This window comes from Melanostigma gelatinosum, assembly GCF_949748355.1.
Source record: "Melanostigma gelatinosum genome assembly, chromosome: 3".
Taxonomy (NCBI): Eukaryota; Metazoa; Chordata; class Actinopteri; order Perciformes; family Zoarcidae; genus Melanostigma; species Melanostigma gelatinosum.
In genome coordinates, this window is record NC_136636.1 from 28,128,163 (window position 1) to 28,272,341 (window position 144,179).

Genomic DNA, 144,179 nt, shown 5'->3' on the forward strand with positions numbered 1-144,179 from the left:
GATCGACAAATAATCCCAAAATGTCCACGAAGAGAAAAATTGATGCAGAGGGAAGAAAATGTAATGAAAGATGGGAAAGTGAATACATGTTTGTGCTTCAAGGAGAACAACGGGTCTGTCTTCTGTGTTATGAGGCGTGTCGGTGATGGATCTTCAAGGTCTTTGGCTCATCTTAACAGGTCGAAACTGGGGCTGACTCTGATGTTCCACCACCAACCCTCTTAGGGTGTGTCTTCAGCTGACCAGTGCAAGCACTAATAGCCCACCAGGGTGACAGCACTGGCCCTGGGCTAAAAGAGCCTCTCAGGTTTCTTAGCAGGCTTTTAGCCGTCATTAACATCGGCGGTATTGATCGAGCAGCTCCAAACAACAGATGGACGCAGCCTCAGGGGGGTTCCAGAGTCTGGCCTGCCTGTCATTCACCACCCAGGATGATACTGTAAAACTTGAGCAAAGGCTGGACAGGGCTGATCAATACAAGGTGCTAATGATGGGGATGCGTTTCACCCTTGGATGTGAGACTAGCTGAACAGATGCCTGGAAAAGTTAAGCAAAGCAGTGTGGACACTTTGACATGCCAAAAGCATAGATGTTATGATAACATTCCAGTTAGGTGGTCCGGCTCCAGGACCCCTGTCCATGCTGACTCACTGGTACGGCTTATGGAATTCCCAAGTGACACACAGCCAACATTAGTGGTATTTAATGAATATTTCACCCACAAAATGACTGTTTGTATGTCATTTACTCACCTTGTGCTACCTTGAATTCTTGAAAAGAACTGTTGATGATTGAAGTAAATGGGGTCTAGGTTTAACAACAGCAAAACTGTATCAAAACATCTGTTTACAAACTCTAACAGAACTCATGCAGTATAATCCAAGTCTCATATACAGTATGCTCACTACTCTCCACTATCTGAAAGACTGTAGACTTACCCTGATGAGTAGCTCTCCTGTGCAAGATTGAGACTGTTCCTACAGCCTCCATTTACTTTAATTCATAAAGGACTTGCTTTTATTTTTAGATTGTTCGTTCACCATGGAGGCATGTGCGAAAAACAAAGTTTTCTTCAAGAATTGAAGGTCACACAAGGTGAGTAATTGAGTAATTTTGTGGGTGAAATATTCCTTTAATTACTGTGAAGAGGGAATGTAATAGATAGATAGATAGACAGATAGATATATACTTTATTCATCCCCAGGGGGAAATTTGTATGTTACAGCAGCGAGACACACCAAAAAGCAAAGTAACAGAGTAACCAAAATATTAAGTATTAAAAAATGCACAATATATACAATAGAATAACAGAGTATGACAAATTAAATATCAGAATATATAAGATAAAACAAAAATGCACGATATACAATGAAATAGAGTGGTGTTAAATTATCTGCCTCGGTGAAAAACAGTGAAAAACAGTAGTGCAAAAATTAAAAATCAACCCCAGCAAACAACAGTGTAGCAGTGTATAGTTATGTGGAGGGTGATCTGGCCAGAGCTGTTTTATTATAAAGTCTAATGGCAGAGGGCAGGAATGTTTTTCTGAATATGTCCTTGTGACAGCGGAGCTGGATCAGTCTGTTGGAGAAAGTGCTGCTCTGTCCCTGCAGGAGGTGGTGGAGAGGGTGGTCCGGGTTATCCAATATGGATCATAGTTTCTTCAGTGTCCTCCTCTCCACCACCTCTTCCAGATTGTCTTGTTTGCAGCCAATGATGGAGCCGGCCTTCTTAACCAGTGTGTTAAGTCTGTTGGTGTCTCCGGCTCCAATGCTGCTCCCCCAGCAGGCTACAGAAGTACAGTGCACTGGCCACAACAGACTGATAGAACATCTCCAACATCCTGCTGCACACGCTGAAGGATCGAAGTTTCCTCAAGAAGAAGAGTCGACTCCTCCCCTTCTTGTACACAGCGTTGATGTTGGTCTTCCAGTTCAGTCTGCTGTCGATGGAGACACCCAGGTACTTGTACTCCACCATGTCCACATCCTCTCCCAGAACTCTCAGCGGTTGTGGAGACGTCGTCTTCCTCCTGAAGTCGACCACCATCTCTCTGGTCTTGGCCACATTCAGACGCAGGTGATTTCTACCGGCCCACTCCACAAAGTCCTCCACTACTGCCCTGTACTCCTCCTCCCGTCCGTCCCTTACACACCCGACCACTGCAGAGTCATCAGAGAACTTCTGCAGATGCATGACACAGAGTTGTACTGGAAGTCAGTGGTGTACAAGGTGAACAGGAAGGGAGACAGAACAGTTCCCTGTGGGGCTCCAATATCACTGACCACCGTATCAGACAGCACACGGCCCAGTGGGACAAACTGTGGTCTGCCTGTGAGGTAGTCAATGATCCAGGAGACGGTGGATGCGTTAACCCCCACCACCCGCAGCTTCTCACTCAGCAGCACTGGTTGGATGGTGTTAAATGCACTGGAGAAATCAAAGAAAGTGATTCTCACAGTACCCGATTGTTCCACCAGTAGGTACTGCAGGTGAGTTTTAAGGCCTTGACACATCGACAAATAAACCATCTCAAAATGTGATGAATGAAACTCGCCCGCAACTATTTTGCATAAAAACTATTCACATTGGCAGTGATGTGAATTAGAGAGATTTTTGTGACACTTTTCCAATAAAAGGTTTGAATAGATTCTTGCAGGCAGACGGCCAACTACCAGCATCCTGTTTAAACAGAGCAGCTTCTGGCAGTCTGTCTGCGCTCAACTGTTGTTTCGCCTCAGCTACTGTGAGCTGTGAGCTATTTTATTGAGTTTCCTTTTAGCCAAATGCTCTGAATGAATTTGAGTTGCCTCTTGTAAACAGTTACACAGTGTATATGTCTAGGGCTTTTATTGTGAAAGGTAAGGACAGAAGTAGTGGATCTGGTCTGTGCTGCCTTAGAAAGGAGTGATAAAGTGTACCGTCTTGATTCGGCCAACTTGATTGGCTGTTCTATACTAGAATACGTTTTGATTATGTCCGTTTCACACAACGGGATTGGCTGGTGTCTTTTATTTATGTGCAAAGGTCAGACAAATCCCTAATGGAATTTGTTAAATTTATAAATGCATGTCATGATTGAATCATTGTTGGTTCCTCATCTGTTAGTCAGCTGGCTGGCAAACAAAGCAGGCACCAGGTACCTGCTGGGTGGACATTAATCAGGCTAACATCAGTCGGGAGGTTAAGTTACCGTTCACTAAAGGAATGTTGAACTTCCATGACCTTCTGTAACCAAAGATTCTATGTGAATCTCAGTTCACTGTGAGATTTTTTGATGTTTTCCTTTATTACTACTGAGCTTCAACACCATGTTGTGTTACAAAAGAGACACGAAACAAACCAAAGTGCCACATTTTTCAGATTCCCTTATTTCCTTGTTCTCCATAAGCCTCATAATGGATTGTAGCTGGTTCACAGACAAACCACTAACCCAGCGTTTCTGTCCTCTGCTGTGTTGCTCGCTGACAGCTAACCTTTTGCTGCTGCCTCAGTGTTTCTCAATTCCTGTCCCTGATTTGAAAAAAAACAACTTCTAGTTCAACCACAAACATTGTGACACGTAGAACTTTGCTCACTAACCATCATTCAGATGAAATGGACACAGTGACAGCTCAGTGAGTGTGCGTGAGACAGAATGAATAAATGACTCATACAGCACACCTTCTAAAAGGTGGACAGTAAATAAAAAACTCAATATAGCCCCTCAGACATTACATAGTTTGCTAGAACATAGAAAGCAAAACTTTCCTGTACGTTACTTCTCTATTGGATCAAACTACAGTCACGCAGAGCCTTGGAGTAGAAGTGAAGACACCATCAGTAGCCTTGAACTGACTCTTTACCAAATCACCACCACAATCAGCATCATTCAATTCAATTCAATTCAATTTATTTTTGTATAGCCCAAAATCACAAATTACAAATTTGCCTCAGAGGGCTTTACAATATGTACACATTTGACATCCTCTTGTCCCGGGACCCTCACATCAGAACAGGAAAAACTCCCCAAAAACCCCTTTAACAGGGAGGAAAGAGGAAGAAACCTGTGGGAGAGCAACAGAGGAGGGATCCCTCTCCCAGGATGGACAGAAGTGCAATGATGTCATGTGTAGAACAGGATAGTGAATTACAACACATTCAATGTAATTACAGCACATGCAATGTATGACACAACCACGACAGGAGGCAACACCTGGTCCAGGTAAACCCGGATACACAGGAACCTGTGAGGCGAGAAAGCACAGAGACTCTGGTGAAGAAGCAGGTCAATAATGTGCATTAATGGTATCGGTAGTATGAAATAGTAATGTGAGTAATAATAAAAGTGATATTAGCAGTTTGAGTCAGCAGGGCCATGGTAGGAGGAAGGACCAGGGTCCAGATGAAACCATGCTCCATAGAAACCTGTGAGGAGAGGAAGCACAAGGACTCCGGGGAAGAGACAAAGTCAGTAATGTGCAGTAATGGTATCGGTAATAGGATTAATAATGTTAATAATGAAGATCGTAGTAGGTGTCAGCAGGGCCATGGCTGGTTGAAGAACCAGTGTCCAGATAAAACTGCGGTCATCCTGTGAGGCGAGAAAGCACAAATACTCCGGGGAAGAAGTAAAGTTAGTAATGAGCATTAATGCATACAGACGGAGGTGAAGAAGAGGAGGAGAGAGGTGCTCAGTGTAGGAAGTCCCCCTGTAGTTTTTGCCTATACCAGTTTGTCCATGGGCCGGTCCAAGGCAAGCCAGAGCCAGCCCTAACTATCAGCACTATCAAAGAGGAAAGTCTTAAGCCTACTCTTAAATGTGGTGAGTGTGTCTGCCCCCCGGACTGAAACGGGAAGCTGGTTCCACAGAAGAGGAGCTTGATAACTGAAGGCTCTGGCTCCCATCCTACTTTTTAAGACTCTAGGAACCACAAGTAACCCTGAATCACTGGATCGCAGCGCTCTAGTAGGGCAGTATGGTACTATAAGCTCTTTAAGATATGATGGAGCCTGAACAATTCGGGCTTTGTAGGTAAGTAAAAGGATTTTAAATTCTATTCTAGATTTTACAGGGAGCCAGTGCAGAGAAGCTAATTCAGGAGTAATATGATCTCGCCTCTTAGTTCTTGTTAGTACACGAGCTGCAGCATTCTGGATCAACTGGAGAGATTTAAGAGACTTATTAGAGCAGCCTGAAAATAAGGAATTGCAATAATGTAGTCTAGAGGTAACAAATGCATGAACTAATTTCTCTGCATCGCTTTGAGATAGGATGTGCCTGATTTTTGAAATATTACGTAGGTGAAAAAAGGCAGTCCTAGAAATAAGTTTTATCTGAGAGTTGAAAGACAAATCCTGATCAAAGGTAACTCCAAGATTCTTGACGGTGCTGCTGGATGCCAGTGCAATGCCATCTAGAGAAACTATATCACTAGATAACTGATTTCGGAGGTGTTCTGGGCCTAGTAGAATAACTTCAGTTTTGTCTGAGTTTAACATCAGGAAGTTGCAGGTCATCCAGGTTTTTATGTCCTTAAGACACGCTTGCAGTTTAGCGAGCTGGTTGGTTTCATCTGGTTTGATCGATATATATATAATTGAGTATCATCTGCATATCAATGAACGGTTATAGAGTGTTTTCTAATAATATTGCCTAAAGGAAGCATATATAAGGTGAACAAGATTGGTCCAAGCACAGAACCTTGTGGAACTCCATAACTGACGTTGGTCTTCATCGAGGCTTCATCATTTACATAAACAAACTGAGATCGATCCGATAAATAGGATCCAAACCAGTTCAGTGCGGTTCCTTTGATGCCAATATAATGTTCCAGTCTCTGCAACAGGATGTAGTGGTCTATAGTGTTGAACGCAGCACTAAGGTCTAACAGGACAAGAACAGAGACGAGTCCTTTGTCTGATGCGATTAGAAGGTCATTAGTTATTTTTACCAGAGCTGTCTCTGTGCTATGATGCTTTCTAAATCCTGACTGAAAATCCTCAAATAAACTATTGTTACACAGAAAGTCACACAACTGATTTGCAACTGCTTTCTCAAGGATCTTAGAGAGGAAGGGAAGGTTAGAGATCGGTCTATAGTTGGCCAACACCTCTGGATCCAGAGTGGGCTTCTTAAGAAGAGGTTTAATCACAGCTACTTTGAAGGACTGTGGTACATGACCTGTTACTAAAGACAGGTTGATGATATCTAATAAAGTTGTGCTAATTAATGGTAGCACTTCTTTAAGCAGCCTAGTCGGTATAGGGTCTAAGACAGGTGGAAGGTTTAGACGTAAAAATTGTTGAAGTCAGTTTGTCAAGGTCAATGGGAGTAAAGCCATCTAAACATATATCAGGGTTTACAGCTGCTAAGTTTACTCTATTTGTGGAAAGATCGGTCGAGGGCAGGAGATTATTAATGTTCTCTCTAATAATTATAATCTTATCATTAAAGAAGTTCATGAAGTCATTGCTACTGAAGTCTATAGGGATACTCGGCACAACAGAGCTGTGACTCTCTGTCAGCCTGGCTACAGTGCTGAAGAGGAACCTGGGGTTGTTCTTATTTTTCTCTATTAACGATGAGTAATAAGCTGCTCTGGCATTACGGAGGGCCTTCTTATATGTCTTAAGACTGTCTCGCCAGAGTAACCGAGATTCTTCCAAGTTAGTGGAACGCCATGTTCTTTCAAGTTTTCGCGATGTTTGCTTTAATTTGCGGGTTTCAGGGTTATACCATGGAGCGAATCTCCTTTGTTTTACCAACTTCTTTTTTAAAGGAGCAATAGAGTCTAGTGTCCTTCTCAGTGAGCTTGTAGCACTGTCGACAAGATGATCAATCTGGGTAGGACTAAAGTTAGCACAGGAGTCCTCTGTCACATCGAAGCATGGTATCGAGTAAAATACAGACGGAATCACTTCTTTAAATTGAGCTACGGCACCATCAGATAGACATCTAGTGTAGTAACTCTTGCTTAACGGTGTACACTCCGTTAGTAAGAATTCAAAGGTTATCATCAGTCCATGGGTTAATGAGAGGCATACTGTAAAGCACTATGAATAAAAACACACCATATTAATGCTCAATGAATTCCAGCTTATCTGCAGGTCAAAGAGACATGAGACATGTTCACCAGAACAGCCTCTCTCTCTACATCTCATACATAATGAATTATTTTAGCTGCAAGCGCAGTCAGACTGCATCATGTCAGCTCAGGTTTCACTATAGACTGTGATATTCAAGTCTGGAAAAACATCCACAGATACGTATCCCTTGGCTAAGCCAGAGGACTGTATAACAAAACATCCATAACAGAGAGCTTTTGAAAAAGGTGGCACTTAAAATAAAAGTAATTCATTTTCTGCCACACAGGAAATGATTGGTTTCATCTGGTTTGATCGATATATATATAATTGAGTATCATCTGCATATCAATGATGGGTGTTTGTTTTAGATATATGGTGCATAGAAACTGTTGGGCTGAAACTCAACCCCACGGAGAGAAAGCTGGAGCACGTGTGTCCGGCTGCTTTGTGCAGTCGACACGCTCCAATAAGAAATCTACCAAGACTGGTTTACAATTATAAGGAATTGAATTCCACTGATGCAAGTACGATTACAGTTAAACATTGGAGTACATACTCCTATGAAATATTAAATCAATAAAACCCCATTTGCAAAAAACTCAACTCAGCTCCTCAGGTATAAAAAACACGTCCGTCGTCTGAGAGCATTCACGGGAGAGAGAAAAAGACTTAATTCAAACCTCCCACACATTCGTTTGCGACTCCTCCCCTTCCGTCTATCTCAATTGCTATTGGCTAACTTCTCTATGCACTTCAGTAAACGCCTGTCTCCATGACTCTCTTTCCCTGAGTTTCTAACACATTCAATGACTGTCAGTTATTGTTTAATCCCTTCTATAATAATCCTTCAGTATGAAAGTTAAACTTCTGCAACTTGGCAGAAGCTTCATGTCTTTTAGCTACTAATCCTACATCACTTTATGTTTATCTTAATGATGCATTCCCAAGACCCTTATGTTTATGACGAATTATGAATTCTTAATTATGAATTATTAAACACTTTTATTATATCTACTAACTACAGTTTTTGCTCAAATTTCTTACAAAACTGAACGCTGCTTCTCCATGTTCACTTTTGACTCTGGGGACAGAAAGCAGACCAGTCCCAGACCACCTGAGATGTCTGGGTGGTTCACAATGTAGCAGAAAATCAGCAATAAACCAGTTGGTGCTTTATAAACCAACAGTAGTATTTTGAAATCAGTTCTTTGACAGACAAGAAGCCAATCTAAAGAACTCAGAACTGGAGTGATGTGATCCACTTTCTTGGTCCTGAATCAGCTGCGGCTGTCTCATAGATTCTTTATTAGACCTATTAGACCTATTAGAACAGCATTACTGTAGTCAGCCCACTGAAGATGGACGCATGGAAGAGTTTTTTTCTAATCCCGCCGAAACAAAAGCAAAATTAATTTAACGGAATTGTCCTGCAACTTTAAATTCAGGTTATTCAGGTGTTAAGTGACTCACGTACTTTTTCCAACTGTTGGGCCTAGATCACGTGAGATGTGTCAAGAAGAGTTGAGCCCACAGAGCTGCCTCGGTAACATGCTTGCACATTCAAGGGAGAGTCAGGATATAAAAGCACAAAGTATATACTCAGAATAAAGTGTAATCAAGAGATAAAGTGTGTGATCATTATATAACAAAATGTTTAATCAATATGTAACGAATGTTTAATGCATAGAGTGATTTAACAAATGTAAAAACTGATTAACAAATGTTCTGTGTGACCGGAGCCGAGATGTAGGAAAAGTGTTTTGTCAGGATGAGTTAGCAAAAAGAGTGAAGATAGGAACAGATGTTATTGGGTGTGGTTAGGAAAAGACTGTTGCAAGAGATGAGTCATAGAGGCATAATATAGGATAAGCCTGGACTTGCCTGGACTTGTCTGGACATGTCCAGGACCAAACGCCCACTCAAGTGGGTGGGGAGATGAGATCATGTGTTGGACAGGAGGGGGCAGAACACCAGCCCAAATGATGAATAAAAGGAGACGTTTGCAGGCAGCAAACTGGGATTTCTACACGGGCGCCGTCCAAGTGCGCTGATGAGGAGATACGGACGATTGCAACTGATGTATCAGTAAGTAGCCCCGTATCGGGCCAGAAGTACCCCAGGATCTAACAGATGATTTACAGCACATATATTTGGTCGGTGTGCTTCCTGGACCGTTGAACGAGTGCCGTAAAGGCTAGAAAAACTGCGCCGGTTGAAATAGAAAATCTCTGTGAAAATGTCATAGTTCTCAGTTATCCATCGGTTATAAGTCCAGGGTCCGGACTTGAACCGTGGTCCACCTATTAGTGACCCCATGTCTATAATATGTGTTTGAAGGATATATCAATATGTAAAAGTGATTCAGCAGTGAAAACAGCTTCAAAAGGTAAAGATAGAAGCTATCTGAGTGACAAGAACTGTCAATCAAGAGATCTGTCTCAAGCTGATTCATACATGGTGTTGCCAACAATGAGCCAAACCCAAAAAATCTGGGATTTAATTTCCTGACTTTTTTATTTTTTGCAATAATTTGAAATTAATTTGGGAAAAATTCAAAAAAGGTCATTTAATTTGAGTTAAAAACACTTAAAGTGTCTAGGGTTTAATGGCATCAAGTAGTGAGGTTGAAGATTGCAACCCAGTAATTATCCCTTCGCTTTCAAAGCATGTCAGAGACCTACGGTGGCCTTCAGGTAACGTAAAGATGTGATTGGCCCGATGTAGAGCCAGTGTTTGGTTTGTCCACATGGGCTACTATTGAAACATGGCGGTGCAATTGTTATTCCATATTTTATTCCAAAAGATTGCCTAAATCTTACACACTTACCCTTTAAATCATCAGGTGCAGTCAATAAAATTCAGTTCTCTGGTGGGACAACCATCCGCCAGTAGGCGTCCCTGCTCTACTCTGGTGGCAAGCAAGTGGAGTAAAGGACACATAAGGTGAACTGCATCTCTGTCTACTGTCACACAAGCAAACGAGCGTCTTCAAACTTCATTTCAATGTGACCGCTTGATACATTTCTCAATGTGGTATTTCATTAGGCGACATATTCAATTAATTTACCCTTGCTGCACATCAATCTTTGTAAACCTCATTTGATAAATCTGACACCAGACACTCGCACACACACACACACCCAGCCAGCCAGCCAGCCAGCCAGCCTGGGGAAGATGACATGTGACAGTTGGTGGATGGTTTGTGTGGATGCATAGCCCAAATGAAAATGAATAGGTTGGTAGGGAGCACAGAGGGCAGACAGTGGAGTGGATGGGTGCGTGGTTGGGGGACTGAAACACAGACAGGGGTGAGGGGGGAGCTGGTGAGTATGTCTGGGGTAGCCAAAGGGCGTGAAGGGGGTGGAATTACTCTGTTCTTACATTTATTCAATTTCTGACCAATCATTTTCTGCATGTAGTGGACAGTATGAGCCATAAAGATGAAAAATATATTAATTTAGTGCTGACATTTGGTGTAGTTCACAGTTTATAATCTGGCATCTTAAAATGTTTCGCGCTTTTTAACGTATTGTATTTTGATATGGTATCACACCAGTGCAGATTGATGCTTCCATGCCATTGGCCGGCACTGCCAGGCCCACCCATGCTCATATGTGGCCATGTGGTCATTTTACACGCCTTTTACCTGCATGTCTCTAATTGTTTGTATGTTCTGTATTTGCAGCACATATTTATTGTGAAACGAGTGAACGTGTTGTATGTTTTCCAAATGTGACACTAAATGCATGCTTGTGGTCACAAAGCTGCTTCAGTGGGTAATGGTACGGTATAAATTAACTTGACAAGCTATTCTAGTGCTGAGATTCTGTGCGAGCTATAAAAAAAGTCTTAATTAAAGGTGGTTTGATAGAAGGTGCACAAGAAATTAAATGAACATTAACCACCAAGGAGAGCAAAAGTGATCCCTGCAATGCTGAGTTGATTGGTGTACAGTTAATGAGTAAAAGAGTAATTTAGTGGCGAGTTTTAGACTCTGAAAGCTTTTTCTAAGACATTTATGCCTTATGCTGCGTTCACACCGGTCGCGTTGATTTTTTGACGCGCGTCGAGATTACATACAAAGTCCATGCACAGACGCGATGAGACTGGCGCGCCGCGATTTTGCGATGGCGCGGCGCGTTGGACGCGTTATTGCAGTGCGGTGGACGCGGTGGACGCGTTGGACGCCGCAAAATCGCCAACGCGCGAGTTGAAATTTTTCAACTTCAGCGACATAATCGCGTGACGCTGTGGCGCGATAGCCTATCAGCGTTGAGTTGCTCCCCCTGTCATCACTGGCTTCCTGCCGTTGTTGAATCAGGAAATAAATCCTGTAGCCGTCTGTGTTCACCCAGAGCTCTACGATATCTCATATCAATAGAGACCGGACCAAACTATGTGTATACATGTGTGTGTGTAAACCATACGGTACAAACAATGAATAGACGCTGCCGTATTTACGTCTACGTGACGTTATTGAGTGCTGGTGGAGCTGCTACGATGTTAGCATAGCCTAGCACCGATCCATCAGAGCTCCATTGAGAAGACCAGTAACCTACAAATCGGCGGCATCATTACGTAGTTATTTCGGAGTCCCTTTTTGTCGGAGAAGACAAGTACAAATCGGCATCATTATGTAGTTATTTCGGAGTCCCTTTTTGCCGGTTTATTGCCGTTGAATCACAGCCAAATCAGTTTATTTTGTGTTCCTACAGCTGTAGTAAACAGCGACCGGTGGCTTGCTAGACAGTGAATACAGCTCGATACAATCAACGGAGCTCCTCTGAACAATATTATGAACCAGACATGACGGCGTTTGGCATTCCGATGTTTGAGGGACTTCCACAACACGTACAAAGCAGCAATTGTCCTTATTCCTTTCACGGTTGACAGCGGAAATAAATGGCTGCCAGGTGAACGGCTTCCAGGACGATAAACCACGCCCCCTCTCCGGCGCTACGAGATTTTGCGGCGTTTGGTGTGAACACGACCGGCGGTGCGTTGGACGCGATTGTGCAGTGCGTTGGACGCTTTTTTGCAGTGCGTCAAAAAATCAACGCGACCGGTGTGAACGCAGCATTAGGTTTGGGATTTTTTTTATATAATTATATGAAAATTGTCAATGTTAAATATTTTCAATGTCTGTACGAAACAAGCTCATGATATTAGATTTAAAAAGCTGTGTTGCTTCACCCCCGAAGTTAGGTCCAAAGTCCTGCCATGACTAAAAGGTGCTCTGATGTCAAACTCTGGATAAGGTTAGTGAAAGCAGCAGAGGAGGTGAAAGGTCAAGGTAAGTTTATTTCTACATCATATTTCAGGAACACAAGTGCTTAAACATCAAGACAGAAGACAAAGTGCAAAAGAGACATTATAAAAGGACATTTAAATACAATTACAGCTTTAGTCATTTAAAACCCAAGAGAATATAAAATGAAAACAAGCTCAAATAGAAAAAGACAGGTACAAAAAACAAGAATAATAAATGCAATTAAAGCAGCCAGCGGCAAACAGAAAAGTCTCCAGCCTTCATTATTGGAGAGTTGCAGTGGACCTGCAGTTTTCTGGGTGTTTGTTTTAGATATATGGTGCATAGAAACTGAACGCTGCTTCTCCATGTTCACTTTTGACTCTGGGGACAGAAAGCAGACCAGTCCCAGACCACCTGAGATGTCTGGGTGGTTCACAATGTAGCAGAAAATCAGCAATAAACCAGTTGGTGCTTTATAAACCAACAGTAGTATTTTGAAATCAGTTCTTTGACAGACAAGAAGCCAATCTAAAGAACTCAGAACTGGAGTGATGTGATCCACTTTCTTGGTCCTGAATCAGCTGCGGCTGTCTCATAGATTCTTTATTAGACCTATTAGACCTATTAGAACAGCATTACTGTAGTCAGCCTACTGAAGATGGACGCATGGAAGAGTTTTTTTCTAATCCCGCCGAAACATACGTTCTTTAATCCTTGATATATTCTTAAAGTGATATAGGATGACTTTGAAATTGTCTTTATGTGGCTGTTGAAATTCAGGTCTGAGTCCATGATTACACCGATAGATTTCTGGCTTGAGTTTTGGTTTTTAACATGCTGATTGAAGATCTGCGTTGGCTTTTAAACGTTCCTCTTTGTTTAATGGTAGAAAGTTTAGGCACATCCAATTTTTGATTTATTTAATACATCTAAAGTGTTTAGTACAGTGCTTGTACTGGACCACAGCCACTGGGTCATGTGGTTATGTAAATGTGTGTGTTATCTGCATAATTGTTGCAACTTATGTTGCTGTCTTTCATAAAACCAGGAAGCGTATCGATAGTGAAGAGGCCCCAGAATGGAGCCTTGGGGAACTCTACGTGTCATATTTATTCGCTCAGAGGTGTAATGACCTGTGGACACAAAGTAGTCCTCCAACCAGTTTAGTTGGTTATGTTTTGGTTAGTTATGGGCCTGTAATTGTTAATTAGTGATGTCTAGATTGTTCACTTTTAAGAGTTGCTTGATGTCAGCAGTTTTGAGGGCCTGCGGGAGGACACCTGAGAGAAGAGACATGTCTACAATTTGTAAAAGACCAAAAGGCCAATCCATTTGAAACATTTTTGAAAAAAACGGTTGGGAGGATATCAAGTCAGGAAGAGGAGGTGTCAGACAGGAGGATTTCAGATGTTTTATATTGTCCTCCAGATTTTTATGGTTGATTGGATAAAATTGTGTCTCTGCATTTAAATTGATTTTAGAGGGACAAGGGGACATCACATTTCCAGTAATAGATATGGAGGCACTGACTGCTGGTCTGATATTCTGAATTTTGTCCAGCTAAGATAAAGCACAGATGAATTATGTGTGTGTGTGTGTGTGTGTGTGTGTGTGTGTGTGTGTGTGTGTGTGTGTGTGTGTGTGTGTGTGTTGCTTAAGATCCTCGAGATGTTTTTTAGGTTGAGACCTGGACAATCAGTAAATCTTAGAGCAAAGAGGCTCAGAGGAATAATAATGGCATTCACATCAAATACGAGTGTGTAAGGAAAAGTGGGCAAATGAAAGTCCCTGGAATATGGTCAAAAGAAATGAATTTGAAATCCTTTCATGGCAACCACTCAGGGTATATTACCTCATTTAACTTTTTGCATGTGAATTGACTGAAAGCTGGAGCAGGAAGATAGCATCTGGTGACACGACTGTGACTCTCTTTGGGCTTTACTGTCCCATCTTCAGACAACCTTCTGCCTATGAAGATGCATGTGCCTACATAATATTTACATAAAATTGTTTGAAAACGACCACTGTTTAAATTCATGTAAGACACAAAAAACAATGACAGACATGAAATAAATGACAAAATTGTGACGTGCTGAATACGTCATTGAAATTTAGAAAAATTCCGTTCTTGAAAGACTGGTGTGTGGGAGAATCTGATGAACAGGTTAAATGTTAACCATATTCACCATTTATGGTGTTAACATGCTAACATTTGCTAGTTAGTGGTGAACATGAAATGCAGCTATGGCTAGTGTGAATCCCATAAGTGTTACAGGTACCCACGTATTGGCCACATATAAGTTTCACACTGTCACTAATCACAATCACAACTCTTTATTGCCAAGTACGTTACACATACAAGGAATTTGACGAGTTGAATGGTGCATAACAATAAAGCACTCACTGAAAATATATTATCAAATTCTTTGGCAAAACGAGAAATCAATTTCAGACAAAAGCAAACAAGGCTCAACAATATGCCTTCTAGGATGTCAAGCTGAATAAAAACAGTGAGCTATTATGTGTGCTTTTTAAGTTAAAATGTCTACAAATAAGAAAGTCTGCCTCTCTTCGCTGCTCAAACGTATACTGAATCAGTTTGAGCCAATTCTTCTCAATATGAACTCGTTACTGAACGGTTTAGTTTCAGATGGAGGAAGCAGCATGAATGCTCATTATTTAACAGGCAAAAAAAGAGTGTGAATTATCGCTGATTAATTAAGCATATTTCAGTCTTCCTTGAGGCACTGTGACTGAGTAATTACCAATTAGAAAGGACCTGCTAGCTCTGCATGCAGTCTGTTGCTGCGTGTTGTCAGAAGATGACCCTGCTTGTCTAATTGGCACTTTGTGTGTTGCCTGCTCTGCTCTAATGACCCTAAGGCTGAAATATGAAATGATAGAGTCGGATCAGGAATCCATTACTCGACAGATTCCACTGTCATGCTGTCGCTCTCACAGAAAGTCTTTCACTGCTGTTACATTATGAGTTTTGTCTCCTGAGAATGATCCAGTGCATTGTTGATGCATTATGTTCCTGTCTTCCTCTTGCAGCAATAAAGAGGCCTTTCAACTTCTCAACAAAACATTGTCAAATTTTTGTGTTTTCCCCCATTCTCACCTTTATTATGAAACAGGGCCTGTTGGCCTTCTTTGAAATATTGACGAATGAATACTGTTCTGAAACAAATCAGCTAGCTCCATCCATGCCTGAGAGGACACCAATGACTCTAGATTTTTAAAAAAAACACACATTTTACAATTGGCTAACCAGTACATATAATTGCAGTGAATTTCCCAAGTTAATATTTATTTCTTACAATATTTATTTTTCATTTGTAAAAGAGTCTGTGAAACCACTGAGCATCCAAATGTGTTTATTGATTGACTGTCAAGTAAATCAAGAATAGCTCGATTGAATTAACCTCTTTAGCCCGAGCGAGCCCCAAAAAAACTGTTGCACCAAAATCCCATTATCAATTTAATGTGTGTTTGATGATGATTCAAATAAAAGCAAATGTTACTTAGACAAAGCTTAATACATGAAAATCCAAATCAGTTTCAAGCTTTAAAACAACTTCTAGTACTGCTTAAATGGAACGTTCTAGAAAAAACACCAGACCATATGGAATAAACCTGAATTTTAAGACATTTTTATCATATGAAAATGTTATCATATGATAATGCAGTTATGATTATTATTAATAATAATATTCACACTTGTTTATTTCATCATTAATCACTTTATTCGTATGGACTTTTCTTTATTGAATTTATTTTTGGATATTGTTTGTTATTATGATATTTTGTAAAAGTAAACTGAAGCATAATAAAATGAAAAGTAAAGCAGAGTCTTCAGTGCAATATATTTTGCAGGGTGTAATTGGAGGGGTCTCTTTCTCTGCGCTGGTCTCCGGGGAGCAGGGGTGTGGAGCGGGCCCGGAGCAGCACCTGCCCCCTCTGTGCTTCACTTCCAGGCAGCCAAGGAGCCCACAACAAAAGGAGATGCAAACTGGCGCCGTCCAAAGACGGAGATGCTGCATCAAGCTGGCCGGGAGAAGCAAGACAAATACCGGAAGTTATCGACTTGCCTTCAAAATCAAAGCTTTTAATTTGGGGCTCTGCAATAGAGGACGTATAACTAGTCATAACCAGGTGTGGAGCCAGATGTTGCAAACATTCGGGTATCATCCCAAACCAGGGGAGGGGATTCTATTCCTATTTACGGCAGCTATATGTACTATATTTCAAGCCATTCGATAACAATACCTTATGAATATCATATGAAAAAACCCGTCAGTTGGCAAGAAAATAAATCATTCTGTAGAGCCCACAACATCTTTATTGTGTAAATTGTTCTCCAGCTGTCCATATCATTCTGAAACCAGAACACAACACATGTTGAGGATGATTATTTACACTTCAGCGACCTAAAAATAAGTTGTTTGATGTTACTATTTTTAATAGGGAGGTAGGAATTTGGCATAAATAGCATAAGCCATCTTGAAGCCTTTTTTAATACACTATGCTGGAGTAGAGTTAACAGAGTGACTGTTTTAATTTAATTGAATCCACAATGTGGGCTACCCGAACTGTAAATCGAGGCTCCCCAACAAAGCAATGTGAATGTGGTCTTCCATACCCTGAATTGAATATTAGGCCAACAGAATAACATTTACTCAATTATATTAGACTTCTTTGGGTAATAGCATAGTAGTAGTAGAAGGCCATTGTGGTTTCAGATCCAGTATTTCCCCAGTAACATAACTTTTGCTCCATTCTTTTTGGTCCAGTCAGACACGAAGGGAAATGACACAAAGTTGAAGGTATTTAAAATAAATAAATAAAAATATTCTGCGCTTTTGAAAAATGTGGGGCCAGTCCCCTGCTCTGTCCCTGAACTATACAGGGTTTGATTTACAGTACAGACTTTAAACTTTAAAAAATTGTTTGATTGGTTTATGAATGTTTTTCTGCCTTTGGTTTGGTGCAGTGTTGTTTTTTCAGAAAATGGCTCTCCATTAACATTATCAGTTTAAAATCACGATGTAGAAATACTGATTAATTAATGTAGCTACGAACATTAGCATTTATGCAAGCTGGACGTTCAAGTGAGGACGTTTACTTTTTCATATGGATACCGGAAGTACTTTTGCTATACTTTCGCGGGCTTGACACGAATAAAAGGAGACCAGAAGGTGATCGAAAGAAAGCAGGGATGCGGAGGAGAGGAAGACATTAGAGAAAGAGAGAGAGAGCTGGCTCGTCATTGAATGCGGAGAAAAGGAGAGGGACAGTAACAAAGCTATGTGAAACGCGTCCGGGTCGCTTCTGTCATCTGAAACACGGCGCTGGTTACACCGACGTCGCGAGCAGCATCACCCAGCCTCCTGCGCATCATCCGCGGCTCCGTATCCGCAGCTGCCCGTGGAGAAGACTATCCGCATCATAGCAAGGTAAACAAACCCACACCTGTCACCAAACACCTTTATCTTTTGCCTCGTCTTATTTTGTTTAATTTACCCTATATTGCAGCACAATATGCGCTGAAAAACATAAGGGCAGATGCGGGTTTTTCAGGATGTTGTTGAACGCTGTTTCCCCAATAGCTTCGGGGTATCCCGCTTATTAGTCTGTTTTGACGCAATAGCACAAGTGTCGGCTACCTCGGACAGACCCGGAGTAGCCTACCAGTACTTAACGGTACAACACCTGTTTTCATGTAACGTTAAGGTGGGGGGCGTTACGGCAAACTTCATATTCCATTTAATTGAATGCAGCCCATACGTAGGCTACACATCTAAACATAATTGAGGACCGTTGGTGAAGCAAGCCTGGTCTTTGCTTCGGCTAAAACAAGTTCAGGTGAACTTCAACCTGGAACGTCTTTAATTCCTTTATGTGCGTGTATCGGTCATTTTACTGAAGTGGTTCAGGCTTCTGCTGTTTGCTGAATACGTCGAACCCTAACGGAGTTGTACCCCAAACCGGACAGTTTTTAGCTAATGTTTCAATACAATTCACTTACAATGTTGATAAAAATGATCGTGTAATGTTTTCAGTTGATTTAATGGTGTTAAACTGAAGTTAAACTTCGTACCTTTCAAACGAAATATTGTCGTAATTATTACAGTTAGCTTTGCCTTTACCAGAGTCGTTAAAACGATGCTAACACGGGTGAATTAGCCGTGCACTGCTCTTGGCCTAATCCGACTTCTATCCTCGTTGTAAACACTGGCTGCTGCTGGTTTTTCGGGGATATTCGCTTGTTCCAGGGTCGCAAAAATGACCATCAATGCTGTCAACACATCCGGACCGTAGTTCTGTCCTTCACAATAAGATATCACGCTTCAACAACTCCAAATGATGCAATAAAACCTCCTTAATTTCCGTTCGAGCTGTTTAAGCGTCGCCCGAGCGTTCTTTCTGCTTTCTCTCATCAAAGTCACTTTCCTATAGTATTTAGACATATAAACGTCCATATATATTCATGAAATTTGACACATAGATTATTTGATATGTATGAATTAATATTATTTACGTTTGGTTGGCAATCGCCAAAGAAAATGACAGCGTAATGACCGGAAAGGGCGTCACGACGGAATCGTTCGAGACAGGCCAATAGCAGCTAGCGCCGACCGAGGCAGGCCATCGTTACGTTACATGTATTGTTTCCACGTAAGTTAGTCATGCTACGCGATATAATCTAATCATGCTACTCACCTGTGACATACGGCCAACGCTAATTCCCATATTCTTAAAAGTCCACATCCATGCGCGAAGCATATTAAAATTTTGACGATCCATATGCATGCTGGGAACATTTCACGATCCTGTGTAAAATCTGGCAAATGAGGGTTCGTAGCCATGCAGAGGTTTGGCTCAGGTTTGTACTGAGGCTCATTTGACGGACTGAATCAGGAGGAGCAGTGCTTTCCAATAACGGGGTCTTTGAGTGCGTTCAGAGGTCCCAGACCGGAGGACCACAGCGAAATGACTAATTATCAGTTTTCCCTCATTGAATGATGCAATATGAAGGCTAGCATTAGTGGATGAGTGATTAGGTGACCAGGTGGTAATTCAGTATTGTCCTTGCCTCCATGCATACCAAAACTATAGATATTTCATGAATGATGCAAGTTACAATATTTATTTAAGATCAGAGAATGTGCTTTCTATTAACACACACCAGAATTTCCCCCGCATGATTTCGAATATTAAACATATCTGTGCTGAGACTGTAATAGTTATCACAATTATTTTCTGGGAATGTTACCACAGGTACTTCCCAGTGAGCATTTTTCCGTTCAAAAGACGTTTAAAAGACGTCTATGCCCAACGTTGAAAAGATGTTCAGAATTGGTTCAAAAGTGAAAGTTTTTTCGCGGACAATTTGTAGACGTTGAAAAGACGTTCATGCTTAGACCAGATTTAAACGTGATTTGCAATACTATCATTTTTCGTCCTCTACATTGTGCTATTACTAATATATCATGATTTAGAGGCTTACTAAGAAACCACATCCACATTTATCAGTTGAAAGCCAGTATTGGACATCACGTTGATATCTGGTCTAAACGTGAGCGTTGAATCAACGCCTACAAATTGTCGGCTAAAAACCTTTCACTTTTCACCGTGTTTTAACCGTGTATTCAACCTCACCGTGTATTCAACCTCACCGTGTTTTAACCGTTCAACGCCGAAATGCGCACAAGTGCTTCTGGGTATAGAACACATCAACAGTTTCCACTTACAGGACAAAAGACCAAGTGACACAGCAACAGTTCATTTGTATTTATTAAAGCACAATATAAATATAACAATGTTCTTTGTATAAAAACATAATCTCCTTTTCCGTCTTTAAATGTCGTTTTCAAAGCCACACAGGAGCCGGTTTCAGGAGATCTGCCATATTTTCAAGCTGGACATCTGTAAATAAAACAAGTATTAAAAAAACATATTGACTTAGACCAGTTTTGAACGTCTCTACACCGGAGGCCATATACGTCTTTTAAACGTGTCTTCAATGGAACGATGCTGACCTGGATATTACACAATATTGTTTATATATTGCCATAACCCAAACAACAATGTTTTGACCATGATCGTATTAATGTTAGTACAGTACATTAACTCACACATGTCTACTGTTTACTGTTTAGGTTTACTGTTCGTAACATGCTAACGCTACATGCTAACAAGCTAGCAGCCTCGCCCGCATGATGAGCATAACATATTAGTGGTATGGTAATGATATTTCGGTTTGCAATACTGGAATAAAGTAGTTCAAGTACTTACAGAGTACGTCGTTAGCGTGAAGCCTCGTTTATTCCATCAGCTCGTTCACTTTCTCATCACTCAGTAAGAGCTAGCTAGCTCAAACCTTGTCGTGTTTCCAGCCTCTACCTTAGAAAAATGCAGAGTCCATGCGCATGCATATTCCAGCAGTAAACACTGAGTTGTATTTTAGTGAACATATGCAGACATAATGTACTCTGCTCTCATTATGATGTCCTGTGAGCTTCTTGTTGACAGCACACAGTCTACAGTTCCATATTTACGACGTTTTATATGAGACATTGAATGCGTTGAAATCACGTCTCCGCGTAGACCACATATGAACGGACAGCGGAATATGATTTTGGAGAAATACGTTTAAAGGAACCAAAATCGCGTCTCTTTCAACCTACAATTGAACAAACCATCAATATTTTAAAAGAAATTGGTGTTTTGTGACACGTTGATATTGTAACCGTAATTTAGCCGGTTCAAAAGATGGTTAAAATACGTCTTAGATGTTCAGACCCCATATCAACGCTTTTTCAACCAGAAATCAACGTTGAAATCTAACATTCTAACATTCTAACATTACTTCCATGTTATCACGCTGACGTTACCACCATGTTATCATTCCGACATTACCTCCATGTTATCACGCTGACGTTACCTCCATGTTATCATTCCAACATTACCTCCATGTTATCCCGCAAACGTTACCACCATGTTATCATTCTAACATTACCTCCATGTTATCACGCTAACGTTACCACCATGTTATCATTCTGACATTACCTCCATGTTATCACGCTAACGTTACCACCATGTTATCATTCTGACATTACCTCCATGTTATCACGCTAACGTTACCACCATGTTATCACGCTAACATTACCTCCATGTTATCACGCTAACGTTACCTCCATGTTATCACGCTGACGTTACCACCATGTTATCATTCTAACATTACCTCCATGTTATCACGCTAACGTTACCACCATGTTATCACTCTAACGTTACCTCCATGTTATCACGCTAACGTTACCACCATGTTATCACGCTAACGTTACGTCCATGTTATCACGCTTACGTCACCACCATGTTATCATTCTAACATTACCTCCATGTTATCACGCTAACGTTACCACCATGTACAGTACATGCAGTCAACCTGAATGAAATGATTCATCGTTTAAATTTCAGTGAACAGGACAAGTCAGAGAGACTTGTCAGATTCTCCTAAACAAAAGTCTTGCTTGTGAAACACTACTAAAGAGAAGTGAAGCTGGGGAAGACGTGTAGAGAGATGTTATGAGCTTGCAGCTGTAACTAGAAAATGCATTTCCTGCTGAAAAGAGAGAGAGAGAGAAGAAAGAACCAGAAAATGCATTTCCTGCTGAAAATGCATTGGAATGCTGAAAGCTGAAATGAATCTCAAAAACATTGCTGAAAATAGATATCCAATTTAAAAAAAAATTGCAAAAAGTTAAACAATTCAAAAAGTTGAAAGATTACAAATATTAAGTCATATCACCCCTCTCCTGAAAGAGCTGAACATTTTGATATTCGAACGGTTTCTGTAGCTTAAAAGAATTCCAGCGGTAGTGATATTTGTAGTAGCAGAAGTTGTAGTCGAAGTATTAGTAATTAGAAGTAGTAGAAGTAGTAGTATCAGCAGTCGTAGTAATAGCTGTAGTAGTGGTCGTAGTATTTTATATGACAGTAGTAGTAGTATAATAAGTAGTAGTCGTAGTAGTAATAGTAAAGTCAGTTTTTGAAGTAGCAGTAGTAGTAGTACTTATAGCAGTCGCACTAATAGCTGTAGTAGTATTAGTACTGGTTATTAGTACTGGTAGTAGCAGGAATAGCAGTATTAGCAGTTGTGGTATAAGTAATAATGGTAGTGGTAGTAATAGCAGTAGTGGTAGTAATACTATTTATGGTAGCAGTAATAGCAGTAGCAGTAGTAGTAATAGTAGCAACAGCAAAAGTTGAAGTAGTAGTAGTAGTACACTCTAAAAAAAAAAGTTGAGTATACTTAAAAAGGTTAAGCAACCAGCTGCAAAGGCTTTTTTGAGTCTACTCAACTAAGTTGTGTCAACTTAGGATAAGAAGTGAACTCAAAGTGCTATTTTAAGTTTCTCAAACTTGATATTTCAAGTGTTCTTTACTTAAGTACATGAGTAGACGTGAGGATCAAACTCAATATTTTACGTTATGTTAAAGTACATAAGTAGGTCTGAATAGTAATAAGTTTGAGAAACTTAAAATAGCACTTTGAGTTAACTTATTATCCTATGTTGACACAACTTAGTTGAGTATACTCAAAAAAAGCCTTTGCAGCTGGTTGCTTAACCTTTTTAAGTATACTCAACTTTTCTTTTTTTACAGCCTTCATTTTTAATTAATTAGAAATGTACACCGTTAAAGAAAAGAAAAACATCGTAAAACACAATGTTTAATAACTAAGTTATTTGCTTGCAAAACAATATTGTCTTTCAATTTCAACACTTGAATAGTAGACAGCAGGGGGTCAACATCCTTATAATCTCTACTTCATGCCATTTTAAACCCAAAGACACCGACTAAAGTTCCATCCTAATACTCAGTCAAAACAAAAAGAAATGCAAATATGTGTCTGCATGGCGCTATGTGGCAGTAACAACAATTAACTAAAATTAATATTAAATTATAATACACCTAAAGCGCAGGACCAGCAGTGGATAGTTCAGCTGTAATATACAAAGTATATACAAATAATAAACTTGTTAAACATCTAATACTTAAGGGTGTTGACCAATTTGGTCAACTCATACCATCGGCATTTGGTCAAGTTGGTGACATTTCAGTCCCTCATGAAAATCCAGTCAAGACCATAGCGTGGTTTAGATATGGCAGGCTACTTCAGCAAACTGTTCTTTACGGCCTGAACCCGGGTAGAGCACTGGGTACCAAGGTTCATGAACACCTTTTGAATTACTTCAAAAATGTGTACCGTAAGTCCTTCGGATACTCCAGGTTAAGAGCCTGGATGAGCCCAAACAAAAGGGCAAATGCGGTTGGGAAGTCGCATACATCCTCCAGGACAATCCGTTCCTCAATAACCAGGGCGATGCTTATTGTTGTTGGACTTGAGCGGACCGCCGCAACGCCATCTTCAACAACTGAATATTACAAGTTCAACTCCATTGACGCAAAATTCCTCCGGGTCTGTATTTTAAAGAAAAACAAGCATAGAGAGACTTTCATAAATATTCACCCCCTCTTTAAAGTTCTCTTTTTTTTCCTTCCCATTCTGTAACAATACATTTGAAAAGTCAAAATACATTTTTGGTTGGTAAATTTTCTGCAGATTTTAAAAACTAAAATATACCACTTTCATACCATATTCACCCCCTACACATTTGTATTATAGTATTTTAATATTTAAATATTCATACTCTGAATGTCGTGTCTTGTCATTAAATAAATAAATAGAGCAGAATACAGGGAAACATTTGCTCACTGTACAGGCTTCCTTCGATTCAATAAGTGACAAAAACCTGAAGGAACTGGAGCAAATCTGCCATTAAACATTGGACAAAATCACTCCAAATCTGCCAGATTCTTACCCTAAAGACATGTAGCAGCAAAGGGTGCTAATGGTGTGTTGGGGCTTTTTTAGTTTTATTTTCTTAAAAAGATTAGCTGACCAAAAATGTATTTTGACTTTGAAAATGCACTGACAGAGAATGGCTTTACAATTAAAAATACTCCAAAATATGTACAGGCTTCATTTTTAAGTCAGACAAATCTTCAACAGGTCTAAATACTTTCTAAATGCACTGTATACGAGGTCTCAAAACCCATGACTAATTTGGGCTTGGAATTATAAATGTTACCAGTAACAAAACAGGTTGTGATAACCATGTAATTTACTTCAGAATATAGGATTTCAGAAATCAGTTTCCAGTAATTTGTTCAGAAGTTTTTCAGAAGGTTCGGTAGGTTTGGAAAGTTCGGTAACAGCTAGAGTGGGATAGAAGGGGGATACAAAGAATGAATTCCAATGTCAAAGACAGAGCGGTAGATTGACAGGAAAGCTAGAGGAACCAATGCTTAGACAGAGTTGATAGAAGGTATAGGAAAGACAGAGAGCCAATATGATAGAGGAGAGGGGAGACAGCAGGACACCTGTAAGACACAATAAAGACACACATTAGACAGCAGTCTGAATAACAAATTAAGTAACTTCTACCCTAAGCTAAAAGTTCAGTGAAGTGTCTGCTCACATGATCATAATGTAAACACATCATGACAGTATAACAGGTAATAGTGCACAGATTTATGTGAAATATCATGAAATGATATGTATATGATGGTATGAAATGATGGTATAGCAGTGTGTTTAAAACCTGCAGTATTAAGTGTTTTAAGTAAAAGTGTTGATTCACATGTGAACTTACTGTCAAGTCACTACGGAGCAGTGGTGTATAGTAACGAAGTAGAAATACTTCGTTACTGTACTTAAGTAGTTTTTTTGGGTATCTGTACTTTACTTTACTACTTATATTTCTGTTGACTTTTACTTCACTACATTTTGCAAAGAAAACTGATACTTTTACTCCGATACATTTCCCCTGAAACCTTCGTTACTCGCTACAAAATCAAATTTATCTTGAGAAAAAAATGAATCATGAGAGCAGCGTCGGGGACTGTGGTGGAACACAGACTGCAAGCAAGCAGGTTTGTGAATCAGTGGTCCGAGCAGCAAGTTAAATCATTGGTTAGTCACGTTAATGCGCAATTGCAAACAAGTGCTCTCAAAGCCGCGGTGTTTTGATTCCCAGTGATGCCCAGGATGCTACATGCTATAAGCTAGCGGGCGACTACCTGAGTAGCATTTCACTCTACGATGACTGATTTCATGATGGAAGCAGAAATGGAAGCACCTGCTACTCCCGCAACAAACGACGGTGGTGACGAAGACCAACACCCGTGGATCGCTAGCGAGTTAGTGAGCTGAGGAAGTGTTGACAGTTGTGCAGCACTAGTTGGCTAACGTTAGCTGTAGCTATATACACGGATTGACAGGAGCCGCGAGAGCGCAGCATTCGGGGAATTCTTCGCAGCTGTGTGCAAGCTGTCTGTGACGCTGAACACACCTCTACCTGCCTCAGCGGCCTGTGAAAGGATATTTAGCATCGCAGGACTAGTCTTCAGCCCATGAAGAGCGAGACTGAATTCTCGCAATTTTGAAAACCAACTTCTTTTGAAGATGAACAGGACATGTTTCAGTTTCAAGTAATGACTGGGTTGTTACTTTAGTATTGATCATGTTTTGATATTTGAGTCATGTTGTGGATGATCAGATGGAGTTATGATGGTAGCAGTCGCCCAATTGCAGATTCAGCTTGAGCAAAACCTTTGTGTTCAAATCAGGCCCATAGGAGTTTACAAGGCAGGCGTCCTTTCTCAAAACACTGACCTGATGCATCAAGTGGATATGTTTTGCTGAACATAATATTATGCATTGGCCTCTACATCTTCTAGTCCAGTGATTCTTAACCATAGGGCCCATGATTGGGCCGCGAGCGCCACCTAGAGGGCCGCGAAAAACTTTCAGTTTTGCACATGTGGGCCGCGAGGGCAGCGGGACCGCATAGGTTATCAATTGAAGACACCAGAGATATTACTGTTATCCATGAGACGCTCAGTTACAATATAGCTTCCCACCACCTGGTGGCGGTAATGCGTCAGTCAGTTGTTTAACAAGCTGCAATAAGCAGAAGAAGACACTCAGCTAGCCGCTAGCCTGTAGCGAAAGTTATGGATAAGTTATTAAAAAGAAAAAATGAAGACGACAGTGGTGCCATACCCCCCAAAAGTCTAAATGTGTGCGCAAGTACAACCCTGACTTTCTTAAGTACGGCTTTGTGAACGGAGGCAACGAGGCAGAGCCGAGGGCTCAGTGTGTGGAATGTGGGCTAATGCTATCAAACGAAGCACTGAAGCCTTCGAAACTAAAGCGACACCAAGCGACGAAACATCCAACGCTCGTGGGAAAGTCTGTTGGGCTTCTTGTTGTGTATGCAGGTTTCCATACACATGATAATAAATGTCTTTGTGATCATCACATTCTATCATCTCATTTATTTAACAAGGGTTTTGCCTGTTCAACACCGGCATCCTCGATCCCCTCCCCTTCCGTTCCTACGGCTTGTATGCGCAAATACGTCACAAAACATGTCCGTGTTTGGTATCCCAGCATGCCCAAAATCCTCATCTTTGCAAAGAAATCATTGATTTTCTTTCATTTCTTATGGTTTCTCCACAAAAGGAGCCCACACACACACTGTCCAAAGTCGCCATAACCGCTGCAAGTCGTATCTTGCAGCATTTCGACAGAAAAAGACACATTACAGACCCGACAACGTGCTAGCGGATGTTACCATGGAGCTACTGCCTTCAGAAAACGCTAGTACTTACAGTACAAACCTTATCCTCCTCTTCCATAAGCCGTCAACCAACGTTTGCGTAACTGAGCTATTCTCATTCTCGTTCGTGCGCTCGGACGCAGCCATTAAGCACAGCAAGTCCGCTACTCACACACCATGTCTTCGACCATATATACATAGTTTTTGCAATTTGCAAAGGCTAAAAATAAAAGGAAAATAATATAATATCAAAATATAAAGGGAGAAACACCTTTAGTGTGTCAGAATATCATGTGGTTACCATGTGTCCATTTGGGTCTCCAAATGTCCTTTTAGCGCTCCGCCTGGATCTCTTCATGGAAGAAACTCTGTAGAATGGTCATACTTTGTCCAATCTTCTTCAAATTTGAGGCAGTTGTTCACTGATAGTGTAGTTACAGCCCTATACTGTCCTTTACCTGTACAGATACAGCCACCGGCAGTTATTTATACTGAAAGATACCTTTTTATTTTATGCGGACAAAAATCTTAAATTTTTACTGACTCCAAAGGCCCACTGCTCTGTTTCTGTATGACCTACAGGTTGTCTGACACTTTTGATGCATATAGTCAGAGTGGGCCCCGGGACACTTTGTACTTGAAAAGTTGGGCCCGAGGTCAAAAAGGTTAAGATCCCCTGCTCTAGTCTAATGAGCAGACTTATAAACGCACTGTTACAACTTCTTCATAGTGTCATATTGCTTTTCGGAGAATTATGATGATAAGTTCATAGTAGATGCAAAAGTATACTTATGTACAATATATTATGTTGAACATTGTTGCTGCTGGATGGATCACAGCCAACCCAATTATGTTCAACACAGCTCCATGTCCTTGGTCATGGTGCCACAGCACTTAAAAGAATAAACTTCATCATTCTCACAATTCTGACCCTTTGCTTTTTTATTAACAGCATTTACTTGTACTTTTACTTTCAATGAACAGGTTATGATGTTCATTTAATGTTCAGGTTATGATGTACATTTAATATCAGAAAATTACTTTTGATACTTAAGTACTTTTGTACTTAAGTACAATAAATATCAGATACTTTAAGACTTTTACTCAAGTAGTATTCTAATAGGTGACTTTTTACTTTTACTTGAGTAGTTTTCCAGTAAGGTATCTTTACTTTTACTCAAGTATGGCTTTTGAGTACTTTATACACCACTGCCACGGAGACACCAACTCTGATCTACAGTTAGAGACAGGAAGGAGGAGGCCAGAAGAAGTGGAGAGAGAGAAAGAAATTATCTTTACTTTCCTCTCAGAAAACCAGTGTGTCACAGCTCATTTTAATCTAGACAGTGGCGGCTGGTCAATAGAGGGCCATGGGGCCTGGCCCCACCATGAGCCACAAAAAAAAAAAAATAATAAAAATAATAATAAATGATACAAATTGTCAATATGTGTGTTTTTGAACTATGGAATGTACCCAGTAATGTGTGTAAAATATGACATCTGCGGAAAATATATGCTTTTCCTGCTCGTCCTCTCCGCCTGTGTGCTCTCTGCTCGTGCTCTCTGTCTGTGTGCACGACACTCTGAGAACGTGCAGCTAGGGGGGCCGAATCGTTTTGGCCCAAAAGAGGCGGGTCTATGAAGCAGTTTAGCCAATTGCTGATTAAAAATATAAATGAGTGACATACAATTTCGCCAATCAGCGCCCTCAAATAGATTCAGCGTGGGGCCAGAACGATCAGGCCCCCCTAGCTGCGTGTTCTCGTCAGGAGAAGTCTCTACAGGCGAGCGCCCGCGCCACAAGCAGTACTCCTCCAAGACCCGTTTGAGAGGAGAACTTTGGCGGAGATTCTGCAGCCAAAGAGCTGATATCAGATCAGCCTGACCTCACAATCAGACAGCAGACTAGCGGGAAAGGGAAGCAGTACATGCGAAGCTTCTGTACTAGCTGTACACAAGACAGGTTTGGCTAGCTGGATGATGTCATGCTAATAACTTATTTAGCTTTTTAGCTTTTTAAAACAACGGGGACGGATCCAGCACGGACAGTTACGGGAGTGAGGGATGAGGAGGTAAGGAAACATGAGAACACCAGGACACACATGGAGAACTCTGTCAAGCTACATATTATGCAAAGTGAACATCTTTTCTTCTACATAGTTGTCCTCAGTCTCATCTGCTTAACTTGGTCATGGAGGCATCAACATGTAATAGAGTTGTTAAATTAACAGTGAAAACTCATCATAGCTTAATTTAACATCAGTATTCATAATTACACTTCATGTTTACTTCTCCTGATCTTTACCTCCTATAACAAGGTCCATAGGGGCATCTCAATAAATGAACATGTTATATTATATTATGTAAGTGTTATTTACTGCTGTTTTTCGTGTTGGAATAAATGTTAAATATTTAACTGCAAAGTAGTAATGCGTGTTAGATACTTTAATTTGTTTGCATTAAATCATACTGGGATGTTTGTTGAAATTGATAGGATGGCCCTACCTAGAGAATTTTCCACCAGCCGCCACTGAATCTAGATCAAACTGTTATTCAGGGTGGGTCATTTAGTGTTGAGTACGTAATGGATGGATGTAATTCCTGTCGAGACTACATTAGTAAACCAATGTAATATTAGTTTAGTAACAGCAAAATCATAATTCATGTGTGTGAACTTACACTTCAGAGATGCAAGGAGTCACAGTGATGGTCTGCAATCAGAGAGAAAGGAGGGGGATAGAAGGAGGAGCGGGAGGGTGAAATGTTTCGTTTAATTTCAGAAAACCATCATTACAGCTCATTTTATTTCCTTGTTAATTATCAAAGTCTCATTCAAGATCTAGAATTTCCCAGGAACTTATGTTAGTCTTCAATATATATATTAAGTTGCTTTAGAGAGAATAAATCACACAAAATAAATGAATCTGGTGTCAATCTAAACAAAAGGAAAAGGTCTAAGATAAGGCTGCAACAACGAATCGATAAAATCCATATTAATCGATTTAAAAAAAAGTTTTCATCATTGATTATCAAATTTCATGATCGATTCGTTGTGTCGCGCGATTATTACGCCACTCAATAAGTCGCGGAGATGTTTGACAAAAAAAAAGGGAAAAAAAGAGCGGATCACAGCAGTTGTTGTGTGAAGTGGAGCTTCTAATGACGACCAAGACACGTCTGGTTTTGAACGGAACACTTTACTTCCTGAAAACTGCAGTTTAACAACTGTTACAGTGAACAGACCACGCTCTTGCACCCGACATATATGTTAGGTTTTCACTTATCGTTATCATTGTTGTCGTGCACATTGCATGCATCATGCTACTTCCTGTCTCTTCACAGTAAAATCACTTCCGTTTTCATGCTCTTCACAATAAAAGTAAACATGCGATCAAACAATTTACAACAGAGGAAAGAGCATCGGACCCGTAACGTTGTTCTGAAACATGGCGGAGGCAGAGAAATCAGTACGACCTAAGTCGGCCAAGGTGTGGGAGCATTTCACACTTAATAAATTGAAAAAGTGTGTTCATTGCAAGATATGCAAAAGCGACATGATATGGCACGGGAGCACCACGGTGATGATTCAGTTTGTGAGTGTAGTGTAGAGAACAAGTTCTGACGTTCAAACAAATCCTGTTTTCTGATTTGTATTTTTCTTCATTTTTTATAAATTATTTATTGTTCTGACAGCTCAGGTCCCTTTAAACAAAAATATACATATTTGTGTTCACATGTATGTTTTTTGTGTGAGTCCATTTGTTTTTTTTGTTTTTTAATTCTTACTTTAACAGCTCAGGGATGTTCAAGAACCAACCTGTCTGTGCACTTTCTGAAGATCAGTTCTGTTTTTGAATAAAGGGTTGGAAATTAATGCTTTTTTGTTTTTTTATCCGATTCATCGATTAATCGAAAAAAGAATCACCCAATTAATCGATTATTAAAATAATCGTTAGTTGCAGCCCTAGTTTAAGATACTTAACAGTTAAACACATCAAGTTATGTGGTCTATTGTCAATTTCAGTTACAGCATGTCCGTACTTACCAGCCAAAGCACAGATGTTGATCAATGTTCTCTTTGCCTAAGAGAGGAAACACAATATTATTATCTTCTGTGTGTATGAGCAATAAAGGGTTAAAACTAGCAGAACTACAGAACACCCACAACTAATGACAGCTCCATCTCAGCTCTATGTGAGGGCTCACTGTGGACTAATAATGGATTATCTAATGTCTCTGTATACTGAATATATAAAGTCATGTTTCTATAGGGCCTGCATTATATTAGTGGATTACTACAGAATGATACTATCAGCATTATATGAACAAAGGTTATTTGTACATTAAGGTCTAATTCAAGATCACAAAGCTTGTGTATAATGTCTATTGGTCACTTTCTGTTACAGATTTATACATTGACACATAAAGTGGCCAGAATAATAATTGAACAGCTTTAGCTGCTGGTAAAACTGACAAACAGTTATAAAACACTCTGACTGTAATGTTACCACAGCAAACATATTGTTGTCAGGATAGTTTGATGAAAAAGACGAGTTTTATATTAGAAATAACCTGTTAAATAGCTTAGTGGTTTATTGTCAGTTTAATAGAGAGATGAAGTCACGCCCTTTACAGTGTCCTGTGGGACTTTTGTTGAGAATAAAACTCATGTTGAGGAGAAAACTCAGGTGAACAGACTTAGGTCGAGGCGTTTAGCTCAATTCAAGCAATAAGGTTTATTTGTAACAGAAGTATTATGTCCAGCAGTTAAACGTGCACGGACCTAGAAAAGTTCACTCTGTAGGAGCGAATGAAAAGCTAAAGGCGCTTAGACAGAGTGCGCATGCGTGTTAAAGGTTCTTCTGATGGAAGCCTATTGGTTAAAGCAAAGTTAGAAGCGGATCTGTTTCTAGCTTTCAGACAGCCTGTTGGAGCTCTGGGCATCTCCGCCCACACTGGCTCACGTCCGGGACCGCCTTCTCTGGAACGTCAGTGTGTCTGCATATTGTTAACACTTAAGGTGCCGGAAAGGGTGCAGTTCTAAGCTATTTCTAAGTCTCTGTGTGAATAGATAAAGAGAACTCTTCTCCTACTCTAAAATGGCAGTTTCCGCCCTAATCTAGTGGTTTCAGCAAGTGTTTCTTTCAGGGCCACTGTATCTGTTTCTATCGTGCGAACAGGCGACGGAATGCCCTGCTCAGAGTTTTTTACCTACTTACAGTGACCTCACAACTCCGCAATATAAGCTTACAAGTATAGTGCACGGCCGTTACCTTGGCTTGCTAGCTAGCTCGCTAGGTAACTTAGCTATATCCATCCACACATGTACCTTATCATACATGATGTGTTTTATTCTGCTACTATTCTTATCAGCCGGGAAGTAGAGAACAGGCAAGGCCTGTTGTTCATGCAAGTACAGTCTTTTTTAAGTATTAGACTTCAACAGTTTGACAACAAAATGTTCCTTTCTTGACTTACAAATTAATATTTTAAATTGACAAACATATGTGTAATTCAATCAGAAAATTCCGTAATCATGGACGCTGACAACGCATGTAATACATGACTTCATTCTTCACTCTTCTTTTTAATTCTTCACAGTTCATTTAGTTTTTTCACCCTCTGGCGTTTCTGAGAATAATGCAGCGCACAGCACATGGAGTATAATTGGCTCCGTTCATGCTACGAGCTTGCGCTACAACACAAAGCGAGACTATGAACATAGTTTATAGTCCCGTAGTAAACCGGAAGGAGCCGTATGACGAACGTTAGCAGCTATGCTAACGTTAGCACTTCGCTAGTATTAGTAAGTTAACAATACAGTTTTTCTTTGGTTCACCGGGAAAATGTTTACTCTTGCTTATTTTGAACCCTGTTTGAGTTAGAAACCACTTGTAATGCCATTGTAAAATGTGGAAGCTTCATTTTTAAAGTTGAGTATAGAAACACACTGTGCTACTTACCGGTCAATGACTCAGAGAACAATGTCGAAGGCCTGGTTTGTTCCGTAGTGAAGTTAAGATGAGGCGTTTAAGGGTACCCGGAAATTCACGCACTCTAAGCTGCGCAATACACACCCATTATAAAGTCAGAAAAGGGCTGAAAAATCATAAAAGTTAAATTGCTGCAGTTCAAAAAGTTTAAAATATATCAAAAATCATGAATCATGTGGCAATAGTTAAGGGTTTTCTCAACATTTGAAAGTTGAAATGGTGTCTGTAGCTGAAAGTATGAGGAAGTTGAAGGATTTGAAAGTTGAAGAAGTTTAAGAGGATTTGAAAATATTCTCCATAGAGATCCCATTGAAAATAAAAAGCTTAACAATTCAAAACGTTTAAAGGTTAGAAATATGAAAAGTCATAGCACCCCTCTGGTGAAAGAGCTGAACATTTTGATAGTTGAATGGTTTCTGTAGCTTAAAAAATGAAGGAGAAGAAGAGGTGGGAGAAGAAGAGGTTTCTTTATTGTTGGAATGCTTAACAGCATTCCAACAATAAAGCTTTTGAGACAGTAGCACCAAGGTTGTGGAATGCTCTGCCTGCACCCCTACGTTTCTCAGATTCTGTGAATTCATTCCAGAATCAGATCAAGACTGTTCAGACTGGCATTTGACTAGAAAATGCATGTCCGAGGCCTGCTTTTAAACCATGTTTTAACTTTGTAACGACTCACACTGAGCTGAAATTATACCAAACTCCATACTATGTTCTGTCACTGCATTGATGCATGATTCTGGCATGTAACATGTTGAGGACCATCAACAATCAGCGATAAATATTCATCAAAGGCAAAGAAGAAGCAGAAGTTGGACTCTGTATTTGGCTACACGCTACTACGCGGTACTACGGCAAACACGCTAATCAATGAATTATTAATTAGCCCATCTATGCAGCCCCTCTGTGGCTTTAAGTCTAGCTCATGACGACACAAGTTATACCAATAAAGTAGCATTTCTTGGACAAGCCATATTTTGTGAAAGAATTCCATCTTGTCCAGAGTCAGAGCTGTCCGTTTTCATCTCTGTACATCCAGTGAATGAGACTGCTAGCTTAGCTCCATTAAAAATACACCTACTCCAGAACCTGTTTACTGTTCAGTGTATTCCATTAGTTTGTACACATTCTCCCTGCTCCTGACATCAGAGTAATCCTCGCTCTGTTCTCTGTATTGCCTTCAGATAGTCAGCAGGTGTTAAGAAGAACAACGTGTAGTCTGATGTCAGACTGGCGCTCATATAGTCATCCCTCCATGTGTGATTACCTGTGAAGAAATCACACTCAGCTAATGTTAGTAGTAGCCGCAGATACAGTGCTGGAAGTGAGAAGAAATAAATGCCAATACTCCCCCAAGTTAATTGGAAGGTTTTTGACTTAAAAATAAGCAATTTCACATAATTTTAGTAATAATTGCTTAAAATGGCTCATCTAGATTTTCGCCACATTGTCTTTATCTTTATACTGTGTATGAGGCGTGGCGCAAAAAACGCTTGGGCTGTGGTGTATTATTCATTTTAATCGATGAGTTATGAATCAGCCAGAGAACTTGAGAGATAGAAAAGAGTACTAGCAGATTGTGGAGAGTGCAAAAAGTGCCAACTTTGGGCAGGATACAGATACAGAAGCATCAGTAATAAGCTGAACTTGGCTCATTATTAGGTCTAAGTATCGGCTGGTACATTATACATCTTTTATAAGAACAATGAGCTTAGGAAACTATGAGCCCCATTTGTTATCTGGAGATGATGACTAGATATTAAGACTAAACAAGATAGTGAAGTCATGCTTCATCTGTCTTTTATTCCCTCTAAGTTCCCTTTAAATCCCTTGCATCAGTACAGTCTCCACATCTCCATCAAGGCTGCTATCGATCCACGAGTTGACTGGACCAGACTCCATCTACAGTTCATCTGTGACACGCTTTGAGCCTTCGCTAAGACCTCTCTCACTCATAGAGGATCCCTGTCAGCGTGCCCAGCAGCTCTTTGTGCTCTCATAAGAGAGAGATTTGAGCTGAGTACCCCGTCATGACTGATGAACCTCTGAAGCGTCGGGTAGATGTGGAGATATGGAGCTAGTTAGAGGGAGAATGCTTTGTCCACTTCAGAGACATCATCCTGATAGCTGATCTGGGAGCACATCTGCTGACATTTGAAATTCCACAGTCAAATTCCAAATTTTTTGCATTCGTCATTTATGCTTTGGGGTGGAATTCATAAGTTACATTCTGCAACTGTTTCATGTATTCTGATTTCTTCATATATTCTATAATTTACTGGGGCCATGCAAACCAGCCTTCAGTATAAACACGATGACATTTAAATGTTGTTTTTTATTGATCTATTTACTCCTGACTGGAGAATAAGCTACCATAAACCTTTATAAAAGGCCCAGTCATGCAAAAAGAAAAGCTTGATATATGGTGACTGTGTCATATGGACACTCTGCAGATGTGTTTCTCAGAGTCAGGGATGACTTGCTGGAAGCCTCCTGGTGTCTGGGAAGTGTTGAGGCTTTAGATAGAAGCCTTCCAACACTCAGAGTCCAAATTAAAAATCAGTCAAGCGCTGTGCAGGAGAACATGCTGCAGACTGCTAATAGCAGGACAGCACTAGGAGCTAGTGCACTGATAATGTTAGGTAAGCTAGCGCTAGCCCACTGAGAATACAGGGCTACACTTATATAAGTGTGAAGTACCATCCTACTCATTGTAGATAACCAGAGGTTAGAGCAGGCATGGGCAAGTCTTTGGCGTTTGTCCTTCAGCCAGGAAGAAAGTAGAACAACAACGCAGTGAAGCAGAGAGGAGAAAGTGTAGTAGCCTGTGTGCATATTTATGCACATATAATTATTAGTTAGCAGTCTTTTTGTTCACTATCCCAAATATTGTTGACAGAACTCGAATTTTCTTACTGCATATTGTCCTATTCAGTAGGCTACTCACCCCGGTATATAGAACCAAATGAAACCAGATTAATTAATTTAGGGAATCCTTACTAAAAATGTATTAAAAGATTGTTTGTGTCATGTTTTGTTGAAAAACTGAATGTCGGTCGATGTATCGTCAGAAGAATTCTTACATATGGAAACCATGGAAGTCCAGGGTCCAATTAAAAGTCCATTTGTCAGGCTCTAATCTGCAGCATTCCACAGGTGAAACTATAGCAAAGATGACAGAAACTGTTTCCTTGTTGCTGTAGTGTTGCCATTGTCTGCCGGTCAGGTAAAGTACAACCCGACAAACCTGGTCAACATTTCAAAACAGCAGTGTAGACAGAGCCTCTCCAAACAGAAAGGAGTTTTAGAGTAGCATGGTACACTAACCTCTAACCCAGGGGTGGGCAAACTTTTTGGCTCGGGGGCCACATTGAGTTTTAAAATTTGACAGACGGGCCAGGCCAGTAGCAGATGAATGGAGTGTTTGTGTGAACTAATATAAATTACAAGTAAAAAGCCATGACCTAAAAAGTAACTTGCATTTAATTTCAGTGGGAACAGTGCTGTTGGTCACCCTTTTTAACCAGTGCATCAACGTTTGGTGTCAGTTTGATTGTGGCAATTCTCAGAACAGATCTGAGGTGTTCATCAGTTAACTGGGATCTTACACGGTATTTTTTTATTGCATAAATGCATATTTTATCATGCACTTACTTATTAAGCAGTCATTTTTGACACAGAGTTTTTAGTGTACAGGTTAATGACTGGTCTTTTTAGCAGTTTGATTCTTTGACGGGATCATACAAATATTTGACTGTCACATATAACATTATCAGAGCTCTACTCTGTAAAGTCTTTCCTTGTCTCTCTCCCCTGTGTCATGGTGTGGGTACATCTCACTGGCGTCAGGAAACGTATCAGAATACCCTTATTTTATTGGTTAAACTACATCACGTGACGTGTTTTACAACGCATTGGTCGGTGTTTTTCCTGCACAGCTGAACAAAGTGCCGTAAATTCTGGAAAGGAGCGTGAATAACTCCGCTGCATAAAGCAAAGGCCACTGAAAACGGGTCCGCGACGAACCACCAGTTGAGAATCACTGGTCTGCAGAATCGTGATGAGCGGTGAACAGCTGTTGGCGTGGCGTGTCTTCCGTCTCTTTCCGTTTCCTTCGCCTACATTCCCCTGGGTCCTAAGCCCCTCCCTGTACAGCTTGTTATCACCCTCTTTGCACCAACGTACATTTATAACAAATACCACGCATATTGGTGTATCCAATGCAGTAAGAAAATTCGAGTTCTGTCAACAATATTTGGGATAGTGAACAAAAAGACTGCTAACTAATAATTATATGTGCATAAATATGCACACAGGCTACTACACTTTCTCCTCTCTGCTTCACTGCGTTGTTGTTCTACTTTCTTCCTGGCTGAAGGACAAACGCCAAAGACTCAGTGTGCGTATGTGTGTGGGTGTGTGAGAGTGTGTGTATTAGCAGATGTGAGGTGTCGTGGCCTATAACCGCCGGATGTGTGACCTCTGACCTCTGATGTAAGTGCTGCCTCTCAGTAATCACCACCACCTCCTCTGACTTCCTGTCCTGACTGCAGATGGGCCTGACTTACAGCTCACCTCAGGTCAGAGAAGGCTGTTGGTGTGAATAAGGTCAGCGGTGCAGCCGGGGCCGTTGAGTGACCTCTCCTTCTGGGCTTTTATTTATTAAATGCGTCAGGGAAGGACAGAAGTCCAAAAAGTGACCCAATCATTTCTGAGTGCCACATATTTGGTCCTACTTCTAGACAGGTTTCTTCAGAGCTGTTGCGAATGTCAAAGTGGGTGGCTCCCTCCGTCGCCATCTTGGCAGTGACAACACAGCCTAACTCCCGGTTAATCCAAAAATGAACAAAGAGGTGGGTCGTTAGGTGACCTGGTGGCAGCAGAGGAGACAGCTGGCGACCTAAGACGGCACCCACCTGTCACTCAAAGCAGCCACGTCCTTGCTTGTGCATAGCTTCAAACCCTAACATGGGGATCTATGAGGATTGACTCACTTTTGGAGCCAACGTCTGGTTGCCATTTGAGGTTCTGCAATTTTTGGCCCTTACGGCTTTATCTTTCAGCACCGGAAATTGCCACTTGCTTGAAACTAGAGATTGAGACCATAAACTCATGTTTACTGAGGTAATAAATCAAGAGCTAATCGCGGCTAGCATTTCCCCATTGCCGGTAATGTTAAAATTAGCTTAGAAGCTAGCGAGTCGGATATGTTATGATATTCAGAGAAGACAACTTTAGTACTGTTGAAAGCATCTTGCCGTTCAACCTTTTTTGTTAACAGTCCTAGTGAGAGGTAGGTCAAACGTCAAAGGTACTTCATACATATTGTAGCGACCCTGTCAGTAACAGCTGGTAGCAGAGGGGAGGAGGGGGTTAACTGTTCTGTGTCGGGAGCTAGTAAATATTGTGTTAGACCGGAACCGGAAGTTGTGGTTGTTGTTGTGGAAAACACACTGTACGGATAATGTTCGAGGGAGTTGCTCGGCAATAAGAGCGACGGTTTCTGTGAATAAACCCCTTGCAAGGACCCTGTCTCCGACTCGTAAGTGCAACATTACAATATTTATGTTAAGTATATTTATGTTATGTGTTGGCGGCGCAAAGCTACGGAAACATCCGCATATAAGCCGCACTGGTGAATTAGCCGCAGTCTCAAAGCGTGGGGAAAAAGGTAGCGGCTTATAGTCCGGAAAGTACGGTAGTTGCTGGAATCAGTCACTATACCAGTGTTCAGACTGAACGCTTGCACACACTCATGTTGGTACTGTGGTGTTCTGCTTCAGTCTAGCCCAGTGCCTGTGTGGAATGGCTCACTGCCTGGTTCCCGGAGCGTGGGTGGCTATATTTACATAAAGCATAGTTATTAATGATTTCAGGTCAGACAGTATTGGCGCTCAGTGAGAAAGTCATTGTGTGTGTGATTACACAAACAGCAAACGGTAAAGATCTGCAGTGTTATTATTAAGTCACAGATAACGTCTTAATATACGTCAAGGATTGCATGTGAAGATGCTAAAATGAATGAGGCTCAATATAGGAAATATAAACCATCCCTTAAACATGAAACAATGTGCATCCCGTGAATCATTAGAAAAATATATTCATAGTGTGTTTACAATAAGTTAACCGTTCAATACATGGGCAAGACCTTAATCATTTTCACGTTACTCACTTATCGTACCATATATGGGCATAACCTCGATCATTTTTACGTTGTCGACTTATCTTACGATATAGACATGCCCTCGATTATTTTTACGTTATTGACCTATCGTACAATATATGGACATGACCTCAATCATTTTTACGTTATCGACTTATCTTGCGATATATGGAGATGACCTCAAATATTTTTTCTGATCTCGATATTGCACTTTGTGTTTCCATGAGTTTGTCACCAACATTTTACCTAAAATGTTTCCAGAATAAACAGCAGGCATAGTGGGTGGACATTTTTTTGACTGAAAATCTGACCAAACATTTGGTGCCAAATTTCAGAACTGTACTATTTGATAGTCTGAGAGGTGAAAACACTTTCGATGGGTCTCAAAAAGGCCTGATGTTCCAGACTCAGCCTTTGGTGTATGAGCACTTTTGTCAGATTTCTGGTTATGTGGTCAGATGTCAATGGCTCATCTCTCATCAATCTAGTTACAATCTGCTCTAAGACAAAATAATTTATGAAATACAAGTAAACTACTTTGAACAAAGACATCTGTGCTGCTCCGACTTCAGCGAAAGGACTGAAATGGATCAAATTGGACGTTTACATTTTTTCTGGCTAGGAGAGATCTTGTTCCATACCTACACTCATATTATCCTTACTGTGTGGGTAACACAACACCAGCTTTTTATGTGCCAGGATTCTTAAACTGTGCTTTGATTTCTGTGAACACTTGATAACCTTGAGTTTACGGTATATTTCAATGATCAATACAGATTTATTTTGCCATTCTCGTTGAAAACGTGTAGTGTTACTTTGCGTAGAGTATTTTCCTTGTATTCAACTTTGCCTTCAACTGTCTCAGGTCACAATGTTAAACCTGAAATCCAGAATAAAGCCTCGTCGATACATCAGCCTGAACAACATTATCAGCCAATTTTAGCTTACCATCACAGATATGGTAATATTGGTATACTTGTTGCCAGTGCAGTAGAGAAGTGTCCAAGATATGTTTCAGGTAATTTTGGAACAGTTACTATGTAGCGACACTGTCACCGGGGAGAATTTTCTTACTGCATATTGTCCTATTCAGTAGGCTACTCACCCCGGTATATAGAACCAAATGAAACCAGATTAATTAATTTAGGGAATCCTTACTAAAAATGTATTAAAAGATTGTTTGTGTCATGTTTTGTTGAAAAACTGAATGTCGGTCGATGTATCGTCAGAAGAATTCTTACATATGGAAACCATGGAAGTCCAGGGTCCAATTAAAAGTCCATTTGTCAGGCTCTAATCTGCAGCATTCCACAGGTGAAACTATAGCAAAGATGACAGAAACTGTTTCCTTGTTGCTGTAGTGTTGCCATTGTCTGCCGGTCAGGTAAAGTACAACCCGACAAACCTGGTCAACATTTCAAAACAGCAGTGTAGACAGAGCCTCTCCAAACAGAAAGGAGTTTTAGAGTAGCATGGTACACTAACCTCTAACCCAGGGGTGGGCAAACTTTTTGGCTCGGGGGCCACATTGAGTTTTAAAATTTGACAGACGGGCCAGGCCAGTAGCAGATGAATGGAGTGTTTGTGTGAACTAATATAAATTACAAGTAAAAAGCCATGACCTAAAAAGTAACTTGCATTTAATTTCAGTGGGAACAGTGCTGTTGGTCACCCTTTTTAACCAGTGCATCAACGTTTGGTGTCAGTTTGATTGTGGCAATTCTCAGAACAGATCTGAGGTGTTCATCAGTTAACTGGGATCTTACACGGTATTTTTTTATTGCATAAATGCATATTTTATCATGCACTTACTTATTAAGCAGTCATTTTTGACACAGAGTTTTTAGTGTACAGGTTAATGACTGGTCTTTTTAGCAGTTTGATTCTTTGACGGGATCATACAAATATTTGACTGTCACATATAACATTATCAGAGCTCTACTCTGTAAAGTCTTTCCTTGTCTCTCTCCCCTGTGTCATGGTGTGGGTACATCTCACTGGCGTCAGGAAACGTATCAGAATACCCTTATTTTATTGGTTAAACTACATCACGTGACGTGTTTTACAACGCATTGGTCGGTGTTTTTCCTGCACAGCTGAACAAAGTGCCGTAAATTCTGGAAAGGAGCGTGAATAACTCCGCTGCATAAAGCAAAGGCCACTGAAAACGGGTCCGCGACGAACCACCAGTTGAGAATCACTGGTCTGCAGAATCGTGATGAGCGGTGAACAGCTGTTGGCGTGGCGTGTCTTCCGTCTCTTTCCGTTTCCTTCGCCTACATTCCCCTGGGTCCTAAGCCCCTCCCTGTACAGCTTGTTATCACCCTCTTTGCACCAACGTACATTTATAACAAATACCACGCATATTGGTGTATCCAATGCAGTAAGAAAATTCGAGTTCTGTCAACAATATTTGGGATAGTGAACAAAAAGACTGCTAACTAATAATTATATGTGCATAAATATGCACACAGGCTACTACACTTTCTCCTCTCTGCTTCACTGCGTTGTTGTTCTACTTTCTTCCTGGCTGAAGGACAAACGCCAAAGACTCAGTGTGCGTATGTGTGTGGGTGTGTGAGAGTGTGTGTATTAGCAGATGTGAGGTGTCGTGGCCTATAACCGCCGGATGTGTGACCTCTGACCTCTGATGTAAGTGCTGCCTCTCAGTAATCACCACCACCTCCTCTGACTTCCTGTCCTGACTGCAGATGGGCCTGACTTACAGCTCACCTCAGGTCAGAGAAGGCTGTTGGTGTGAATAAGGTCAGCGGTGCAGCCGGGGCCGTTGAGTGACCTCTCCTTCTGGGCTTTTATTTATTAAATGCGTCAGGGAAGGACAGAAGTCCAAAAAGTGACCCAATCATTTCTGAGTGCCACATATTTGGTCCTACTTCTAGACAGGTTTCTTCAGAGCTGTTGCGAATGTCAAAGTGGGTGGCTCCCTCCGTCGCCATCTTGGCAGTGACAACACAGCCTAACTCCCGGTTAATCCAAAAATGAACAAAGAGGTGGGTCGTTAGGTGACCTGGTGGCAGCAGAGGAGACAGCTGGCGACCTAAGACGGCACCCACCTGTCACTCAAAGCAGCCACGTCCTTGCTTGTGCATAGCTTCAAACCCTAACATGGGGATCTATGAGGATTGACTCACTTTTGGAGCCAACGTCTGGTTGCCATTTGAGGTTCTGCAATTTTTGGCCCTTACGGCTTTATCTTTCAGCACCGGAAATTGCCACTTGCTTGAAACTAGAGATTGAGACCATAAACTCATGTTTACTGAGGTAATAAATCAAGAGCTAATCGCGGCTAGCATTTCCCCATTGCCGGTAATGTTAAAATTAGCTTAGAAGCTAGCGAGTCGGATATGTTATGATATTCAGAGAAGACAACTTTAGTACTGTTGAAAGCATCTTGCCGTTCAACCTTTTTTGTTAACAGTCCTAGTGAGAGGTAGGTCAAACGTCAAAGGTACTTCATACATATTGTAGCGACCCTGTCAGTAACAGCTGGTAGCAGAGGGGAGGAGGGGGTTAACTGTTCTGTGTCGGGAGCTAGTAAATATTGTGTTAGACCGGAACCGGAAGTTGTGGTTGTTGTTGTGGAAAACACACTGTACGGATAATGTTCGAGGGAGTTGCTCGGCAATAAGAGCGACGGTTTCTGTGAATAAACCCCTTGCAAGGACCCTGTCTCCGACTCGTAAGTGCAACATTACAATATTTATGTTAAGTATATTTATGTTATGTGTTGGCGGCGCAAAGCTACGGAAACATCCGCATATAAGCCGCACTGGTGAATTAGCCGCAGTCTCAAAGCGTGGGGAAAAAAGTAGCGGCTTATAGTCCGGAAAGTACGGTAGTTGCTGGAATCAGTCACTATACCAGTGTTCAGACTGAACGCTTGCACACACTCATGTTGGTACTGTGGTGTTCTGCTTCAGTCTAGCCCAGTGCCTGTGTGGAATGGCTCACTGCCTGGTTCCCGGAGCGTGGGTGGCTATATTTACATAAAGCATAGTTATTAATGATTTCAGGTCAGACAGTGGGTTCACCGCTCATCACGATTCTGCAGACCAGTGATTCTCAACTGGTGGTTCGTCGCGGACCCGTTTTCAGTGGCCTTTGCTTTATGCAGCGGAGTTATTCACGCTCCTTTCCAGAATTTACGGCACTTTGTTCAGCTGTGCAGGAAAAACACCGACCAATGCGTTGTAAAACACGTCACGTGATGTAGTTTAACCAATAAAATAAGGGTATTCTGATACGTTTCCTGACGCCAGTGAGATGTACCCACACCATGACACAGGGGAGAGAGACAAGGAAAGACTTTACAGAGTAGAGCTCTGATAATGTTATATGTGACAGTCAAATATTTGTATGATCCCGTCAAAGAATCAAACTGCTAAAAAGACCAGTCATTAACCTGTACACTAAAAACTCTGTGTCAAAAATGACTGCTTAATAAGTAAGTGCATGATAAAATATGCATTTATGCAATAAAAAAATACCGTGTAAGATCCCAGTTAACTGATGAACACCTCAGATCTGTTCTGAGAATTGCCACAATCAAACTGACACCAAACGTTGATGCACTGGTTAAAAAGGGTGACCAACAGCACTGTTCCCACTGAAATTAAATGCAAGTTACTTTTTAGGTCATGGCTTTTTACTTGTAATTTATATTAGTTCACACAAACACTCCATTCATCTGCTACTGGCCTGGCCCGTCTGTCAAATTTTAAAACTCAATGTGGCCCCCGAGCCAAAAAGTTTGCCCACCCCTGGGTTAGAGGTTAGTGTACCATGCTACTCTAAAACTCCTTTCTGTTTGGAGAGGCTCTGTCTACACTGCTGTTTTGAAATGTTGACCAGGTTTGTCGGGTTGTACTTTACCTGACCGGCAGACAATGGCAACACTACAGCAACAAGGAAACAGTTTCTGTCATCTTTGCTATAGTTTCACCTGTGGAATGCTGCAGATTAGAGCCTGACAAATGGACTTTTAATTGGACCCTGGACTTCCATGGTTTCCATATGTAAGAATTCTTCTGACGATACATCGACCGACATTCAGTTTTTCAACAAAACATGACACAAACAATCTTTTAATACATTTTTAGTAAGGATTCCCTAAATTAATTAATCTGGTTTCATTTGGTTCTATATACCGGGGTGAGTAGCCTACTGAATAGGACAATATGCAGTAAGAAAATTCTCCCCGGTGACAGTGTCGCTACATAGTAACTGTTCCAAAATTACCTGAAACATATCTTGGACACTTCTCTACTGCACTGGCAACAAGTATACCAATATTACCATATCTGTGATGGTAAGCTAAAATTGGCTGATAATGTTGTTCAGGCTGATGTATCGACGAGGCTTTATTCTGGATTTCAGGTTTAACATTGTGACCTGAGACAGTTGAAGGCAAAGTTGAATACAAGGAAAATACTCTACGCAAAGTAACACTACACGTTTTCAACGAGAATGGCAAAATAAATCTGTATTGATCATTGAAATATACCGTAAACTCAAGGTTATCAAGTGTTCACAGAAATCAAAGCACAGTTTAAGAATCCTGGCACATAAAAAGCTGGTGTTGTGTTACCCACACAGTAAGGATAATATGAGTGTAGGTATGGAACAAGATCTCTCCTAGCCAGAAAAAATGTAAACGTCCAATTTGATCCATTTCAGTCCTTTCGCTGAAGTCGGAGCAGCACAGATGTCTTTGTTCAAAGTAGTTTACTTGTATTTCATAAATTATTTTGTCTTAGAGCAGATTGTAACTAGATTGATGAGAGATGAGCCATTGACATCTGACCACATAACCAGAAATCTGACAAAAGTGCTCATACACCAAAGGCTGAGTCTGGAACATCAGGCCTTTTTGAGACCCATCGAAAGTGTTTTCACCTCTCAGACTATCAAATAGTACAGTTCTGAAATTTGGCACCAAATGTTTGGTCAGATTTTCAGTCAAAAAAATGTCCACCCACTATGCCTGCTGTTTATTCTGGAAACATTTTAGGTAAAATGTTGGTGACAAACTCATGGAAACACAAAGTGCAATATCGAGATCAGAAAAAATATTTGAGGTCATCTCCATATATCGCAAGATAAGTCGATAACGTAAAAATGATTGAGGTCATGTCCATATATTGTACGATAGGTCAATAACGTAAAAATAATCTAGGGCATGTCTATATCGTAAGATAAGTCGACAACGTAAAAATGATCGAGGTTATGCCCATATATGGTACGATAAGTGAGTAACGTGAAAATGATTAAGGTCTTGCCCATGTATTGAACGGTTAACTTATTGTAAACACACTATGAATATATTTTTCTAATGATTCACGGGATGCACATTGTTTCATGTTTAAGGGATGGTTTATATTTCCTATATTGAGCCTCATTCATTTTAGCATCTTCACATGCAATCCTTGACGTATATTAAGACGTTATCTGTGACTTAATAATAACACTGCAGATCTTTACCGTTTGCTGTTTGTGTAATCACACACACAATGACTTTCTCACTGAGCGCCAATACTGTCTGACCTGAAATCATTAATAACTATGCTTTATGTAAATATAGCCACCCACGCTCCGGGAACCAGGCAGTGAGCCATTCCACACAGGCACTGGGCTAGACTGAAGCAGAACACCACAGTACCAACATGAGTGTGTGCAAGCGTTCAGTCTGAACACTGGTATAGTGACTGATTCCAGCAACTACCGTACTTTCCGGACTATAAGCCGCTACTTTTTTCCCCACGCTTTGAGACTGCGGCTAATTCACCAGTGCGGCTTATATGCGGATGTTTCCGTAGCTTTGCGCCGCCAACACATAACATAAATATACTTAACATAAATATTGTAATGTTGCACTTACGAGTCGGAGACAGGGTCCTTGCAAGGGGTTTATTCACAGAAACCGTCGCTCTTATTGCCGAGCAACTCCCTCGAACATTATCCGTACAGTGTGTTTTCCACAACAACAACCACAACTTCCGGTTCCGGTCTAACACAATATTTACTAGCTCCCGACACAGAACAGTTAACCCCCTCCTCCCCTCTGCTACCAGCTGTTACTGACAGGGTCGCTACAATATGTATGAAGTACCTTTGACGTTTGACCTACCTCTCACTAGGACTGTTAACAAAAAAGGTTGAACGGCAAGATGCTTTCAACAGTACTAAAGTTGTCTTCTCTGAATATCATAACATATCCGACTCGCTAGCTTCTAAGCTAATTTTAACATTACCGGCAATGGGGAAATGCTAGCCGCGATTAGCTCTTGATTTATTACCTCAGTAAACATGAGTTTATGGTCTCAATCTCTAGTTTCAAGCAAGTGGCAATTTCCGGTGCTGAAAGATAAAGCCGTAAGGGCCAAAAATTGCAGAACCTCAAATGGCAACCAGACGTTGGCTCCAAAAGTGAGTCAATCCTCATAGATCCCCATGTTAGGGTTTGAAGCTATGCACAAGCAAGGACGTGGCTGCTTTGAGTGACAGGTGGGTGCCGTCTTAGGTCGCCAGCTGTCTCCTCTGCTGCCACCAGGTCACCTAACGACCCACCTCTTTGTTCATTTTTGGATTAACCGGGAGTTAGGCTGTGTTGTCACTGCCAAGATGGCGACGGAGGGAGCCACCCACTTTGACATTCGCAACAGCTCTGAAGAAACCTGTCTAGAAGTAGGACCAAATATGTGGCACTCAGAAATGATTGGGTCACTTTTTGGACTTCTGTCCTTCCCTGACGCATTTAATAAATAAAAGCCCAGAAGGAGAGGTCACTCAACGGCCCCGGCTGCACCGCTGACCTTATTCACACCAACAGCCTTCTCTGACCTGAGGTGAGCTGTAAGTCAGGCCCATCTGCAGTCAGGACAGGAAGTCAGAGGAGGTGGTGGTGATTACTGAGAGGCAGCACTTACATCAGAGGTCAGAGGTCACACATCCGGCGGTTATAGGCCACGACACCTCACATCTGCTAATACACACACTCTCACACACCCACACACATACGCACACTGAGTCTTTGGCGTTTGTCCTTCAGCCAGGAAGAAAGTAGAACAACAACGCAGTGAAGCAGAGAGGAGAAAGTGTAGTAGCCTGTGTGCATATTTATGCACATATAATTATTAGTTAGCAGTCTTTTTGTTCACTATCCCAAATATTGTTGACAGAACTCGAGCAGTAGAAGTTTCCACTGAGACGTCGGCCTTACAGTAGTCTTGTTAACATATTCAAATTAGTGCTTGGCGGTATGAGCAACAATGTGTATCACAGTATTTTTTAAGATTCTGGCGGTTTCACGGTATTTATTTTTTTCCTCAACTGTGTTTTCGCCCCGGTAAGACATACCTTGAATCCAGTGTTTTGATCATTGCTCTGAGCCCGTCTTTCTTGACTGTCTGTAGCGGGACCATGTCCTTGCAGAGGTGGGTCGTTATTGAGTTCGTAATGTCGCTCCACCGCTTGCTTTTCTTGTCATATGCAGCGCCTCGGGCAAATGCCTCTTCAAGCGATGTGTGACCCTTTAGCTTCACTGTTTCTCTGTTTTTCTGCTGAGGTGATGCAGTAATTAGTTGCTCGTGTTACCACCAGCGGCAACAACAGTGGCTCGACAAACTTTGCAATATATCGTCTTTTTAGACGTCGGATTTTTAAAACCAAAACACTTCTAAACAGCAGACACAGCTCCTCTCTTGGGTACACATTATATTGGTGCATCTCCGGTCTATCTTTGTTCATCCTGCATCGCTCTTTTCTGTTCTTTAATGTAACGTTACTGTAGCGACGGAGCCTCTCGCTGTTAACAGACTGTTGTGCTACCGGGCTAGATAGCTAGCGAGCTGTACCCAGCATGCCATTCGGCGGTGTAATTTTATAAATGTACAATTATTAGTATTACACATTGTTTATGTGTCACAAACTGTTGTGTCGTGGTGTTTTCCCCTGTTAAAGAGCGTTAGTTGTGGGTTATTAATTGTTGTGTTATAAAGTTATAACCATGACTAGAGGTCCCTCTCAAAACACTTAAGACAACTAGCTCCGACCGTAGCACCCTTAGCGGGGAACTATATATTTTGCTGCCTGTTGAAGAATGACAGCAGTTGTTTTGGTATGACGGTATGTGAAAAATTAATATCATATGGGAAATTAAAACCGGTATACCGGATGCCCAGCACTAATTCAAATATTCGTGATTCACTCCTAATTTAGTTAATTTCATTCTGTATTATTTAGGCTTTTTTTGATAAAACAAGCTTCTACCCAACAAAGAAAGATATCAATTAAAGCGATACATAATACGTACAAACTTTCTCATTTCACTGCTAAACAGTAATTAAAATGTGTTTATGAAAACACTTGGAAGAGAAATAGGTAATACAGTAACATAATCTGTATTCATATTTGATCAGCGCTCATTAGTTTGACAGGGGAACTTTTTCTTTATTTAACCTTGTATATACCAGATTATCCGTCTCGTGCACTACTGAACATGCAGAAATGTATGGTCAGGTGAATTTGACAAAACCTTATTTTTGACTGTGGCTTTAAAGTATCATTTTGAGTCTGCTGGTTACATTCACCACAGACGCAACCTAAAGGGCCAGGGCTGCAACTATTATTTCTCCTGATGGAATAATCTGCTATTTCTTTATTTGCCAGTGAAGAATCACACCTCTAATATTGAAGAACATACGTTTCAGCTCGGTTTTCCATGGATTTGTCTGGTATCGTGTTTGTATTGTCCTTGTAGCCGAATCGACTAGAGACTAATCTGTCCCGACTAGGTGTGTCCTTTAATACGCACAGGTAGAGAGGACAAAGAACCTCTTTACATGTCAACTCACTTCTGCTGCTAGGTCATGTCAAGTGACTGTGATTAGAGAGTTCTGTGAGTGCTGTGGCCGCTGTGTGCCCTCCGTATGTATGCGTGTATCCGTCATTGTGCTTCAGTCAATGGGTCTCTGTTCAACAGGGCCAGAGGTGGCCAAGGGGACTCATAGACCCACTGTTGTTCTGTAATGACAGACACACACAGATAACAGCTGTCTTTCTGTGTGTCCTGATGAAGTCATCCTGCTCTCCCTGTGAGAGGATGGGAACTAATAGCTGGTTCAGGGTGCAGCATGGAGATGTTGATCTTTCCCCTCTGGGTACCAGCTCAGGACACAGTTTTACAGTTCAGCACGTCCTGATATGACCGCTTATTCTTTCCACCCGTTAATGCCGCAGTAATTGCGTTTTTCGCTGCATGTGGTCGCTCAGTTACCTTGCATAAAGGGGGGCCGGTACACGGTGTTTGCTGTGTAGGAATATAGGAGTTACCCTGGAGTGCTAATCAGATGCTTGATCTGCTTGGTGGTCGAGATCACTATTCACATTTCATGGTACCTCTTTGTTGGCAGGTTGCATTTTGTTTTAGCCTGATGAGATTTGCTTCTTTTTAATTCACTACATTCCCAGTTTGGTTTTTCATTATTTTTTAATGACTAATTCCAACAATTGCCTGTTATGTTATCACAGCATAGTGTTCAGATGATTACCACTCTGAGAACAGGGGGATAAACGTGCCTTTTACAAAAAGAAAATTTCAAATTCATTTCCGGGAAGAAAGTTGAATCAACCAATCAGCTTGTTTGAGTTAAGACTTGGCCGGTATGGACATGGACCGACGTGACCTATGGGCACCCATGAGCCTCTCTCTGTGTACATCTGCAGAGACATTCATGTGTGAATTTGCAGAATATTTCCAGCCTTAGAGGTTTTGAGTTTCTCAGACGCTCTTTTTAGTTTGCTCATAGATGGAGTTTGCAGGAAGAGTTACAGTGTAATTTTAAAAAACAGTCTTATGAACCAGGATGCATTGCGTGAGCGGCGATTTTAAAGAAAATATTCTTACTCCTGCACACCTGTGTCCCGGTGAGGAGTAAAACGTTCATACATAGTAACGCACACACGGCTGGCTTTCTCTTGGTCCTTGTCGACAACAGAATCCAACAAAAACTGCAGACGCTGACATTAATTACAGAAGAAAGATTCCCTTTCTGTTTTCATCGGTGGGCAATTTGAGCAAAGGCTCCACCAGTCGGTGTTTGCTCTGTGCAGCTCAGATTCTGGAGGGTCCCCCCAGGTCATAACCTCCAGCTGAACACTGCAACATGTGCAGTGTAAAGAATCCAAACCAAAGACTGACATCGTGCCCCACAGCAGCCGGAGCTGAGAGTAGCCATCTGTGGTTCTTCACTGGTATACAAAGATAAGATACTTATTATAATATACAAATATAAGGTTGGAAATCTTTTCCTTTTAAGTAAGATCAGCGTTTCTTTGGTGAGAAGGATTTCTGTCTTGTCAAAATGTAACAAAACGATGTCAATGTGCTTCAAACAACGTATTTGTTGATCCAGTTTTGGTTGCTTTCTGAAACCGACAATCAGAAAACTAGAGATTAAAAGTGTGCTCCATTATCCCCATCTGCACCATTCAATGCGTCTCCCCCTCTCTACGGCGGCAGGCTGTTCATGCTGCCTTCAGGTGCAGTCATTGAAACAGGTGCATTACCTTTTGCATGGTATTTGTGAAGCACACTGAACCTTGTGGGCGCCCTGTCTTGTCCATACTATACCCCGAGGAGAACCACAGCGAGGACAGAACTAGATCCTTGGTGTATCCCTACTGAGCACCTCATCAACGGACACAGAACAGAATCCTGTTTGATAAATAGTAGAATGGTAGAACCGCTTTGAGACAGTGTCGGAAACATATGGATCAGAAAGCCATGATTTCTGGTGCTGGAGGCCAGAGTAAGGTCAAGCAACACTGCACTGATACTCAGCACCCATTAAAGATACATTGGTGTATCAAAGTTGCTATGTACCAGGGCCCGCAGGACCCTCCTTTACAGTGTCCTCTAGACCGTTTCATCTGATGGATCACTTTTGGCGAATACCAGGCAGCTGATACTTTGAACATAAAATGAGCTACTTTGTCTTGGCAGCAATGATGTGGACACACATATCAGAAGAATGTCTGAAAGGAAATACACATACACACTAGCAAATCTAACAATTTCACCATTTTGATTGTTGAATATGCACCGCAGTCCCTGTTATATTCTCACTCAGACAGCCCAAGGTGGGGTCACCTCGGGCTGTCTGTCCTGTTCAAAAAATGATTTGTTACCATGAACTGGTGAGCTGTTGATCCATTTGTCCTTCTGAGGTAATCTGATGTCTTACACAACAACAAACCCAGTTTCTTTAGTCAGGGTAGTTGATTAGAGAAACACGGTATCTCCAGCTAGATCAGACCTGGGCATTGTACGGCCCGCGGGCCACATCCGGCCCGCGAGCTGTTGCCGTCCGGCCCGCGCGAGGTCATTGGGAAATTAGGAATAAAACGTAAATAAGTGTAGCCTACATCATGCACAGAATATAGCTGCATTGCTTTTATTTTGAAGGCGACTTTTGTTGTTTTTTTTCTTCTCAATTTACGTATGTTAGTGAATGTGTGCGAGCAGCAGCGTCACTGCAATGTGTTGGCGAACTGAGTTTACGGGGGATGTGAGTTAGCTGTTAGCCCTCAAAAATGTCAGCCTGTGTTAAAAAATGAAAGACTGACACAGAGTGTAGCGTTTTTAACAAAATGGACTTTGAGTATTTCTTTACTGAAGTCAAAGGTTAAGCCGTGTGCTTCATTTGTGGAGAACACGTCGCAGTGTTGAAAGATTACAATTTGAATCGTCATTACGAGAGGAAACACGCGGTGAAATACGAAAACTTGACTGATGCAGAGCGGGTACGGACATCTGAGGCTTTGCTAGCTCGGGGCACTGCATGGTGAGTTTTCAAGGCCATTTCAAGACTTCAAAACAGTTGAGAGTGAAATGCACATGATTTCTTCTCCCTTCACGTGCAGTGTGGACAGTGGCGGCTGGTGGATTTTTGCAAAAAAAAAAAAAGGTATCAAAAACGCATTAGTACTTTGCAGTTACATTGTTATCATTTATTCCAACACTGACATAATAAGGACATCTTATTCATACAATTCAGTATATTAATATATATATATATATATATATATCATATAATAATAATATTCAGTATAATATGATATATAAATACCATATAATCATAAATATACAATATAAATATCATGAATATATTATAATAAAATAGAAATATCATATATAGTCGAATAGAACAAGTATATTTTAAGATGCCCCTATGAACCTTGTTTGTTGGACAAAACCCAATCAGTGCGGTGAGGAAACCTGCATGTTTTTATGACAGTTATTTGTAAAGGAACTTTGCTCTTCTGAGTGGCAAACTTCTCAATGACCTTCTTATTGAAGTCAGGTCCCTGACCAGTTCCTTCTCCATGGAGAGCATAGCCAGGGCATTAAAACGCTCTTGTACGTTACCGTTAGCATCGAGTGGGTGGAAACGTCTGTCGTCTCGTCTGCTTGAATGGCGATAAAATCAGCGTTCTTTACTTCCTCCAGAATGTCATCCCTTACAACCGACAGCATGAAGTCCAACAGCTCATTTTGTACAGTCTTCGACGTCCCTTTAAAAATGCTGGCTGTCTCCAGGTGCTCCTCCAGCACACCGTCGAGGGACGCAACTAAATCCACCAGTCCCTTGAACACGCCAGGGTTGTCCGAGGAGTCAGTCTCGTCATGCACACGCAAAGCCAACTCAAAAGCCCCACAAAACTTGACACAATCAATTATTTTTGATAAAATGTGCTGGTTTTTATCCACCTCCTCGTTGTGTTTCTTTACCGCAAGCCGGTGACCGTCGTCCAGCTGGGTAGCGAGAACACGCGAGATGAGAACTAGACACGGGCACTCCGGGAGAAAAAGACTTCCGGGAGGGTCTGGTCCTCCCGGAAGTCTTTTTTAGGGCGCTGATTGGCTAAATTGTAAGTCACTCATTTATTTCTTTCATCAGTGATTGGCAAAGCTGCTTATTAGACCAGTCTTCCTTGGGCCAAATCGATCTGGCCCCAGCACGTGCACGCGCAGTAGAGACTTGCACGGGGACAAGCAGGGAAAAGCATTTATTTTGCGCAGATATCCTATTTTACAAATATTACTGGGTATATTACATAGCTCAAAAACACAAATATTGACAATTTGTATAATTTATTAATATTATTAAAAAAATATATATGTATTATAAAGAAAACAGTTAACAGTTGTTGTGGCGGAGAAAAGCTACGGAAAAATCCGTATATAAATCGCACCGGACTATAAGCCGACGCCTCAAAGCGTGGGGTAAAAAGTAGCGCCTTATAGTCCGAAAAGTACGGTAGTTACATTCCACCACTGATGATAACATTTACTCTTACCACTCACAGCTCATCAAAACCATACAATGTATCAATGATGAAACAATAACTCATATTTTATTCATAGAGCACAATTCAGACACGAGGCAATTCAAAGTGCTTTACGGGCGTAGAGATATATTAAACGATATATAAAACATTCAAATTGCATTAAAAAGACAATAAAACAAAAAGAGAGAACGAGCAAATAAGTAGTTAAAGATTAAAACTGCATTTTAAAAAGCAAACAAATAGAGTTACAGGGTAAAATAAGTTATGTGCCCAATTCATTGTAAACAAAATGTTTTGAGCTGTGATTTAAACAAGGCTAAGAGCCATGCAGCAAAGCAACATGTAGTTCATGTCAACATGGTTAGACGGGCCATTAAATCCACCACTTCTGTTTCAAACACGTTTTTATGTTGAAAGGGAAACTGGTTTACTTCCTTTGAATTGGAGTTGATTGTTGTGTATGTGACTTGCTGTTAACAAATGAGAGGACAGACAGACAAGGGCTTTGTGCTGCAGTGCAAATTAGAGGTCAAATAATCTATAAAAATACCTTTGTCTCCAGATTACTTCACCTCATTCAACTGTATTTACTGTTATTAACATGTTAGTTTAGTTTATTAACTGGCTCCCCATTAGCTGACGCCTTAGCGGCCGCTAATCTTCCTGGGGTCCACAAGCTGTTAGCGTGCAGTTGTGTGCCTCTGCCAAACAGTCATGTTGCAGTTTATATCCATGTCTGTCTAAAACGTCATCATGTGAAATTGCCATAATTATAATTATAATCATATCAATTATTTCTTGATGGCAAGTGTACGTTTGTCCCGAAACCATCATGCCTTGGCTGTCTCTGGAGCAGAGACATAAGAGAAGAAAACAAATTGCAATATTGCTGGTTTGGAGCGTTCCAAACAGATACAGTAGTGTTCTTTGTAAGACTTTCAATGATTGTAGTGCCTCAGAATAGAACACTCACGACTCAGAACTCACTGACTGACTATGTCAGTCAACCTCCACCTCCACAGGTCAAAAAGAAAAGATGCATTACTGCTCCATACCTATTTTATTTTTGTGCATTCTTTATTGGTCTTTGAAACGAGGAAACGTTAAATGACTTCATGCTTTTACCTGAAGCAGCCAGCAGGAGACAGGGCTGTGTTCAGGACCAGATGAAGTATAAATGGTGGTCACTGGAGTATTCTCGTGAATATTTGTGATACATTGTAAAATGGTTTGAGGTTACCACAAAGTGTTCAGCTACTGACATGGCTCTTTTAAGTATGACTAGCAGCAAGAGGACAGGCTCCACCGTTAGAATAAGATGGAGCTGAACAAAAGTTGAACTGATCTGATTTATTAGGCAACAATAAATACACAAGGGTCTCTGATACTGGTGGGGCTGTCAACAAATAAATGATCATGATTTATTCACAAAGCAAAAACATAGCTAGAGTTGGTGATGGACAGACTTTTAGAAAAGTTGTTGGCCTCCAAAGGGAGACAGAACCAGATCAAAACATCATGGATGGATGGAAATAATATAAAGGGAGAAGGGACAAATACAAACATGTTTTCAGAACATGTGTATGTACATTACTATGTGCAGTGTTGTTACAAGAGTTTGACTGTCAGATACCAGTGCTTTGAATTGAAACTGGATAAACAGTGTAAAAGAAGTTGAGGTTTTCACCGTGACGTTACCCATTGGTTTTGTGGGCATTTACTTGTTGTTGGTGCTGGAAGTGACCGTATTTGGACGAGAGGGTGAGCTCAAGGTGGCGCTAGCGAAGACTAATGGGACCAGGTACTGTTAGCATAGCAAACGCTTGATTACCAGCTAACACTAGCACTAGCTAGCTCGCATTTTGCATCCTTAATTCACTTTAGTTGTGATAATAATTGGGATGATAATTTTGGTTAGCGAGTACAAATGTTCTCACCAGAAAGAGCAGAGTAGCCCTGAAGTTGGCTTCACTTTTCAGGTTGCCGTCTGGATTTAAGTAATGGATGTGAAGTCAATTTGAATTAAATCAATTTTTACAATGCTTGATGAACTCACTTCCTCCATGGAGCTACTGGAACTGTCATGTAAGTATTCTTTTTCCTTCACAGGCACAGACTGAACGCCTCTTCTTCCTGTGAGATAAGGGCATCAGGTTCTGATCCCATCTGCTCCTGGTCCATTTGCGATCCTGTTTTAATCCAGCTGGATCCAGATGATGGAGCGCTTGCTGTGTCTGCTGGTCCTCAGCTCAGTAGCCCTGAAGGAGGCTGTCGGTAAGTTCCTCTGTAATGCACACAAATATGCATGTCCACGTGGGTTTCTGATGATAACTCAACAACTAGGTTTAGTTTCAGCCCACGGAGGAGTTTAGGTTAAAGGCTGTTTAGGATCAGAACTTGGGTCTAGGATTCAGTTTGGAAATGAACAATTTGCATCTGTCCACCTGTGTGCGACATATGTCTCAACCACACACTGATTTGACGAAATGCAACAGAATAACCTTCTCTTTTGGAGCTGTGATCAATGTCGAAGCATGATAGCTCAGCACATGAAAGCCAACATCAACACTAATGTAACAGAGTGGCATAATGAGGGCTGACAGTAAATTGCTACAATATCTGCTCTACAAATGACCTCCTGATGGTGCATGTTCCAGTCAGAATGACACCGACTCCTCTATGTAGACGCATGAATCCTTTGCATACAGCCATCAGATCATTTTATTTTCCAATTTGTTCTATCATTGGCTGACGATGAGACTAACGGCCAGAAAACAGACGTGTCTCAACTCAACAGAGAGCGTCAGCCTGTGAAGTGAGACCACATTAGCTGTCTGTGTCTCCTTCTCATCTACAAGCATAGACACATGTCTTGTACTGGTGCCTGGTGGACAAATTACCAAACCAACATCCACCAGGGGGACAAATGTCTTCTGGCTCGTGATATATAGCTAATGAGCTCTTCAGCACATTGAACAGATCAAACTCATGACCAAATGTCAGTATCAGAGCTGTCACATTCATCTGAATGACTTGAAACACAGCCCATGTAGCCAAATGCTAAAACACACTGAAGACATGTAGGTTGTTCTCTTCATTCCTTTGCTGCCTCACTGTTCTAGTGTCTGTTCAAATGTAGCACACATTTTAACCAAGTTTAAAAAATAAAATGAATAAAGTTTCTATCCACTGCTGTTATGCACAGCAGTTGCTTCATTGGTTGATTGAGCTGGTGGTGCTAATGATCCAGTCGGGTTCTGTTAAACACTGCAGAATAAGAAGACACGATAGCACACTAAGACAACCAGGGGTATTCATAAGTGAGCAGGTCTTTCCACTTGCTGATCCGGTTCAGTAGAACCTCTTAGCCTTCTTTGCCTCCTGGGTTAACGGGAGAGTTCCCACAGTAAACGGTAACATCTCCACTGGGGATAGCTACTGTAAGCTATTTTATGCTCTCTGGTGAGCACTGATGTATGTAACTCCAGGGCTTTTATTGTGAAAGGTAAGGACAGAAGTGAAGTGAAGGAGTGAAGCTGTAGCATGGCATGGACTACTGGACGTTACATGGATGTTATTACCTTCATCAGCATCAAGGTGTGTCCTCTTCCTCTGTGCTGTATGGACCCTTCAGGCAGACAGAACTGAATACATATATTCCAGGCTTACAGGGAACCAATCTAAACGCAGATGGTTTCATTCTTCTACAGCCATTACACTGTGCAATCAACATTCACTTCATAATGATAAGTTGAAGAAAGAAACTTGTCTATTATTGCCATTAAAAAAACGACTTTTGTTCGCAAAACAGAATTAGAATTAGTCATTGAACCAAAGTGCGAGTTCTATGTGGTGGTTGAGGTTCATTTTGGGCCTTATGGGCTGGATTGTAATTTCACGATTGTTGTTTTGGGGAGAGGATTGAATTGTCCCCATGGAGACGGCTTTCTCTGCCGGGCCTTAGCGTTGAACTGATGCACCGGTTTGATGAATGGACAGGTAGAAGATGATCGGCTGCAGCTTCTGTTGGAGTGAACCAGCTCTGCCAGTATGAGCACATAGTACACATAAGCATCGCTGTTTATCATCAACAGTGTTGAGCTGAATAACAGGTGTACATGCTCTCAGACACAGATGTGGAAAGTCTTCATCTGTCCACACTGTTTGAGTGAATATGTGAACAACATGAACTCAAAATGTACTCTTCAGAATGCAGCTGCAGCCATCATGAAGCTACGCTGCTGAGGTGACGCAGTGTACGATTAAATAATAAGCTCCCAAGGAAATGAGTCACTGTTCTGTCACAGATATGTTATGTGTGTGTGTGTGTGTGTGTGTGTGTGTGTGTGTGTGTGTGTGTGTGTGTGTGTGTGTGTGTGTGTGTGTGTGTGTGTGTGTGCAGTGACAAAGCTACACACTCGATGGAGAGTAACAACGCTCTGCACACACATTGTTTTGGCCCTGTGGAAAACATACAAACAATGTTTGCTTCCTGTTAACATCGGTACACATTATACAACACTGTGCACACTGAGCCTCTAGTTTACATAATGAACTCAGAGAGTGTGGAAAAGACCAAAACAAAAGCTGCTCTAAAGACTTGAGTTGAGGGATGGAAGGTTTCCATTAAGGGCTGTTTAAAATAGAACAAAGAAAACTGGAAATGCTTGATTAAAAAACATGCTTTAATGTTGAATCCACACTGGCAGATTAAGTCTGTGTGTGGATAAAGAGAATGTCTTATGAAGGCTGATGGAAACATATTTTCTGAATAAGCAATGATGTTCTTTTCCATTGCCTTTTATTACCTGTGTTGGGGTCTGACCAAATGGCTTCAATATGTGCTGTGGACAAAGAGAATCATGCCTTAACTTTTTCAAGCAAAGGTCTCATCCTGACTTGTAGTTTGATGAGAACAAGCCTCCTCTGGGTGGAATTTCACACTTGGGTGTAAAGTCCCCCCCCCCCCCCCCCCCCCCCCCCAAAACTATGGGTCCTGAAGTCATCTCATTGGCCGAGAGCCAAGAGGCCGAGGACCCCTGTGGTTCAGCCGATGATCTACAAAACTACCTGCTTCCCCCACCTCAAGGCTTTTTCCCTTCGACCTCGGTTGAGTTAGGGAGCACGCAACCGCTCTCTTCGCCCGGACCCCCCGTCCAGGCCACAGACGATCCAGCTTCCCCGCCAGCGCGACGCTGGCCACGAGGAAGCAGCGGCCCTTCTCCCCTCCTCAAACCCTGACAGGTCACGAGCCATTTCGCTGGACGAAACAGCAGTGTTCCACGCTGAGTAAAGGCCCACTCAGCCCCCGAGACGAATCCGCATCAGCGATCCGCTCAGTGCTTTTTGTTTCTTTTTCTTTTGGTGCACACATTCCGGCGAAGGAAAGACGACAACGCCTCCCTCCTTCACCGACGATTCCCGGTAAGACGCACGGGCCGCGCCGTCAGCCGAAGTTAGATCACCCTCCCTGCAGCGAGGATAGATCACGTCTGCGTTTGCTCCAGAGCGAGCTGCGCCACGACGGACCGAAACAGCGCCAGCTCAAACGCCGCGCTGAGAAGCAGCCCCCCCCTTCCTCTCGAGGAAAAAGGACAACTCTTCCACGAACACACTTCAACGTTGCAACGAAGCATCGACAAGTAAGATTCTTGGCATCTGGGCATAGCTTAGCTTAAATTAACGTAAATTTAATTCAGGTCATTGATTTATATGTTGATATTCCCGTGTTTTTGTGTGTTTAAGTTACTGTCGCGTGATATCGAGATATTGCGCAACTCCTCGCGGACGAGAGAAGCTCCGCTGTATTCGTGTATTAACTATGACTGTTTGCTTGGGATTTATTTGATTTCTTTTCATTTGTTTTATTACACTTCGTGTAGTATTCTCTCCTCATTAAATCAACTCTGTGAGTGAGCTGAGGTGCTTGGCTTATCACGGCATATGTTACCGGCAGTTCAAAGACGACAGCGGTATACTTATGCGTGATAGAACCATCGAACTCAGGCTCCCTACAACGCGGACCGCATGCAGAAGTTTGATTCATGACCCCCACCTTTGCTCTCTTTCTTGTCTCTGCCCCTGGGGAAACCCCGTTCAAACGATCGCCTCACATCACATGCTGCCCAGGCACACGTGATTACATACAGCAGTCTCACCGCCATTTTGTCCGAGTCACTCGACTCCGCCATCTGGTGGTAGTTTAGCTGTAGTATCTTAAGGCCCCTCCCCTTTTGGCCCGCGTCACTCGACGACGCCATCTTTGTAGTCTTTAGCGGTAGCTGTAAGACTCTCCTTCCTTTTCACCCACAGACCCACACACACACACACACATACACACACACACACAGACATACACTCTCATCCATTTTATTCATTCTTTAGTTTAGGCATATAAAATTGTATGATAACGTTTGTTGGTTGCAATAGTAATTGATCTGATCATTTATTATTTTGATTTAATAAACTCTGTTATACTTTCAGGAGCAGTCGTCTGTGATTACTTGTGCATATGTATTTGATAAGACTGTATGTAGTAGCCTGTGCTCGAACTTAAAACCTTCACTGTCACTGAATGTATAGTCATACGCAGACTATTGACATTATGAGTGACTACTAATTATGAGACTTAGTTTTATCGTTTGGTTATTGGTCCCTGTTCGCAGGGTGGTGCCCCGTTGTTATTAATAATCATTAATAATTGTTACATACATCAATAATTCTATTGATGTCAAGAATTCAGTTTCTTAAATGCTGATAACCCAAACACGCTCCTGTAGATCCCAACACCTGTCTCATAAACACAGCAGTAGAGTGCTGCCACCTTCTGTTACATGGCTCCACTCCACCAGACCAATCATACACAATGACAAACACAGAACATGTGTTGACAGATGATTCAGATTAATATGTGACGACATGAATGCCATATTAGGTGTGACACCACTCCACACGCAAACGTTGTGATCTATTCAAACAAACTGGCCCATGCATACCAACATTTAGGAGACACAGATGTGAAGCGGGATTGTAGGAATTCAATGAGAGGCATCATTACACGTATAATGATGCCTCTCACACGTTACTCTGCACTTACATATTCTCTTTATCATTAACAGTCAAACCAGCAGTGTTATCTGTGCTTGTACAAGTGATCCATAACTAAAAGCACATTTCTATTGTAAAAGATATAAACTAAGTAAAAGCTCAAATCAAACGTCGCTTCATATTTCATCAGCGCTGTCTGCACTGCGGAGAGAGACCGAGCTCCCGACACTCGTGGTCAGCTGTGGAGCAGCTGGTGAAAATATCACGTCAGCTAGAGTTAAAGAACTGCAGAGCAGAGCAACCTTACATTCATGAAGTGTCTGTGAGTAAAATCACTGCAGTGAACACGTTATTCCATAGACTGTGTACAGCATACTGTGCACAGACAAACTGTAAACAGCTGTCTGATGAGAGTGTCACAGCTCACTGGAGCAGAGGAGTCACCATGGTGACTGTCACACACCTTCACCTCACCTGGCAGACCTTCCCCACCTAAACAGAAGGATTATGTAAATAAAGCCAGAGACATCACTCCATATCCTCATTACCAGTCCTAATCATAATGACAAAAGAAAACATTAATGAAGAAATAAATAAATTGTGTTCACCTATCAAACTTCCTTTTTTTTAAAATGATATCCTGCGGTGACACTCGTGATGTGTTGTGCTGCACCATAGATACTCTGGCACTGTTAGGACTGCGTAAATGGTAGAATTAGGAGTGAGCGAGTGTTCTTCCTCTCCGTAGTGTCCGTGATTCACCGTAAACACTGGTCAGCAGCTCATTTCGACCATTGATGGTTGAATGTGTGCGTGTAGAGGGCGGGATGTGAGGCTGACCCAGCTGCTCACATTTACAGGTTCATTTGGGATTTATAAAAGGAAATTGCACACTGGCAGGTGTACGCAAGGCTTTATAGATCTGAATATTCTTCGGTGTATGTGCACCTTCTCCTTTGAATATATGCAAACATTTAGTGTTGATCCTATACTGTTTGATAAATGAGATCCCCGGACCACCAGCCGGTAGTTAGCTCAAACCCAGCCAGCAAATATAAATATGCATTGTATGGATCCAGCAGTAGAGGTGAAATGCTGACTCCTACTGTAACACTTAGTAGACTTGTTTGGGCGCTATGGGCAGCAGAACGAGTTGTAAACGTATTGCTTATTTACAGCCACAGAGCAAAATTACAGTCGAAGGAGCAATACAGCAATGTAACAAGTCTTTCATTTTGGTCGATTCCTTTGGTTGGACACATTTGGTGCTAAATTTAACACATCTTACCACTTCAATTGATGGGAATGATCAAAAATCTCTACAAAATACTTAATTAAGACACCAAGACCCTGAAGAACTCCATGGAGAAATATATGTTGTGATTTGATACCTAAAACTTTTTCAATTAAATTTTTTGAAAGTGAAAGTGAGCACTTCTGGTGTGGAACCTGCTCAGAAACCCCTTATTGTCAATATCGTGTGGAAAGCCACAGCTCCTCTGGATGCTCTGGGTCTCTAGTTTGTGGTTGTAAAGGTTCAAGAGGCTGTGATTATCCTTGCCTGATTCGGCCTCATTCTGACGAGCTAACATTGGTACCAACGGGCGATACCAGTGCCTTTACTCCAGCTTTAGAAGTGCAGCCTCTGAAAGACGGTAATGCTGAGGATGTCACCTGATCATGTGTTTTGTAGCAATGAACTAGTATCTATACCTGTCAACTTAAATGTAGTGAAGTACATGTAGAAGTAGAATAAAGTGTATATTACCAGGTAAAGTATCTCTCAACTGTACTTTAGTTCACGACTGGGGTAACAGTACTTTCCACCACTGCTAGAATTAATGATTCTGTTTTGCAGTAAGTTAGTTATCTTCACACGCCCTCTTGAGACATTTACATTCTACAAGATGTTGGATGCTTGTTTACAAACTTTTGCAGACTTTCCCGAAACGTGTTGAGCCGTGGTAGAGACCTGTCAATCAAAAGGTAGCCCCGCCCTAAAGCATTTTTTTTAGATTAGATTAGAAAACTTTATTCATCCCCAGTGGGGAAACTCTTTTGCCACCCAAAAACTCATACAGACGACACAGTCCACAGTACACAACAACACAGTACACAGCAGACAAAAACATATTACAAAGGACAAATAACACCAGACAATGCCATATAAAACATGATCGACATCAGGAAGATAAAAACCTCTAAAGGTGTGCATTAAAAAATCGGACTGCTGCTGGAACGAAAGACCTTCTTAGTGGTTCAGTAGAACACTGAGGCATCCTGAGTCTCTCACTCGATGAGCTTCGGAGTCCATTGAAGACACTGTGTAGTGGACGGCCTTCAAACAAGACAGTTGTTTTTAACTTGGCCCTTGTTCGCTTTTCAACAGTGATTTCTAGTGAGTCTGGGGTAAGACCAATCACTGAGCCAGCCTTTTTGATCATCTTATTGATCCTGTTTTTATCATCCACAGTGATGCCGCCCCCCCCCCCCCCCCAGCAGAGCACAGCATAAAAAAGAATTTATTAAACTATTTGACTCTAAATGGACCATCATTTACATCATGCTGTATTGAAGAAGACTTGAAACGAGAGATTGAGACCATAAACTCATGTTTACAATGTTTACTGAGGTAATAAATCAAGAGAGAAGTAGAGTCATTTTCTCATCGCCCCCTGCTGGACACTAGAGAGAATGCAGCTTTAAGACACTTTAACATTGGCTTCACTTTTCAAACCCGAAAGTTGCCTCCTCTTTTGTACAGTGGGAAGAAGTGGAGACGCATCATCTAACTATATATACGCTCTATTTTGTTGACCCATGAGTCCTTTCAGAACATCACGTAGTTTTGTTTATTCAAATCTCCGGCAGCCTGAATGTTGTCCACACACACTGTCTAAGAGTACACAATATAATTGTCCAGGACACAGCTGCAGGTCCTCAGCATTGAGACCTCTCTGGCATAGGGTTTGGTGTGTAACTAGTGTGTTGTTGAAAATGTTTGCAGGTGGAGACGTGTGTGTGTCGGGTCATGACAGCGGCCCACTGTTTGAAGACCAGCCGAGCAGTTTAATCTACCCAGAAGGCCTGAGTGAAGGCAAGGTGACCCTCAGCTGTCAGGCCAGAGCTAGTCCAGCTGCATCCTACAGGTGGGTAACACACACACAGACACTAACACACAAACACATACACACAGACACTAGTGTCTCAGAACCTGACCTCTGAAGGTGTGTTCTTCAGAGGACTGAGCCTGAGCTTTACCAAATCTTTAATTGATGACTACAGTTGCGCATCAACTGTCCTGCAGCTTTGACTATGTGCTGACATCTCCCACATACAAAGACACTCGCTTCACCACCAACATCATCAACTCTTTTCAGCCTCTTCAACCGTGTCATCGTTTTTTCTCTCCTGTTCGCTGCGTCCTCGTCACTCTGGCTCTCTGCAGATGGCTTGTGAACGGCACAGAGGTCCCGCTGGGTTTGGACCTGCGCTATACCCTGGTGGCCGGCAACCTGGTGATCAGTAGCCCCGAGTCCATTCGAGACACAGGCTCCTATCAGTGTCTGGCCATCAACCGCTGTGGCACCATCATCAGCCAAGCAGCTAACCTCAAATTTGGCTGTGAGTGAGAGCCTTAACCTTTTGACCTGTATGAGCTGCCTGGTCAGTGTGGCAGAGAAGAAGGAGTTAGATAGGATTTACTTTACACTAATATGCTTTAGTTACTATCAACTGTGTACTGTTGCTGCTTCTGTTTACCATCTGTATGTGACAGTAATCTTTTGTTTCTCCAGACCTCCATGACTTCCCTCCGGACAGCAGGAGTCCTCAGACAGCATATGAAGGCATCGGAGCTTTCCTGGCCTGCCAGCCCCCTATACATTACCCAGGTATCCACTCTACTTCAGGGTTCCACGCCAGTTATTTATTATTTTAAACCACCTGGAAGATGAGCGAAACAGTTACACACCATCGAAAATGAGAGAATCAGCTGTCAGAAACCCGCAGCTCACAGGTGGGATAAGGGTCCATGGCTGGTCCACAGATCAAAGTGATTGAAATGAGCAGAATTATAAACCTCTTTTGGGATGAGGGTCCCTCTGCTGATCATTATATTGAAATCGAAGTACTGGTAGGACGGCAATAAGGCGTAATGAATGTGTCTCCTCTGCAGCTCTGTCCTACCGCTGGTTGATCAACGAATTCCCCAACTTCATCAAGAAGGACGACGGCCGCTGGTTTGTGTCGCAGGTCACGGGGAACTTGTACGTGGCTAAAGCAGAGCCAAACGACACCGGGAACTACTTCTGCTTCACTACTATCAACATGGACATCAGCACCAAGAGCACCTTCAGCAAGGACAACCAGCTCACTGTGCTGCCGGACGGTATGCGGGACATGGCTGATCTATTATCTCAGTATCGTTTACAAAATAATTGTTCTATCTTCTGTGGAAAAAAATGTATCGTTGAAATTCTGATTAATATGCTTCGGCAGCAACACTTACAGGGCTGGCAAGAAAGTGGTGGAAAATTTGACCCATTCCCATTGCATGGCAACGATCATTTCCAAATGTCATCTTCACTTCTCTACCACTTGTACGTGACAAACTGGCATTCATGTGATAGTAGCAGGGCAGCATCGGGCCTCTTCTAAAGGGAGGCACGGTAGAACCAGAACCAGAACTGAGCGGGGCAGTCTGTCAGAGTGTCAAGGCAACATGAGGTGATCTCTTAAGTCATAGTAGTAGTACTCTTCCACTAGAGATCATGAACATAATCTCACAACTATCTTGTCAGTAATTGTAAAGTATGTTGCTTCAGAACGAAACACAGGCCAACATCATTAACGAGGTAAATGTGTCTATAGTTGTGTGTATGCATATGTATGTGTAACATTTAGATATACATTATGAAAGGGATTTCACGTGAATGTTTGTCATTATATTTTATTTCAGCCAATCCCAGGAAATCAGCTCCGAGCATCAAAGTGCGCTTCCCAGCAGAGACCTACGCCCTAGCAGGACACACCGCCCAGTTAGAGTGCTTCGCCTATGGAAAGCAAGTCTCCCAACCTGAAATCATTGCAAAATGTCTGCAATATTTTGGGTCAAAATGTGTGCTTTGTCCAGCTTTAAACTTGTGTGTACTTCTTACTTGTATGTCTTCCCCTAAAACTTCTTAAAGACTTCATCCCCATCTGGTCCGTGTGCTGTTTCATTCTGAAACTCTTCCTTTATTTCACCTCTGTCTCTTTCTATGTTTTGTCTTATAGTCCAGTCCCAAGACTGCGATGGAGGAAAGTGGACGGTTTGATGCCGTCCAAGGCGGGCTCCAGTGCCGAGGCCCCCACCCTCATCCTGCCAGAACTCTCCTTCGATGACGAGGGTGTTTACGAATGTGAAGCCTACAACTCAGAGGGCAGTGACACATACCAGGGACGCATCAACGTGCAAGGTACAGAACATCTGTGAACATCTGGTGGTATTGTAGCAGAGCACATAGTGTATCAGTTTAATCAGTGATGTTCTGATGGCAATTTCACACCAGTTTAACATGTTGGTCTTATGTCTGAATAAACATCCTGGTCACTTTTACTTTAAGAGTCACAGCAGAAACCGTGACTCTTAAATGAACCGTCACTGGAAGGGACATGGAAACATCTCCATGTTACTTTCAACACAGCACAAGTCTAAGTTGAATGCCATTTGATTAAGAAGAAAGCTCCAGCAGCTAGACCTGTCACAGTAACATGACCTCAATCATTTCATGTTATTGACTGATCAGACAATATATGGACATGACCTCAATCATTTTTTGATGACCTGGGTTTTGCCCGTTTTGTTTGTGTATTTGTTCACTTAAGAATGTCACCAACATTCCAGCCAACGTGATGCCAGAATGAACAGCAGGGTTTTCCTCCTCCTTCATAAGACCTGGGTATTGCGCAGAGCCGAGAGTCCATTTTATTTATTGTTTTGGGTCTGTCGTTATATTTTACTCACATTTTACTTATTTAGAATAATTTAATAATAATAAATGTTTTTTTCACTTTCCAATTCCAATATCTGAATATTCGTAAGATTCAAAAGTTTTCTCTTTGCATTATTATAGCATCATATTGTCATTATATCAATGATATCATGATATATTGTGACAGACCTAGCAGCAGCCCAAGGTAAAACATGCAGAGAAACCTTCCACGATTGATGCAATGAGTAATTATCTCAATCATTGTCTCTTATGCACAATATCAGTTCATTTACTATGAAACACTCTGACAGACCTCACTCTTCTCATATCAGCTCAGTCTATAAGACTTATTTTCCCCTTGCAGTGTGACAGGTTCAAAAAGCCTCTTACAATATTGATCTGACCAAATGTCTTTAAACGCTCATTCGTGCAGACTGCCTGGATGAATCAATGAATGCAGCGTGTGAGCAGATAGGAACTAAACGAGTCCCAACTGAACCCTCGTGCTCTGAAGATATTCTAAAGCAGGCAGCAGAATTGACAATCAGATAGTTCAATGGTTAAACGGATGTAAAAATGTAGCAGTAGTGTTCACTGTTTGTCCTTCACACTCAAGGCTTCAAGGGCAGAATGTGTTTTAAAATCCATCCGTGATGCAGCCTGTGAGAGAACAGAACACTCCTCTTCCTCGCTGTCATCACGTTTTAGCTCAGCCCTATCAGTAAATGTCGAAATGAAGCCATGTGGAACATCAATGTAAAAGCCATCACTTTAACATACCAGCAATGTCGTGTATTTCATGTCGGAAAGGAACAAAGGGTCTTGTTGTACTGCACCTGTAGTGCACTTCCTTAATGCATTTATTTTCATTGAATGCCATTTACTGTCTCAGTTGTATCTATGTTACATTTCCCTTATCTCTCTCCTCCAAACATCTAGCTCAGCCCGAGTGGTTGCAGGTGATGAGCGACTCAGAGGTGGAGATCAGCTCAGAGCTTCTCTGGAGTTGCATTGCTGCCGGTAAACCCCGACCCTCTATACGCTGGCTACGCAACGGACAGCCGCTCAGCACACAGGTAACACACGCAGTATGCTGTCTACCTCCACACACAAAGATGTTCAAATACTCCTTCTACTGTAACACTGATGTTTTGTCTCTTTACCATCTTCCTTTTGCACTAATGGTCAATGGTCACTCACCAAATTGTTGAAAAATCTCTAACGGTATTTCAATCAGGAGAGAGAAGTCAGATAAAGAAAAGATAATTGTTTATTACCAACAGATGATGTGGGATGATAAAGTCTTGACAGAGTCTTTGGCGCTTGGACTCTACAGGGAGATTTGTAATGGAGGGGCGTCTGCCCTGAGACAATCATATTTAAAGAGACAGCAGCATGATGATAGGCCAACGATGTCATTGTGTCGTTGTGCTATTGGATAGAAGAGACCAGCTGATCTAAACAGCTGATATCATGATTGACAGCCTAGAACAATGCAACAGCAATGAAATAATGAGTGACCATGTGTGAGGAGTGAATGGTAGATGTTTGAGAAATAAACGACGGGCTTATTCATGCAAGAGTATAGTCTTCCTGTCTGAACTTATTCCAGAGCTTCATATCTTCCACCCAGAGAAAGTCCGTTTCCTTTGATTTAGACCAATCTGTGAGGTGGGACGAGCTGTGCTGATGCCAAATGTTCTGATCGTCCTTTTACGCCCTAAAGAAAATAAGAAATAAGCCCTCTGAGGCAAATTTGTAATTTGTGATTTTGGGCTATACAAAAATGAATTGAATTGAATTGAATTGAAAATAATTTGACTCAAAGAAAGATAACTTTCTTACCATTTCTCATCCTAGCCTGCAGTGTTTAGATAAGCCTCCTGGCTGGAGATCCTCTCTGGTCTCATTTGTTCTAGATTGTTTGTTATGGTTTAGATTGGTGGACACGCTGCTAAAAAACAGCTCAAAGTTGTAAAAGTGTGAAAGAGTCTTACATCATATTACACAATTAAGAGTATAAATGTAGTGAATGACCACACATAAATTATGTATTTACTTGCCGGTAACCTGACGTCTATTGCTGACACTGAAATGGATTTGATTTTTAGTTTGCATATTTTTGGAAATTCTTATCTTAATGAGGGCTGTGACATATTTAGGGACGTTATCGAGACACAAAGCGACACAAAGCAACTACAAAGAAACACGAAAAGACTACAAAAGGACCAAAAAGACTACAAAGATGGGCAAAGCAACCACAGACAACAAATAACTACCAAAAAAACAAAACAACCACAAAGAGACAGTAAACGACTTCAAAAAGGGGCATGTATGTATGTATGTATGCTTTGTTTCACAGCTTACATATCCCATAATTCACTACCTCTTCTCTCTCTTCTTCTACCCCATAGGACCGGGTAGAGGTGAACGGGCCTCGTCTTAAGATCAGTAATCTGGCCCTGGAGGATTCTGGGATGTACCAGTGTGTTGCTGAAAACAAACATGGCACCGTCTACTCCACTGCTGAGCTCAGAGTCCAAGGTAGACGTAGAAGGAGGACTGGCTTTAGTTTCCGTCATTTGAAACTGCATTCAAAACACTGAAAGTATCATATTATACTTAATTAAACATTGAGAGCTGTATCAGTAAAGAACATGAAGAGCCCTATTTAAACAATCTGTAGAGCATGGTCTATAGTGCATGGCACAGGTGCATTTAGGGGAGGTATGAGCCGAGAGTGGCGGGGTGTTATGGAGCTATATATTACAACTCGGTGTTGTTCCCGTGCGTGGATGAGCGCATTTCTGCCGAAGACAGGCCCCGTGTTGTGGTAGTATTCTGACCGCGTAATAGGGAGAAGGAGAGGCGGTGGTGGAGAGGGAACAATGTTAAAGAGATGGTGGAATGTATGATTGGAGAGAGAGAAGCGGAAAAGTTGGACGTGATCCCGGTGTCCAACAACACTGTCGCGCCGCATCGATGCTTTGTCCGAAGACATCCTGGCTACATTGGTCGGTCGCGTGAAGAAGAGTGAGTTTTACTCTCTGCAAGTAGACGAGCCTACAGATGTGGCCAATCTGGCCAATCGTCCATTACCTTCGTAACGTTACGTCCGTTACCTTCGTAACGTTACGTCCGTTACCTTTTCGAAGGCACGGTGCAGGAAGAGTTTTTGTGTTTTTTATCTTGTAAACAAACGCCACGCGCGAGCAAACTGTGTGAGCAAAGGGCGTGTCATAGTCCACTGTTGCTTGTCAAACGGTGTTAACTAGTTAATCAGGGCTCAAGGAAAGATGTAGCAGCAAAGTGTGAGTAACAAGCAGAGTGTAGGCGCGTTGTGAACCCGTCTATGTAGGCGCATCTTACTAATAAACAGCAGAAACATACCTAGCCATTGACTTTAGACCAGGTTTTTGTTGGTCGGTTGCAAATTGTAATTAATCTAAGATTAATACGATTTAATACTGTACCATTCTCTAGCCTCAAGTTAAAAGTTTTCTGTTTTTCCACTATTCCTCCATCTCCATTACTCTTCTCTTCTGCATCCCATCCATCAACCTGCTTGTTTTCTACTCTGCGCTGTTTTCCTGCCACCCGTCCCTCCAGTTCAGGCTCCAGACTTCAGGTTGAACCCAGTGAGGAGACTGATCCCAGCAGCCAGAGGGGGGCAGGTGATGATCGAGTGTCGCCCTCGAGCTGCTCCGAAGCCCAGCCTGTTCTGGAGCCGTGGGACGGAGCTGCTCGTGAACAGCAGCAGGTAATACTGAGTCAACCTGATGTTCATACACAGCACGGTGCATTCGTGTCACGTTTAGAAACCCCGTCAAATGAATACTGGTTATTTGCATTACTTATACCTCTCATGTCCTTCCTGTGGGCATTCGCCTGAGGAAGGCGAACTATGAGGCTCAGCGTAACGTACAGCATTAAACAAACTGGATAGCTAGATATGCATTCAGTACAGGAAATGATGGATGGTTAGATACAGACTGAAATTATGAGTTAGAAAGTCGAAGTTATGAGATAGAAAGTCAAAATTATGAGATACTTACGGTAAACACAGTCACAGAAGCAGCTCTTTGGCTGGTTACTGTACACTTGACATGGAAATGTATTGTGAGTACATTGAAGACTACTTTAAACGTTGCTTTAAAAACACATGAAATACTTCACGTGGGATTGTGCAAATGCACCCTTGAAAGGATTTTAAGCTTTGAACAAAGTTATTGTAATAACTTGTGTTTCATATTTGTCTTTGCTATTTTCTTTAATAGTTTGATCTTTGATAGAGTAATGTGGGTTTCTGAACCCTAAATTAAAAGGATTTAAGTTGTAACAGAAATGTGCTTAAATATATTTTTACATTTATATAACTGCATGTACAATATTTTACACTTGAATAAACAATAATCAAATGCAGAGACAGTTATTTACCAATATGTTAGGAGTAGTTACATTTACACAGTATTACATTTACAACCGGCCCTTTGAGGGCGACCGCGATGCTGATGTGGCCCGGAGTGAAGATGAGTTTGAGACCCCTGAGGGATGAAGGGGAGTCGGGTAGAGGGATGATGGGATGTGGGGTAGGGGTCGAGGTAGAGGGATGTAGGGTAGGGATGAGGGGTCGGGGTAGAGGGATGAGGGGTAAGGGTCGAGGTAGAGGGATGAAGGATGAGGGGTCGAGGTAGAGGGATGAAGGATGAGGGGTCGAGGTAGAGGGATGAAGGATGAGGGGTCAAGGTAGAGGGATGAAGGATGAGGGGTCAAGGTAGAGGGGTAGAGGTAGAGGGATGAAGGATGAGGGGTAGGGGTCGAAGTAGAGGGGTAGGGGTCGAGGTAGAGGTAGAGGGATGAAGGATGAGGTGTCGAGGTAGAGGGGTAGGGGTCGAGGTAGAGAGATGAGGGGTAGGGGTAGAGCAGGGATTCCCAAAGTGGGGTGCGCGCACCCCTGGGGGTGCGCGAGCTGCCTCTAGGGGGTGCGCGAGAGGAAAAATGTAATGGCGGTGCAGTCCTGTCTCCTAAAAATGACGTTCCCCCAAAACTAAAATGCATTCTCAATTACGTTTTACCACGAACGTATTTTCTCCCCGATTACGTTTGTGTTTGACATACAAATACGCTTCTCATCAACATATCTTTGCCATACTCTAGTCTTTATTATTTTTCTGTGATCTGCCTCGCCTCTGCCCCGCCACCCACAAGTTATTGACCCGCGGCCTGTTCCGAGGGCTGAAGACCTGCCGATCGGGTGCCTCGCGGCGGGGGCGGCTGGAGACCTCGCGTCCCAGCGCCAACGAGTGAGCGCCCGCCACTCGGAACCATAAAACCAAGTCCCAGATTTCACCCGGGGGACATTCTGGAGGTATTGTGACCGGGTGATGTGCCTCGTTGCTGGGGAGGTATGAGCCGAGAGTGGCGGGGTGTTATGGAGCTATATATTACAACTCGGTGTTGTTCCCGTGCGTGGATGAGCGCATTTCTGCCGAAGACAGGCGGCGTGTTGTGGTAGTATTCTGACCGCGTAATAGGGAGAAGGAGAGGCGGTGGTGGAGAGGGAACAATGTTAAAGAGATGGTGGAACGTATGATTGGAGAGAGAGAAGCGGAAAAGTTGGACGTGATCCCGGTGTCCAACAACACTGTCGCGCCGCATCGATGCTTTGTCCGAAGACATCCTGGCTACATTGGTCGGTCGCGTGAAGAAGAGTGAGTTTTACTCTCTGCAAGTAGACGAGCCTACAGATGTGGCCAGTCTGGCCAATCGTCCGTTACCTTCGTAACGTTACGTCCGTTACCTTCGTAACGTTACGTCCGTTACCTTTTCGAAGGCACGGTGCAGGAAGAGTTTTTGTGTTTTTTATCTTGTAAACAAACGCCACGCGCGAGCAAACTGTTCTCTCATTCGTCCGATTTTTATGCGGCTCTGTTGCTTTTTTTTTTTAAGGTGTGTGTGTGTGGGGGGGGGGGGGGGGGTTGGGGTTGCGTGAACCCGGTCGGGATGTAGAAGGGGGTGCGTGGCCTAAAAAGTTTGGGAACCGCTGGGGTAGAGGGATGAGGGGTCGAATGAATGAATGAATGAATTTTATTTATATAGCGCTTTTCACAGACAGTACTATCACAAAGTGCTTAACAGAGCAGACATTTAAAAGCATAAAAAACACAATGTGACCCTAGGGTCAATAAATTATCTGCACAGAGTGAATAAAAAATGTTAAAGAATAAAATAAAAATTAAATAAAAATTAAATAAAAATGTAAAACATATTTTAAGAGCAGGTCTAGGACATGGGTTTATTTTTACACAAACGCCAGCCTAAACAGGTGGGTTTTTAGCTGGCTTTTAAAAGTATCCACAGTATCTGCGAGGCGCAGAGTTGCAGGCAGAGCATTCCAGAGCCTCGGGGCCACTGCCGCAAAGGCTCGGTCACCACGGGTCTTAAATCGTGCGCGTGGGACTGACAGAAGACCTAGAGCGTTTGACCTGAGAGTGCGGGCGGGTGAATAGGGGCGAAGTAGATCAGCTACATAAGTCGGAGCCTGACCGTGAAGTGCTCTGTAAGTGATGGTGAGAATTTTGAAGTGTATCCGAGATGCTACAGGAAGCCAGTGGAGATATCGGAGTACGGGGGTGATGTGAGACCGTCGGTTTGTCCTGGTGAGTAATCTGGCGGCAGCATTTTGGATGACCTGCAGACGGTTAAGAGCAGATACACTGAGTGATGTGAAAAGTGAGTTGCAGTAGTCAATGCGTGAAGAGATAAATGTGTGTATGATCATCTCTAATTCAGGTGTTGATACTACAGATCTCAGTTTACTGATATTTCTTAGATGGAAGAAACATGACCTGGACAGCTGCTTAACATGAGGGTCAAACGACATGGATCGATCAAAGAAAATCCCAAGATTGCGCAGGTTGCAATGGGCAGCAGAGGAGAGTGGACTAATAATCTGCCTGATCATGGGGACAAACTCCTCTGGAGCAATAACTAGGACCTCCGTCTTAGAGTCATTGAGTTGCAAGCAGTTTTCTGCCGTCCAGTCTCTGATGGCATTGACACAGTCCAGGAGCCGAGTTAATGTGAATGCCTCGCTGGGTTTAAATGACAGATGAAGTTGGATGTCGTCTGCATATAAGTGATAGGACACATTATAGCTTTTTATGATCGGTCCCAAAGGTAACAGATAAAGGGAAAATAACAAAGGCCCCAGAACCGAGCCCTGCGGTACACCACAAGAAAGTGGAGAGGTAACAGACACAAAATCACCCACAGAGACATTGAAACTTCTGTCACTGAGGTAAGATGTAAACCAGTCTAACGCTATGCCAGATATGCCCACCCAATCACGAAGCCTCTTAGTCAGGATGTCATGGTCTACAGTGTCAAATGCAGAACTGAGATCCAGAAGAACTAACACAGAGCAGTCACCTGCATCAGCACACATGAGAATGTCATTTGAAACCCTCAGGAGAGCGGTTTCAGTAGAGTGTTGCTTACGAAACCCAGACTGGAACTTGTCGTACATATTGTGCCTCTCCAGTGCAGCAGTAAGTTGTTTGGCCACCACTTTCTCCAAAATTTTGGACAGGAAAGGCAGTTTTGATATGGGCCTGTAGTTCATGGGCAAAGCTGGATCTAAGTTAGGTTTCTTTAATATGGGCTGGATAGTGGCATGTTTGAAATAGGAAGGGACAATTCCTGTAGACAATGAGGAATTGACAATAGATGTTACTGCAGGGCCAATAGTTAGCAGAACGTTCTTAAATAGAGAGGATGGAATTATATCCAGAGGGCAAGTTGATGGCTTTGTTTTGGTAATTAAGTCCATCAGGTCTTGAAGGCTGATAGGCTGGAAAGAGCCCATAACAGCAGGAGATTGCGAGGAGCTACAAGTAGCCGAACAGATCCCAGGCCGAATGCCAGACCTAATACCTGTTACCTTATCATTAAAATAGATCAGGAATTTGTTGCAATCATCAACAGAATAGCATGGTACAGTGGAGTCGAGGTAGAGGGGTAGGGGTAGAGGGTTGAGAGATGAGGGGTAGAGGTAGACGGATGAAGGATGAGGGGTCGAGGTAGAGGGGTAGGGGTCGAGGTAGAGAGATGAGGGGTAGAGGTAGACGGATGAAGGATGAGGGGTCGAGGTAGAGGGGTAGGGGTCGAGGTAGAGGGTTGAGGGGTTGAGGTAGAGGGATTAGGGGTCGAGGTAGAGGGATGAACGGTAGAGGGATGAGAGGATGAAGGGATGTGGGGTAGGGGTCGAGGTAGAGGGATGAGAGGATGAAGGGATGTGGGGTAGGGGTCGAGGGATGAGAGGATGAAGGGATGTGGGGTAGGGGTCGAGGTAGAGGGATGAGAGGATGAAGGGATGTGGGGTAGGGGTAGAGGGATGAGAGGATGAAGGGATGTGGGGTAGGGGTAGAGGGATGAAGGGTAGAGGGATGAAGGGATGTCAGGAAGAAGAAATGAGGAGGGTTTGTAGAAAGGAGGTTAGGCGATCGATGGGGGACCGTTGATGTCCGGCGGCTGGCGGGAACGGGGGGGACTGGAGACTGTAGGGTGGGGGCCGTCTCTTCGGAAGCTCTGGCAGAGCAGAGTCCCCTGTTGTTCCTGTAATCCTACAAGAGAGAGAGAGAGAGAGAGAGAAATAGGATGACAAAAAGGGGGTTGGGGGGAGGGATGTGAAGACAAGAGTCGAAGAGGGAGTGAACGAGTTTGTTGTGCTTAAATACTCTGTGCAGAGGAAATGACCTTATGACTTATGACTGCAGCAGCAGTGTAAAGACTAGAGCAGTGGGTTTTGTGGATGAAGCAGACCAGCTGCGATTATTAACGGTTAAAGCATGCAAACGGACGGAGTAACCTTGAAATTGTGCTTCGTTACACTTGCTTATTTCTTCAACAATGCTACACCACATAGAGTGAGAGCTGGCATACAGGAGGTCGACGCAATAACAGGAACACCTGTATAAATACTAATACTATTTGTGAGGTCTATGATGTCCATGTTCTGTGATTACACTTGAATAAATAGTTTGTGACGTCGTATCGGATTACATGGTAGTTGTTGCCAGTATTGTACTTTGAGTTGGTACTGAAGTACTGAAGTCAGCCAGCTGGGCGCTCTTTACCCTCCGTATACTCCTGTCTTGACAGAGTCACCGTAACTCCAGACGGCATCCTGTGGATCCACAACATCAGCAGGGCAGACGAAGGGAAATACACCTGTTTTGCTGAGAACTATCTGGGCAAAGCCAACAGCACTGGACACCTGTCTGTCAGAGGTAAACACACACACACACACACACACTGAAGCAAACCATCAAGTGTCAGTACTAGCCGTGTGAGCTTTAAAACTGCAACAAACTAAAGCTTGAAACATCAGTCTGCTGCGACTGCTCCACCCAGGCCTCCCTAACTCGTTGACTTTTCTAGTTTCAAAATGGAGACCAGTGTAAAACCTAAATGAAGACTTTAAAGGTACTTCCTGAATTGTACGGGTGACATCATGGATGCTTTATCAAAACAAAAAATGTCTTTGCAATGTATGGTCTAAACGTCATTCTATCTTTTACCCTCAATTGAAGTCCGAATGATAAAAACACAGAAGATTTTTTTTAGATCCCAATAATTCCCCCAAAAACTCCACTTCACAAATTTGCTACTATACAGTATTAGCTTATTGCAGATATGTCAATGTCGGTGTATATGGCAGATAGAGAACAAGAAATTGCAGTATGAAAATATCAAAGATATGTTTAAGGCAATTTGAAACTGTCTCAATTCTCAAATATATATATATGGGCATCAAAAATAAATAAGGATATATCAGACAAATAACAGCCCAAAAAGTTTTGTCTCAGTAGAATTTTTAAAGAGGAATAAAGTATAATACACCTTCTAAGAAGACCAACCCTGTCACTTTTACATAAACTGGACTCTCATTGGTTAATGGATTATTTTCTCAGCAGATATTTTGACTTGTCATTGCAGAAAACAGCAGGTGAAACACGTTCTATAGCTAGCTCAGTTCCTTCAAGAGTCCCTGACAGCCGTGACAGTGAGCCAGCATGCACGATACAAGGATGTTACTAACTACACGGGCTGCAGTCAAAGAGACAAAGATGTGGATGAGAATTCATAAGGGCTTACACTGTGCTCACAGAATCCCACTGCGCTTATGCTACGGCGGATGTCTTCTTTTTAAAAGGCAACTTTAGCACATGGAAATTGAGTACAGAGACAAACTCAGTGTTGTACAATTCAAGACCGATCACACCTCTTTAGAAAGATGTCTTCAATTGATCCATTTAGAACATGAACAGTGACAGCAACTGTTATTGACAGCCGGATGGTGCGTCGCTTTAAAGTTTTTTTTCATATAAAGCAGGTCCAAGTGCTTTGTAAACACTGTAAACGTATCGAAACGCTCAATTCACAGAGACATAACCACACAGCTGGTATTCACAAAATGCTTCTTTAAACGAGCGTCAGGATTTCTGAATAGTTGTGATGTCACAGCTTTACAAGCCATAAACCATTTCATTTTTAAACGTGCACATTCTAAATGTGTCCCAGTTTATTTCCAGTTGCGGTCTATGTTTTGGACATCAGCTTGGAAAATCCACTGAAATGTGTTGAAATGGTGCGTTTGAGATGGGGTACAGGTATGTTCAGACAGTATGAGAATAATAAAGAACATTAAACATGGATACATGTTCTAGTAGAGGATGTACTTCCTGAGGCAGCTGAAGAAGTTCAACCTGCCAAAGACAATGATGGTGCACTTCTACACTGCCGTCGTTGAGTCCATCCTCTGCTCCTCCATCACGGTCTGGTACGCTGCATCCACTGCCAAGGACAAGGGCAGACTGCAGCGCATCATTCACTCTGCTGAGAGGGTGATTGGCTGCAATCTGCCGTCGCTCAACGATTTGTTCCTTCAGGACTCTGAAGCCGGCAGGAAAGATTCCACCCTGGACATAAACTGTTCGAGTCCCTTCCCTCAGGCAGGAGGCTGCGGTCCATCAGGACCAAGACCTCACGCCACAAGAACAGTTTCTTCCCCTCTGCAGTTGGGTTCATCAATAAAGACCCCCACTGACTCAGACACGTACATCCCCAGGACAATTGTTTTACTGTTACACACCCTTGCACATCCTTTCTCTTGTAACATACACTTGATACTTAAATATTATACTTGTTTTAACATACTCTTATTTGTTTTATTTGTTTGTTCACCATATTTTACTGTTCATTTTCATATTTTTCTATTTTTAAATGATGTCTTATAGTATTGCACTGTGTTTATTGTTATGCACCATTCACCTTGCAAAATTGCTTTTTTGTGTAACTTACTTGGCAATAAACAGAAAAACCAAAATACAAGTATGCACCTGGAAATGAGCATGTGTCCTTTAATTGTTGCTGTCGAAAGAATTGTTGGACGTTATTATCTACTTTCCTTTGATCAAGGATGGTCCAGTGTATCCTCTGCTAAAGAAGTAAAGAGAGGAAGCACCGAAGCACCTTTCCTTAGCATTTAGAGGATTCCACCAGCTCTTATCGGAGCTGCCACTTAAATACTTCCAGGTCATTTCACTAACTTAAAAAAAAAGTCTATTGGACAGCAGCCCTGTGCTTTTCCTACTAGGACATGACAATCAGAATCAGAACCGTTTATTGCCAAGCAAGTTTTCACCTGCAAGGAATTTGTCGTGGCAGAAGGTGCATAACATTCAACAATAACATTTAACTATCGAATAACACTTAACTATCGAATAACACTTAACTGTCAAAAACAGTCAGCACAGTGCAGGAAATAGAAACATATTTGAAATGTACAATAAGATATGGAATATAGGATATGGAATAAAGTGCAAAAGGTCTGATGATAGTTGAGGCTGAGATGAACTCTCATTAGGTCATCTTTTCTTCTTTCTTTTTAATTCTAAGACTCAACCAGTCTTGAACCAGGAACATTCACAGCACTGCCGCTTTGAATCTGAGCTAGCATTCATTTTTATGCAGATGCCACGAAGATCACGCTGGCTCCTTCCAATGCCGACATCAACGAAGGGGAGAACGTGACGCTGCAGTGTCACGCCTCCCACGACCCCACCATGGACCTGACTTTCACCTGGGCCCTCAACGGGGTCCTGCTGGACCTGGAGGACTCTGCCGGACCGTACCACCGGGTGGAGGGGGTGAGTCCTGTGAGGCATGGGAGAGAGAAGGAAGCCCTGCAGAACAATTCTACTGCATGGATGTTCATCATTGCTGTGTGTTTGTAAAAGTATTGGTTGGGAAGAGGGCACTTCACTGATAGTTGAGGCTGAGATGAACTCTCATTAGTTCCATTTAAGCTTCAACACATCAAACAACAAATGACCATGGTTACCATCACCTGAGCTGTGAGGTTGTTGGTGTTAGTCGCTGTCATGAAATGACTGCAAATCAACTGCTGCTCCTATGATCAAAGGTTTTACTGAAGATGATAAACACTGCACGGCTTCCATCGGCCTTTTACGCTCTCCACCAAACTCTGAAAACTGAAGCTGTTGCTCTGAAAGTAAATTAGCAGTTTTCCCTGTTTTACAAATCATTTCTCTGATTTGAATAATTGAGTTCATACCAGTACAAAGATAGTGATAGCAAGAAAGTGACTGAATCATCTAGTAACATGATGATGGAGAAATACGATACTCTCTATTTTTCTCATCGTTAATTAATCCCACTGAAGGACCAGAACCAACAACGTGTCAGACCATCTCTCTGTGTGCTTCCTCACTTCCTTTCACTGTCTGTGGCTCCCAACAGATGGGAAATAGTTCCTGTGTTGGGGACTATTGTCAGCAGTGGATTAATCCACTTTTGGTGCTCTAGTGAGTGTTTCTGGCGGCAGTACGGTGTGTGTGTGTGTGTGTGTGTGTGGGATTGAGTCAAAAATAAACTGCAGTGTGTGTGTTCATGATAATGAAGGAACATGTCAACCTTTGCAACAGTGTGACTCACTGATGTGTTTTTAATGGAGCTCTATGGAACAGCGGGTGATTATACATCAGGCTTTCATCCAATACTTACAGTACTGGGACTTTATAGGATTGAGGATCAGGTGTTTAGTATTTGTTGCCTCACAGCTCTACATTTCCGTTTAAGTCCAAATAAATTAGGAGATTAGGATTTGGTGGTCAAAGGTCACTGTGAACTCAAAAAACCTGTTGTTAATGCCATAACTCAAGAATTCATAACTATGACAATTTTACACGAATAGATAAAATGATGACGTGATGACATGTCGGACTGACATGGATGTGAACTGACTGGTTGGCGGTAGTATACAACCGTGAGGCAGTAATTCTAGTCTTGAACAGAGAGACTGAATTGATCACGCCACTGTGTGCTGGATATTTTCCAGCCGTAATTACTTCATTTCAGGACGGCAAGTTGAACATTTCACGGTACCTGAGCACAGGGCCTGACAGAAATAAGCTCCCAAATGAGATGAACTATCCATTTCATGTCCCTGCTCTTTATGTCTCTATGTTTAATGAGTGTTGATGTGATAACACCCTGCCAGTAGCTAGTGGTGGGTCGAGCTGAAAATGAGCTCCTGTGATCCTCACCTCCGCTGGTTATGGTCAGGTCTGCTGCAGCATGCAGCTCTTCATCACTGTATTTCCTGTCTGTTACACTCCTCACTAACAGTGTTTAACTCATTTGCTCTGTGTGCGCCCTTTTAGAAGGAAAACATTGGTGACCTGTTGACTGTGAACGCTAAGCTGAGTCAAGCAGGGATGTACACGTGCACAGCTCAGACTGTAGTGGACAGCGCTTCCGCTTCAGCCAAACTAGTGGTTCGAGGTAAGATGCCTCAGAGCTGTCTTCTCATGTCATTTCCTCAAGGTCACTGCATTTACCATCACAGAGAAAAGACAAAGAAACTGTGTTGCCAGAGGTTCCATAATGTTCGTATTTGTACTATAGTTTTCCCTCTGTAAGATTAAAAATGCTCCATAATGAACAATTTGACCCGTTGGTGTCGCTTACAGTTAGTATCTGGTTTAGTCTTCTCTTCTCACATGTGCTGTAGGCATCAATGCCATTCATTACTGCCCGCTCCCGATACCTGAACTTGCGTATTGGCAGATACGTTAAAACGTTAAACAGCTCATTATTTCCTCTCACCAAAAACTATATTTAACAGCTGACCTTCGCCCACTTTACTGAATAGAGCTTGAACACATCATAATGGAACTCAATGGAACTTCCGTTAACGTTGGCCATTAGCTTAGCCAAACAAGCCCACCGGTTGCTAACAGCTAAAGTTAACTAGCTCTCCTGCTGCTGATCTCAACACAGATTTGTTGTTCACGTTAGATTGTGTTCTCGGGGCTATGACTTGCGTACAATCATTTTCCTCAAAATCCCATCTGGCAACGCTGCAAGGAAATGAACATCAAATCCAGTCTGCAAAACACAGAGGGAACAACGTGTCATCGATTTCAGGGAGAGCGCTGCATGGAAGTCTTTCTGACAACATCAGCAGAAAGAAAACACAGACATGTTAACCATGGGCTTCATTGAGGGCAAACACTGGTTCTGAATTTGATTATTTTATGTGAGAAACTGTAGTTATTGGTAAAACAATGTTAGCAGTCTTCTGTTTTGACCATCAAGAACTACAAAATTTCAATTAAAATGTTAAAAACAGTTCCACTAAATGAAGACATGCCACTTTGACACAGTTCTTGCAGCAAGTACTGTGTTGAACTACAGTATATAGATGTAGTATCGCCCAGTCTGTGGATCGTACTACAGTTTGGACTGCTGTCAGTGTAATGTGAGTCATGTGGACATCTACATCATGAAGTACTGATCAAACTCCAGTTACTCCAGTTCTAACATATGAATCATTTCATTTACTCATTAAATCAATAAAATCTTTGAGTTGTGTCCAGGCCCCCCAGGACCTCCTGGTGGTTTACTAGTGAAGAACGTGGCCGAGGTGTCGGTGGAGCTCCGGTGGAGCCGTGGCTACGATAACCACAGTCCCATCGGCAAATATGTCATCATGGGCCGATCATCGCTGTCATCAGAGTGGAAGAAGATGAGGACAGGTGTGTGTGTGTGTGTGTGTGTGTGTGTGTGTGTGTGTGTGTGTGTGTGTGTGTGTGTGTGTGTGTGTGTGTGTGTGTGTGTGCGTGCGTGCGTGCGTGCGTGTGTGGTACTGAAACAATCTTGTGAACAATTTAAAATAAATTGTTAATTTTTACAGTATGAAACCAAACATCGACTGGTTACAGTTTTTTTAAATGCGACGACAACATCAGCACTTGGAAACTGTGAATTTATTTTGGCATTATGTTTTTTTAGATGTTTTGATGAAACATACATTGAGACTGATTATTGATGCTTCACATATCTTTCTATGTGAATAACACCAGACCCGGTAAACATCGAGGGGAATGCAGAGTCGGCTCGTGTGATGGGACTGATGCCCTGGATGGATTATGAATTCCAGGTCATTGCCAGCAACATCCTGGGCAGCGGAGAGCCCAGCATGCCCTCTCACACCATCCGCACACAGCAAGCAGGTGAGGCGCCACAGGTCGCATCCGGTACTTGTTCAGGCTTTTCACACTGCACTAAGCCCCATGCACGGCTGAGCTTTGTTTATATCAAACGCGAGACTCCATAGACGGCGCACGAGCTCTGAGCATAAACGGAGGCGTTTATACTCTATACACTGTGCGCTGCATTCATTACCGACACGCCAGAGCCTACGCCTAAGGAGGCTGTTAGCCCGGGGCTAAGGGGGCTGATAGCCCGGGGCTAATGGAGCTGTTAGCATGGGACTAAGGGCGCAAAATGTTCTTTGTTTCTAGTCATTGCAACTTGCCCAGTTTTGGCAGAACTCGGAATTGTTTATAATCATAAGGGCACTCAACTTAGCATTAAAGTCAATGGTGTCTAAATGACCCACAATGCATCTCACTAGCTGACAGTTCAGTCAGAGATTCAGATGTGTAATGCTAGTAGTTGGTAGTGTTGCCTGGAGCCGCCGGGCTACACAGTCAAATGTTATGACGACCATTATGTTCATACATCTGTGTGTCTGCCAATCAAACAAATAATGCTGTGAGGTGAAAACAGATTCAGGATGTGGATGAGGGAACTGAAAGCATAACGTTGTTTCATACTTTCCACTGATAATGTGGATTATATCATGTATATCATCTTGTGTTTGTATATTCGGCCCTCAGCTCCCACTGTGGCCCCCAGTGGTCTTGGAGGAGGAGGAGGAGACCGCAACGAACTCATTGTGACCTGGACGGTGAGTGGATGACTGTGCATAGTATATTGTACACATTCCCCTTTTTATGTTAAAAAGCTGTCATTCACCTAAAGTGGAACTTAAAGTATTACACTTCCGTTAGTCTGCTGGTCTTGCACAATAATGGCCAAAGCAGCAGAGGCATCCTGACTTCCTGTCGCTATATGGATCAAAGTCCCTGAATCCTAATATGCAACTGTCTGTTTAACTTACTTATTACTCACTTCAGCAATCTACATGTTGAACCTTCATGTGATTATAGCACCACTGTGTGTTTAATATACAACTAATGTTTCATATACATTATAATATACCACTATTCCACTCGAAATGCCCAAAACGGATCATCATATGGTCCCTGCAGGGTTATGGACTTAAAGGATAGGTTCACAGTTTACAAATGCATTTTTTTTAAAGAATGAGACCCGTGGAGTTTATCCCCAGGTGCATTACAGTAGGACGTGTTCTCCCAGTGACCAGTATGAACAGAAAGAATCACTCTTATGACAGAGTGTGAACCTATCCTTAGAGGAAAGGGAGATACCTCATTTGCTTGCTGATGTTGCAGTGGGACATCCCGAAGAGTTCACACACACACACACACACACAGAGGGAAGTTGTGTCAGATGTCTGTTGGAACATTGGGATTGGGCCCATTTGTCTGTGTAGAGGGCCACATCTTGATTCTCTGCTGAACCTTCCAGCCCATGGCCAGAGAGTACCAGAATGGTGATGGCTTTGGCTACGTCCTGGCATTCAGGAAGAAGGACACACAATCTTGGACGGTGGTGCGTGTCCTTCACGTGGAGTCGTCCCGATACGTTCACTACAACGACAGCGTGACGCCGTACAGTCCCTTCGAGGTGAAGATCAAAGCTTACAACCGGCGAGGAGAAGGTCCGTTCAGCCAGATCGCCGGGGTCTACTCCGCAGAGGAGGGTGAGTTCACCACCAGGTTCATAGTGCTACACCTCCAGTAAACTCTGTGTTACAAAGCTCATCAAGATAACATTTACAATCAACATCATTGTTGTAATGATTATTGACTATTAGGTTTATTTTACAACGAAAGGTAAAGTGTCAAATAAATGATTGCCGCAGTCGGCTACAAAACAAAACAAAACAGAATTCAAAAAATATACAACGAATTGTGCTCGAATGTGGCATCCTTGCAGTCAACCAGCCTTTTGTAAATGTATAAATAAATAATATAAAATACATTCAGATATTTTGCATTACTGAGCAGTTTTCCTTTTTTTATTAAACCAAGAAAACATGTAATCCAAACAGAAGGACAACAGACATGTAAGGAGCCTTTTAAACAGGAAGCCTCAAGGAGAGTGTTAACTGTAAATATAGCAGATCACAAGAGCATTGTTGTTCTTGCCTGGCTCAAGGGCACCTCGGCAGTGCCCAGGAAGTGAAGGAATGCCAGGCCTCGACTGTAGCAGCCTTGCTGTCATACATTCATGGTTCACTGTGTTCAGTAGATCACTTCAGTATGATGGCATCATACACCAAGGGAAGCCATGAATCCAGGAGAAAACACTCTCCATTGTATCAACTTCAGACTCATATCAGGACTATCTAAGAAGACAGAGACAAGGATTGGGTAGACATCTTCAGTAAGATCTGCTAAACTTTTAACAGCATGACTCTGAAAACGGTCAGAACATGAGAAGAAATGGTCCTGAAGAGTTCGTTGTGAAAGTGTCACTGGGTTGCAGCTTCGTCTGTGTACAGTGTGCTCTATGGATGGCTTTATTATTAATGAGTAGGTGTGCCATGTTTTTAGCTGTTATATTATAGTCAGACCACATAACATCCTGATCTGGCTCCTCGCTGAATCCTGTAACTCCCAGTATGATAATGATGATAACTAGAAAAAGCATTTCCTGCAAAAAATGCGTTGGAATGCTGAAAACTGAAATTAATCGCAAAAACATTGCTGAAAATAGATATCCAATTCAAAAACAAATTGCAAAAAGCTTAATAATTCAAAAAGATTAAAGATTACAAATATGAAAAGTCATATCACACCTCTCCTGAAAGAGCTGAACATTTTGATATTTGAACAGTTTCTGTGGCTTAAAAAAATTCATCAGTGGTGATATTTGTAGCAGTAGAAGTTGTAGTAGAAGTATTATGAGTAGAAGTATTAGTAGCATTAGAATAAGTACTAGTAGTAGTAGTAGTGATATTTGTAGTAGTAGTTGTAGTTGTAGTTGAAGTATTATTAGTAGTAGAAGTATTAGTAATTAGAAGAAGTAGTAGAAGACGTAGTATCAGTCGTCAGAGTAATAGCTGTAGTATTGGTCGTAGTATTTAATATCACAGTAGTAGTAGTAGTAATAGTAATGGCAGTAGAAGATGTAGCAGTAGTAGGCGTACTAGTAGCAGTTGTACTAATAGCTGTAGTAGTATTACTACTTTTAGTAGCATGAATAGCAGTAGTAGTAGTAGCAGTTGTCGTATAAGTAATAGTAGTAGTGGTAGTAATAGCAGTAGTGGTAGTAATAATATTGATGGTAGCAGTAATAGCAGTAGCAGTAGTAGTAATAGTAGCAACAGCTAAAGTTATAGTAGAAGTAGTAGTAATACTATATTAGCAGCAGCAGTAGTAGTTGTCGCAGTATTAGTAAGAGCATTCATTTTTTTAACAAAAAAAGCCAAATTTTGAGCTAGTTTAAATACAGTTAATCCATGGGGCTTTTATTTTGAAAGGGTGGTGCTGGGTGGGGGGGCGAGGGGGAGAGTAGACATAATCATGTCTGACACACATAAACAGGTTATTAAATGCCTGGCTACATCACAAGCATTTCAATTAGAATTCACTCTTTTTGGCTTTTATTTTGAAATGGGGTCTGTGTGTGTGGGGGGGGGGGTCCTCTAAAAGTCTCCAAGACCTGAATGACTGTATGAGAGAGAGAGCAAGAGAGAGAGAGAGAGAGAGAGGGGGGGGAGTGCATGTGTGTCTGTGAGACTGTGTGTTTATCAACATCACTATTTGGCTCAATCGCAAACACCTGTGTGCCTGAAGCCATTTCATGGAGATAAAACAGGGAAACACCTCTCAAACAAATCATCAAAACTCCCATAACCGTAGCTCCTATTGCTCCGATATTAATAATTAAGAGGAAGGATAACTTGAGAAACAGATCCTGTAAAAATTGTGTCTGTAGTGTAAAAAATGTGGCTTAACTGGCGATCTAGAAATAGGGTACCGTGTTCTGTGGAAGATGTTTTTGAAGCAAAATTTAACATTGGTCTCTATGGAGCAGAAAGTTGGTTTTCCTCTCAATTAACGGCTTCCGTGTCAAATGTGGAAATCTGTGGGATTCCACAGTAATTTTTCTATGACAAGGACACTATTAGCTACTTCTACATCCAGAAATTATGCATGAAGAGTGAAGATTGTGGACACAGTGGCAAAATACAAATGTTTTTTTCACAAGAATCTCAAGCTGCTCTTCACTCTAGCGGTGACATCACGCACTCTAAGCTGCGCAATACACACCCATTATAAAGTCAGAAAAGGGCTGAAAAATCATAAAAGTTAAATTGCTGCAGTTCAAAATGTTTAAAATATATCAAAAAGCTGAATTACGCGGCAATAGTTCAGGGTTTTCTCAACATTTGAAAGTTGAAATGGTGTCTGTAGCTGAAAGTATGAGGAAGTTGAAGGATTTGAAAGTTGAAGAAGTTTAAGAGGATTTGAAAATATTCTCCATAGACATCCCATTGAAAATAAAAAGCTTAACAATTCAAATAGTTTAAAGGTTAGAAATGTGAAAAGTCATAGCACCCCTCTGGTGAAAGAGCTGAACATTTTAATGGTTGAATGGTTTTTGTAGCTTAAAATATGAAGGAGAAGAAGAGGTGGGACGGAAGAAATAGAAGTTGAATAAAGATTCGAAGAACAATAGTTTAACAGCATTCCAACAATAATAATAATGATATAACTGGAGGAGACTTTACAAGTCTTTCCATTAGTTGTTATAGACCACAGAGACAGAACACTGAGACGGGCTTATCCAACCTAACATTGGGTGATTCCAGGGCACTCCATGAGCTCTGTTTAGATAAGCAGGATCAGAGGATGCCGGTAGGACAAGCCTAGTTTCAAGATTCCGAAATAAGCACAGCCCAGCGTTGTCATGGAGATATTTCCCAACCTTTTTCTAACATCACTGTATTATTATGAGCTGTTTTACCTACTGTACCTTCTGGACAGACATTACAGTTTTATTTCTGTCAGAGATATATTATTGTGAATGGAGGCACATTAAGGGAATAATACTCAGCAGCATATAGTGGAAGCAGTGAGGGAAAAATGTAAAGAAAGGTTTACCACAGGGTCAGCTGCAGTATCGTCTTCCACCGCTAGATGGCATCCTTTACTACATTGACCACAGTCAGCTCACTTGTGAGTTCACTGATTCATAGTTTGTACATCATGAAGTGCGCTGCACACACTGACCTCCTGACCTCTCCTCACAGAGCCAACAGTGGGACCGTCAAACATCAACGCCACGGCGCTGACCGCCTTTGACATCCAGGTGTCCTGGGAGCCCGTCCAGCAGCTCAGCGCCAACGGCATCCTCAGAGGATATGAGGTGAAGAGCTGCATGGATACACATGTGGATGTTTGTCCAACCTGACCAGATAGCGGAAGAGGGAAGTGGTTTGGTAACATTCAGAGGGGGTAAAGATGACCTGATTAAGTCATGAACGGACGACTTTGTTTCACAAAGTACAGAGATGTGGGACATGCAGTTATATTTCTACAGGTCCAGGTCAATCAACAGTATCTTACTAAGCTACACAGCAGGGTGAGAACATGAATGAAATGTTTTCTTTCTCGTGAATATTTGACATTCAAATAACAATATAAGAGAAGGTTTAAATTCACTCATTGTTACACTTAATTATCAGGAATCTTTCTGCTCCCTTTAATGTGAAAACAGATGCATTTTGTCTCATCAGCTGGACCTGTGTCTGTTTTTTATCTGAGTAGTTTTTGTTGTGAGGAAGCCCAGGGGTACAGAACATTGACTTGTCAGCAGTGGTAATGAAATACAGTTCATATGTTTACTTTCTCAATAATCCCAGGACGAATGAAAGTATCACCTCAAGTCAGTCTCAGTCCATCTAGTCCTCCAAAATGCAAACGTCATATAACATGTATCTAACAAATACACATACAAACCCAGGAGAACCCACTGAAAAGAAATCAGGAAAGAATGATAAATGTGATCATACCACATACATACAGATGAGGGAGGAGAGGAAGAAACAAAACCACAATGCCAACTATTTCCTTTCTTTATGTTATATCCATCTTGACCAATATTTACAACATGCATCGATACAACGCAAATCATTTGGCGAAAAGACATTAGGAAATAATAATACATTTGATCATACTTGTAAACCACATACTGAGGTTAAAGGTTCAGTTGGTAACATAAAAATAACTTTTGCATCACATTTGCTCAGACTGTCACTATATCCTGAACAGATTATCTGACTCATGTACTACTGTACATGTACTACTGTACTACTATGTACATGAGTCAGATAATCTGTTCAGGTTCTCCACATCATACGTGAATCGTGGTTCCTTGTCCCTGTGTCTGTTTTCAGTTTATTTCTGAATCTACAGCTGCAGTGTTTTTGAGGTGGCAAAAGAAAAAACAAGCTTAAACTTTGGTCTTTTACTTTTAGACATGGCTGTACTGGTCTAGAACCAGTTCATTGATACGCAGCCCTCTGACCTGCTGTTAAGGTTCTAATCTTTTTATTAGCTGATCTCAGACCACGAGCTGCCATAATTCAAGCTCACTTCATAAACTTTGATTCACAGCAGCATCTGCTGCTGTGACTTTATTTTAAAAGCATACTAATGAGAAGCAGTGTCTCAGTTTATGTGTGTAAATGTGTTCTTTGGCGTCCCTGTGTGTCCTCAGATCCGGTACTGGCGGCAGCACGAGCGCGAAGCGGCAGCAGACCGAGTGCGGACAGCGGGACTGGAAGCAACAGCCAGAGTGACCGGACTGAGACCCAGCACTCGGTACCACGTCGCCGTCCTGGCGTACAACAGCGCCGGCACCGGGCCGCCCTCGCCGCGCACCACCGTCACCACCAGGAAACCACGTACGGCTGCAGTACCTGACACATGTGTGGAAACCGCTCACTCAGCAAAAAACAAGTCAAGCTGTGAGGTCACAAAGAGGGACAGATTCACAGAATATTAATTCCTTTGCTTTTAGTTTGAAATTATCCTCACGCAACAATGAGAGCATGATCATTTGAGATAACAAGTGTCCAACAGGAAGAGCCCATATCTGGCTGTCATCACTTTAGTAAGGGTGCTTTCAATCTGAATCAAGCCATACTGAGACTGCTTTAAAAGTGGCTGCACATGTGACTGCACATGTTTTTAGCTCAAATTCAAAAGCTAATCCACTGTTGAATCCGTCTGCTGATCGTCATCTGTTAATCCAAATGAACCGAACCAGAGGTGTGAGAGTGCACTTAATAAAAACAGAAACGTAACAGCATCTGGTGGAGTTGTCTCAGCTCTACAGAGCAAGCAGCTCAGTAGTACAAACTTAAATCTCTTTAAATCCTGGAACACAATTCTTCTTGGAAGCATAAGACACTGACTACACTCATGATTCTGTTCTCAATCTATCGCTGTGCTGCATTCACTACTTTTCCCCACATCCACAGATAGAGTTGCACAAACACACCCAGACACACACAGGAGTCATCTCCTCAGGCATCAAATATCCTGTGACTAACACATCCAGGTTATTAAATGAGCCATGTAGCCGCCTCCGCCTCTCCTCTTGGCAGAAATGGATGATCCCTCTCAGCTGCAGCAGCAGCCAGTGGCTACTCTCAGTACTCAGGAAGTAGAGTAGGTGCTTGGTACGTCCTGGGTCTGTGGCTGTAAATGTATTCAAATGGATGATTAGACATGGTCCCTGTTTCAGAGCAACATTCACTCCTCTGCCTGGAGCCACGTCAGCAGGTACACCTCCACCTGTCAAAACAGACCCCACTTATCTCCAGACCACATTATTGTAACATGTCTTCATGCATTTGGTTTTACTTCAAATTAAATGTATCCATGTACTTTGGCGAGTGCATAATATATCCTTTAATAATGGCTTGCTCAAACCTTGTACAGGCAACATAAATCAATAAATGTAGACACACACATACAGTATATTGACATACTGTACTTACATGAAATATAGATGAATAAATACATAAACAAGCTAATGTTCTGGTAAATACACAAGTGATACCATAAGAGATGAATGGATACCTCTAAGTGTGTCACAGTGAATGTATTTACAGGCATTTTAAATAAAGCTTATATTTTATATTAAAGGTGCAATGTGTTATGTCTGTTCATGTGTTCCAAATAAATATGGGGCAGCATTTCACCGGGCACGAAACTCTGACAGACGGTCAAAAAACCACTGCTGTCTGATGCTCCTCACATGTGGTGTCGGCCTATAGTCTGTGATAGCCATTTATGTGTTGACTGTGTCACCAAAGGGGGGCTGTACGGTCTGTGACCCGCCACCAGAAGACTACTTTGTCGGGAAGAGAGCAGTCGGCAGCTCTGGGAGACAAACCTTTAGTTGGCGGCTGTATAGTAACTCCAATTGAGCCAGCGCAAACCCCTGAGTTCTGTGTCTTACCTCTGTAACTTCAGCAACAGAAAGCTGACTGATCCGTTGGGTTGTCAGGGCAGTCCCCTGGGAGCAGACCCCCAGAGGTGGGGTTTGTGCTGGCTGAATTTGAGTTGCTACAGCTAACCGCTAACTGAAGGTCTGTCTCCTGGCGAAGTAGTTTCCTGGACGAAAAGAGGGCAAAACGAAAACGTAAGTTGTTTTCTCGTTTCTGCCTGTTTGGATTCAAACCAATAAACAAACAATCAGAGCATACATGTTGGACTGAGGACAGACTGGACGCTACAGGGACTCACGATGGTATTCCAAGACAGAACTCATCTTTTTATGTTTTGAACTCAAATGGCCAAAACTTACAGGTGATTTAGCGCTGCACTTCCACAAGGTGGTGAGACACAAATATGAAGTAGAATTGCAGAGATTCCTAGTTTTTATAGTTCCCATAGTTTACAAGATCAAGGTCAGACCTTAACTTTTTCTTCTTCTTTTGAACGTTTGTTTTTTTTATTCCACACCCAAAATCACATTTTCTTTGTTTTTCTATACATTTTCAACATGTTTGTGTTTCCATTACAGCCCCTAATCGTCGTCCGGGCAACGTGTCATGGAAGGCTGATGGCTCCTCTGTAACGGTGAGGTGGGATCACGTGAAGGCCATGCACAATGAGTCAGCAGTGCTGGGCTACAAAGTGAGTGTTGTCTGACTAGAAGTGTGTGCATGTCTGTGTTTGTCTTCATGTAATGTGGCACATAAAAGACGTCCCTCTCTAAAAAGGTTCTCCCAGGTAGTAGTTTTCTAAAGCGTGGACTTAAGGCAATGACAGTTAACCTCTGGTCAGACTGCAGTGACAACAGTGAAGCCTTGAGAGACAGCAATGAGACGTGACGTCCTTAAAACGTGACATGAGACTTGTGTGCTAAAATATTCAGGTCTTACAGTTTCACTTGGTAAAATTTTGGAACAATAAATCATTGTAAAGTCAGTACCAAGCAAGACTGGCCTTACTGCACACCTTGAATGTTAACATATTAGTCCGAATAGGACTCGGCCTCGGCTGTGTAAAAATCACTAATTGCACAGGAATTAGTGAAGTAAACTGTTGAGATCAAGAGGCAAACTCCGGGTCTGAAAAGTGAAGCCATTGCTAAAGTGCATTAAAGCTGCATTCTCTCTAGTGTCCAGCAGGGGGCGACTCCTCTGGTTGTATAGAAGTCTATGAGAAAATGACTCTACTTCTCTCTTGATTTATTACCTCAGTAAACATTGTAAACATGAGTTTATGTCTCAATCTCTAGTTTCAAGTCTTCTTCAATACAGCATGATGTTCATTTAGTAACTTATGGTCCATTTAGAGTCACACAGACCATAAAGCAGGGGATGCTTTAGGGCGGGGCTACACGCTGATTGACAGGTCCCTACCGTTGTCCAGTTTAGGAGTTGTCCGTGTTTTCGTCTTACAACTTCAAGTATTTTACAGTGTTTCAGTTCATTACAGTTACTTGTAGTGTGCGGTTATACATCGCTCCCCTCTCTCGTATCACATGGTTGCAAAAAACAAGATGGCAACAAATGATGCTGTGTTGCTTTAACATCTAGCATTCTGACACTTGCAAGACTTGCAGTTTGACTTGTTATGTTCTTATGACGATGTGTAGGGTGACATGGTCCCAGACTACTTCAGGATAGAAATGCAGCGATCGAATGGCTTCCTATTGAAGTGTCTATGACACTTGCATGCTCAAAACAACTGTCAGACCAAACAACAGCATAAATCAGAGTGAAGATCTATAGAGGGCTCTATGTAGCCTGATGTTACATTATTAACAATGGACACACAACTTTAGCTGTCAAGTTCATGTGACGATCATGTTAAGAGGCTTAATAATAACCATCCTCATGTACTCGGCATGAGTACACACACACACGCTGCCTGATGTTTTGTCCAATCACAATGCGTGTAATCTGCTCTACATGTGAGATATGAGAAACAATAAAGAGGCAGTATAACATAATCAAAGATCATGTTGATGAGCCTTGTACCAGCTCATGCATGAGCATCAAAAGATAACAGCTGTAACAATGATCCTTTGATTCCAACACAAGCTGTTTTAGTTGCAGTGCACAAATCACAGAAAAACACCGTCAGCAACATTGTGAATTCTGAAGTGATGAAAAGTATAAAAATGCACTTTGTGTTGTAACGATGAGGTCTGAACTTAAATCTGGACCTGCTGTGTTCTGTGTGTCAGGTTCTGTACAAACACGAGGGCCAGAACTCTCTGAAGGTTCTGGACAAGACCAAGACGTCCATGAGCCTGCCGCTGCCAAAAGACAACGGCTACGTGGTGTTGGAGATCCGGTCCTGGGGAGAAGGAGGGGACGGGCCAGCACACGAGATTATCGTGTCCCGGGACTCAGGTGAGGAACTGAGAAGCACACACTGAAGCTTCCTCTGAGGGACGGGGATGTTTCAGTGGAATAAGCAGAGTACAATAGACATTGATGAACAAATGAAGTGAACACAAACCCTATGTTCGTTATTAATAGCTGGTGTGCCAGTAGCATGTAGAGGACAATTCTCGTGGACGTTACTGTGATTGTTTAAATGTTCATGAAGTGGTCAGCACTGAAATGAAGTGACTCGTTAACACGAGTCACATTTGCAAGACAAAGACCAATATTGATGAATGTTGTCACGACTCCATGGTTGAATGACATCTAATAAGACGTTTGGTAATAGGTTATAGGCGGTGCTCTTAAAGGAAGTAACCCCTCCTCAGAGACGTCCAAGGCCGTGTCTTCTAATCGTATTGATAGGAACATTAGGATATCTATTATGTTGATCATAAACATGTCAGCAGTATCTAAAACAAATATGGGACAGTGAGAGTTTATAATGGTTCGACATTTAAGGTACTTTGGTTATAACGTTACGGTCAAGAGGACAAAATGAGGCTTTTGTTAGCTTATTAACAGAACCCCTTTTTAAATGTTGTACAACAACTTAAACCCTTTAACCTAAATCAAACAGTCCAATATTGGCAACATTTTGATTTAAACTACCTCACCAGACATTTGATGTGACCTTACTTGACCTTCAGTGCTACAAATGTATATCGGTGGGTACCAAACAACCCCGTGTTAGTAAACATGATGAGATCGATTTTAAAATATGTCCACTCATAAGTGTTTCTTCAGCAACTTAAAATTGACCAATAGCAAACATTGGCTGACTTCCAGACGCTAACACAGACAATTTCTTCCTTTGAATGTTGGATTATTGCAGAAAGTTAGCTCTGTGGTGAACACAAGTTTGAACCTGTTAGATGCTTAAACGTTTTGTTCTTGTTAGCAACCGCTTCTTTAAGTCACTTGAAATTCACTGGAGGGGTATTTTATAACGTGGAACAGAGCTCATGAATGACTTCAGCTTGTGTTAAAAAGGGTCTATTGAGTTTCAAACACCGGCCCTATGAACATTCAGTATTAACTGGGACACATTTCAACCTGTTAGTTTACTGATTAAGAGTATGAAATGCTGGAAATATTCATGTTACATTCACAAATTTCACATCATGTTAAATTGACTTGTTACATACTGTCTCACACAGGAACTGGTATGATGGTGCAGAACGAGGCCTCCTCCACACTGGCCAGTCAACCTCTCCTCACCGGCTTGCTTCTACTCCCTCTTGTGTCGTTGGCCGGCCTGTGATCTCAGCCGATCTGTGGACTTTTTGCTTTGAATGGCTTGAAGCTAAAGCTGTCCTGTGTCTCAGCCTGTGTTTGGGGTTGGGGTGGGTTCAGGTGGTCGGGGAAGATTGTAGCACTGCAGGGATTGAACGGGTGGGTGAGGAAGGAGGGGTTTCAGTTTTCATTTGAAAAATAAAAATAAAAACAAAGAGGGTCTTTTTTTAAGCTGGATGGATTGAAAGGGTTGAGGGAGCAGGGAATCCCTGTCTGGTTGTGTATTTATGTACCAGTGTCAGTGAAACCATGTCTTACCGGGACCATCACATATGTGGCTGACGCGTCTCATACACTCGTCCTCCGAACTGTAGCTGGCGAGACACAGACTTCAGGTGTGCATCTTTCATAGAATACATGATGTGCATAACTTGTATACATACAGTGCAGACTTACATGTGATGGGTGTCTGCCTGTTCTGTCCACTCTGAGAGCAACTTGACTGATAAGTGTTTTCTGAACGGTTGTGGGTGCTGTAAAGAGCTGTAAAGGTCTGCATCTACAATATTAAGCTCCTCGTGCATTTTTCACTGCTTGGTAAGTACGTCATAGTGGCGCCTTCGCTGAGTCCTGTCCCTCAACCGCAGTTTAGCCAATCATAACATAGCTTTAGCCAGCAGCTCTAACAGTCATCTGTCTGCTCCACAGACTCTCATCGGTGGTTTCAGATGTTCTTCATGTTCAGGCTGCTTTAGTGGATTTGGAGCTCGTCGTGGTGAAACGTGTAATAGTGACACTTGTTACCCGGAGAGGTTGTAAGAGATAAAGGTTTTTAAAACAGATGGAGCTAACATTAGCCGAGTACGTTAGCGCATCTTTAACTAGCGTTAGCACTCATGCTATGCTAGCTACTGAAGGTAATGTGTACACATGCTGCTTTAGCTTTTTAAATGATTGTAACAGTGAATAAATATCTACCCCGCTTTACAGGAACAGAGTTGTTCCTTCATTTCATTGTCTTCTGTCTCCATCAGCAGGTGATGTGATGGTTCACTTTTACACTTTTTTACTGGCTCCTGGATATTTCCCTCAAACACAGATTCTCTCTGAAATCACTTTAGGTTTCTATAACGATGAACAAATCCTTCAAGGGGGTGCAGTTAGTGACAGGGTGGGCTCCATGGTGGCTCGGACAGCTTGACGTAGCAGTAGAGGGCGGTGCTCAGCAAAGGGTCAATTGTAAAGTGCCTGTTCCCCAAATTGTGAAAAACATGGAATTTCATGATGCAGCTTATCATGTACACTTCAAATGATGTACACTGTTAACATGAAACTCGTCATTTTCCATGTAAGCATTTGTGTCAGGATACAACATTGCCTTGTTTTCCCACAACTCCCCTAAAAAGCAGCATCCCATTGTTGAACTTATGTCTTGTTGCTCACAGCGTGAACACACAGTCAGTCACTCATTGAAGCACTGAAGAACTTTTTATCATGTATGTTCAGCTCCTGCTAATGTCTTTATGCTAGTTTGTGTTTTGTCTCAGCTGTAATTATGGAAAGCGACATAAAAACGTCACCGGTCCAAATGAATGTTTACATTTGATATTTCTTATGTCTCATTTTGGGGTTTGTCAAATTGGATGAATGAAAGGAGTATTTAATTATTTGCTCACATTTTGTTGTGCCTGCATTGTTTGAATCATTTCGACAACGATGTCAAAAGGCCTCTGTTCAGTGTTAATCGAGTTTATTGCAGCTGCTTTTCTGCTGGTAGGTTATTAACATGAAACTGATTAGCCACCGCTAGAGATGAAAGAGTTATCAGAGAATAGTTAACAGTGTCATATATCCTTCTCATTGTAATCCTGTCAGCATCTATCAGCTCTTATGTAACATGTCCGGTTCACTGCAGTTTACAGGACGGATGTGACCTCTAGTCCATTCAGTCTGTCACTCGTTCCTCACAGTTCTCCTGTCCTGGTCAGCATGTGAAAGGTAGACATGAAGTCTACTCTTTTGTTCTCTGTTATATAATAGCCATGTTTTAGTTTCCACTATATCAGGCTTTCTCAAATCTTAACAACATCCAGCATGAAGGTTCAGTCTTGACCCTGGAACAGTCTTAGGGAGAGTTGAAAGCTCTGGAAAGAACTAGTAACTGTTTCAGGTCAACTGCTCCAAAGCCAAAGCATCAGGAGCTGGTGAGCCACAGGATCTATCCTGAAGATACAGATTCAGCAGTTTGTTCTCTGCTCTGTATGGAGAGGTTATTCTTACTCAAGAAGACTAAATAAATGTTCTCAAAATGACAGAATCATTGTGTGAACAAGCTTGTGAGTTAAATTGGTGATCCAGAGGAAGCCAAAATATTCCAATGGTCCGGACAACCAAAACCTTTTGTGTTACTTTAGTTTGACTTGTTTTGCCTTCATGAATGATGACGAAGAATGAATACTTGATTGATGTTTTCTATTTTGTCAGGAAAATGTAATTTTTCATCACATGCTTTCTACTTTTTCTCTTACAATATAATTTCATTTACATTAGTTTGGGTAAAAGAAAAACCAATATATTAGGCAAACTAGGAAAGATCATTTTGTATGAATACTGTAAAGCAAAATATCACAAATGTCTAAACACGTACACCTAGAATAACACTTTGTCGGCTATTAGCTGTAGAGTCATGATTATTAGTTTCATGATCTTGAGCTGAGGTTTAAATTTGGGTTTGACCAATATATGAGAAATCACCATCACTGTCTTTCACTCAGAAATGCTGAGCCTCACACACCTGCTTCATAACAGAAGGTGGAGATGCTTTCAGAACCGTTGAATGATGTCCTGTTTCTTGTGTTTTACTGTGTACAAAGTTTTTTCCCAATGCCTTTAGTATTCATTGAAGAGCCATAGAGTCATGTCACCGCGTCTCTGAGCCCAGCTGCTGAATGCTCTGGCAGACTGACTGGTGTCATCACTTTAAGGTGGTAACAGTGAGTCTGTTTCATATGGCTTGGCTGAATGCACTGGATAATGCAGCCCTTGGGCTTTTTCATAATTGTGATTGAATGGAGATGTGAGGGAGGGGTGGGAGGGAGGGTGCTACTTGTAAATATGATTTCAAATAAACACTTTGGGATTGTATTTGCGTAACGTGTGTATTTATTACATTCACAGTTGTGTCAATGGATGAACTTCCCATATACACTGGAGCAGATGGTCATGTTGACATTTTGCTGTGAGGGTAACCATACAACCAATTTTGACCGTCGCCATCTTGTTTTTTGCAAACAGAAGTGACACAAGAGGATGGAGTAAATACAACCGAGTGAAAGATATTTCATGGCAAACAAAATGTTGCAATTAACTTTAATGAATTGAAAAAGTTAAAGTTCTAAAATGAAAACAAGGACAACTCATAGCCTTGATCCGATATTGCAAATCCAGCTATGGTGAAGACATGACCCGCCCTACTTTACCTCTGATTGGCTCTGATATTCTTACCCTAACCTATCTCACTCCTCATCCCGAAACCAAACTAATCCAACCTGCTGAGGCAACAGTTAATAGCCAATCAGAAGCAGAGTAGGGAGAGTCATGCCTTTTCTGTAGCAGGATTTGTAATTTAGCCGACTGGACGTGTGTAGTCCCGCCCTAAAGCATCCCCTGCTTTATGGTCTGTTTGACTCTAAATGGACCATAATGTACTAAATGAACATCATGCTGTATTGAAGAAGACTTGAAACTAGAGATTGAGACCATAAACCATAAAAGAGTCATTTTCTCATAGTCTTCTGTACAGCCAGAGGAGTCGCCCCCTGATGGCCAGTAGAGAGAATGCAAGTTTACCACATTGGCATGCCGTCTGAAACTGATACAGGAGTTCGTCTGGTTACATTTGAACCTTGGTTCTTTGAGTAAAAAGACTATCCCTTTACTCCATTACAATTTCTTTTCAATTTCAACAGGGTAAGATGCCCTATAGTTTACCTATAAAACACCTGCTGGCAAGATATCTCTGATTCTCAGGGAACCAAGTGTACTTGTCAGACATTCTCTATTTTATCGACATATGACAGATACATACAAATGTAACGGCATGTAACAGGCAACTCTTTAAGATACAATTAAAGAGACAGTGAAGGCCATAAGCCCAGTTCACAAAAAACAACAACTACTAACACACCAACCAGGTCAAGGCGCCTGAGGTTGGTGTTGGCGGCAGAAGGGCTGCTGAGGTCAGACTGATCTAAGGAACAGAAAGCTTGCTATGGATCAAAGTGTGTTCAAAGGTCAGGGGATCGGCAAAGTTATTAGCTATCCTAATGTGAGGACCATCAATTTCCACAGCAAATTTTATGGCAAATTTCTGAGTAGTTCCACACTACATATATATATTCTAAGCAGGTTCTGAAGACATTATGTGTGTTTACTCTAGAAAATTGACAAAATACATTGTACAAAAATGTTCAGTGAGAAAATAGGGTTAAATGAAATAGAACGGGGATTTTATTGACAGTGCCATCCTAATGTCACACCTCTGACTCAGTGGATGTAGACTGTGGGTATAAGTCTCCTTCTCCACTTCCACTACAACATCCTGTGCTTTGTGCCGCCCAAGAGCTTTTCTCAGCGATGCTACAGCTCTATGCAGAAAGGCCTGGCTATGTGAGACGATCCTGTTACTCACGTTTGCATCAATTCCTTCTTGGTGTCATTGGACCAATGATTAATGGTCCAACAGCAGTTTAAGAGGTTTAAAATGTGTAGACATAGAAAAGGAAAAGTTTGACTTAAGTTCCAATGGAGCTGATTGAAAATCAACAAAATCTGATTTGATTGCACAAAGTATTCCAAAACTCCTGTCCACATAGTGCCCCTGTCCAAACACTGAACAAAAGCCAGATGATCATTACTCACTGATTCTTGCACATTGATGACACTTCACATCACCACAGGAGCTTTGATGTAGTAATTGAACTGATAGCTCATTTCCCAGCATGTCTAATTAGCCCAGTCTTAACAGGAAGTGGAGTTATTGTGCACGTCAGCGAGATTTCCACCACCCCCGGCCCTTATCAGCTGCACTTTGCTGCCGACTATTAGTCATGAATAAGTCAAATATAAATCTGACCCGACGCCACCGAGCTGTAGACTCTGCTTCGCCTCCTCCTGAAGAAAGGTAATGAGATCATCCCCATCTTTGCATTTGTGTCGTATACAACTTGCATTTAGCTGCAAGTTGCTTCAGGTGCTCAGGTGCAAACAATTACATCTTCTATTTTAAAAAGGAGAAGAATGCTTACATTGTACAGCTATTATTAGCGGCTGTAGGCCGACAACTGAGAATTATTTTCATTATTTACTAATTTATGGAATAGTTGCATATAAAATGTTAAAGAATAGTGCTAAATGTCAATACATCTGTTTAAAGTGATGTCTTTATTAATTCTGTCAGAGAAAAAATGCTGTTTAATTACATATCTACAAAATATAGAAAACAAATGAGCAAAGATGAAGTTAACATCATAATTGTATCAGCAGTAGCTGAATGATATCTGCTTTTGTTTTTCATGTGTTTTACCATCATCTCATGTGAATGTTTTGTGTTCATTCACAGGTTCACTGCTGAATCAGATTGGTTGGATCTTCAGAGAGCACAATGGGGAAACTCCTAACAGGTGAATGCCAGTTACACATTTCATGAGTTTAATTCCGTTTACCAGTTATGGACACACCACACACACACACACACACACACACACACACACACACACACACACACACACACACACACACACACACATATAAGATGCCAATAACTTTATGCAGCTATAGTTTACATTTTCAAAAACTCCAGGAGAGACGTAGGAAGATCTCTTCTCTTTCATTCATTCACTCATTCAGTGATTTGTTTCATCATTCAACTATTTTGAGCATTTACTGGGCTAATTTCTGCTTAATAATGTCTTGTTCAACCATTATTAACATGTTGATCTCATGTTTTACAAATTCTAAATGTGTCTCTGTTGCTTTGTTATAATGTGTTATTACATTACATAACTATCTAATCAAGTCATATCCTAGATTGTAATCTAGCAGATATTTTATATTAAGTAATAGAATTGCTCTCAAATGAATAAAATGACATAATTACTTTTTAATTTGCACATTCATTGACCAAATAATTGAACTAATCGAAGGTTGCCTCCAACATTAGTGTTTTAAAGAGGCTTTAGCGGGCTCAGTCTTAAAGCGAGTGAATGTATGTATCATAACTACTGTTAGATCCTGGGGTACTTCTGGCCCGATACGGGGCTACTTACTGACTCAGCTCTCTATTAAAAGATTGTCGAGCTGGTGTTCTTGCGAGGGAACTCGCCTGGCTCCGCTAACGTCCTGCTAGCTTGTTCGGAAGGGGGCTAAATAACTGGAATGGCCATATTCACAGGGGTCCCTTGACCTCTCACCTCAAGATATGTGAATACAAATGGGTTCTATGGTTCCCATGGTTCTCTCCTTTACAGACGAGCACATTGCGTGATAATCACACGCAGTCTGGGGAGAAAAGAAGTGTTTTTATAAAATGGTGCATTCAAATATATTTGCATACTGGGGTCCCTCAACAGTCTTGGAATTAAATAAATTGAGTTTGACTGGACAGCTGAGCCTCTTGTGGATCCAATGAGCTCAGTTGTATTCATGTGGGATGAAGTCAGTCCTCATAGTAGCCACATTTCATTGTAGTGAGACTACTTTGTGGAACTTGACATCAATGTCACCTCGAGGATTAAATGGTTAAAAATGGTCACATTTAGCACCAAATCTGTGTAACAAATGGTATCAAGCCAAAAATTTCTGCAACAACTTATGAGATGTAATAAAGCACAGGAATGGCCTCATATACTTCCATCATGACGGTACCATACCTCCATTATAATGTTGTAACACTTGAACCAAAGCTGCATCAATCAAATGAATCTTCATCACTTCACCACTTCTGTTTCTCCAGATCACCTGTGCCCCATAAAATAGACCACCATGGTCTATGCGGTCCTCTTAGGGTTTAACATGACTTGGTGAATGTATTCGGGTTGTTTCGCAGCGACTTTAATTTGAGTTGCTTGTTGTTTCATTCTATTTTTCCTGCCAAAGTCTCACATCTTCTCTCTGTTCTCTCTGTTTGTTTTTGTAGCTCTGGGCGTTCTGCTCGTTTTGCACATTGGTAAGCATTCGTTTTGTACAGACATTGACTCTTCCTCACACCGTCACCATCAAAGTGTCAGAACAAACACAGGTAAGTCTCATTGCTGTTATCCCACTGTCCTCCCTCAGCCTCATCCAATAGACTGGTGTGCCACATGACCAACTGGGCCCAGTACAGGCCCAGCAGTGCCAAATTCACCCCGGACAACATTGACCCCTTCCTATGCACACACGTGATCTACGCTCTGTCCACCATCAACAGCTTCAACCAGATCATCCCCATCGAGTGGAACGATGAGCAGCAGTACAGCAGGCTCAACAACCTCAAGAATGTGTGAGTGAACGTGTCTTCAATATCCATTTTCAAGCCAAAACAAGACCTACATTAGATTCCCTCCCACAGATGATCTCCTGTCTGCGTTTTAGACCCAGAACCATTCTCAGCCTGGAATCCTGTTTAAAGTAACAACATTTGAACATCAGAAACATGTTGAGTCGTCAGGTAAAACCATGTTCTCTTTTAAACAGCAAGATATTATATACATTTCCAACCTCATTAACACAATATCATAACAGTATATTAAAGAAAGACCTCATGAGACTCCTTCTGCTTCATAGTTTTCTCAAATTCAGAGTTGACAGACTGCGTCTGTGATTGTATATATGAGGATAAACGACCATATCAGTGATGTCTGTTAATGAAGACCAATAAAAACTCAGTAAAAGTCAATGTATTGGTCACGACACAACACAGTAGATCAAATTGATAAATCGGCGTGAATCAAAGAAAGTCAACGATGACATTGGTTTCACAGCTCCTTATTATGTGGACTTCCTCGTTGATAAGACATAACAGACAAACGTAATCCTGGAGAAAATATGTTTCCCTCCAAACGTACTTGACAAGATAGTTCTGTTGTTTGGAAAGAGCAGAACCGTTCTTATTACTTATAACAAAGGTGAGTACTTATAGCTATATACTGTGTACCGATGAATGAACTGGATAAACAACACACCCATGGGGTTGTGTGTAGAGAGGACGGGATGTACAGTACCTTGCTGAAGTATTCACCGCCTTGGTTTTTTTCCTATTTTGTTGCTTAACAACCTGGAATCAAAATTGATTTATTTTTAATTTGATGTAATGGATAGCCACTAGGTAATTCATTTGAGTTCATCCAAACCAATAAATAGTAAGTACAGGCGAATGAGTGGAGATATGGTACGTGCTGAATATAATATGTGGAGTGTAACATATTCCATTACTTACAGTTGAATATGGCCAGGGTAAAATTACAATCAGATTAAAAACATATGTGGAAGTAAAGTTTGTCAGAATCAGAAACAATCCCAAGTTCCTGTACAGCTCCCGAGATAGAAGCCTTGCAACAGAGAACCATCATCATAAGTCCTATCATTTTCAGAGGAAACAAATCAGCCAGACCAGCGAGTTAAGTGGAGAAGTACAATGCCATCAGTGTAAGTCTTACCGTAAACTTTGTGTTGTTTACTGATGTGGTGATTACAGTTAAGATGTTGTTTGTCTCTCTCTCTATTAGTAATCCTGCTCTGAAGACTCTTCTGTCTGTCGGAGGAACAGTCAATGGATTGAGCCCGTGAGTTCCTCTATGTCCTTTACACCCATTCATCTGAGAGGTCAGGCACCTCCCTCTGCCGCTCTATCACAACAATAGAGGTTGATTCAATGGAGATCTGTCTTTATACATCCCACCAGATTCATCGCCGTGGTCGGCAGGCCCGAGGGCCGCGCAGCCTTCATCAGGTCGGCCATCAGTTACCTCCGCACCCATAACTTTGACGGGCTGAACTTGGCCTGGGAATATCCTGGACACAATGGCAGCCCACAGCAGGACAAGGAGAGGTTCACTCTGCTGGTCACGGTTCGTCATACACTTACAGAAGACACGTCATGCTTATTTTCAGGTTCCTACTTGTATTTTGGGTTTCTGCTAGAACATGTTGGTCATCGGCATCTGCGCCGTCACCATCTTCACCGCGTCACTCCAGTCGGGGATCACTTATCGTGTCGATACACCGAGCTCAGCAGCACTTCTACCGCTGACTGTATCGTTGTGACATCACAAACCTGACGGAGGTCCTGACTGCTCCTTTAAAGGAACAGTTTCTGAATACAGACTGTGCACATTTCTCCGTCGATTAAGCCTTTTCAAACGTTCGCAATATCTATATAGCATCTAGATATGCTTTATAATAAAAAAAACATCACTATCTACAATATGGGAACTTTAAGTAGGACACAAATAAAAAGTTTGAGCTGATGGTGGAGCTAAATGACAAGTCAGGAGCTCATCAAAGTGATAACAACAACCAACAATCCATCGATATGTCATAACATCATGGTTGCGCTACGGGAAAACTTATTGAGGTTCAGCAAAGTCAGACGGCTTCTTCCTCTGGAAAAACAGCATCTAATCCAATCGACCTCAACAAGCGGCCGACTGGTACTGCTGTCCATAGAGCCACGTCAGCAGCATGGCTACAATCACGTGTGTAGTCTCCCCTATGGGCCAATCAGTAATAAATGAATCACTTTGTTTTTTAGTACAATGTTACCAATGAGCAAGACAACATTATTTTAAAATATGAATCCATTTAGTTACAGCTTTTGATACGAGGTGACAAACGATTAAAAAAAGACAAGTTACACACTGAGTGACGGAACAAAGAAAGTGCTGTGGGATGTCTCCATCACAACCTGTGGTGTTGTAGTAGGAGATGAACAGAAACAATCAGATGTGGAGGACCTGAGCTCTTTTGGTTCATTCTACAGGAACTTTCCAAAGCCTTTGAGGACGACGCCAAGGACAACAGGAAGACTCAGCTGCTGCTGTCAGCCAACGTGGCTTCTTTCCTTCCCACCATCGACAGAGCCTACGAGGTCAATAATATCGCCGAGTGAGTTTGATTTCAGTGGACTCAGTGTCTGTTTATGCTCAGAAGAGTGAGTGTCTGTAGTCAGGTCACTTTAAAGCTGTTTCTCACCAGTGCGATGAGAAATGAGATGCAGGAATTCGGAAAATTGGTTAGGGAATGTTCTATTTTGTGCCAATTATCTGCGTTGCCTTGTTCCATTTGTTTTTCAAATGTAAAAACAGTTTGATATACCTTTGTCTTTTAGTTATAAGCTAACTAACCAGCTGTTGGCTGTAAACTTACCGCAGCTTCTGCAAGTTTGCTGAAATCTAAGTTTGTCTGTTTATTTTTGTTTCCCTGCACGAATGTTCCGCAGGGGTTTGCTAGCTTTTTATAGATATATTTTTTTTTAATTTCCGTGTACATTTTTTGGACGTAGAGGCGTGATTGGTGTGAAACAGCTTTTACTGTTAAACTGAATGAATTGCACGTAATTTTTTACTCCGTCCTCCAACAACGGTGGAACTTCTCCTACTGCTGATCTGAAATAAAACCGTTTAAAATCAACAGTTCCCTTGACTTCATCAATGTCATGACCTACGACTACCATGGACACTGGGAGGCAGTTACTGGACACAACAGCCCACTGTACCGCAGCCCTGTGGACTCCGGCTCACACATTCATCACAACATCGTAAGACACACACAAAGACACACACAAACTACACACTCTTTGACAGTATGTTGTGTTAGTTTGCGTGTTTATTTATTGTTTATTAATTGTCCAAGATGCAGTTTAAGAGGTTTTAGCTCACTGATGAGAACGACGTTTAGCATTGCTACGCTAAATATGGTTTTCAGAAAGCCTTTTCCACTTAAAGCTGCATTAACAGATTTTTTTCTATCCAGCATGTGGATGTAAGCCCCTCCCCTTTTGGCTCCTGTTTGGTCTCCACAAATTCCTGAGACAGAAATCTGCATTCTTCACTGCTTGACCTATAAACCTGAACTATGAGCTGAAAGCTGCAGAGTTTATTCACAGTTGGATCGACAATACAGGCAAACCGTTTACATTCCAGGGAGGCATCTGATCCAATGTCAACAATACTTAATAATACTTAATAATAATTGTATACTGTCGTATATCTCCTTTTTGTTAGAACTCTTCCATCTCTCACTGGCTGGCTCTGGGAGCACCAGCCGGGAAGCTGCTGCTGGGTTTCCCCACCTACGGCCGAACCTACCGCCTTACCACCGGTGCTACCGGCCTGGGAGCACCATCTAACGGTCCCGCAGACGCCGGACCCTACACTCGCACTGCCGGCTTCTGGGCCTACTATGAGGTACTGCACAGTCATGTTCAGCTGACTTTGAAAAGCCTAAATACAGAACATGATAGGTGTTGTGGTTACTGCTGCTTCATGATTCAACATCAACATGACTTGTAGTCATCTACATTTGATCAAGAAGAACATGGTGCTAAACAACTGAGCACCTAAACACGTCCAAAATTTGAAATTAAAAAATGAATGTGGGCGAGTGCGAAGCATTTCAGGAGACCTATTTGCAGAAAGGGAAGATAATATTCATAACTATGTTTTCATTATATGATTGTACAATCACCTATCATTCTCTATTTTGCCATAAGAATAGGAATGGTGTGTTTGTTAGCTTATAGGCCTTCACATTGTACAGAGGGAGCAGGTCCTCCATGTTGCATGTAGCTCACCGTTTCCTCTTTCTTTTGACCACCACTCATACGAGGCTTTTCATCTGGGTTGATGTTGTCCAAGACCCAGTTCAGAGTCTGCATTTCTCCTTTTCAAGTATTTCTTCATTGCTGTTCTGCTCATTTAATTCTACTGTCTTATTAAATGAACTAAATCATTATTGCACTACCTACTGCCACCTACTGGCATGGAAGAGTATTTCATTACTTAGCCAGCCACTCTATGGCAGGCTCAGATGCTCAACAATGGCAAATTATTTGCAGCAACTAAATCATATTTTTTTGGACTGATTTAGTGAAATTGGACATTTTTCCACAGCACACCTGTTGATCTCGCACGGTGGTTGAACATCACTGCTCTACACGCTTGTGAAACCGTGATTCCGCCAGCTTCCGTCGTTTTGTTGCTCCAAAAGTATATGTTTAGGATTGCCTCTTGAGTGAATGCAAAGTCCTGAAAGATACCATGCTCACCGGCTCACGTTATCGCAGCCTTGGAAAGGGAGGAGTGAGCGGAGTGATATTCAGTTGGTTGCAATCTGCAACCCCCCCCCCACTAGATGCCACTAAATCATAAACACTGTCCCTTTCAGTGATTGTATCAGTAAAGATGGTAAGAGTATCTCCATCTCAAAGCCCCGTGTTCGTGTCTGATCAAACTCAATATGTTTATGTGTTATCAGATCTGTGACTTCGCCTCCAGTGCTACTGCTGAATGGATCCCTGAACAGGAGGTTCCTTACGCCACCTATGGAAGTTCCTGGGTGGGCTATGATGACCCGCGCAGCTATTCTTCCAAGGTAACCAAGAGCTCCACTGTTATATGGAGTTATAATGACACTGGACAAATTACCACTCACCTGATCTGTGATCAAATGTTCTAGTAAGGTTGGTGGAGGAGAGCAGTTCCCTTTTTTACATTCTAGGTCTACTTGATATCCCTAGCTGCTGTGTGATCCTTTTTGTCTCTGATCTGCTCGTCCTGTAGGTCCAGTTTATGACTGCCAACAACCTGGGAGGTGCTCATGTGTGGACTCTGGACATGGATGACTTTGGTGGATACTTCTGCTCGGCTGGGCCTTATCCTCTCGTCAACCACCTCAGGATCTCAATGGGTAAATACTGTAGCTCAGCTAACTTATAAAGCTGTCTCCACTCACTGTGATGTCTTTTACACTCGAAAGGATTTTATTGTTTGCAATAGTAATTCCTAACAGTCCATACTGAGCCAAGAGTAAAGTCTCAAGAACTTTATACAAATGTTTTACCTATTACACGTTACTTAAGTGAAACAAGTACCTTTTCTTAGTGTTTAAGCCAACTGGCCAATCTTTAAGTAAGGTTAACTAATTAGAATTTACAATGTACTTTTTTAAACTAATCTACTAATCGATCAATAGCCCAATCCCACAACCCTGAAACAATGAAAATTGCCTTTCAAGTTTAGTATTTCAGTCTTGGTGCAGTTCTTAGTCAGTTGTCAGAGAAGCTTGGTTTAGCCTCTGTTTATTCCATTTATGACGTTTTTTTCTCCATGTGTGAATATGCAGGTTTCGGCCCAAAGCCCACCACCACCCCAGCCCCCACCACCACCAGGGACCCCGTTGCAGAATTCTGCCGTGGCCGCCCCAATGGCCTGTATGTGAACGAAGCTGATAAGAACACCTACTTCCAGTGCTTCCAGGGACACACGTACCTGCACCGCTGCCAGCCCAACCTCATCTACTGGGACTCCTGCAAGTGCTGCAACTGGCCCTGAGCCACAGACTGAACTACAAGCACACACCAAGTCTATGAATGTCCAACACAGTGAATTGTGTCTGAGTGTCAGTGTGCGCTGATTAACCTTGTGGACAGGAACCAAAACTAACCATAAGAAAATTGCTCTTTGCAGCTAGATCACGGCTTTCTTCAACAAATTAAACAAAATCTGACACGATGAGTCATGTGACTGGTTTCCTTTTTATTCTTGTGAAATTTGAATTGCATGATTCTTCTATATGTCTCTCCATAGACTTATGGGTGGATTATGAGTAAAGTGTCTGCGCTCGGATGAAAACCGAATAAAATCCATCATTGTGAAGGGCTGTGTTGAGAAACCGACAGGCAATCATATGTTGGGAACGTAGAGGAGCGTGTTTGGGTTATCAGCATCTAAGAAACTGAATTCTTGACATCAATAGAATTATTAATGTAAGTACCAATTATTAATGATTATTAATAACAACGGGGCACCACCCTGCGAACAGGGACCAATAACCAAACGATAAACTAAGTCTCATAATTAGTGGTCACTCATAATGTCAATAGTCTGAGTATGACTACACATTCAGTGACAGTGAAGGTTTAAGTTCGAGCACAGGCTACTACATACAGTTTTCATTACACACATATGCACAAGTAATCACAGACGACTGCTCCTTAAAGTATAACAGAGTTTATTAAATCAAAATAATAAATGATCAGATCAAGTAATATTGCAACCAACAAACACCATCATACCCTTTTACAGAAAACCTTCCACTGCTGGTACCACTTTGAATCCTTGTGGAGAACGACACCCATAGCCTCTTCATCGGCCTCGAACACTCTGGAGTCGCTGTCGGCTAATACCTAAAGTCAAATGAATAAAATGGGGAAGGATATATGTATGTAAGTATGTGTGTGTGTGTGTGTGTGTGTGTGAGAGAAAATCTATGTGTGTGAAACGAGGGGGTGTAACCTATTCCATCGGTGATGAAAAGCGGAGGGGACAATCTAGAACTACACCCTGGAACTACAAACCAAGATGGCGGACAAAATGGCTGAGAGGGGGGTTTGCGTGTGTCCACGTGTGACGGTCCAGCACGTGTGAGAGGCAATCGATTGCGAGGAGTTTCCCCAGGCTCATGGGCCTGACTATGTGTGTGCAGTTTAAGAGAGAGAGAGAAAGAGAGAGAGAGAGAGAAATCAACTCTGCTGCGATGTAATGAGGATGAGTACGCTGGTCTTATCCTGCACAAGTCTGCCGCTGTTGTTTGTGAACTGACGGCGCTTATGCACGATAGCCACGATTATACACTTCACTCACAGAGCCGATTTAAGGAAAATAGAGTAAAAACAAAATGAAATGAAAATAATCCCCAAACAAAACAGTTATAGCAGGAAATACACAACATAGCGGGCCTCCGTGGTCCGCGATGATTGCGCAATACCTCAATATAACGCGACAGTGACTGAACACAACAAGATACGGGAATAACAACACATAAATGGATAACCTAGATTAAACTAAGGCTAAATTAAGCTAAACTATGCCCAGACACCGTGAACTCTTACTTTGAGAAGCTTCGTAAAAAAAAGGGTCAGTCTCCGTTGAGGAATCGCTTGTTCCTCGAGGAGTGGGGGCTGCTTGTCGGCGCGGCGTTTGCTGCTGGCGCGGACACAGTGGATAACTCGGTCCTCAGGAGTTGATACTCCCGGTGGCGTGGCTCTCTCTGGAGCAGACGCAGACTCGATCTCCTCTCTGCAGGGAGGGCGATTTAACTTCGGCTGAGGCGACATGGTCGGTTCGTCCTTCCCGGTAATCATCGGCGAGCAAAGAGGATTGTCTTTCTGCCGGCTGTGTGCACAAATACGGATACAGGATAGAAGCTATCCGTTCTCGCACTAGGATCCAGAACTCAAAATAAAACACAGTCTGTTTTCGACCAGCGAATGTAACATGTGACCTGACAGGATTTGATGAGGCCACGCTCCTCGTGGCCCTCTGTTGCCAGCGTGATGCTGGAGAAAGAGGCTGATGGATCTTCTTGTAGCCAGGACGAGTCCGGCGCGAAGAGAAATAATCTAGCTGTGTTAGCGCTTATAAACCAGGTCTCACAATCCCGAGATGCATTGCGTGGCGGTGAAGATTTTATTTGTGTCAAACATGGCGCCGATTGATGCGGGAGCGAGTGAATCGACACCGTTCACTTTTAAATGTAAGTATTGGGTTTCAACTCACTCGAATGTCACCGATACTAATGTTAAAACAAAATTAGAGATCTTATAACATCACGTTAAAATGATCCGTTAAATTACTTGACGTTCGTAACTGACAATAACTAGCCGCGGCGGTAATAGCAGGTGGATAACCCGCCTATGAGCTCCTGTTATCCACCTAAGGTGGATAAGTCCAATAACGTCAATACAGTTGAGATTAATTACACAGATAAACTGAACTTGAGTATTTTGCTGATTCAGTGTTGTGGTGTGAATTAAAACTAACTGTACATTTAGTTTTGTTGTAGGGAGCCAGGAGCAAACGGCTCAGTTCATCAAGTTGAGGGAGGGAGAATGACGACCTCTTCACCGGAGCCAAATATGCTGCAAGTGTTGCATGGAAGTAAGCTATTAGTCCTTTTGTAATATCTCTATTTGATCATCCTGTACAGTTACATTAGCTCTCACCCTATATAAAGCGTTTACTAATAAGTCAACCAGTAGAGAGGACAATACACTTATGATGTGTTGTTGCTGTCAGAGATGTAAGTTGTCACCTTTTTCTTTTATTTATTTAAATAAATTGAAAATAAGGTAATTTCTAAGTTTTCATACTTGAGTTAACATTATTGATAACCTTTTAACTTTTCATCATTTTGTCAATGTGATTAGGATGGTTTTGGAGAAGATGTGCCTGCAGAGGAAGGTGAGTCCCATGCAGGCAAAAAAAATGGGACAACCTCAAGAAAAAGTATAAAGTATGTGCAACTACAAGTTAATTAACATGTTTGCCGACATTCATTTTGCTGCTGTTTTTGTTAACTGTCTTGATTGTCCTCTGCCTTAGGATTGCAAGCAGTGGCGGCTGGTCAATAGAGGGCCATGGGGCATGGCCCCACCATGAGCCACACGAAAAAAAAAAAAAAAAAATAATTATAATCATAAATTATACAAATTGTCAATATTTGTGTTTTTGTATTATGGAATGTACCCAGTAATGTCTGTAAAATATGATATCTGCGCAAAATATATGCTTTTCCTGCTCGTCCTCTCCGCCTGTGTGCTCTCTGCTCGTGCTCTCTGTCTGTGTGCACGACACTCTGAGAACGTGCAGCTTGGGGGGCCGAATCATTTTGGCCCAAAAGAGACGGGTCTATGAAGCAGTTTAGCCAATTGCTGATTAAAGATATAAATGAGTGACATACAATTTAGCCAATCAGCGCCCTCAAATAGATTCAGAGTGGGGCCAGAACGATCTGGCCCCACTAGCTGCACGTTCTCGTCAGGAGAAGTCTCTACAGGTGAGAGACAGTGGGCACCTCCTATAACAAGGTCCATAGGGGCATCTCAATAAATAAACATGTTATATTATATTATATAAGTGTTATTTACTGATTGTCTTCGTGATGGAATACATGTTAAATATTTAACTGCAAAGTAATAATGCGTGTTTGATACTTACATTTTTTTGCATTCAGTCATACTGGGATGTTTGCTGAAATTAATAGGATGGCCCTACCTAGAACATTTTCCACCAGCCGCCACTAATTGCAAGTATCCAGGGGCAGGAGAGGGAGTGAGTGGGAAAACCACTGCTGCAACTTGGCCATGGTTTGTCCTCATGGATGAGGTGTTGGGACAGAGGCTATATATATATATATATATGCTATAAACCCCTGTCCTAATTGCCTCCATCCCTGAGGACACACCAGGGCCAAGTTGCAGCAGTGGGTGACCACGAGGAAGAAGAAGAAGAGGAGGAGGAGGAGGAGGAAAGCCACTTTAGATAGAACGGATGAGCTGATGGAGCTGATGAGAGAGGATATGAGGTTGCAGAGGGAGACAGAGGAGAGAAGAGCACAGGAGAGCAGGGAGAGGATGGACAGGCTGTTTGCGTTACTGGAGAGAATGGCTGACAAATAAATTAACATGTAAATTAAATTGTTTTTTTGTGAAATACATGGTTTATTGTATTTATTATATACATATTCATCTGATTAATTTAGAAAAAAATATATTAATTAAGAAAAATAACTATAAATGGCAATAGAACAAAAAAAAGCTTAGGGTTAAGAATTAAGACATTAGTCCATTTGTAATATCTCCATTTGACCATCCTGTACTTAAGGTTACAGTTACATGAGCTCTCATCCTGTACAAAGCCTTCACTGACAACACAACCAGTAGATCCTTCTCATGTGTTCTTGTTGGCCAGAAAAAGGATGCTTGGCGAACTCCGGAAATAACAACTGAATAACAATTGAGGGTGCTTCACAAATACTAGACTTTGGTGGAAGGTTTTATAGAAATATACGTCATATCTTCTTTAATGGTCTTGGATGATGATGATACAAGCACTGTTATTGATATGCTTTTATGAATTAATTAAATGAACTTTGAGCTTTCCATTCCATGTGATCTGGAATTTTGCTCTTTGACCGTGAAATCATTTACACAGTGGCCGTGGGTGAGACTCATCACATCAGCCACCAAAACCCACATTAGTGGACAGGCCAGTAAATGTATCATCAGGATAGCTTTTAGGAACAGAACTTTGTTCTTGTGCTTCACGTCTGACTGTTGGTGAATCTTTATCCTGAGGTCCACAGTATTGAACCAAAGGATGTGACATAAGTGTTCCTATGGCGAGGCCTTTTAACATTTAATAGCTAGATCGGCTGCACAGACTGGTGGCTCTGCCATTAATGTGGAAAAGGCTGCAAATCTATGAGTTTGAATTTGGAGTTGAAGAGAAAACAATGAATCCTGAGCACGAGCATTGAACAAGAATAATAATAATGATAATAATCGTATTCATTTATAAAGCACCCATCACAACTTGTGTTGCACAATGCTTAGTAGTCAGCTGTTCCTGACTTTCAAACATTACAAAGGAAAACATGAACAAGGATCAGTTACAGCTCTAGTTTAGATAAGTGTTTATGAGGCTGTGATAAGATGTCTTCTCTCCTGGAAAATACAAAACCATGTCAAATAGAGGACAACGTCACAGCCAACAAAGGCAAATACGAGTTATATAACTATGTTATCAATAAAAACATTAATCATTTATTTGTGCTCCAGTGTTTTATCAGACATGCAGCAATATTTACTAATAATTAGGCGCGTTTATGGTTGTGTTCAATGTACTTCAGCTTTTTACTACAAAAGAGAGATAAAGTAATCTAGATGTTAGCTCTACACAGCCTCGTTGTGTACATGGAATGATATGCGTGGGATGTTTAGGGACAGACAGTGTTTAACAGCCAGGGTCTGTCCTGTGAAAAATAAACCTGCACCTCTAATGCACTAATGAATATTATGCTGTATCTCATTTGGTAATCCGAACATGAAGATGAACAGAAATGTCTGAGACTGGAAACATGTTACTAAATCTAAAATCACAGTTGTTAATATTCTTCCTCATAGCCAAAGCCAGGCTAAACACGCTCTGACTCCAATAACAAATGTGTTCTTTAATGTACAAACAGAAGCATAAAAGACAATAAGCATATGGGAATTAACTGGCAGCATTGGAATATAATATTCAAAACTATGTTTTAATCAGTGTACAAGCACCTGGAATTAAGAATCGTTATATTTTATTTAGCTTAGAAAAGGGCATTCATGTCTACATAGGGAGCTGGTCATCTTCCATGGAGTCCGAAAGCAATTCCCGTTGGACGTTAGCTGAAGGTGTGGATGCGTTCTGAAACCCGGTATTAAACGGGCCCCGGTGCTAAATTACCGCAGTATTGATGAGCCCCGACTTTATTGGTGTTTTTATAAGTTCTTTGTAACGTTTTGGTGTCTTTATTATCACGCTACAGCGTACATCTGATCTGCTCTCTCTGTCCGGCTGAGCTCCTCCAACTACTCACACACAGACATGAACACACACACAAAGCTGCTGGCAGGAGGACAGGAGGACATGAGGACATGAGGACAGAAGGACAAGAGGACAGAGGACAGGCAGACAAGAGGACAGAGGACAAGAGGACAGAAGGACAAGAGGACAGGAGGACAAGAGGACAGAGGACAAGAGGACAAGAGGACAGAGGACAGGCAGACAAGAGGACAGAGGACAAGAGGACAAGAGGACAGAGGACAAGAGGACAAGAGGACAGAAGGACAAGAGGACAGGAGGACAAGAGGACAGAGGACAAGAGGACAAGAGGACAGAGGACAGGCAGACAAGAGGACAGAGGACAAGAGGAAAAGAGGACAGAAGGACAAGAGGACAGGAGGACAGAGGACAGGAGGACAAGGGGACAAGAGGACATGAGGACAGGAGGACAGAAGGACAAGAGGACAGGAGGACAGAGGACAGAGGACAAAGGACAAAGGACAAAGGACAGGAGGACAGAAGACAGAGGACAGGAGGACAGAAGACAGAGGACAGGAGGACAGAAGACAGAGGACAGAGGACAGGAGGACAGTAGTCATGAATAAGAACAGATAAGATAATATAAGAGTAGCTCCTAGTTATACTTAAATCCTAAAGATGACCTCACCACTAGATGCCACTAAATCGTACACACTGGGCCTTTAATTAAAGGAATACTTCACCCACAACCTGATCATTTGTACAATTACTCACGTTGTGTTACATTGAATTCTTGAAGAAAACTTTGTTTTTTGGCATGCCAGGGCAGGGCAGACAAAGTATCAAAAAACTGAATTTTTTTTGATGCATTGACGTAAATTTAGTTCAGGTCTAACACAGCAAACCTATATTGACACATCCGTTTACAAACTCTCACACAACTCCTGCAATGAAATCCAAGTCTTATTTATCCAGTTCTATGCTCACTACTCAACAAGCACATGTATTTGTTTCACATAAACAGTACTCGCACAGACGAGTAGCGCTTCCGCAAGCATCAGACTGTTTATGCAGGATTTTCTCAGTCATGTATTCTCCGTTCAACATGGAGGCATGCAAGAAAGACTTCTTCAAGAATCCAAGGTAACATAGGGTGAGTAATTGATAAAACATTTGTCATTTTGGGGTTAAAGTACTCCTTTAAAGCTGCACTATGAACAATGGGCCTAATGACTATTCAAAAACAGTCACTGATAGATACGACGCCACTTTGGCCGCACAGACACTCTCGCTGATGTGGCAAGCATAAATCACGCTTAACATGCCATGATGTGGTCAGCATAACATATATTTTCTGATGAAACCACACTGATGCCAGCCCAGCCTCAAATGATTCTGAATTCATCTATGACACATATGTTCCAGCTGCAGTCTCTGCTAATGCTCATAATCTACTGCATCAGCTCTTAGAGACCATCAGTGAAGAGTAGTAAAGCATACACAGCAGACAGCATGACTGACTCTATGTGAGGCCACGATGTCCTGGGACAAGTCAAAGACATTGTTGAGCTGTGTTCCCATGGTAACACCTGCTGACAAATGACTGAAACATAAAAACACAGCTGTGTTCAGGTCCCCCAGAAATATACTTATTTTCTGTTTTTGTTTTGCTGCATTGAATATTCCGGGTAAAAGCTTTCATGTCATGAGTCATATCTTTCAGAGAAATAGGTTGTTTTCAAACCGTTTCTGCCATATACTAAAGCTTATCACCATATGTCAGTTCAGGCCTGATGTTACTTATCATATCCCCTTCTGTACGTACAGAAGCAACTCATCATTATTGCCCACTCCCCTTCATGGTGTGTGAGGAGGGCTGGTATCCTGCTCTTCATGTATAGAAGATTGAATGTCTAACGCTACAGTTGCTACATGTGCAATTCATGACATTGCTGCTATTCAGAATTTCTGAAACAATGTGAAATGAGTTACATTTATTATGACAGCTTGGGGGTAACTAATATATAATTGACTGATATTGTTTGACAAGAAACTATGATAGTTCACATTGGTGGAGATACTGTGCACTAGCCCAAAATTGTTTACAGGCCATATGCTTCAAAATATTAATTGCCAAATTGTACATTTTGTACAATTTCAAAGAATATGCAATCATATTGTATTAATTTGTTTTGTATTTGTGTTTTCCTTCTGTTTATTTGTTCTAGAAAAAAAGAAGTTTAAGTTGTGAGCTTTGAAAATCAAGATGACTAAGCTGACTATTCTAGCAGGTAAACAGTCATCATTCCTCAGTGCTTTACATCATCTTGATCACATGATAAATTCAATTTAATATCTGCAATTCATTCTCAATGTGTACCTCTCTTTAGGCTTGTGCCTGGTGATGTGCCAGCTGTGTAAGTTACACTTCTAAGTAAAACTTATGACATGGTCGTACAACTATTTGAAGTTTGTATTGACAAACTTCAAAGTGTAGATGTATGTGTGTCTTAAAATAATAGAGGTTACAGATGGTGTGCTATTTTACCAACTGGTCCCAGTACAGACCTGGGACTGGGAAATACACGCCCCAAGATGTGGATCCTTTCCTGTGCACCCATCTGATTTATGCTTTCTCCATCGTCAGCAACAAAAACAAGTTGGTTACCTGTGAATGGAATGACGAGACCTTCAACGGCCTGAAGAGCAAGTAAGAACTTGTCTTTCAATGGTATTAAATAGTCTCCCCAGCGGTTGCAGCTTGAGCTTTAATCTGTGTGTGAATGACCAAAATTGAAATGTGAAATTAAAAAATCCCAGTTTAGATATATATACAAACACTGAATGTGATAAAAGGCTTTTTCAACTCAATTCTGCAATAAACAAATCATACCAAACCATGTGTATGTTTTAAAAGAACCCCAGTCTGAAGACCTTACTGGCTGTTGGTGGACGGAACTTTGGCTCAACTCAGTGAGTGTTTCTACTTCGTTTATCAAATGTGTGCTCCTTTAAAAACATCCCAAACAAGAAATAGATTGAGACAGAAATAGAAGCATGAAATATGTCGAACTCAAAAGCTCTAATGCATGTCAGTATAAGTCTTATTTAGAGTGAAACAAATTTGCTCAGGTTCTCCATCATAGTGTCCACACCAGCTAACTGTCAAACCTTCATCCAGTCCTCCATCAAATTCCTGAGAACTCATGGATTTGATGGTCTGGATCTGGACTGGGAGTACCCTGGATCTCGTGGGAGTCCCCCAGTGGACAAGATGAGGTTCAGTCTGCTCTGCAAGGTGGGTCAGGAACTCTTGAGGATCATATTTATATATTACATTGATAACACTATATTTTTTTAAGTAATTCATTGTCTTTACTTGCAGGAACTTGTTGAAGCCTACGCAGCTGAGGCCAAGGCCAATGGCAATCCTCAGCTCATGGTAACTGCTGCAGTGTCTGCTGGAAAGGGAACCATCTATGCTGGATATGAGATTGCTGAGATTGCCAAGCACTGCAGATTTTTTTGAAAATGCTATTATATTAAAAGAATCACTGTTTGTGATGATAGTAGCTTGTCTTAATCAGTATTTGATATGCATTCCAGGCATCTGGACTTCATCAATGTGATGACCTATGACTTCCATGGTGCTTGGGAGCGGTTCACTGGTCACAACAGCCCACTGTACCGCGGCTCACATGACACTGGTGACCCCACACTGTAAGGGTTCATTCACATGTTGCGTATTTGCACCCTAAAATCCATTGTTGTCAATGTAGACGTGCAGGAGGCGTGACGCCGTAATGCTGCGCAAGCGTTCCCAATTGCCTATTCTTCAGGGTGCGTCGGCTGCAACCCGAGACAAATAGTTCAACTTCTGAACACTGCAGTTGGCACCTCATGTCATGTGATGAGGAACAATCAATTACAGTGCAGGAAATACATTTATCTTTGTTTTGACTTTGTTCAGTTTAATTAGTCAGGCCTACTGCTAAATTACCTTAACTTCTTCATCATCATCCCCTCCGCCAATTTTACATATAAACGTGTGTTTACTAATTTTGGGGAGTACCAATGGGGCTACAACTACAACTGAGCTTTTTAAAGTCTGTGACTAATATAGGATCCAGCACTTTTTAGGCATGACACTTCTCGGCCTCTGCTGCTTCATCTCTCACAAGCCCCCAACTTTATGGAAGTGCAATGACAAATCCCTAGAATAATGTTTTGATTCCTGACATGCACTGTCAGTTGCTACTGTATGCATGAACAAATCCACGTCATTCATATCCTTCCATTTTCATTTAGGACCATGCCATGAAATACTGGAGAGACAACGGCACCCCAGTGGAGAAGCTGATGTTGGGATTTGCTGCTTATGGTCGTACCTTCCGTCTGACATCATCCAGCACTGGCGTTGGAGCCCCAGCTAGCTGTGCTCCATCAGCCGGCCCATTCACACATGAAGCTGGATTCTGGTCCTACTATGAGGTAGAGTATGAACTAAATGAAATTCATTGTTTCACGAGTAGAATGGATGGACCATCAAACAATCCAATGGCATTGTTTATTCTGGTCTTTCAGGTCTGCACCTTTCTGAAGGGTACCACCATTCAGTGGATTGAGGACCAGAAAGTTCCCTATGCCAGCAAGAACAATGAGTGGGTGGGATTCGACACCAGGGCGAGCTATGAGATCAAGGTAGGTAGCACATCAATACACAGGGATTACATATTTAGGGTTGGCGTGCAGGGTGGTATTCAAGAGATGGATACATTTTTCATTATCTTTTGGTTGACTCATCTTCTTGTTCAAACCTCAGGTCCAGTAGATGAAGGATATGAAGTACGGCGGTGCCTTTGTGTGGGCCTTGGATCTGGATGACTTTAAAGGAGAGTTCTGTGGACAGGGAATCCATCCTCTGCTGTCCCATCTGCGTAAACTCGTCGATGTTGGTAAGAAAAGAACAATGAAGTTATCATGTGCAGTGTAAAGGTCTTTGGCAGGTTTTTGGGAAATACAGTGGTTCCATTTATACATGCCATATTCTAACAAAATTGACCTATTGGTTTAATGTTGTCTTTTTGTGCCTTCCACTTGTCACAGAGATGCCTCCACTTCCATTAACCACAACCAAGAAACCTAGTGTTACTACCACAGCACCAACCTCCACAACAACCCCCAAACCCAGTGGTACCACCAATGCTCCATCCACCAAGACAACTGTCCCTATCCCAGGACGGGGCTTCTGCAAAGACAAGGCTGACGGCATGTACCCCAACTCAGCTGACAGCGCCAGCTTCTACATGTGTGCGGGAGGCCAAACCTTTCTGAGCGCGTGTGCAGAGGGTACCATCTTTGATGACAGCTGCAAGTGTTGTTCGTGGCCCTAAGTGTTACCTTGTGTAAGACTGTCACTGACATCTGAGTACTGACTCTACAAGTTGAAGGCCTCTGACAAAGATCTATTCTTGTGCTTTTTGACTTTAAAAAGCTGCAACATTGTAATGTTTAGAACAGGGGTCTTCAACGTTTTTCAGGCCAAGAACCCCCAAACTGATAGAGAGATGGAGCAGGGACCCCCGACCATATATATTGTATAAAATTGTGCAACATTTTATATTAAACTGGGCCTAGTGCCATGTATAAACATACTTCTTTATTGTGCATTCAATACTAAGCTATTCAAATAATACACAGGTTCATATATTCATGTTTTTATTATAAACATGTGCAAGGAGTGAGTAGGGAGGCCGTGCCACTGCCATTTATAAATACACCTTGTCAACTGATACCAATGCCAATATCAACATTGTCTGTCAGATAATCATGCACAAGATATTCAAAGTGATGTGGAAAAGTGACATAAATGTGGAAACAAAAATTAGTGATGGCTTATTAGTGCCACTGCCATGCATAAACATACCTGTTATCTTGCATACAATACTGAACTGTCAAAATAATGGACAGATTCATGTTTGGGTAAAAACTTCTTTTTTTTTTAAATTGTCTAATCAACCAAAAAGTCCGCGGACCCCCTGCAGTACCTCCGCGGACCCCCTAGGGGTCGCGGACCCCCTGCTGAAGACCTCTGGTTTAGAATGTGGTCCATCACAATAAAAGTGATGAATCAAATATTTGTTTGACAAATAGTGAACCACCTGACCCTACACATGGAGAATTATATCAATAGCATAAATGGTGAACGTTATACAAACAAACACTCAATGCCATTTTGAGAGGTTCAAATGGAGTTCAAGTTCAGACACTCCCTTCTGGTTTGGAAATGTAAACAGCATGCAGCGCCTGCACAGGTGTGTACTTTATCTTGCATTGGGTGATGAATGAGGCACAAACTGGCGCATTTCAATCCAACCAGTTTATTCTGGTGAAAGCAGAATGCTCCCACAGGCTACTTTGTGGTAACAAGTACACCGCAGACAAATCTTATGAAGCTCCAATCAAGCCAACGTCACAGATGTGCTGTGAGCTTTCAATGTTAGCAAACTGGAGTTATTAGATGATGGGTTTTGTTTTGTATCACATGATATTAATCATTTTAAAGGTACACTGAACATAGGGTTTTGAAAACACTAATTTGATTAATATTTTACTTAAACATAAATTGGAATTTAGGATTTTGTCGGGTTGGTCAAATTTTACAAAATCTAACAAAAGGATAATTTGGTACAAACCCAGAGACGCTCATAAACACACAAACAAGAATCATAAGGCACCTGTATCTGCATTTACAACACTGCAGTGCTAATTAGTGCAAACATAAGCTGTAAATGTCATCCAAGCACTTACAGGTTCAAATTAAGCACTAATTATGAATGGATACTTTTAAACAATAAATTAACATCTCAGCAGAATTCCACCATCACATAGAAGAGACGGCACGGACTAGCTTGGCTCCAAAACTGCAAATATTCATTCAACATGAAATAGTCATATTGCAGAATTGTGCCATTGAGCTTAAAGGCTGATGCATGACATATTTGTACAATAGCACAATATCAGTCACAGAGGGAAATTTTCATTACAGTTTTCAGCATCGCTTATATTTCTGCCCGAGGACCTTTGCATTGATTCTCAGGCAAGTGATAGGGGTGCGTCAGCACAAACACCTCAGTATCTATCGGGCACCGCATGGTGTTTGTGCCAAATGAGATGGAGACAGTATATCTCTGAATGCCTGCCAGAATGTTACCTCATAATTTGGCTTTACTCGTGACTGTATCATTTGGTGTAGTTTGCTTGCAACATGTACTGTTCAATTCAATTCAGTTCAATTTATTTTGTAAAGCCCAAAATCACAAATAAAAAATTTGCCTCAGAGGGCTTTACAATCTTTACACATAAGATATCCTCAACACATTCATTGCATATGACATAAGTTGGAAAAGAGAACGGTTGGAAGCTGCATGCAGTTGCTACTGTAGGTGAATGGAAAGATAGAAGGTGCTTACAATAACTAACTGCATTACCCAGAGGGTAAGACGCCTACCGTCAGCTTCATGCAGCAGCACCTGGTGTTGCTGTAGCTGCATAGCAGTAGACTGTACACACCACCATAGCAAGAGCTAGTCAGTCTGTGTAGAGAGAGATAGCTCTCTGGTTCAGAAGACTCATTTCAATCTAGTGGGAAAGAAATCCCAGTGATACTGTTGTCATATACCTGTTCATATGCTGTATCCAGGAATAATGATATGACGTGGTGATAACCATTCATCTAGTTAGCATCAGTTGCCCTTATTGTCTGTTGAGCACTCACCTTAAAGACAGAAGAAAGAATGAGCTGGGCTCACAGGAGCCATGTCCAATTTAAACAATCACACCTTTCTTAGTTCTTAATGATTGCGTTGTACTCAAGGTGGGAATTTTACTCCATCATTTTGCTTTGTTCACACAATATTTGTGTTATGACTAGCACAGCTTCTTGAAGTGAGAATGTTTAGCTTTTATGTTTATATTATGTTCTATGTTAATTAGAAAAGTAACTGCTTCATTACTAGCTGCTGCTTTTTTGTGGAGTTTAACTAAAATGTTGTTCAGTGGTTCTCACCAGAACAGTGTGTGTATCGTGGACGATTATTTAAGTATATTTACTGGCCTGCAGTCTTTTTCTTCTTTGTTGGTGCATTGCAGCAAATCTTGGTGTGATACTGCTACCTGTAGTGGAATAGTGTGACACTACTGGTAATGCTGTATGTGGTGCAAGCAGCAACTTCCGCATTTGAAAAATGAAGCCAATGTGGAAGTTCGCAAAAAACTGCAGTTCCTCAGTTTTGGTATCTATAGCTTATTATCCCTTTCATAACGACTGTACAAGCCGTGAATTTATGTACAAGTCACACGCTTAATCAAGGACAAGTGTGTCGCATTTAGTGGGATCTATTTCCAGAAATGGAACACAATGTTATTAACAATTCTGAAAAGAAGTGTTGTTGTGTTTCCGTAAGCTTGGAATGAGTCATTTATATCTACCGGCATGTTTCTACAGTAGCCTAGAAACACTGGCTGTAGATAGGGCCGTTCAAGTGTTCACGTTTTTACATCAGCCACTGTAGTTCTTTTACAGGCTGGGCACAAGGGAGAAGTTTTCATTGCTTGCAATCCGCAACCTCAGACAAAGCAGGGAGCTATAGGCACTGACAATTTTGGATGGCAATTTGTCATAACTATGTTATTAAATATACTAGACTAAATTATTAATGGGGTACAGTTCAAGTAATTTTGTCAAATTTGTAGATTAATCAGTAATAAAATGTAGTTGCCACAATAACATACAAAATAAAAACAACACAATGTCTCTTTTGTTTTATTATTTAATTTGTCAAAACATATTACATTTCAACATTGTGGTAAATATTTTCTATTTGAATTCATTATTTTACAGTCACGAGAGATGTTACTAGTTTGTCACCAGCTGCCATACTTAATATCGTTGTGGTTTGAAGATTACACCTCCTATGTGCTTCACACCACTACACTATCACACCACTACACTATCACACCACTACACTACCAGACCACTACACTATTACACCACGACACTACCACACCACTACACTATCACACCACTACACTACAACACCACTACACTACAACACCACTACACTATCACACCACTACACTACCACACCACTACACTATCACACCACTACACTACCACACCACTACACTATCACACCACTACACTACCACACCACTACACTATCACACCACTACACTACCACACCACTACACTACCACACAACTACACTATCACACCACTACACTATTACACCACTACACTACCACACCACTACACTATCACACCACTACACTACCACACCACTACACAATCACACCACTACACTACCACACCACTACACTATCACACCACTACACTACCACACCACTACACTATCACACCACTACACTATCACACCACTACACTACCACACCACTACATTACCACACCACTACACTACCACACCACTACACTATCACACCACTACACTACCACACCACTACCACACCACTACACTATCACAACACTACACTATCACACCACTACACTACCACACCACTACATTACCACACCACTACACTACCACACCACTACACTATCACACCACACCACTACCACACCACTACACTATCACACCACTACACTATCACACCACTACACTACCACACCACTACATTACCACACCACTACACTACCACACCACTACACTATCACACCACTACACTACCACACCACTACCACACCACTACACTATCACAACACTACACTACCACACCACTACACTACCACACCACTACACTACCACTACACTATCACACCACTACACTACCACACCACTACCACTACACTATCACACCACTACACTATCACACCACTACACTATCACACCACTACACCACTACACGATCACACCACTACACTACACTACCACACCACTACACTACCACACCACTACACTACCACTACACTATCACACCACTACCACACCACTACACTATCACACCACTACACTACCACACCACTACCACACCACTACACTATCACACCACTACACTACCACACCACTACACTACCACACCACTACATTATCACACCACTACACTATCACACCACTACACCACTACATGATCACACCACTACACTATCACACCACTACACCACTACACGATCACACCACTACACTACACTACCACACCACTACACTACCACACCACTACACTACCACTACACTATCACACCACTACACTACCACACCACTACCACTACCACTACACTACCACACCACTACACTACCACACCACTATCATAGCACTCTGTGTCCCAGAATGCCCCGGCCAGCTGCACACTTATCTCCAAGTGAATGTGTAAAAACAAGCTGCCAGCAGTGGAACATCTTGATGGTCAACGGTCATTGTGTCCAACAAAGGAACGAGATAAATGAATCAAAGGTCAAGAATGAAACAAGAGTCGCAACCTCTATTCATTTATTAAATATTGCATTTGTTTTTATTATTGTTGTTGTTGTGCATTCAGTCAAAACATATTAATTGTCACATAGTGAGTATTTTTTTAATTTCACTTAACTTTCTCTTGTCCAGTTTCATTTCAAATGTGACAAATGTAACACGAGTTGCAGCCGAGACTAGACTATAAATATATACACACAAATAATACACTTTACGCAGGCTGTGCATGTTATTCACTCGTCCACTAGTGTAAATGTATGAAGACAATGTAGCCCAATGCTGAAAATCAAACGTAGGTATTTAATTTCAATAATATGAAACTGGAACCAGCTAATGTCTGGGTTTGCAGGCTGAATAAACTACTAATTGTTTTTAATGATCAAATATGAATTATCAGTTGACTGAATGTAATTAATTAATTGATTTAAAAGTGACGTTTTAACTTCTAGTAACAATGAGACGTTTATCCAAACAAATATCAGGACTATGATCAGATGACATGACATTTTGGCTTCTATTTACAGACCTCAATGACAACCAGTTCATGTGTTGAATGCATGATGTGAACAGAGTGCTGCACTCAGTAAATTATTATCTATATATCCTACGGTTCAGACTTCGCAGGATCTTATCAAAACATGTTCTAATAATCACAACATTTATTACCCCAATGTATCAAAGGCTGCTACACCTCCTCCTTTCTCTGTGCACAATCGACTGTATAAAAGGCCAAACTCTGCTGCTGTTATTTGGGTCTCTCATCACCAAGGTGAGTTTACCAGGTAAAACAATGCCTCTAAGTTCTTATTTTGAACGGTGATTATCTTGAGAATGCTTGTTTCTGCTGTTGTTTCTATCATTGACCCTGGTTCACTTTGTGTCTACTAGTATTCCAGTGTCGTGAGAAGTGAATTCAAGATGACCAGGCTCACACTTCTAGCAGGTATTTATCTACATTTGGTGCTGTATTACTCTTCACTAACAGAATGGACAAACCAAAGATTCATTCATGTTTTAATATTTTTACGTTTTCATGTGGCCGCTGTTGCATTCCTATATGCTTGGCACACGAGAGAAGGTTCTCTTTGGTTGTGTCACAGTTACATGCCACCAGATCCTACACACTCGACCTGTAATATATTTAGGTTGGTGCTTTTCTTTGTCTAACCATTTCTTTTCTATATTCTTTAGGCTTATGTCTGGTGATATGCCAGCTGGGTAAGTCGTAATACTTTTTGATCAACTGGCAACATTTGATCTGGATTTTCACTTGAAATGACTGGACTCAATGCTTCTTTAATGTTTATTTACTCCAACACAGGATCTGCCACCCAGATGGTATGCTACTTCACCAACTGGTCCCAGTACAGACCTGGTGAGGGGAAGTACATGCCACAAGATGTGGACCCCTTCCTGTGCACCACCCTGATCTACGCCTTCTCCATCATCAACAGTAACAACCAGCTGATTACCTACGAGTGGAATGATGACGTCCTCTACAAGTCTTTCAATGGCCTCAAGAACAAGTAAGTGGCAATAGTTGAGATAGGTCAAAGGTCAGGCTAAGCTAGCAGAGGTTCAGTGCCTTGCACAAGAGGCCCTCAGCAGGGTAATGCGTGCTAAAATTGGGACTTTGCTTAAACAATGACTCAAGGTCAGAGATGTTCCCTACTGTAAAATGTAAACAAACTACTGAAGTCTGAAATGACCTACCGTCTGTGCTGTTTCCAGAAATCCTCATCTGAAGACTCTGCTGGCTGTTGGTGGATGGAACTTTGGTTCACGTCAGTGAGTAACATTTCAAATCACCCAATGTATCACATGCTTACACATGTAGTAACCACTACATTCTTGAAACATCCTGAAAGTCCAATGAAGTCTTAACTGTCACAAAATGAAGGTAAGATATAGCCTTAGTATAGTTGTATAGTTTTTGTTTTCTTTGTTGTCTTCAACATACAGCAGTTAGCCACTTGCAGTACTAGTTTCTACTTCCATAACCGTATGTTTAGAACAAATCAACAATAAACAGCTAACCAGATAGTGTGGTCTTCTAGCTTTGATGCTCATTTGTAAAACCTCAAATATTTTAACAACAAACCACATTTCCAATTAACACAATCTCAAATATTAATCATGCTTGCCTTTAAAACTGTGGTCAGGTGTTTTTCCCAAAAGCTAAGGGCTGCTAAAGGCCAAAGGCTTCTGTCGCAAAAAGGGATTTGGATCGTACCGAGTATGAAAACAGAGCATAATCTTCCCTGCAGGTTCTCCATCATGGTGTCCTCTCCAGCCAATCGTCAAACGTTCATCCAGTCCTCCATTAAATTCCTGAGGACTCATGGATTTGATGGTCTGGATCTGGACTGGGAGTACCCTGGTGCGCGTGGAAGTCCTCCAGAGGACAAACAGCGGTTCACTCTGCTCTGCAGGGTGGGTACTCCTGCTTGAGTTTCTAGCTGCAATTCACAGCTACTTTTCTGTGGTTTTCACCAAGTCACAAGACTGTACAATAAATCACCTCTGGCCAGATCATCCTTCAAATGACTACAACACCGCTACACGGTTGTTGCTGCTGTTGGCGATCTTTTGCACTGCTGTTTAGTTTTCCTACTTTGTGTATTTAATACCATTCTATTTTATTGTATATACTGTGCATTTTTCTGCATTTTTTATTACTTTATGTTCTTTAAATGAATAGGTTATACTCTCTTATTTTATTGTATGATATATATTGTGCATTTTCCATACTTAATATTTTTATTTTACTGTGTAACTTCGTTTGCTGCTGCTACAGACATATTTCCCCCTCGGGATGAATAAAGTATCTATCTATCTATCAACTATCTAAGTTGACTTCTTTCTTACTTCCTCTTGGTCTTTATTTGCAGGAGCTTGTTGTTGCCTATGCAGCTGAGGCCAAGTCCACCGGCAATCCTCAGCTCATGGTAACTGCTGCAGTGTCTGCTGGAAAGGGAACCATCGATGCTGGATATGAGATTGCTGAGATTGCAAAGTGAGTGTGCCTCTTAAGAGAGAAAAACTGGGAGTTCTACAACACTTTCTTTTAATAAATATTTTCCCCTATCTTCAGGGAACTGGAATTCATCAATGTGATGACCTACGACTTTCATGGAACTTGGGAGCGGTTCACTGGACACAACAGTCCACTGTTCCGTGGATCTTTGGACTTTGGTGATCTCGTCTACTTTAACACCGTAAGTTGACATTGGTAACTGGAGATGAATGAACTTAGAGGTACCTACCCCTTGGTTTTACTTCAGCTCTTCCATCAACTTTTGTAGGACTATGCCATGAAGTACTGGAGAGACAAAGGCACCCCATTGGAGAAGCTCAGAATGGGATTTGCTGCTTATGGTCGTACCTTCCGTCTGACATCATCCAGCACTGGAGTTGGAGCCCCAGCTAGCGGTCCTGCATCAGCCGGACCATTCACACGTGAAGCTGGATTCTGGTCCTACTATGAGGTAGAATTTAGATAAGGCTTTATATGGTCAACAGTATATCAGTTACAGTGCCATTTAATGGCCTGCTTGAAAGACAAAGTACAAATGAAATGTAAAGCTACACAAACCTCATGATGTCTATGGTCTAGATCTGTGGATTCATGAAAGGCACCACTCTTCAGTGGATTGAGGACCAGATGGTTCCCTATGCCACCAAGAACAGTGAGTGGGTGGGATTTGACACCAAGGAGAGCTATGAGAACAAGGTAGGTGGCATATCAGCTGTAGAATTTAACATATTCATAGCAAATCCAAAGTATTTACACCAGTTTATTTTTGCCCCAATAGGTGCGTTACCTGCAGGATCAGAAGTTTGGTGGTGCCTTTGTGTGGGCCCTTGATTTGGATGATTTTGCAGGACGATTCTGCGGCGAGGGTAGACATCCTCTGCTGGCTCATCTCCGCAAACTTCTTAATGTTGGTAAGTCCAAAGCATTTCCAGGCAGAAGTTATTACACTACGGTCAAGACGGATAGTAATGTCTGCCATCTTTAGTGGACTAGTGATTAATAATTATTATCCCTACTATTATTCCTCTAGGATCAATTGTCTTTGGCTACCATATTAAACATCCCCAATGAATTTATTATTATATTCTTCAAGTTAAATTCTTATTTAAATCAGCATCAGGTATTTTTGTTACCAAGTTGGACACCAGGTGTCTCTGTAATAAGTGCCTATAAAGCATAGATGACAAGATGACATTCTACAGTCATTTAAATCATAGTCCAGTCAGAGACAAATGTTGATTTTCTTTGCTTCAACCCCCTCCCTCTCTTTTTACCATTCAGAACTGCCCCCACTGCCCCCTACCACCACCCCCAAACCTGGTGCTAGCACCACCACCCCCAAACCTGGTGCTAGCACCACCTCCCGTCCAACCACCACCGCCACTACCACCACCCACGCCCCAGGATCTGGCTTCTGCAACGGCAAACCTGATGGCCTGTACCCCCACCCAGATGACCGGAACAAGTTCTACATGTGTGCTGGTGGCATCACCCACGTGAACCAATGCGGACCTGGATCTGTCTATGATGACAGCTGCAAGTGCTGCGTCTGGCCCTGAGCCCTGAGTTGAGACAATGTGTATTACAGCTGATGCAAAAGTCAACTATTAAAGCCACTGTTGAAGTTCTCTTGTATCCTCTGTGTATAATTTACCTAAATTACTCTATCATTAGTGTTGTATAGATATAATGCTGTTTTTTGTCAAATATGTAACATGCAAACAAAACGTACTTTCGTACACATTGTTTAGTACTGGCTCGTCATTTCAATCCATGTGTCATTAAAATCTACTCCATACGTTTTTTCTCAAACCGATATGTTATTATGTCATGACAAGCCTTTTACCACTGAGAAAACGTTTTTGGATGTAATCCAGCTAGCTGCACAAAAAGCCTTTAGTTTTCTTCTTAGGTATGAAACTCAAGGCTTTAGTTCTCCTGAGCTGAGGGGCTTACTTTTAAGGGTGTTACATAGAATGACGAAAAATGGTTTCCTTGGTTAAACAAAAAAAGAAATTTGAAGGCATTTACTGCATTGAGAAGGATTTTACAGCTCTAAAACTCAACAGTTTCCATGAAAACCATTTGTTGGCTTACACTGTGATATCATCTCACCTGTTATTGTCTCACAGTTGGCCTTTAGATAGTAAAAAATGGCAGAAGAGCAATCATTAATTGCAAGAAGAGCACACCTGCGAAAAGTTGAGTTGTCCAACTCTAGATGAAATGACAAATCGTCACCAAATTATTTAACCTGCCGGTTAAATCTATAGTGTAAAATCAATTGCCCATCTATGTAGCGGACATACAAATAGAATAGGAGTAGAACGGATATTGAACTGTTTACTATGGTCATTTGATTAGGGCAAAAGAAAATGGCAATTGTTGTTAGTTGTTATGGTGATGTCTGCGGGGCATACAGTGTGGTCGCAGCTTGCCGGGAAGAGAGTCGACGGATTCTCCTAAGAGTCAGATGACTGGCTAGTTGCATTACAAAATGGCCGAATTAACAAGCTAGCTAAGTAGCAATCTGTACGCTAATTAGCTAGCTTTCTAATTCTACCATGCTTTAACATTTCAAAAAAAATTTGCCAAACAAAGTTGTTACTTATCTGGCAATAGCAACATGCTTTTCTGCTACTAATTGGTGCAATTTAAAGAAACCGTGAGACTTAAGGGTGTTTGTGCAAGCAATTGTATTTTAAAGAATCCTTAACTCAGATTTTTGCGCAACAGGACCCTGTTTCTTTGATGCTCAGTTACCTTTTGAGCACTAAGTGGTTGTTTTCGTATATATTTAGTCAGACTGTGATTGTTGAGAATCTAAACATTATTAGCCTGATACTGATACTGCACTCAAAAGGTGATTAATGACAGGAAGTATCTCAACTCTGGATTTCTGCTTCCCCCTGAAATGCTACCCTTCAAAAAGATCATTCAAACAGCCAAACTGATGCATCCCCAGACGCAACCCTGTGGGGAAGAATTCACCTCAAACAAAGAGGACATCACTTGATATATAACATCACATGAGTATAACATGGCATCAGAAAATGGGGTTTACGCCCGTCATTTGAACTTTTTTGCACTTCTATTGTGTTCAGTCCAGAATACAGAAGTTGGGAAGGTAGTGGAGGGAGAAACTTTGCACACTAAGTCACAGTGTGAAAGGAATCCTACAGTTCAGTGAACTTGGCGGAGTTTACAGTTAAGACGCCATTGATAAGTGTGGGATTATATAATGACAATTAATTGTTATAACAGGGGACACTGGCCAAATATTATTTGTGCCAGAACTTCAATATGCATTGCATGCAGAGGACTTTGTTTAAACTGGTTCCTGCGAGTTTGAGAGAGACAAACCAAAGGAAGGTTCCAAACGTGACTTTGCGTACATATGTACGTGTGTACACGCAGCAACAGTTCTGCTTTTTTTTTTTATAATTGCAGAGAACTTTAATTTTTAAATCTTCAACAAGGTCCTTATTTCTTTCTACAATACAAAATGTGGAGGAACATGAGGGGGATTTTCCAGAGCTCATCTCCACAAAACATGAATTTTAAGATGTATCTCGGGTGTCACTCAAACGCTTCCAGACAGAGAAGTTGAATAGAGCATAAGTTGTATTAAAAATTCAAACAAGAGTTCAATATTTAAGACAAAGGACACTGAAATCGACAAAGTAAAATAATGTAACTGCAACTCTTCCTGTGCATCCTTCTCTCTGCTTACACAGCAACCAAAGTTCGACACTTCATCATGTCCTTTGTCCTGCCTGCCAGTGTCGGTCACGCCCTGTTACCAACAACATATCATCGTTACCCTGGTGGATATTAGAAGATGCACGGATGATTGGGCGTGGGGTTTCAAATGGGAGTTTCATGTTAAAAATGCTTTAGGAAGTGGGTCACTCTAAACTGCAGAAATAGTATCGGTGTCCTGGTCCAACCTTCACATTAAAGGGATACTTCACCCACAAAATAACCATTTGTTATTTTTGAAGAAAACAACTATATCAAAACATCTGTTTATAAACTCTTGCACAACTGGTGCAGTATAATCAAGTCCCATGTATCCAGTGGTATGCTCACTACCTCCCAAACACATGCATCTTCACTTAAACATGACGGCTTGTGTTGACAAGTGTTTTAAATAGTAAGGTTTTAGTCAAGATGCATGTGTTTGGGAAGTAGTGAGCATACGACTGGATGAATGAGACTTGGATTAGGCTACACTGCATGAGTTGTGTACAAGAATCAGACTTGGATTCATACAGTGCCTTTCTCATCTTGAGACCACTCCAAGTGCAGGCTTTTAGTGCATGTTAGTGCACGTGAGCGTGCCCCACCAGAAGAGAGCACCCACCCTCATGGTTCCCCCTCAGATTAACGCTGTTAGCTCTGTCATCACTGATGCTGTAGTTTGCACTGTTCACACTGTTAGCACCATTAGCTGCCAGCTGCTGGCTCGGTCGTCGCCATGTTGAGAGCTGTGTGGAGGCAACCGAAACGCTCCCAATCTTTAGCACCTGTAAGGGACTAAGAGACAGCTGTTAAATTTCATACTCAAAGCAAACTAAACTAAATAAACACACTGATAATTTCCTTTTTGTCATGCCACCTTTACCTGCAATATGCTAACGTGTTAGGAGTAATGCATCAGATATTATACCCATCATGATGTAAGGTAGGTCTACTTTGTGTTTGGTAGAGGTATTGAGCGCTTGAATACCATATCATGTGACTCATAGTAATAGGAGATGTGAGTGACGTTACGCCGTGCACATTTTCTACTTCTCTGTCTCTGTCCCACAGTGTGAGGAGCCACAGGACGGGAGACTCCTGCTGGGAAGAGAACACAAACAGCTGAGATGAACGCAGGAGTAGCGAGTATAATTGGTGAACAATTCTAAATGTTTTGCTGTATTTCTATAATTGTGCTGTAATATTCTTTTAGCAAAATTGCAGGTCACTCAACTGTAATAACATGCGAGTTGTGCCTCTTGCAGTGGGTCTGCAGCTCTTCATTCATTCAGGTAAGAAAAACATTTTAAGAACAGGAGTGGGTTCTTTTTTATTTTACTTTAGCACTGTTTCTAAACGAAATGGTTTTTTTCCTTGGTCCAGCAACCACAGACAAACTGGTCTGTTATTTCACTAACTGGTCGCGATACAGAACTAGCGTGGGGAAATTCCTGCTGGAGAACATGGACCCCTTCCTTTGCACCCACCTGATGTATGCCTTCGCCATCATCAACCATGCTAATGAGATCACTGAGTATGAGTGGAATGAAAAAAGCCTCTATAAATCCTTCACCGAGCTCAAGAACAGGTAATGATTAGTCATAAAAATATGTTTTCCTGTGATGTACATTGGGATTTTAGATTGCATTTTCTTTTTGTGTACTTGAACAGAAACCCCAGGCTGAAGACTTTACTGTCAGTCAGAGAGGAGGCCGATGGATCTCATTGAGTTGATTCCCTGTTGTGATGCTCCTTCATCTGCTGACAGAAAGCAAGAATGGCTGCAGAGGAACAGCTTTAATTGGCTGTGTTCTCAAGTTGATTGTTTGGCTGTGACAAATTACTATTTGCCCATTCAGTATTTTAACTATTGCCTCCTTAAGAAATTATTTTGCAAATATTTGCAATTATTGTTGGAATGCTGTTAATTGCTGTTAATTCCAGGCATTTAATAACCTCTGGTTATGTGTGTCAGACATTATGATTATGTCTCCTCTCCCCCACCCAGCACCACCCTTTCAAAATAAAAGCCCCATGGATTAACTGTTTTTAAACAAGCTCAAAATTAGGCTTTTTTGTTAAAAAAATTAATGCTCTTACTAATACTGCGACAACTACTACTGCTGCTGCTAATTGTTGGAATGCTGTTAATGCTGTTGTCATAGAAAAATTACTGTGGAATCCCACAGATTTCCACATTTGACACAGAAGCCGTTAATTGAGAGGAAAACCGACTTTCTGCTCCACAGAGACCAATGTTAAATTTTGCTTCAAAAACATCTTCCACAGAACACGGTACCCCATTTCTATATCTTTCCCCCCTCCTCCACACACACACACGCCATTTTAAAATAAAAGCCCCACAGAATGAATCCTAACTGAAATGCTTGTGATGAGCCTGTCATTTAATAACCGGTTTGTGTTTATCTAACATTATGATTCTGTCTCCTCTCCCCTTCTCCCCCACACCCCATTTCAAAATAAAAGCCCCAGAGAGTGAATTCTAACTGAACTGCTTGTGATGAAGCCTGTCATTTAATAACCTCTGTTTATGTGTCAAACATGATGATTATGTCTCCTCTCCCCCTGCCTCCCCCACCCAGTCCCACCCTTTCAAAATAAAAGCCTCATGGATTAACTGTGTTTAAACATTAAGCTCAAAATTAGGCTTTTTTGTTGAAATAATGAATGCTCTTACTAATACTGCGACTACTACTGCTAATATTTCTAGTATTACTACTACTACTACTACTACTTCAACTTTTGCTGTTGCTACTTTTACTACTACTGCTACTGCTATTACTGCTACCATAAATATTATTACTACCACTACTGCTATTACTACCACTACCACTACTATTATTACTTATACCACAACTGCTAATACTGCTATTCCTGCTACTACCAGTACTAATAACCAGTACTAATACTATTACAGCTATTAGTACGACTGCTACTCGTACTACTACTACTGCTACTTCAAAAACTGACTTTACTATTACCACTACTACTACTACTTATTATACTACTACTACTGTTATATAAAATACTACGACCACTACTACAGCTATTACTACGACTACTGATACTACTACTTCTACTACTTCTTCTAATTACTAATACTTCGACTCCAACTTCTACTACTACTGCTACTACAAATATCACTACTGCTACAACTAGTACTTATTCAAATGCTACTACAACTTCTACTGCTACTACAACAAATATCACTCCCGCTGGAATTATTTTAAGCTCCAGAAACCGTTCGAATATCAAAATGTTCAGCTCTTGGTGTGAGGAGAGGTGTGATATAACTTCATATTTGTAGTCTTTCAACTTTTTGAATTATTAAGCTTTTTGCAAATTTTTAAAATTTGGATATCGATTTTCAGCAATGTTTTTGCGATTCATTTCAGCTTTCAGCATTCCAACGCATTTTCAGCAGGAAATGCATTTTCTAGTTTCTTAACTTAGTTATTTTTGGTGGTAATCACTTGTCTGACATCATATTACTCTCCCCGGACCAACTTTACCAGCTCCATCAGCAAGAGATCCAACGCAGAGCAACTTCTAGCTGATGTAAACGAGGACGATAAAGAAAGCCAATTTCATTTTGGGGTGGATTTTTCCTTTAACGTGGTGACGCCGATGGCCTATGCTCTCACGCACAGAAACACCGAAATGCTTCTTGGGAAATGAAGTTATATGTGAACGTACCACCTTTTCACAGAAAGGTCTAACGACACAACGTGTACTTCATTTCCCACAATTACTGGAGCCGCACTTCCTGGTTTGATAACACGTAGCGTCACTTCGCAAAGAGAGCTTCAGAGTAGCAAACTAGCGAGAAACGACGACTTTTACGGATTTATTTAATACACTTACGAGTGTTGGTCACTCGGGTTTATTAACTTCGATGATAATGAAGCCAGAGCGCCGAGTATCGCTGTGTTTGGCCTCATATGTAGGCTAAGCTTTGTTATCAAGCTAATATTGGCATGACTAGTTAGCAAATAATTGTGTTGTCTACATATTTTTTTCAAGATGTATACGTTATTGTCTGGATTATATAAGTACATGTTCCAAAAAGACGAATACTGTGTTTTGATCCTGGGACTGGACAACGCTGGGAAAACGGTAAATTACATGATCATGAGTTGAATTTATAACAACTGGGTTAACGTTAACTTGTTCGTCCACACTACATCATTGTCTATTGTGTTATTATCTGTGTGGTGCTGCTTTCATCCCTATGTGGCTTTGTCAGCTCTCGTTTTCTTTGAGTGAGACGACTGCGGCCAAGTGAGCCCTCGTTTGCAAAAACCCGATTCCGATCAAGCCGGTTGCGTGTCTATTGGTAGCTTTACGGTACCGGCGCTTGCCTTGAAGAGGCCAAAGAGACTGCTGCAGAGATGACGTATTTTTGTAGGCTAACCCGGAAGTTATCATCGAACAAAAAGCCAATCGGATGTCTCTTTTGGATTATTGCAGAAAATAAACAATACTTTTATCCAATGAAAAGCACTTTTATGATTTTTGAATTATGAATGCATTTGACGCAAAAAATATGAATTGAAGTAAAAAGTTAATGTAAGAAAAAAACTAACGACGATCGCTTGACATCACCACTAAGCTAAAAACGGAATAGTGTGATGACATTTAGTCTCATTTTGCCACTTGTCAGCAACCACTTTTTTCAAGACACGGAAAAGACTCAACATTTAAGAGTTTGGTATTGACTGATGGATTTCATGTCGTGGAACATACCATTAAAATCTCTTTAAGGTTGTACTATCCACAAATCGTATTCCAGGCATCTAACCATTAAGTCATCCAAAGTGCAAATATACTAATTCCTCGTTTATACTGAAGCAGGTCAACTTCTGCAGAGACGGTTGCACCTCCTGAAATATGTGACTGAGCTCCAGGCACCGTGGACCGTCAGAAGTTTGATTGGACGCGAGATGGGTTTTCATTTCAATTTAATTTATTTAGTATAGCCCAAAATCACAAATTTACTTTAGAGGCCTTTACAATCTGTAAACATCCGACATCCTCTGTCCCGGGACCCTCACAATAGGAAAAACTCCCCCAAAAAACTCTGTAACGGGGAGAAAAGAGGAAGAAACCTCAGGGAGAGCAACAGAGGAGGGATCCTCTATCAGGATGGAGTGTGATAGATGGCGTGTTTTACGGAGAAGTACCTCACATCCCGTTACAGCAACAACCACCTTATAAATCCTTGGCACCGGAACTCCACCTCATCATCCAACTCTTCCATATTTTATTTCCAGCCATAGAAATGTGTTTGGACAACCTTTTATGGAATTATTGAATCACGTCTATCATTTTATTATCGTCTATCATTTATCAAATGGATTACGTGCTACACTCAACACACTATCTATGCCTGGCGTGCATGAGAGCTGCCCGCACCATCCCGCACATGATGCATAGGCGCATTGCAGCAGGAGTATAGCGCAGGCTTAACTCATCTCCAGGTATTAGGACTCATTCCTGCAGCACTCTATAGACATGTAGACTCCCAGTGAAACAAAACAAAAGCCAAGCTGTTTCAGTTGCTGTGTTGCACCAACTTCATCAAGCAGACGGCGAGCTACGAGAAGCCTTTGGTGCCATGGGACCTCAGTTGCTCCTGCAGCTGAGGTGTTTTGCTTCAATCCACCAAGTGCTCCTCATTTTGGAGGGATATGGAATCGAGAAGTACCGTAAATGACCTCCTCAAGGGTCATAGTGGTCTCTGGAGAACTGGATTCCTTTGACAATTTCAGCAGAATCAAGAAGGACATTTAGAGGTCAAATATGAAGAGATATGCTGTTGTGACTTTGTGATTACTTTCCCTTTAGTTTTCTTAAATTGTACAGTGAAATAACTTAAAGTGGATTCATTTAGCTTCCTTAAAAAAGGGCACTCTTTATCACAATAGCTTCACATTTTATATAAGATATTGAAAAGTAATACATATCTAACTACGAACCCATTGTAAATGTCAGTACATGCCTTCCATGTTAACATTAGCATATTTCATCTCACGAGGTGTGAACTGAGAGACTTCATTGCTGTTCCAGCGAGTCACTATACGTCCTTTTTGGCCATTCCCAGCACCGGTACCGTAATTGACGTGAATAGACAAATCTGTCTCAATTAATTTTGAGTTATGAAATGAATGCACGTGATATGAATAAATCAATGAATATGTAAAACAAAAAGAAAAAATCATACAATGAGCTAATTTATAAGTTTTTGTTGCAATCATAATGTTTTATTTTTGTCATGCATCACATTTAATTATGGAAATGTAATTCACCTTTTAATTGGGACGACTAGCATATACTGTGGGAGAGTTTGTGGGGCTGAAAACAGCTGGAGTCCTGATCACCTGTTGGATCATTATCATGTGAGTCATTGAATAGAAACAGTCTGTTCATTTCACTGCTGTCTCTCTTTGCAGACCTTTCTGGAACAAACCAAAATCAAGTTCAGTAAGAACTATAAGGGAATGAACCTCTCAAAGATCACAACCACAGTTGGCCTGAACAGTAAGTGGAGGTTCCAGTGCTGCATGTCTTCACTTGTGCTTGTCATGTAGAGTAATGGGTCATGTAGAGTAATGGGTCATAGAGTAATGGGTCATGTAGAGTAATGGCTCATGTAGAGTAATGGCTCATGTAGAGTAATGGGTCATGTAGAGTAATGGGTCATGTAGAGTAATGGGTCATAGAGTAATGGGTCATGTAGAGTAATGGGTCATAGAGTAATGGGTCATGTAGAGTAATGGGTCATGTAGAGTAATGGGTCATGTAGAGTAATGGGTCATGTAGAGTAATGGCTCATGTAGAGTAATGGGTCATGTAGAGTAATGGGTCGTAGAGTAATGGGTCGTAGAGTAATGGGTCGTAGAGTAATGGGTCATGTAGAGTAATGGGTCATGTAGAGTAATGGGTCATGTAGAGTAATGGGTCATAGAGTAATGAGTCATAGAGTAATGGGTCATAGAGTAATGGGTCATAGAGTAATGGGTCATAGAGTAATAGGTCATAGAGTAATAGGTCATAGAGTAATAGGTCATGTAGAGTAATGGGTCATGTAGAGTAATGGGTCATGTAGAGTAATGGGTCATGTAGAGTAATGGGTCATGTAGAGTAATGGGTCATGTAGAGTAATGGGTCATGTAGAGTAATGGGTCATAGAGTAATAGGTCATAGAGTACTAGGTCATAGAGTAATAGGTCATGTAGAGTAATGGGTCATGTAGAGTAATGGGTCATGTAGAGTAATGGGTCATAGAGTAATAGGTCATAGAGTAATAGGTCATAGAGTAATAGGTCATGTAGAGTAATGGGTCATGTAGAGTAATAGGTCATGTAGAGTAATGGGTCATGTAGAGTAATGGGTCATGTAGAGTAATGGGTCATGTAGAGTAATGGGTCATAGAGTAATAGGTCATAGAGTAATGGGTCATAGAGTAATAGGTCATAGAGTAATGGGTCATAGAGTAATAGGTCATAGAGTAATGGGTCATGTAGAGTAATGGGTCATGTAGAGTAATGGGTCATGTAGAGTAATGGGTCATGTAGAGTAATGGGTCATGTAGAGTAATGGGTCATAGAGTAATAGGTCATAGAGTAATAGGTCATAGAGTAATAGGTCATGTAGAGTAATGGGTCATGTAGAGTAATAGGTCATGTAGAGTAATGGGTCATGTAGAGTAATGGGTCATGTAGAGTAATGGGTCATGTAGAGTAATGGGTCATGTAGAGTAATGGGTCATAGAGTAATAGGTCATAGAGTAATAGGTCATAGAGTAATGGGTCATAGAGTAATAGGTCATAGAGTAATGGGTCATGTAGAGTAATGGGTCATGTAGAGTAATGGGTCATAGAGTAATAGGTCATAGAGTAATAGGTCATAGAGTAATAGGTCATAGATTAATGGGTCATGTAGAGTAATGGGTCATGTAGAGTAATAGGTCATAGAGTAATAGGTCATAGAGTAATAGGTCATAGAGTAATAGGTCATGTAGAGTAATGGGTCATGTAGAGTAATAGGTCATGTAGAGTAATAGGTCATGTAGAGTAATGGGTCATGTAGAGTAATAGGTCATGTAGAGTAATGGGTCATGTAGAGTAATAGGTCATGTAGAGTAATGGGTCATGTAGAGTAATAGGTCATGTAGAGTAATGGGCTTGTTAGTCCAGACACTGACCACCCTGGATGGATCACTTTGTCAGCTGAGTGCACAATAGCTGCGTTCCCCTCCACCTTTTTTGATGCACAATTTCAATTCTGAGTGGTAAAGCTGAAAATAGAAAAATTAAAATCTTGAAATGTATTTATTGCATGAATAAAATCAAAATGTGACTAAGTGGAATGGAAACTTGTCAGTGCTCCACACGGATCCGATGTAACCTTTCTCACAAATGTTATATTTCCATCAAGTGTTCCATCATGAGGTCTTTAATGACCTCATCTTAGGGCTGATCTATCCCGATAGCGTTCATTTCATATGTCGAGAATATATATCAAAGGGCAAACCTTATTTCTGAATATTCCTGTGTGAATTAAATACTTGGCTGATGAAAAATATAAAAGTATTTTATGATTGAATTGTGAGCTTAAGTGCAAAATGATCTGAGAGGTTAGTGCTTGTTATGTGCTTGTTATCAATTTCGACAACGTGATTGTGTGTCACATCTTGATATATGATTCCATCACGATATGATTCCAATGAAAGATGAGAAATGAACATTGAATCACATGGCGTTAGTGGATAGAAATGGGCATTCATTGGCATATTTCTTTGCCGATTTTCTTGAAATTCGGTTAGAATTTGCAATGAAATTGAAGGGAACCTGGCTTATGACTACTTGTTGCCAAGGTCCATTGAATAGTGATTCTTAAAGGAGGTTATTTTCAGTGGCTAACTGCAGTGATCCTTTATCATTTGCTACGATAGTCGATACTTTCTGAACAAAGTCAATCCAGATCTTTTTCATTCTTCTTCACTCTGTGGTCATCTGATGCTGATTGTCTTATAATGTACAGTATGTGTCTGATTCTACAATATAACAGTTCTGAATAATGTCTCACTTTCCCTCACAGTTGGCACAATCGATGTGGGCAACGCTCGTCTGATGTTCTGGGATCTGGGAGGTCAGGATGAGCTCCAGTCTCTGTGGGACAAAGTGAGTTGAGGATGAAACACATCAGCCTCATACTGACACAGAGTGGAGGAATGACAGAATCACTTCATAACGTAATGTGTATGTAGCTTCAAAAACCGGGTTCTACCTTTGTTACGATGTAACTGCCCAAACCGAAGGCATCATGTCCAGTGATCAGTTCAAAAAAACAATAATTAGAAATATGTAACTACATTGAATTCGTATATTACGGCTAATATAAGGCCACAGTTAAGAAAACGTGTGTATATACATGTATTTATTTATTGATATTCATATTTCTTTCTTTCTCAATGAATCTCTCTAGTAGAGCAAAGAGCACGGATACTTGCAATCCTAAGGCAGAGGGCCTAACAGAAACAACAGCAGCAAAAGAAATGTCAGCGAACGTGTTTATTAACTTGCAGTAACACATGTGCACATACTTTATATTTGTTCTATTAGTCGTCACCCTCCCCTGCAGGATTGTTTTCTCCAAAATTGTCCAAATCACATTGAGAAAATGATGAAGAGAGAAACTGTTGTCAATAATGTTAACACAAGGATGCAAACTTAGAAGATTGACACATTTCTGTGACAGCAACATGAACACATGAGAAGGATCTACTGGTTGTGTTATCAGTGAAGGCTTTGTACAGGATGAGAGCTCATGTAACTGTAACCTTAGTACAGGATGGTCAAATGGAGATGTTACAAATGGACTCATGTCTTAATTCCAAGCTATGGCTGCTGAATGTTTGTCCATCGTTCTCTCCTCAGCTGGATGAACTGAGCCGTTTGCTCCTGGCTCCCGAAAACAAAATGTAGAGTTAGTTTTGCTTCACACCACAAAACAAAAGTAGCAAAATAACCAAGTTCAGTTTATCCGTGTAGTTAATCTCAACGTTTGAAACGTTACCGGACTTTGAGAGTGATATTTCAGGTTGACACTAGCCTGTCTACCTGAGCTCCTGTTGGTCCGTTTATGGACATAATACAAAGTATAAACCATCTGTGAAATCGTCACAATCTCAGTAAGATATTAGTCAACCTTTTGAAAGTGAAGGCATTCAAAGTTACTTTCCAAGGCCAGCTACGGTCGGATGCAGATAGACGAGCTGCCGGTAATGTTAGCTAGCTTGTCAGCTCACGTAACTTAACTGACCATTTAAACAAACATGTGATGTTATAAGCTCCCGGTAATAGAGCAGCACCTGCCGGTAACGTTAGCTAGCTCGTCCGCTATGAACGTCACGTAACTTCACCGCTCATTTTAACAAAACGTGATGTTATTAGGTTCCTTGTTTTTTGTTTTAACATTCATATCGGTGATATTCAAGTGAGTTGAAACCCAATACTTACATTTAAAAGTGAATACTGTGCTTCTCCAGCTGTTGCTTCGTGTTGAATACAATAAAAGAATCTTCATCGACACTCAATGCATCTTGGGATATGGTGGGCTGCGAAGGATACATCAGTTGTGTCCTCTGAATCTGGGGGCTGAAGGCTGCATGAAGGAGTCTTCGAAGTGGTCGAGCCTAGTCTCATCCGCTGTGACGCAACGCAGCCTCTGGAGGATGCAGCCGCTATGATCACCTGGAGTGGTTGATTTTCGTTGTTGATGATGATGATCAGCTTCTTTGACTTCATGACTGATGTTCAAACTTTAGACCTTACGGCTGGCTCCGTAACTTCTCTATCTGACTCGTGATGAGACACCACAGGATCGCACCATTAGGAACTCGGGAACGAACACCCACAGAACACAAGAGAGATTGGATTTTATTTCCATCACAAAGTATACAAGTAAACCGAGTCAACTACCCTCACAATAGAAATGTTCATCACTTTATACCCTCATTCTGCCCTAAGTCTTGGTTTCCTGCTCCGCTCTAAACTTTTACCCAAACAGAGGATACTGGATTTTGATATTTCAGTAGTCAGTCTTCTTCCCCACTCGTCTTCCTCTGATGTCACATCTGGCCACAGGTCAAAATGACGAGCGCTCGTCTTTCCCCTGTGAAAACCTAAAATGACGACGGGCTCCAAGGCCGCTGGGCTTACTCCCCAACTTGATGCGTCTAAAACGAAAGTTACGAATGTAACTACGGTTCTATGAATCCTGGATGACCGCCAGAGCCAGTGCTTCACACTGGATATCTTCCGTCGCGCGCATGCGCAGGTCGAATATTTATATCAACAAAGTCACGTGTGACCTCGGATGACCCCCGTCGTCTATAAGTTCCGGTGTCATCCTGAGCTCAGTCCTATGGAATCTTCTCGCAAGTTCACGGGATTCCGAGTGACCAAGAACTCTGGCGGTCATCCAGGATTCATAGAACCGTAGTTACATTCGTAACTTTCGTTCTATTTCATCCTTACTGACCGCCAGACGCAGTGCTTCACACTGGATGACTTATACCAAAAGAGTCACGAGGAAGCACAGTAACTACCTCTTATAGCTCTGGCAGAGAAAATTGGCCAAAGAACCCTCCCCAGTGGGTGAGGGTTGGCAACGTTAACTCTGTAGTGTTTGGTGAATGTGCTCGGTGATGCCCATGAGGCCGCCGCACATATATCCCCCACAGGCACACCACTCAGGCTTGCCCTCGGTGTGGAGACACTCTTGGTAGTGACCCTTCACCCTGGATGGCCGAGCGCAGCCGCTCGCCTTGTATGTATCGGCAATGGCCTCCACTATCCAGTGGGACAGGTGCTGTTTTTTCGTTTTTAAAAAGGAGCACAGCCCTTCTTAGGCTCACCATAACTGACTATGCAGGCGGTGGCTTCCACATAAGCTCTGAGGGCCCACACTGGGCACAGCAGCCTTGACCTCTCCTCTCCCGATGGGGGAGGGGTCAACTTTGCCAGCTGGATAGGCCGGTTTATATGTGAACGTATCCACATAGTAGTCCTTATAGTGAGAGGGGCGAGGACACTCTCTAAGCTCACTCTCTTCACTAAGATAGTTGCTGCAGATATTAGTGTCCCACCAGTTAGCTTGAGCGAGAGCACTCTGCCACTGTGGAAACAGGCCAGGTAAAGTCCTTATAGTGAGAGGGGCGAGGACACTCTTCACTAAACTAGTTGCTGCAGATATTGGTGTCCCCCCAGTTAGCTTGAGCGAGAGCACTCTGCTACCGTAAAAAACGGACAAAAAAGAACACTGTACAGTGAGAGGGGAGCGAGGACACTCTCTTCACTAAGATAGTTGCTGCTGATATTGGTGTCCCACCAGTTAGCTTGAGCGAGAGCACTCTGCCACTGTGGAAACAGGTCAGGCAAAGTCCTTATAGTGAGAGGGGCGAGGACACTCTTCACTAAACTAGTTGCTGCAGATATTGGTGTCCCACCAGTTAGCTTGAGCGAGAGCACTCTGCCACTGTGGAAACAGGCCAGGCAAAGTCCTTATAGTGAGAGGGGAGCGAGGACACTCTTCACTAAGCTAGTTGCTGCAGATATTAGCGTCCCACCAGTTAGCTTGAGCGAGAGCACTCTGCTACTGTGAAAAACGGACAAAAAGAACACAGTCCTTACAGTGAGAGGGGAGCGAGGACACTCTCTTCACTAAGACAGCTGCTGCAGATATTGGTGTCCCACCAGTTAGCTTGAGCGAGAGCACTCTGCCACTGTGGAACAGGTCAGGAAAACAGTCCTCATAGTGAGAGGGGAGCGAGGACACTCTCTCCACTGGGATAGTTGCTGCAGATATTGGTGCCCCACCAGTTAGCTTGAGCGAGAGCACTCTGCTACTGTGAAAACGGACAAAAAAGACCACAGTCCTTACAGTGAGAGGGGAGCGAGGACACT

General features: G+C 41.7%; 4 protein-coding genes across 4 annotated transcripts in view; all 4 read left to right on the top strand.

The window, feature by feature from the left end:
- The first annotated feature begins 17,619 nt into the window (after positions 1 to 17,619).
- Positions 17,620 to 94,388, top strand: cntn2 (contactin 2). Its single transcript, XM_079296220.1, has 23 exons — positions 17,620 to 17,775; positions 55,648 to 55,812; positions 63,593 to 63,734; positions 64,034 to 64,209; positions 64,383 to 64,478; positions 64,763 to 64,975; positions 65,546 to 65,648; positions 65,863 to 66,044; positions 67,500 to 67,636; positions 68,975 to 69,104; positions 70,170 to 70,320; positions 75,723 to 75,850; positions 78,597 to 78,772; positions 80,309 to 80,429; positions 81,527 to 81,685; positions 82,013 to 82,162; positions 82,832 to 82,902; positions 83,607 to 83,841; positions 87,403 to 87,518; positions 88,872 to 89,058; positions 91,191 to 91,303; positions 92,865 to 93,033; positions 94,227 to 94,388. Exons 2-23 carry the CDS (start codon positions 55,752 to 55,754, stop codon positions 94,328 to 94,330), a joined length of 3,120 nt encoding a protein of 1,039 aa, XP_079152346.1. The 5' UTR covers positions 17,620 to 17,775; positions 55,648 to 55,751; the 3' UTR covers positions 94,331 to 94,388.
- A 5,576-nt stretch (positions 94,389 to 99,964) lies between these two features.
- Positions 99,965 to 107,891, top strand: chia.1 (chitinase, acidic.1; the record flags this gene model as incomplete). The annotated part of the gene is made up of 11 exons (XM_079296826.1): positions 99,965 to 99,983; positions 101,498 to 101,527; positions 101,638 to 101,842; positions 103,068 to 103,124; positions 103,244 to 103,409; positions 104,321 to 104,445; positions 104,974 to 105,097; positions 105,564 to 105,746; positions 106,816 to 106,932; positions 107,121 to 107,247; positions 107,683 to 107,891. The coding sequence occupies 11 exons, from the start codon at positions 99,965 to 99,967 to the stop codon at positions 107,889 to 107,891; spliced, it is 1,362 nt and encodes a 453-aa protein (XP_079152952.1).
- Positions 107,892 to 116,187: 8,296 nt separating this feature from the next.
- LOC306797471 (putative chitinase 10) lies at positions 116,188 to 129,002 on the top strand (the record flags this gene model as incomplete). The annotated part of the gene is given in 23 exon segments (XM_079296837.1): positions 116,188 to 116,212; positions 116,312 to 116,342; positions 116,446 to 116,631; positions 116,847 to 116,894; positions 117,054 to 117,219; positions 117,307 to 117,431; positions 117,528 to 117,631; positions 117,634 to 117,641; positions 118,230 to 118,412; positions 118,506 to 118,622; positions 118,744 to 118,749; positions 118,753 to 118,876; positions 119,028 to 119,270; positions 125,598 to 125,624; positions 125,728 to 125,932; positions 126,138 to 126,194; positions 126,674 to 126,839; positions 127,298 to 127,422; positions 127,501 to 127,624; positions 127,712 to 127,894; positions 128,023 to 128,139; positions 128,222 to 128,354; positions 128,725 to 129,002. Coding segments are annotated over 23 exon segments (2,781 nt in total).
- A 5,990-nt stretch (positions 129,003 to 134,992) lies between these two features.
- Positions 134,993 to 144,179, top strand: part of arfrp1 (ADP-ribosylation factor related protein 1) — a 13,395-nt gene continuing 4,208 nt past the window's right edge. The window contains exons 1-3 of the mRNA XM_079266495.1: positions 134,993 to 135,324; positions 137,661 to 137,748; positions 140,311 to 140,393. Of these exons, the coding sequence (XP_079122621.1) occupies positions 135,232 to 135,324; positions 137,661 to 137,748; positions 140,311 to 140,393 (264 nt within the window). The 5' untranslated portion in view covers positions 134,993 to 135,231. The remainder of the gene's footprint in view (positions 135,325 to 137,660; positions 137,749 to 140,310; positions 140,394 to 144,179) is intronic.

Excerpts from the sequence above, each read along its gene's own strand:
- cntn2 (XM_079296220.1), top strand. The coding sequence starts at position 55,752 with ATGATGGAGCGCTTGCTGTGTCTGCTGGTCCTCAGCTCAGTAGCCCTG. Across the intron at positions 55,813-63,592 it reads AGCCCTGAAGGAGGCTGTCG|GTGGAGACGTGTGTGTGTCG; the intron begins GTAAGTTCCTCT and ends AAATGTTTGCAG. Across the intron at positions 80,430-81,526 it reads AGCCAAACTAGTGGTTCGAG|GCCCCCCAGGACCTCCTGGT; the intron begins GTAAGATGCCTC and ends AGTTGTGTCCAG.